General features: G+C 44.6%; 1 protein-coding gene across 2 annotated transcripts; it reads left to right on the forward strand.

Moving 5' to 3' along the window:
- Positions 1 to 14,867: 14,867 nt before the first annotated feature.
- SNX9 (sorting nexin 9) lies at positions 14,868 to 105,145 on the forward strand. Of its 2 annotated transcripts, XM_070376948.1 has the most exons (19): positions 14,868 to 15,738; positions 53,977 to 54,063; positions 55,346 to 55,420; positions 56,642 to 56,767; positions 64,918 to 65,010; positions 70,533 to 70,698; positions 72,952 to 73,099; positions 74,352 to 74,436; positions 76,438 to 76,563; positions 76,681 to 76,798; positions 83,167 to 83,297; positions 87,424 to 87,527; positions 88,785 to 88,888; positions 91,203 to 91,280; positions 95,870 to 95,946; positions 97,076 to 97,165; positions 99,309 to 99,423; positions 101,532 to 101,623; positions 103,490 to 105,145. In XM_070376948.1, the coding sequence occupies exons 1-19, from the start codon at positions 15,469 to 15,471 to the stop codon at positions 103,535 to 103,537; spliced, it is 2,133 nt and encodes a 710-aa protein (XP_070233049.1). In that variant the 5' UTR covers positions 14,868 to 15,468; the 3' UTR covers positions 103,538 to 105,145. The 2 variants fall into 2 exon arrangements, with proteins under 2 accessions (XP_070233049.1, XP_070233050.1); XM_070376949.1 differs by lacking the exon at positions 64,918 to 65,010 and having other exon boundaries at positions 14,880 to 15,738.
- Positions 105,146 to 129,215: the final 24,070 nt, after the last annotated feature.

A 129,215-nucleotide genomic window follows, 5' to 3' on the forward strand; every position in this document is an offset into this window, starting at 1 on the left:
ACACATGACCCCACATAGTTGCCATTTTTGTGTGTGTAATCAGAATACTTATGATCTACTCTATTAGCAAATTTCAAATAAACAAAACAGTATCATTAACTATAGTCACCATGCTGTACATTAGACCACCAGAACATATTCATCTTATAACTAAAACAGTTCCCAATTCTTCACCCTGCTGTCTCCTCAGCCCCCGGCAGCCACCATTCTACTCTCTACCATTCTATGAGCTCAGCTTTGTTAGATCCCACATGTGGTGAGATCACACAATATTTGTCTTTCTGTATCTGACATATTTTACATAGTATTGGATTTTACATAGTATTCATTCAGGTTTTTCTGTAACATCTTACAGTATCTTCCAAGTTCATCTGCACCGTTGCAAATGTCGGGGTTTCCTTCTTTTTATGGTTGAATAATATGCTATCTGGAGAAGGTAATGGCAACCCACTTCGGTATGCTTGCCTGGAGAATCCTGTGGACAGAGGAGCCTGGCGGGCTACAGTCCATGGCGTTGCAAGAGTCGGACACAACTTAGCAACTAAACCACCACCACCAATATGCCATCAGATAACATTTCACCTGTCAAAGAACTTTTAGCTTGTTTTCATATCTTGGCTATTTCAAAATGCCACAATGAACGTGGAAGTGCAGGTATTTCTTTGAGGTCATGATTTAATTTTCTTTGAATATATATTCAGAAGTGGGGCTGGGATCGTGGCCCAAAAAATTTTAATTTTTTGAAGAGCTTCCATATTCAAAAAGTTTCACAATGAACTAATTTGTTCTCATCGACAGTGTACAAGAGTTCCATTTCTTCACACCTTCACCAAGGATTGTTATCTCTTATTTTTTTTATAATAGCTGCCCTGAACAGTGTGTGGTGACATCTCATTGTGGTTTTGATTTGAATTTCCCTGATGGTGACCAATGTTGAATATCTTTTCGTATACCTGTTGACCATTTGAATGTGTTCTTTGGAAAAATGTCTATCTACATCCCCATCCATTTTAAAATCTGGTTATTTGGGGTTTTTTTGCAATTGTGTTACATGAGCTCCTTATATATTCTGGGTGTTACTCCTTATCAGATATATATAGCTTGCAAATACCCTCTCCCATTCCATAAGCTGCCTTTTTATTTTGTAATTTTGTTGATCATTTCCTTTGCTGTACAGAGCTTTTCGTTTGATATAATCCCTGTTCTTTATGCTGCTTATGCTTTTGATGTCATATCAAAAAAAAAAAAAAAAAATCACTGCTAAGAAATGTCAAGGAGTTTTTTCCCCCTCTGTTTTCTTCTAGAAGTTTTATGGTTTCAGGTCTTACATTTAAGTCTTTATACTCCATTTTGAGTTAATTTTTATATATGATATAAAATAAAGGTCTAATTTCATTCTTTTGAAATTTTTAATCACTTTTTTAAAAGATCGACTTATTTTATTCTAGTTTTGCCTGTGCTGGGTCTTTGTTGCTACACAAGGGCTTTCTCTAGTTGCAAAAAGTGGGAGCTAGTTACTCTTCATTGCAGTGCATAGTTTTCTCATTGCTGTGGCTCCTTTTTCCCAGAGCACAGGGTCTAGGCACTCGAGCTTCAGAGCTGCAGCGCGTGGGCTCAATAGTTGTGGCTCTCAGGCTCTAGAGTGCTGGCTCAGTAGCTGTGGTGCACAGGGCTATGCAGCATGTGGGATCTTCCTGGACCAGGGATTGAACCTACCCACTCCAGCATTCTTGCCTGGGGAATTCCATGGACAGAGGAGTCTGGTGGGCTACAGTCCATGGGACTGCAGAGTTGGACATGACTGACGGACTAACAGATCTACATGGCAAGGCAGATTCTCAACCACTGGACCGCCAGAGAAGCCCCTTAATCATTTTTGAACATTTTCCTTTTGATCTTGGGCCTGTAAATTATTGAGAAAGAACTTGGATCCCTGTTTGAGGTGATCTAGTCCTACTCAGAGTACAGGTATCTGATTTCTAATACAGTTAGTATCTGCGTTACAAAAGTATTCACTTCCCCTTCATTTAAATGAATTCTATCTACTGAATATGTGTCAGGTTGGTTTTACACAAGTTACCAATAATTCCTTAATCCCCTCTCCTGCTGCTGCTGCTACTAAGTTGCTTCAGTCATGTCCGACTCTGTGCGACCCCACAGAGGGCAGCCCACCAGGCTTCCCCGTCCCTGGGATTCTCCAGACAAGAACACTGGAGTGGGTTGCCATTTCCTTCTCCGATGCATGAAAGTGAAAAGTGAAAGGGAAGTCCCTCAGTCGTGTCTGACTCTTCTCAACCCCATGGACTACAGCCCACCAGGCTCCTCCATCCATGGGATTCTCCAGGCAAGAACACTGGAGTGGGTTGCCATCGCCTTCTCCAAATCCCCTCTCCAAAAAATTACATTTTCAAAAAATATGCTGAGTTAGTCTCATTGTCCCAGAGGGAGACAACTAAGGCAGGAGGCGATTGCAGAGCACACCAGCCTGGTGTGAGTGTGTTGGGGTTTGAGGTCAGAGCAGTGTGTTTTTGACTGACTCCCCTAAATTGTTCTGCTTTTCACAACTTCTCCCCTCTTTCTACTTCTGAAACCACAGGTTCTCTAAAACACAAGCATTTCTCCTAGTAGTTCCCATGGCAATCGCATGCAAGTTTTCTTTCTAGGAAGGAGTAAAGGACTTTTGTCAAGTAAGATCGAATAGACAGTCGGGACTGTATTAGGGCCTCAGAGTATGGTAGCATTTGGAGTATTTCTTGTGATGTATCCTTGTGGTATTTCAAATTCTAGGGGAGCACCAAATGCCTCTTTTCATGACTTTGAGCTTATCTACCATAGCTCTTTGGACAAAGCTCTCAATGAATGATTTGTGAATGAAATAAAAAGCAGCTAACAGACCAATCTAGCTCTAAAAAGAGCCACTGCTTCTTGAACACCTACTGTGTGCCACGCACTTGGTCAGGTCTCTTATGAGCATTACTCTAGTCAATGACCTGACAACTGTCCCCTGAAAACCACATCATTACTTTATAGATGTTGACATGGACGGGTAACAGGCAGATAGCGAGTTTATGAGAACTACATGTGTTTCTCAACAGTTCTTTATTTAATATTTAAAAATAATTAAGTTTGGAACACCTCCATTTCTACAAAGTATAGCATTAAACTGGTTATTTATTTTGAAATTAATGCAGAGCTTATCTTTATAAGAATTGTGAGTTTCTGTGCATTTATTTACTTATAGAATATTTTGCACTTTGACATTTCCTGACTTAATCAAGCTTTAATGATCTGAATAAGCAGAAAAATTGCTGAGGTGCCTGTGAAAATTTTGAGAAACTAGGGTAAAGATGCTAGACGCATTAGGGAAGAGATTCACTATATCACGTGACTAAATGAAACACAGTGAGGATGAAGAAAAAAGATGTTGAAGAAAGAGATGAATGACTAGGAGGGGAAAGGAGACAGAAATCCCAGAGGATTTAAAAAAAAAAAGGTACTAGTTGTGAACTATAAAATAGCTATAATCATTGTGGGCCAGCATTTTAGGAAATTTGTTGTAGATCTGAGAACTGCAATAAGAAACTTACACCTAGGAATGAAACTCACCAAGTGCATAGTTATTTATAACCATTTCACAGAATCTTCTAAGTAAGTCTCAGGGCAGTATCAGTATAAACGAGAAAATTCAGAATCAAGGTTATATAATCTGCTCAAATTCACACATCTAGTGAGCAGCAGAAATAAATTTCAATCCAAGGACTGTCCAAGCCCAGGGTCATCTGCTTACCATTCAGCCCTCAGCAGCAGGCAGTCTTCCTGATCAAAACGTGTCCTTAGAGAGGACAGAACTCTAAGGGACAGAGGCTGTAGTTCACAGTACCCAACTCCAGATCAGAGCAGTAGTGGCAAATGTCTTGCACTTGTGCCTCACAACCACTGTCACTAGACTTGCCTTTCACAAGGAAGGAATATAGAAGTGTGTGTGTGTGCTAGCATGTTATGTGGGACTCAGTCTTTAAAAGTAACTGCATAGTCTTCGACTTGAGCAATGACACATGAACCAGCAAAATGTCCTTTGCCACACAACTGTTTCTTTCTTTTTTTAAAAAAGTTATTTGTTTATTTGTTTGACCACGCCAGGTCTCAGCTGTGGATCTTCACATCTTCATCACAGCACGCAGGATCTTCAGTTACGGCACGTGAACTCTCAGTTGTGGCATTTGTGGGATCTAGTTCCCTGACCAGGGAATGCCCCCCTGCATTGGGAGCTTGGAGTCTTAGCCACTGGACCACCAAGAAAGTCCCACCACCCAACTATTCCTACTCCCACTGCTGTCAACTTTGTGCCCGGTCACTGAGCATAAATACATGTCTGAGCATTCACATCCGAGTCTGTCCATAACAGGTCAGAAAATCAAGCGACATCCTAGGATAAAGTTTTAGGGGACACTGTGATCCTGGAGGTTGGGAACTCATTTGGGAAGCCAACTAGTTGGCCAACCTTACCATCACTACCCTGCCTTCAATCTCCTGTCCAAACCATCCTTCTGGGAGTCAGTTCAGTTCAGTTGCTCCGTCATGTCCAACTCTTTGTGACCCCATGGACCGCAGCACACCAGGCTTCCCTTCTATCACCAGCTCCCGGAGCTTACTCAAACTCATGTCCATTGAGTCGGTGAAACCATCCAACCATCTCATTCTCTGTCGTCCCCTTCTCCTGCCTTCAATCTTTCCCAGCATCAGGGTCTTTTCCAATGAGTCAGTTCTTCACATCAGGTGGCCAAAGTATTGGAGTTTCAGCTTCAGCATCAGTCCTTCCAAGGAATATTCAGGACTGAATTCCTTCAGGATGGACTGGTTGGATCTCCTTGCTGTCCAAGGGACTCTCAAGAGTCTTCTCCAACACCAAGTTCAAAAGCATCAATTCTTTGGCACTCAGCTTTCTTTATAGTCCAACTTTCACATCCAGTAGTCACATGTGACTACTGGAAAACCCATAGCTTTGACTAGCTGGACTTTTGTTGGCCAAGTAATATCTCTTCTTTTTAATATGCTGTCTAGGTTGTTCATGACTTTGCTTCCAAGGAGCAAGCATCTTTTAATTTCATGGCTGCCATCACCATCTGCAGTGATTTGGGAAACAGGGCTACCCAAACTGAGCCAACAGTCTTCTACAGGATCCAGAGCAAAGAGTCTCTGCTGTGACCCAACCCTGGTTGCTGGTGCCTCCCTTCTATCTGTGCAGCTTCACCAACCTCCAGTATCTTCCCACCTTTACCTCCCACTCCTTCCTGCCTGTTCAGATCCTAGGAATCAGATTCCTATTAAATCTTCAATTCTGGACACTATTCCTTTTATTATACATGGATTGTGTCTTCCAAACAGTGTCAAGAGAGAAATGACATAGTCACAATGAAACAAGAATTAAAACCAACCAATTAGCCTACCAGCCAAAACAAATAAAAAACCCAAACATTTATATACATATTGTCAGCTATCCTAACACCAAGAGCAGGAAATGGCAATCTACTCCAGTATTATTGCCTGGAAAATCCCATGGACAGAGGAGCCTGGTAGGCTACAGTCCATGGGGTTGCAAAGAGTCGGATACGACTGAGCGACTTCACGCACTTCACTTATCCTAACACCAAAGGAAAGCCTTCTTCTATAAAATAACCTCTCCTCTCTGTATACCCTTGTCTGGCTTGATTTCCCTTCAAGGACTTGCTAAAGCACCTGACTTGTATCCTTCTCTGTAGTTTTTCATTTCTTTCCTCCCTCTGCAGGTTGTAGTTCTAAGGGAGCAGGGACTTGTATCCTCAGTGCCCGTAACAGTGCCCAGTGCTGGGCACAAGATGAAGGCTTAATACGTTTATTGTGACTGGAAAAGCACCTGTTGAACCCCATTTTGCTGTTTATTTTCAAGGCCAGCTTTGAGGTTCACTTTAACCTCATTTAACTCATACAGTGGGAAAAGGTATACCCGTGTGCTGGACCCAGGCTGACTCTGGGATCCATACTGTTCTCCACTCTTTCCATCCGCCAACATGTATGGTAGGTGACCATCATGTGTTTTTATCTTGTTCACGTTACTTTTGAGAGTTTCATATTCCCACGTTAGCTTCACAGTAGTTGACTGCCAACTGAAGAAAAATGCACAACCAAAAAGTTGTGAGTTAAGTTTTATTGGGAGACCTTGCTGAGGACTATATAGCCTGGGAGACGGCCCAGATAGATAGATCCAAAGAATAGCTCCAAAGAGGTAAGGGAGGGGCCAGCATAGAACCAAACAGACCCCTGTGCTCCTCCCCCACCAAAGTACAAAGGTCCTCCATGTCCCCTACCTCTTATTTATAGAAAAGCTGAAGACTCCCATCCTTCCTTGACTCACAAAAACGCAGGCTCAAGCAGCTAATGATTAAGATGATAGAGTCACAGACTCCGTGTCTGACACTCATTCCTGAGTTGTTTTACAGATCCTATAACTGCCACCACAGAGAAAAAACCAACTGCATGATAACCAGACTGCTTCCATGACATAAACTGCTCCATATTAAGCAGAACTGAGTCTATGGCTAGCACAATTCCAAGTACTGGGCTTAAGAGAATGAGATTACCATTGTTGCTCATGATAATCTATATCTTTGTGAGCATCAAAATAATTATAGCTTGTTCTGCCCATATATGTAAGCAAGCAGGCAGCTAAAACAAAGGTCAGCAAAGAGATGCTTCAAATCTATGTCTGTATCATTCACTCTATCTAAGACCTCAATGCCTTTTCTCAGCATGAAGAAATTACAGAAGACTGACTTTCCTCCCTAATTCCATAGAAACAGAATGATATCTGACAGGGGGGATTTGCAAGCAGCTTTTTGCAGGGAACTGCCCTCCATAGGAAGCCCTTTTCTTGTCACTTCAGCAACGCTATGAGAAATGGAGTATTTCCTGCCATATCAGTAAACAAGGATGTCACAGTCATTGGCAATTGCAAAATCACTGCAGATGGTGACTTCAGCCAAGAAATTAAAAGGTGCTTGCTCCTTGGAAGAAAAACTATGACCAACCTAGACAGCATATTAAAAAGCAGAGACATTACTTTGCCAACAAAGGTCCAGCTAGTCAAAGCTGTGGTTTTTCCAGTAGTCATGTATGGATGTGAGAGTTGGACTATAAAGAAAGCTGAGCGCTGAAGAATTGATGCTTTTGAACTGTGGTGCTGGAGAAGACTCTTGAGAGTCCCTTGGACTGCAAGGAGATCCAACCAGTCCATCCTAAAGGAAATCAGTCCTGAATATTCATTGGAAGGACTGATGCCGAAGCCACCTGATGTGAAGAACTGACTCATTGGAAAAGACCCTGATGCTGGGAAAGATTGAAGGCAGGAGGAGAAGGGGATGACAGAGGATGAGATGGTTTGATGGTATCACTGACTTGATGGACATGAGTTTGAATAAGCTCCAGATGGACAGGGAAGGCTGGTGTACTTCAGTACAAGGGGTCACAAAGAGTCGGACACGACTGAGCAACTGAACTGAACTGAACTAAATATGAGCTGGTAAGCCCTCAGGGTACTCAGGAAGGAGAATACCTGCCATTTATCAGCCAGCAGACTGTAGCCACTCCCTATAGTGAGCCTCAAGGGAGCTCAGAATGTAAAAAACACAGGATACTGGCCCCGATACCTAAGACGTATATGAAATTTCAGTGAGCCTTGGCTCTTCCATCTCCCCTTACATAGGAAAGAGCTAAATTCCTTTACTTGGGATATCTGATATTTTTAATTGACAATAATATTTTGATGTTCAGACTACCGGCCTTTGTTGTAAAACTTCTGTATAACCTGACTCCTCCCCTTACCTCCTCAGAGTAGTAATAATCTCAAAGTCACTTGAGATGCTATCACCAGGGCTTGAAGTCCTAAAACTTCCCAGTGAAACATAACTCTCAATGTTTAGGTTTTGAGTATTTTTTAAGTCGACAGCTATACTGTAACTAACCTTAAGCCAGGCACCCCTGGGCTCTGCTCATCTCTAGCCTAAACACACTTTTCAAATCTTTTGATCATACAATACTTGCCTAACCTGTTGGTTCCTTCTGTAGATCAAAGAAATAGAAATAAAGAATAAGTAATTAACAGATGACCAGTTCTCTCCCCTAGCTTCCCCTTCAGTAATCTCTCAGAAAGATTGTGGTAACAAGATAGCATCTAAAGATCGTAAGTTCACAAGCTTGCATGCAGTGAGAGATGAGTACAATCATTTCACTTGATCCCCTACCTCGGTGATCAAGATTACTTCCCCTTTAAAAGGGCTTAAAAAGGGTTTCTCTGGTGACTCATGCAGTTCAGGAGACCCAGGTTCAATCCCTGAGTCGGGAAGATTCCCTGGAGAAGGAAATGGCAAGCCACTCGAGTATTCTTGCCTGGAGAATTCATGGACAGAGGAACCTGGTAGGCTATAGTTCACTGGGTCGCAAAGAGCCTGGCATAGCTGAGCAACTCACACCTTCACTTTCACTTCACTTTCCCCTTTAAAAACCTTCATGGCTCAGCAGAATCTTCAGAGTTGGTTTTGGGGGGATATGAGTCCGCCTTCTCCCCAGGTTGCCGGCTTTTTGATGAAAAAAAACTTTCCTTTCTCCCAACATTTGCCTCTCAAGTATTGATTTTTGAGTGGCAAGCAACTGGGCTTGAGTTTGGTAACAAGGATATATATGAGTTTTTGCTGGAAAAAGTGTAGTTAAACATCAAAAGATTACTGGGGCGGGGGGGCAGGGGCGGGGGAGATGACTGCTAATCACAAGTACCAGACATCTTAAGTTAATGAGTTTAGTGCTTTTCTATATATGGGAAAATGCATGAATCTGGTCTTGGACTTCCCTGGTGGCCCAGTGATTGAGAATCTGCCTGCCAACGCAGGGTTCACGGGTTTGATCCCTGGCCCGGGAAGATTTCACATGGCACAGAGCAACTAAGCCCAGGCACCACAACTACTGGAGTCCGAGCATCTAGAGCCCGTGCTCTGCAAGAAGAGAAGCCACCGCAGTGAGAAGCCTGTACAGCACAACCAGAAAAGAGCCCACACAGCAGTGAAGACCCAGCCCAGCCAGAAATAAATAAAAACCAGTCTGAGCTCATTGAAATTATTCCTTAGATATGTGTCTTAACTATCTTGGGTCAGTGTCCAGAGCATAGAATGCTTCCTATTGTTCCCTATCCTGAATTCCCCTCAGGGTGCACCACTGAGTGGTGGGGAACAGCAGCTGCTGGCTTGATGGTGGCAACATTCCTCGTTCAGTGGAAGGGCAGGCAACATTCTCTTGCCACATGACCTATCTCTGAGCTACTGCAACATGAAGTCGCTTCAGTGTCTGAGTCTTTGCGATCCCACGGACTGTAGCCCGCCAGGCTCCTCCGTACTTGGGATTCTGCAGGCAAGAATACCAGAGTGGGTTGTCATGCCCTTCTCCAGGGGATCTTCCTGACCCAGGGATCAAACCCAGGTGTCTCACATTGCAGACAGATTCTTTACCAACTGAGCCACCAGGGGAGCCTATTGGAACATAAGGACAACCTCATTTTGACTAAAAAGTGAAACAAGAAGAATTATACTAATATTTCCTGAGTGCTTATTCTGCTAAGTCCTACAAGCTCAGTTCAGTTCAGTTCAGTCGCTCAGTCGTGTCCGACTCTTTGTGACCCCATGAATCGCAGCACACCAGGCCTCCCTGTCCATCACCAACTCCCGGAGTTCACTCAGACTCACGTCCATCGAGTCAGTGATGCCATCCAGCCATCTCATCCTCTGTCGTCCCCTTCTCCTCCTGCCCCCAATCCCTCCCAGCATCAGAGTCTTTTCCAACGAGTCAACTCTTCGCATGAGGTGGCCAAAGTACTGGAGTTTCAGCTTTAGCATTATTCCTTCCAAACAAGCTCACTAACCAGTTTAACCCACACAACAAACCCATGCAGAGGGTACTATTATTATCCCCATTTTGCAGTTCAGGAAACTGGGGATGAGAGAAGTAAGACACTTAAAGTCACACAGTATGTAAGCAACAGAATCCAGATCTGTTGACAGCAAAATCTAGGCGCATTAGGAAAAAAGAAGGAAGAGGAGAGAATGGGGACATAGGGCCGGGACTGTGTGTTTTGCTGAGTCATCATAGTTGCATCTAAGACACTTCCAAGTTTTGTAAAGACAAATTTTAAAAACAATCATTTCACTGTGAGTAAATGAGTTTGAGAGTTTCTGAACTGCAACAAGGAAGTCAATATTAACTTCTGCAGTTAAAACAAAAGTGGTTTAATATCCTGAGAGTACAGACCGTTACTAAACAAACCCAGGGCAAGCATTAACGGCCATTCTTTTCCCATCGCCACCACCTGTGTCAGGAGCACAGCCTTCCCAGGAATCTTTATCGCTGCCTCTTCCTGGACCTGAAAAAGAGAGTGCAAAGCCCAAAGGGAGCATCTCTGTTGCTCTGCCTACAGCTCTTTTTTTCTTTTGAAAGTGGAAGCTAGTTATAACCAAAAGTATCTGCAGATGCAAATCAAATTTAACTAATCAATTGCGTTCTCATCAATAGGAATAAAGGAAATAACTGAACTTGGTATGTGTTAGGCTCAATGCCAGGGCTGTGGCATCTGAGGGCCAGGATGGGAGGAACCACCTCTAAGGAAGCTTGTCTAGGAGGGAGGGGGAAGGAAGGGAGGAAAGCGGGATGAATGGGTGATCAAGGAAAGCAGAAGAGGAAACCAGCTACTTTCCAACTCTGCCCAGAGCTGTTTAGAGTGAAGTCAACTTTCTAGTTTGGGAGACGCCCCTGTTCCACTGGGCAGCTGGACTCCATGAGACGAGAGGAAAGGACGTCATGCTTCCTCTGTCCTTCTCGTGTGGGTGGGTGGCTCCTAGCACAGTTCAGCACAGAAGCCCTTGTTCTGTTTTTAGTGGTAACTGTCTTTTTCTTTGGCAGGGGGTGGGAGGTGGCATTGGGAAGTGAACATCAGGGATCCAACCCAGTGCTCCCTGCCCTGGAAGCGTGGAGTTCTAACCACTGGACCGCCAGGGAATTCCCAAAGCTATGATTGTTTTGACCATCACCAAATGCCCTCGAAACTTCTTACCTAAAATATTTTTAATTTGAAAATGACACATTTTGGAGACTGTGATAAGAGAATTAGGCTCTAGCCTCTGCTCTGGCTTAATTCATGGCCATGGATAAGTCATTTAACTATGCTGGTTTCAGTTTTAAACCCATATATGAGAGGATTGCCATTTTATCATTTCACATATATGGTAATTATATCCAAGACAAATAAAAGCCAACCAATAACTAGAAAGTACATAGGAGATGTGCACTTCAATTTTAAGTCACACTAGGGACTTCCCTGGAGGTCCAGTGGTTAAGACTTCCACTGCAGGGGGCGCGGGTTCCATCCCTGGCCGGAAACTAAGATCCTGCATGCCTCTAGTCCTGGCTAACAAAAAAAGATGTCACACTAAACAGCATCTAAAGCATATTATCATAAACATAATTACTCATTTATTGCATTTTTATTAATAAATTGGGTACTGCATTTCCAATAAATACTGCCAAGTTGAGCATTTTCATTTTCAATTATACCAGTGAAAAATCAACATTAACTCATAAAACACTGTCATAGAGGAATAACAGTTCTGAAGGGTATTTTTGCAAAAACTAAGATATTATTGATTAATAAAACATTCAAAAACTTTGTATTGTGCAATACGTCACATTAACTTACATGATGACAGAGATGGTGGGTTTTCAAACATGGTCCACAGAATTCTTTCAAGCAAGCAAACTCAGGCAAATGCCATTGAACACTGAATATATTGCTTAATTTGTATTTCCAAAACCTATCATCCATTCATTTTATTCATTCATTTCACAAAGTATTCAGTTCAATTCAGTTCAGTTCAGTTGCTCAGTCGTGTCCAACTCTTTGCGACCCCATGAATCGCAGCACGCCAGGCCTCCCTGTCCATCACCAACTCCCGGAGTTCACTCAAACTCATGTCCATCGAGTCGGTGATGGCACCCAGCCATCTCATCCTCTGTCGTCCCCTTCTCCTCCTGCCCCTAATCCCTCCCAGCATCAGAGTCTTTTCCAATGAGTCAACTCTTCACATGAGGTGGCCAAAGTATTGGAGTTTCAGCTTTAGCATCAGTCCTTCCAAAGAGCACCCAGGGCTGACCTCTAGAATGGACTGGTTGGATCTCCTTGCAGTCCAAGGGACTCTCAAGAGTCTTCTCCAACACCACACTTCAAAAGCATCAATTCTTCGGTGCTCAGCTTTCTTCACAGTCCAACTCTTGCATCCATTCATGACCACTGGAAAAACCATAGGCTTGACTAGACAGACCTTTGTTGGCAAAGTAATGCTTCTCAATATGCTATCTAGGTTGGTCATAACTTTTCTTCCAAGGAGTAAGTGTCTTTTAATTTCATGGCTACAATCATTAGCAGGGACTTATTCTGAGCTTGGCGTGATGCTAGAGGCAGGTGCAAGACAGGGGCACAGGGCTTCCTCTCCTGAACTAACAGTCTGATGGGAAAGGCAGGCAAATGAATGACAAGCTATTGTTTCCAAAGGCAAGGAAACCAGTACATGAAATTTTGTATCAACAGAACTTGACTTAGACTGGGGACAGGGAAGATATCTCCAACTAACTCTGTCTGTTGCAAGGGTTCTAGGCAGCTCTGAAGGATGAGTGGGAGGTTAGTGGGTGTTGGCGTGGAGTAGGAGGAGGGGTGGTTGGTGGGTATTTCAAAGAAACAACATCAACAACATAACTTGAGAGTCCCAGTGCAAAATGAAAATGTGAAGCCCCTTGTTCAAAACTATTAAGAATTTAAAGATGGTGAGAACAGAACATTAAAGCAAGGATGAGGCGCTGTGAGATGACAGGTCACATGCCCCATCGCCAGTCCTGGCCCTCTCCATGGAACAGAATGTAAAGATCAGGATTCAGGAGGATGTGGGAGGCCAATGTGGTTGAAGCAGAGCCTGGGGAGGGCAGTGTGAGATGGAGCTGGACATCAGGTTCGCGTGAGGATTATGTCAGTGACTACTCTTCCAGGCTCTATAAATTAATGTCCACCTCAATAACATAGGCAGTGACTTCACCTTTATTTAAACATGTATACTAATTTGCATTGGTCATTCTGAGTTTGGTGTCAACTGGTTTTCTAAAAATGAAGCCAAGCTTACAGAACTTGTCCAAGTAGGGAAAGCTTGGACTCTGATCTGCTTGCTTTCTTGGTGCCAGGTGCCCAGGATGACTGGGTATCCAGAACTTGCCAAATAAGCATACAGAAAGGCACAGTCACAGGAGGGACCCTCACTTTGCACCTTCTTATCAAAATATGCATTGCTGAACTGCTACAGGGTGCTGTAGCCAGTTTTCAAATGGAAAAGAATAAGGAAAATTCATTACTTACAGTATTATCCAAGTTCAAATCCTAACTTCTCTACATATTACTGTGTGCTTAGCCAAGGGATTTATTTAGTTGTTTGTTAAAATGCAAACTTGCTTTGGGACTTCCCTGTTGGCTGAGTGGTTAAGACTCCGTGCTCCCAATGCAGGGCACTCAGGTTCAATCCCTGGTCAGGGAACTAGATCCCAAATGCTGCAACTAAGAGTTTACATGTTGCAACTAAAGATCCCACATGTCACAATACAAGTAGCCCCAGCACAGACAAATAAATAAAAATAAATATTTAAAATGTAAATTTTTTTAAAGATAAAGCAGCACACATACATATTCTAAAATTCTGACAACAGCGTCTAGTGAATCTTCTCAGCAATTTCCTAGGTATATACAACCTGTTTTCATTTTTTTCTTTTACACAAATGGATTGTACTATACATAACGTTCCTTTTACTTTTATCATTACCTCTTTTTTTTTGGCCAAGCTGTGCATGGCATGTGGGGTCTTAGTTGCTTGTGTTAGTCTCTCAGTCATGTCTGACTCTTTGAGACCCCATGGACTGTAGCCCACCAGGCTCCTCTGTCCATGAAATTCTCCAGGCAAGAATACTGGGGTAGGTTGTCATTCCCTCCATGGGATCTTCCCACCCAGGAATGGAACCCACGTCTCTTACCTCTCCTGCACTCGTAGGCAGGTTCTTTCTCATTTGGGCCACCTGGGCTTCCCTGGTGGTTCAGTTGGTAAAGAATCTGCCAGCAATGCAGGAGACACGGGTTTGATCCCTGGGTTGGGATGATCCCCCGAAAGAGGAAATGGCGCCCGGCTCCAGTATGGACAGAGGAGCTGGTGGGCTACAGTCCATGGGGTCCCAAACAGTTGGACATGATTGAGTGACTAACAAACAGCATGATTGATAATAGCTGTAGCCCCCGAACTCAACAAACACAAAAATTCACAGAAAACGCTTTAGTACCATATCCATTTAAAACCTCTTTGTAGAAGGTAACCAGTTAAATTTCTGGAGATCAAATAGAATATTTTCGAGAGGACAAAATTTGACATTAACTGTACCGCTTTCCTCGCTTAAAGATGATTTCTGATAGTTGCCTCTTTTATGAGGTACGAATTCCAGTGATGAAATAAAATGTACTGTAATAATATTTCCATCAAGAGATGTCTTTCAGTCACATCTTTCGTACATGAGCGAAAATCTTGCTATTCAACTTATTCATTTATTATTGATAAAAAAGGCCACACATCCAACTCTGAAGAAAAATCTTTTGACAAGAAAAATGGTAATTTTTAAGACTTCTAAAATTTCCATTTCGGGAAACCTGTTGGGTCTCCCCCAAACCTCCGGGCCCGGAGGCGTTTTTTTAAATTTATCAGGAGTCCAGAAGGAGGTTAACGGGACGCCTCAGAACGAAAGCCCCAAGCGTCCGGGCCCTGAAGCTCCCGGCCCGGGACCACAGCCCGCGGGCAACTCCAGGCGGGCGGCGGGTCTTCCGTGAAGGGCCAGCGGACCTGGAAGCCATTGCTCCGCTCCGTGCCGGCTGCGTTCTCCACACTCATTTCACTCAGCCCCGAGCACGACCGGCCCCACAGCCATGCCGACGCGGGACAAAGATCCCGTCCGCGACTCGAGCCCGTCGGGGCGGGGGGCGCCCCGTTGTATCTCCACAGCGAAACACTTCAGTCGCGGTGACCGGCTGAAGGGCCGCTCGGGACTGGGCTCCCCGGCAGGCGCCCCCTCATAAGCGTGTCCCTCTCTCCCGTCCACCGTCCCCACGGCGGGTGGCCAGGCGGGTCGCGGTCGGCTGGGGGACCGTGATCCGGCCCGACCCCGGCCGCCGCTCGGGGGACGCGGCCCCGAGCCCTGCGACAAAGGGCGCCGGCGGCGCGGCCCGAGGCGGAGGCTCCGGGCGGGGGCGGAAAGTGGGAGAGGAGGCCGGGCCGGCCGAGGGCACCGGGCGCGCTTCCGCCGGCCGCGCCGCGCACGCCGCGGTAGATGGGAGGCTCGGCCGGCGGGGGCGGGGGCCGCGCAGCCGGGGAGTTTCAGGAACTGGAGGAGCGGGGCGGCGGCTGGAGTCGCCCAGAGCCGAGACTCGGGGCCGGGGCGGAGCCGCCGCCGCGCCGGGGCCCAGCCGTAGCCGCCGCCGCCGCCGCCGCCGCCCTCGCTTTCGTCCGGCCGCCTGGGGCCGATAGCCGCGGCGCGGGAGAGAAGCCGACCGTCCCGGGCCGAGGGCGGGGGGGAGATCCGCCCGCCATGGCCACCAAGGTGAGGGGAGCGCGGCCCAGGCCCCGGGCCGGCCGCTCGGCCCTGCGGCGGCGCGGGAGAGGGTCGCGGCCGGGGGCGGGGGCGCGGGCGGCGGCGCCGCGGGGGAGGCCGAGGGGTCGCGCCAGGCCCCACCCAGCCCGGGTCGGGCTCGGGGCACGCAGGGCGGACGAGGGGCCGGGGCCGGGGCGCGCGGGGGCTCGGCTGGGGGGCGCGGGGCGGGACCCCGGCCGCTCGCGGCGCCGTCTGCAAAGTTTGCGCCTGAGCGTGTGGGCCGCGGCCGGGCGGGAGGGAGGGAAAGTTCCCGCAGCTCCCCGGCGCCCTCCCTGAGGAGCCGCCCGCCCGCCCGCCGGGAGCCCCCGACTCGGTCCCGAGTGGAGTCCACTCTCCGCCGCTCCGCGCGTCCGGCCACCGCCGCCACCGCGGGAGCCGCGTTCTCTCCTCCCTCCGCAGAGGGTGGGACCCCCGGCGCCGCGGGCCGCTTTCGGGGTCCGACTCGCGCCCGGCCGGACTGGGAATTTAAAATGCAGGCCGAGAGTCAAGGCTCCTGAGGAGGGGGAAAAAACGCCAGTGAAACGTCCCGCGCGCTTCCACTTCCCTCAGTTTTCTTGTGTGTGTGTGTGTGTGTGTGTTTCTCTTTTGTTTTGCTACCTTTTCGATTTGAATGTTATTTCCAGCATGAATAAAATACCAAGAGGGAAATGACTCTGCTTTCAATTACGTTGTTTACTTTATAAAAAAACAGAAAAGGTCCAGGCCCGAATTACGTGGTGGAACTTTGACTCGCGCTTAGTTAATTGGCCAGGAGCGGTGGTTTGCTTATTTCACAGTATTGTCGGCGAAATTAGCGTTCACCCTTCGCTACCTGAGTCTGCAGGCGCCACCTTCCTCCCCTAGCTCCCTGGGGCTGGGGCGTTTAGTTCTCGACAGCCACTGACTAGGGAAAGCCACGCTCCCCTCCGGGAGCCAGGGGTGGGGTTTGAGTTGACTTTTTGTTTGATTTTGGAAATAGTTTTAGTAATGTCCCTTTTATTAACATCAGAACCCTCTACCGTGTTTATTTTTGAAACCTGACTTCTTGGGTTGGTGAAAGCCTTAGATTTGTTGCTGTTGGGTTTTTGGTTTTGGTAGAGAGAAAACTTAGAAAACTGATAAATTTAAAACCCCTTTCGAAGATCATACTGATATTTCAGTCTGAAATTTTGTGTTCTGTTTCTGTCTAGGTGCAGTGTGTTTTTTTTTTTTTTTTTTGATGGAGATTCTTATCCAGGGACCCTGTTGCCTGCTGTTACTGAAATAATTGTGAAGTTGCTCAATCGTGTCCGACTCTTTGCGACCCCATGGACTGTAGCCTACCAGGTTCCACCGTCCATGGGATTTTTCCAGGCAAGAATACTGGAATGGGTTGCCATTTTCTTCTCCAGGAGATCTTCTCAACCCAGGGATTGAAGCCGGGTCTCCCACATTGTAGGCAGACGCTTCACCGTCTGAGCCACCAGGGAAGTGGTACTGAAATAATTACTTTCTTGTTATTATTGGCTAAGCTCTATCTTCCCTGGTGGCTCAGCTGGTTAAGAATCCGCCTGCAATGCGAAAGAACTGGGTTCGATCCCTGGGTTGGGAAGATCCCTGGAGAAGGGAAAGGTTACCCACTCCAGTATTCTGGCCTGGAAAATTCCATGGACTGTATAGTCCATGGAGTTGCAAAGAGTCGGACAGGACTGAGGGACTTTAAATTCACTCGAGACTCTATCTTGGTTTTCTTAGACGTGATAGAACTTTGCTACCTTCGTAACATGTATCATTTCATGTTGAACTTTTTAGAAACAAAACTTTAGATCAAATATTTCTAAGGAAATTTGATTTTGAGGTTTGTTGCCAAACATTTAAATTACCAATTACACGTTTTATTTTGCGCTCATCTTACAACCTTAAAAGCTGTTTATGGTAGATATCTGTTCCTTTGATGGTTAGTGTTTTGATATTTTGCACCCTGATCTACTGGCCCATGTTAGACTGTCCATTCAGTGGAACTCAGCTTAGCAGCTAGTGCTGGTATATATAATGAAAATTTTATTTGATACTTAAACCTGAACTTGCATGCTCCTGTATGCTCAGGTCTGTCCTACTCTTTGTAACCCCAGGACTGTAGCCCATCAGACTCCCCTGTCCATGGAATTTTCCAGGCAAGAATACTGGAGTGGGTGTTTTTCCATAAAATTAGAATAGTTTTGGTACTAAACTTGAATTGTGTTTGTGCTCACTAAGCACAAGCCTTAAAGCCTGGATAAACACTTCCTACTTTATCGTCTTCTCCACTGAAAGCAGGTAACAGTCGTTCTGAGTCGGTTTCTTTCACCTTTCTAATCACTACTCCACATGGTACTCCTTTCCGTGTTTACACTGGACAAACCACTTCTGGTTTCAAAAACAAAGGAGAAGCACTTCTGTAGGAGTCTTCCTCGGTTTTCCCACTTCCTGGTGATTCTTACATCAAACCGCAATTTCATTTTTTAAATTGTTCCCAGAAAGTAAATTTGTCCTTGTTTTGTTTCCTGCTCCCTTCCATCCATACCATTACCAGCATCTGAGTAGTTTGAGGGTTTTCCTTTCCTCTCTTTAATTTTAATTGGTTAGGTTAACTTTTTAGTAAGAGCGAATAAGAATATATATTTTTAGTAAGTAATACTGTCTGACTTTTTAAAATTGGATCAAATGGCATTCAGGCTCCTGCCACAAGCATTAAGTGATGAGAAATAAACACAATATGTGGATATTTTAGGTAGTGTCAGAAAATGCCTTCAGTTGTCTTCAGATATAATTTTCTGATGTAATGCTCTTACATGTTTTCGTGAAGATAACAGTTATCTTTGAACTATCATGCTTTTTAGAAAACTACACTGGTATATTCACAATAGTAAGAAATTATCTTTTAGAAGAAAGACTTGAGTTGGCTAGTTCTTCACTGCCAAAGAAAATTAATCAGTAACTGCACACTTGAAAGAAATGATCTGTTGTTTCTTTTTTTTTTTTTCTAATTTTATTTTATTTTTAAACTTTACATAATTGTATTAGTTTTGCCAAATATCAAAATGAATCTGCCACAGGTATACATGTGTTCCCCATCCCGAACCCTCCTCCCTCCTCCCTCCCCATACCATCCCTCTGGGCCGTCCCAGTGCACCAGCCCCAAGCATCCAGCATCGTGCATCGAACCTGGACTGGCAACTCGTTTCCTACATGATATTTTACATGTTTCATTGCCATTCTCCCAAATCTTCCCACCCTCTCCCTCTCCCACAGAGTCCATAAGACTGTTCTATACATCAGTGTCTTCTTCTTGTTTCTAGTCATTACTCAGAATGCTGAATTCACTTTGAGTCCCCGTCTTGTCGCATTTAATAAATACAACAAAAGGCTAATATGAGTGTGTAGCCTGGACTTCTAGGAACTCCAGGTTCTATTTTTACATAGTCATATGGTGGACTGAGGAATAAATTAGTTAAGGGAAAGAAATTCTTTTTCTCTCTTTTTCTTCTGCTGGGATATAGCAAAAGAGACCTGAAATAGTTAATGGAAGTTAGTCCATAGCTGTGTAATTTAGCTGTAATTTCCATGTCACAGTTAACCTTTGAAACTAATCTGAATCCTTTTGTGCTTATGTAGACACCTTTTATGTTGTTACATGTTTAGTCTCTAAGTTGTGTCCGACTCTTTGCGACCCGGTAGACTGTAGCCTGCCAGACTCCTCTCTGTCCATGGGATTCTCCAGGCAAGAATACTGGAGTGAGTTGCCATTTCCTTCTCCAGGGAGCCTTCCTGACCCAGGGATCAAACTTGCCTCTCCTGCATTGGCAGGTGGAGCTACTGCTGAGTTACACTTTTAGGAGTAATCATTAGAACCAAATTTGAAGAATCCCTGTTTCTGGTTTTGTTTTTTTAATTTTTCTTTCCATCTCCAGTATCTGAAGTTGTGTATTTCTTACAATGCTTGTTTGGTTGAATGGAGTGAGGGTGTAATATTGAAATTACCAGTATTGCTCAAGACTTTTACGTGATATATATTAGTGAGAAGAGTTAGAAAGCATACTTTGTAGTCTCTCCCGAGCAAAAACCTGTTTAGTGTAGAAATTTATTGAAGAAGAGAGTAGAAATAGCTTTCTACAGAGTCTTAAAGATTTAGTTGTTTTTGATAGTTTTTTTTTGTTTGTTTGTTTTTGACAGTATGGAAAATGGTAACCATTCAGTTTTGCATGACAGTACTATATGCTTCCCTGGTGGTTCAGGTGGTAAAGCGTCTGCCTGCAGTGCGGGAGACCCGGGTTTGATCCCTGGGTTGGGAAGATCCCCTGGAGAAGTGGCAACCCACTCCAGTATTCTGGCCTGGAAAATTCCATGGGATGAGGAGCCTGGTAGGCTACAGTCCATGGGGTCACAAAGCATCGGACACAACTGAGCAACTTCACTTTCACTATATTTTAAAGTGTCTTCATAAATAGAGTATCTAGACAGTATTTGTATAGTCACAGAAAAATTCTGTGACAGTAGGAACATCAACCAATTTATTAAAGAAGAAACAGATGAGAAAGCATAAAAATTTTGCAAAACTTCTGCTGTACCCTGCTTTTATATTGACCATCCATCTGAAATTTTAATTACAGTTTTAGTTTGATTGCCCACCAAAACTTTGTACCTTTGCACACGCTGTTCCTCTTTTCTGGAATGCTATTCTCTGGCCTTTTCACTTATGTGCCTTCTTTTACACATTATATCTCAGCTCAAGGCATTACTACAGAAAGCTTTCTGATCTCCCCGACCCATTCCCAGAGTCACCTCCTTCATCCAGATGGGCATTTTCCGTGTGTTTCTCTGCCCACTGTTCCTTTAGGGTGCTGTCAGCCCCTGGAGGCTGGCCTGTGTGTGTGCTCCTCTGTGTATCTTGTATCAGGCACAGACCAGGCTCTTAGTAAACTGTTTGAATGTTGAATTTTCTTGTCTCCATTCCTCCCTCTCCAATTTGAAGGAGCGAAAAGATTTTCCAGTGAGATAAGTGGCTATTAAAATGATTTATCTCCACCTATAAGCTTTTATCCTTTTAATTGTGCATTTTAGTAAAAAAAAATGTTTAACGTATGCATGCACAATGGAAACTACTTATCTACAGCTTACATACTGGCCATGTCTTTTAAGTAAAGAAATCAGTGTTTACCAATTATTACATGAGAAGTTTATTCCTATATTTTAAGGTAATTGAAACAAACTTCACAACTTTTGAGATTTTAAAAAGAGGTATCTTTAACCTGTGAATTGTTAGAAATGTCTAGTTTCCAAAAGTATAAGGTTTTTCTATTATCATTTTGTTAATGATTTCAAACTTAATTTCATCATGATCAGGGAATCTGATTGATACTAATAACCACACCTGAAAATTTGCTGATGCTAACTTTATACCTAGGGTATAGTCGGGTTTTGTAAATGTTATACCTGTGCGTAAAAAGAATATATATATTCCCTAATCAATGTATATAAATGTATTTTCTATATGTGTCCATACAGACTTAGTAACTATGCTGTTCTCATCTGTATCCTCACTAATTCTACTTAATCTGTTGTATCTAATGTCTTTTGTCTACTTGACAGAGATGTTAAAATGGTGGATTTAAAATTTAAGGTTAGGATTAATATTATCTTCCAGATGAATTGAACCTTTTATTATTATGAAGTGACCCTTTTTATAATGCATTTTTTCTTAAAGGTAGTTTTGTCTGAAGTTAATGATTTCACTGGCTTTCTTTTGATAAATATTTTCCTGACATATAAAAGCCCACAGCTGAATCTTCCCTTTTCATCTCGTTTGGCAATCTTTGTGGCTAGAGGGTTTTGTTTGCCTTATTTGTGTTTATTCTATGTTTGGATTTCTGGCTACCATATACAGATTGACTGAGGACTCCCCACAGCCCCTCAACTTTTTAGAAGGTTTGTTCCTTACCTTCAGAAGGTTTGCTCCCATACCTTGGAGATGCTGTGGGTTCAGTTCAGTCCAGCCCCTCAGTCATGTCCGACTCTCTGTGACCCCATGGACTGCGGAATGCCAGGCTTCCCTGTCCATCACCAACTCGTGGAGTTTTCTCAAACTCATGTGCATTGACTCAGTGATGCCATCCAACCATCTCATCCTCTGTCATCCCCTTCTCCTGCTGCCTTCAATCTTTCCCAGCATCGGGGTCTTTTCCAGTGAGTAAGTTCTTCCATCAGGTGGCCAGAGTATTGGAGTTTCAGCTTCAGCATCAGTCCTACCAAAGAATATTCAGGACTAATTTCCTTTAGAATTGACTGGTTGAATCTTGCAGTCCAAGAGACTCTCAAGTGTCTTCTCCAACACCACAGTTCAAAAGCATCAATTCTTTGGTGCTCAGCTTTCTTTATAGTCCAATTCTCACATCCATACATGACTACTGGAAAAACCATAGCCTGACTAGACAGATCTTTGTTGGCAAAGTAATGTCTCTGCTTTTCAATATGCTGTCTAGGTTGGTCATAACTTTCCTTCCAAGGACTAAGTGTCTTTTAATTTCATGGCTGCAGTCACTATCTGCAGTGATTTTGGAACCCAAAAAAATAAAGTCTGACACTGTTTCCACTGTTTCTCCCATCTATTTGCCATGAAGTGATGGGATTGGATGCCATGATCTTTGTTTTCTGAATGTTGAGCTTTAAGCCAACTTTTTCACTCCCCTCATTCACTTTCATCAAGAGGCTCTTTAGTTGTTCTTTACTTTCTGCTATAAGGGTGGTGTCATCTGCATATCTGAGGTTATCGATATTTCTCCCCGCAATCTTGATTCCAGCTTGTGCTTCCTCCAGCCCAGCGTTTCTCATGATATACTCTGCATATAAGTTAAATAAGTAGGGTGACAGTATACAGCCTTGACGTACTCCTTTTCCTATTTGGAACCAGTCTGTTGTTCCATGTCCAGTTCTAACTGTTGCTTCCTGACCTGCATACAGATTTCTCAGAATGCAAGTCAGGTGGTCTGGTATTCCCATCTCTTGAAGAATTTTCCACAGTTTGTTGTGATCCACACAGTCAAAGGCTTTGGCATAGTCAATAAAGCAGAAGTAGATGTTTTTCTGGAACTGTCTTGCTTTTTCGATGATCCAGCAGATGTTGGCAATTTTATCTCTGGCTCCTCTGCCTTTTCTAAAACCAGCTTGAACATCTGAAGTTCACAGTTCACGTATGGCTGAAGCCTGGCTTGGAGAATTTTGAGCATTACTTTGCTAGCATGCTGCTGCTGCTGCTAAGTCGCTTCAGTCGTGTCCAACTCTGTTTGACCCCATAGACGGCAGCCCACCAGGCTCCCCCATCCCTGGGATTCTCCAGGCAAGAACACTGGAGTGGGTTGCCATTTCCTTCTCCAGTGCGTGAAAGTGAAAAGTGAAAGTGAAGTCGCTCAGTTGTGTCCGACCCTCAGCGACCCCATGGACTGCAGCCTTCCAGGCTCCTCCGTCCATGGGATTTTCCAGGCAGGAGTACTGGAGTGGGGTGCCTTCTCCTGCTATGAGTGCAATTGTGTGGTAGTTTGAGCATTCTTTGGCATTGCTCTTTGGTATTGGAATGAAAACTGACCTTTTCCATTCCCGTGGCCACTGCTAAGTTTTCCCAATTTGCTGGCATATTGAGTGCAGCACTTTCACAGCATCATCTTTTAGGATTTGAAATAGCTCAACTGGAATTCCATCACCTCCACTAGCTTTGTTCATAGTGATGCTTCCTAAGGCTCACTTGACGTCACATTCCAGGATGTCTGGCTCTAGGTTGGTGATCACACCATCGTGATTATCTTGGTCGTGAAGATCTTTTTTGTACAGTTCTTCTGTGTATTCTTGCCATCTCTTCTTAGTATCTTCTGCTTCTGTTAGGTCCATACCATTTTTGTCTTTTATTGTGCCCATCTTTGCATGAAAAGTTCCCTTGTCTAATTTTGTTGAAGAGATCTCTAGTCTTTCCCATTCGGTTGTTTTCCTCTATTTCTTTGCACTGATCACTGAGGAAGGCTTTCTTATCTCTCCTTGCTATTCTTTGGAACCCTGCCTTCAAATGGGTATATCTTTCTTTTTCTCCTTTTCCTTTCGGTTCTCTTCTTTTCACAGCTATATGTAAGGCCTCCTCAGACAGCCATTTTGCCTTTTTGCATTTCTTTTTCTTGGGGATGGTCTTGATTCCTGCCTCCTGTACAATGTCACAAACCTCCGTCCATAGTTCTTTAGGCACTCTGTCTATCAGAACTAATCCTTTGAATCTGTTTCTCACTTCCACTGTATAATCGTAGGGGATTTGATTTGGGTCATACCTATTGTGGGTTGGTTCCAGACTAATTGGTAAAAAAACAAATATCTGAAAAGTGCAATAATGCAAAGCAAATAAAAGGAGGTATGCTAGTATGTCACTTTTTTCATATGTGTATGTGATAAACATTTATGTTACTATTTCTGCCTTAAAATAGTACTCACTTTCATCACCCTCAAGAATTACAGAGACCTTAAGATGCCTGGCTGCTGTCATCTCTCCCAGCACGCTTCGTTGCTGCCTAGTGTTTTAGTTGTCTTTTGTACCACAAATTAGACATTAGTTTTGTTTTTTTTAATACAGTTAAGTTTACTTAGATTTAATCAACTTTTACCATATCTTTGCTTACTATTCCTTTTTACATTTCAGTTGTTTCTGGGATAATTTTCCTTTTTCCCAAAGTGAATTCTTTGGAGTTTCCATTAGGAAGAGTTTGTTGTCGGTAAAACCTCTTATGTGTGAAAATGTGTTTTGCCTTGTGCTTGAAAAATAGTGTTCTAGGTACAGAGTTCTGTTATTTCCTGTTTCTTACTGGATTTCAAAGATACTGCTCAGAAGTCAGCATTTAATATTGTTCCTGAATAGATGGTCTGACTCTTCCCTCTGTATCTTCAGTATTTGGTGATACCACCTTAGCAGGTTCACATGTGGCTTTTATTTTGATAGCTTGGGATTTATTGGGTAGCTTGAATCTGAGGATGTGTGTTTTGGTAGTTCTGCCACAGTGCAGCTCCGTAGAACTTTCTGTGATGATGGAAATGTTCTACATTGGTGCAGTCCCGTGTGGTAGCCTCCTGCCACACAAAGCTAAGGAGAACTTGAAGTGTGGTTAGTGTGACCGAGGAACTGTATTTTAAATTTTCATTTAAATAGTCACACGTGGCTACTAGCTAGCACAGTGGGGAGTGCAGCTGTAGAAAATGCACAGTGACTATATTTCAGGAATATTGCCTCTTTTCTGTTCTCTCTTTCTGGAACCCTAATTAGCATGAAAAGGTCCAACAGATGTCTAACTTCCTAACTTTAAACCTGTTGTGTTTTCTTAGTGCCTCATCTAGATAATTTCTTTGACTCCTACCTTCAGTTTACTATTCTTTCTTTGTTGTTCAGTGGCTAAGTTGTGTCCGACTCTCTGCGATTCCATGGATTGCAGCCCGCCAGGCTCCTCTGTCCATGGGATTCTCCAGGCAAGAATCTGGGAGTGGGTTGCCATGCCCTCCTCCACAGAATCTTCCCGACCCAGGAATTGAACCCTTGTCTCTTGTGCCTCCTGCACTGGCAGGCGGATTCTTTACCACTAGTGCCAAACCCAAACTCTGGCTCCCCAGGGCTTGGGGGACCTCCAGGGGCGGAACCCTGTCTCAACATGTTTTCCTCCCAGGGCTTCTGCTCTCATTTCCTCTGACCTTTCTAGAGCCTTTCCTTTTGTGCTGACTCAGCATTGTGTTTTAAAAGGTATTTATTTGTGTGTGTGTCTTTTGCTTTTAATATTTTATTCAGCACTTCAGCGCTTCACTCTGGTGGCAGTTCAGGGAATCAGCCTGCCCTGCGTGCCAGAACAAAATCCAAGTCAGAACATCTTTATAACAGGCTGTAAAGTGAAGGAATGGAATATCTGCACACGAAGTGTTAATCTGTTCTTTGGAGGGAGAATGGTGGAAAAGCAGAGTTGTTAAGCATTTTACTTGAAACCAAACCTTAAACCATCAAAATAACAGACTGGGCATTGCACTTCCCAAGTGGTATTTTCTTTTTTTTTCCTCCCCTTCTGATTATCAAAAACATATGATCGATTTAGCCCATATTGATCATTTTTAGGTGTTGTAAATACAGTGCTTGAGGATGTTATTCAGTATGACTCTTTTTCTAAGCTATTTTTAGTATCTGAAAACTGAGTCATATAGTCAGTAGTGTTACCTGCAGAGGCAGGATTCAAAAGTCACCTGTTTGTGTGAGGTGGGACATTTAAATCAAGGGGACACAGAACTTTAGACATTAGTTAATGAAGTTAATTAACTAATTAACATTAGTTAATTAGTTAATCGAGTGCTGGGATTCATGGGGTCGCAAAGAGTCGGGCACAACTGAGCGACTAATCTGATCTGATCTGATCTGATCTGAATGAAGCAAAAAATGCACTTTATCCTGGAAACCGTGGACATTCACTGACGGCTTCCTCTGAGCGTAGGGTGAGCTCCCTGCCGAGTCCTGTGCTCCACCCTGGGCGTCAGTCTGGAAGGCCTGGACTCGCCTGGAAGCGATGTTGTCTGCACATGGGCTCCTGCTGGAGCTTCTCAAGCCAGCAGGGCTGCTTCCCAGGTGGTGCTGGTGGTGAAGGACCCACCTGTCAGCGCAGGAGACATAAGAGACACGAGTTCAGGCCTTGGGAAGAGCCCCTGGAGTCGGAAATGGCAACCAGCTCCAGTATTCTTGCCTGGAAAATTCCGTGGACAGAGGAAGCTGGCGGGCTACAGTCCACGGGATTGCAAAGAGTCCGCCACAACTGAGCACGCATACATGCAACTCACCCTTAACTTCTTTTTCATCTTGTTTGTATTCTCACGATTGGAGTAATGAATATTTATCGTTTTTGTAATGAGGAAGAAAACAAGTTAATTTTTTTAAACTTAAGAACTTATTGTCATTCACCAGAACCTCTGAAGCTGACTCCCAAATTTATCCACCTTCTGTTAATTTGTTTTCAATTATGCTAAGATAAAAAACAAGTTTTCCAGTTAATGCTTATACATAGTAAGGGGCGCTTCAGTAGGAAAATGCTAATACATTCAGTATTACAAATAGAAACTTAAAATGTATTTTTCTTCCTTAAGCACCATATTTTCTTCTTCCAAAGGAGAAAAAGTATGTTTCTTATGCTTTTAAAAATGGCTGAAAACTTACTGACTAACCAGCACTGAACCTGAAGCTTTTGGAAAATTGCTCTTCTTGCTTTACCTGCCTCTCTGAACTCTTTCCCTCGGGAGCTCAAAGGACGCCTTTGTGAGTCAGCAGCAGTTTCTTCACTCCCCACCTTCGTAAGATTTGAGAGTGAAGAGTTGAATTTAAAATTTTAGTCTTTTTGTTGATATGTCAGGCTTCCTTTGTCTCATGATTGCCATTTGTGTGCAGTCACTAAGTCGTGTCTGATTCTTTGCGACCCCATGGGCTGTAGCCCGCCAGGCTCCTCTGTCCGTGGGATTTTCCAGGCAAGAATACTGGAGTGGGTTGCCATTTCCTCCTCCAACTATTAAGTAAAGTATATTCAGTTTCTTGAAACCAGAAAACCTAGGAAACCAATAGACTTTACGAAATCTGTAGTTACATAAGATTGATCCATTTTAATCATTTAAAGCCATGACGATAGCAAAAACTTATGGGGATTGTTTTTGAAAATTCTGATATTAAAGATGGTTCTAGTCTTCACTACGGTATCTATAGTATTTAAAAACCCATTCCCCTTTTTGATAAGTAAAAACATCCCTCACTCTTCTTATAGTTTATATTACAAAAGTGATAGATGATTGTTCTCTAAAATGTGAGTGTTAATTATTTTCCCCAAAACTCCTTCTTCTCTGACTCGGTAGGAACCTGTCCTGTAAAGAAGATGATGGCCGTGGTAATAAACTTCCATCTAAGAAAGAAACTGGACTCTCACTAAAGCGCGTACATATTCTATGAGTGGCAATCATGTTGAGGCATTGATGGCAGAGCTGTGGCACCTGAGCTGCATCGCAGCCCCCCACCTGTAATGTGAAAGTAAAAGTGTTAGGCACTCAGCCGGGTCGACTCTTTGTGACCCCATGGACTGTAGCCCGAGGGATTTCCCAGGCAGAATACTGGAGTGGGTTGTCCTTTCCTTCTCCAGGGGATCTTCCCGCCCCAGGGGTCAAACCTGGGTCTCCTGCATCACAGGTGGTTTCTTTACCATCTGAGCCACATGGTTCAACAAATGTCCCCTACCTGGAGAGCTCCTTAAATCGCAAATTGCTGTTTGATTTCTGAGTTCCTGATTCAGGAGGTGGGACCAGAACCTGCATTTCCACCAGTTGCAAGGTGCTGCTGGTCTAGGGACCACACTTAGAGAAGCAATGTTGCAGAAGATGGAAAAAGCAAGTAAGAACCCAGGTTCTGTCCTGGGTTTATCTCTAGAACTGTGGACAGTAAAGTAGGTGGGCTCTAGTGTGCTGTGTGCAGTATTTGTTTCTTGCTTAAAGTATTCTAATCTGATGAGTTCAAGCGAGGTTGAAAATTTTAAAATTGGTATTCTCAAAAACTGTTATGCTTCTTATCAATTTGTGGTTTTCAGTAACTTTTTTCAGCGTTGTACTCATTGGTTATTTGTGTTATGTGCAAAATGGCTTCATCTGTTAGAGTCTCTGATTATTATGGTGGTGAAGTGACTGTGACTGGTTGTTACTTTTCTTGTTGCTTTTTGGTTAGCCAGAAAACATGTCATACAGTTTTGAATATCATTATAGTTCACAGAAATCAGTCCAGATTTATTTGCTTTGTATCATATGTTCCCGAAGTGGTTGTATAGTGATAATGATTTTTAATTCACTAGGGGAGATTACTATGTAAAAGGATCCTGTGTTTTAATTATTTTGTAATTGAGATTATATTTGTGTAAATCCAGTTTTTTTAAACTTGTGTAGTGTGCACCTATACTTAATTTTGATGAATTTAAATTTCACCACATTAAACTTTCCTGTTTGCCCACGTCAATGCCTCAAAGAAGTAAAATGACAGATGTTTTTAAAGTCAGAGAAAACAAAGAATATCATCCCTAACTAGAAAAACCTACGTTTGATAATTAAGTTGGTCTAGGACTCATCGCATGAACGCAAGTTTGCTTCAGAAAGTAGCCTGCATTCATGCAGCTTGCCTATGCACTATCAACAGGAGTCCGTGTGTGTGTGTGAACAGTGCAGAAGAGTGCTGTGAAACCCTTGTATTTCCAGATAATGTGGAACGGCATTTATACCATCCAGTCTCTTGCTGGTCCATAAACAGCATACACTATTAGTTATGGAAGGAATACATTTGATGTTCATGTTCTGTGGTTAACTTTAGAATATTATTGTACATAAATATCAAGGGGTATCTCTGGGATATATTAAGTATGCTACCAGACATCAAAAGCATGTTATTTCATTCAACAGTCTTTCTCCAGAACTTATAAATTCTGTAAGTGAACAGTGCAGCCATTTTTCTGCTCTCAGAGAACTTATAATCTAGTGGGGAAGGCAGACTCTGAATCTCTTCAGTTCAGAGTTCTCATTGTTGTGGTAGAAGTGCACGCAGTGCCCGGTGATGGCATAAGAATCCGGGGTTGGAAGTGAGACCTTCCCTCTGTTTTGCTGCATTTACTGTCATTGGAAATGTAAAACTTGAGTTTATAGCAGTAAAGAGGCCACAGTTTGAAAAAGTTTATGAGAAAATAAAAACTAGTGGATTACTCCGACATACGTCAGTCGTAATACAGATCATTTCTCTGCTTGAGATGAGGGCGTAGTGTTAAATAAGTGAGGACACATTTAGTTTGAGGTCCTTTAAACAGTTCCTTATTAGAGCGACTGCTTTTGCAGGACAGAGAGTACCTGTCAAAGAAGGCCTGCATTTCCAACATGCCTAGTTGTGACCTCAGTTTTTATCTGAGACTAGACAATAAGCTACTTTTGCGGTCCAGTGAACAACATGTGCCCTGCAGATAATCTGTTTCTGTGACTCAGCCCCTTCTAAATCCCTGATGGCCTTGGACACAGCATCTCCCAACGGTTAAAACGGATCTGCTTCTTTTGATTTCGACGCTAGCAGATCAGTTAAAATACTTGGAGTATTCATGTGCCTGCTTTGCAGCACCTAGAGTTTATTCTAGATTAGAGATTCCCAGCTGGTGAGTTTTCAGGAAAGTGAAGAAGGTGTTAGTCCCTCAGTCATGTCTGACTCTTTGCGACCCCATGAACTGTAGCCCTCCAGGCTAATCTGTCCATAGGACTCTTCAGGCAGGCATACTGGAGTGGGTTGCCATTCCCTTCTCTAGGGGATCTTCCCAGCCCAGGTATTGAACCTAGATCTCCTGCATTGTAAGCGGATTCTTTACCATCTGAGCCACCAGGGAAGCCCGTATGTATGTATGTATGTATGTATGTATGTATGTATGTATGTAATGAATTGATCTTGAGGTTGTTGGCATTTCTCTATGATTGAAGTTAGCTATTACATAAAAAGGTGATTGCTAACAGCTTATTGCCATTTGAGTTCCCTTGAATCTTACCTTTAGAAGAGACATTGTGTCATGTCTCCTATTAGAGATGCAATGAATGAAAAATGAGTTCTATGTGATCGTGAAATTTATGTATTTCACTGTAGTAGTGGTGGAACTGCAGAGAGATTGGGAGGCTGGGTTCAAATCCCAGTCAAATCCACGTGTATTACTTTGGAAAGTTCCTTAATGTTTCATTTCCCTCATCTGTAACATACAAGTAACAATAGGAACTCAGGTGTGAGTTCCATTGCACAATGGAAAAAAACAAAACTTCATTTCTCTGTAATAATTTACAACCATTTATGTCCTCATCCTACTGGAAGATTCAGCTATGTAATCTGTAGCTCACATTCTTCTCCTCTTACCCAGGGTTAGGTGTAATTTGAAGGCAGGGATCTTCCCATATTCTTGGGCTTCCCTGGTGGCTGAGTCAGTGAAGAGTCTGCCTGCAAGGCAGGAGACCTGTGTTCAATCCCTGGGTCGGGAAGGTCTCCTGGAGAAGGGAAATGGCAACCCACTCCAGTATTCTTGCCTGGAGAATTCCATGGATGGAGGGGCTGGTGATTCTTTTTGCCATTGCCTTGGTGTGCCTTATTATTTCTTCTAGTCAGTTACCTTGCATACATGAAAATAAGATAAAAACAAGGCAGAATGTTATCGGCTTAGAGAACAAGTGTGAATGAGATTATAAAGCACATTGGCCTTGCTGGGAAGTCTGTTATAAAACCACTGCATGTGTTTAGCAGATCCGTTTACTAAGTTCACAGATAGTACATCTCATTGGATCTTCATGTGGTAGACCACTGGGATATTTTATTACCTTCAGTAAATCGTTGCGCACCAGACATGGGCCAGAAACGGTTGGAGCATTAGGAATACAACATTAGAATAATTTTAAGTGTCTGCACTCAGACAAAAAAAATCCCTGCTCTCCTGGGCCTTGCATGCTAATGGAGGAGATGGCAGTAAAAAAAAAGAAATCAGAAAAATTCAACTGGGAGAAGAGAACTTGCTGAGAGGTGAGAGCATGTGCTGTTTATGCACACAGTGTGGGGTGGGGTGGCCAAGGAAGTGTCTGGGAAGGTGACCCTCAAGTCCAGATCCCAGGGAAGGCTTGAAATTTCCATCTCTAAAGGAAAAGGCATTACCCTTGGGGAGAGTGTACCCAGAGGTCCGGGAGGTCACCTGGCCAGCTGGGCCGCGGACGTGGCCCGGACCCTCAGGTTGCTGAGTGAGTGTGAGTGATGAGGAGGGCTTTGGCATTCAGTCTGCGAGGTGAAACCACAGGAGGGCTTTTGGCACACTAGGAACAGCTAGCTGACTTTTCTCTTTTCCTCTCTCCCCCTCCTTCCCTCTATTTCTCTCTCTTTTCTTTCCTTCTCTCTCTTTCAGTTGAGCTTACCTTTATTAGGGCTTCCCATGCGGTTCAGTGGTAAAGAGTCTGCCTGCCAATGCAGGAGACGCAGGTTTGATCCCTGAGTTGGGAAGATCCCCTGGAGGAGGAAATGGCAACCCACTCAAGTATTCTTGCCTGGGAAATCCCATGGACAGAGGAGGCTGGCGGGCTACAGTCCATGGAGTCACCAAGAGTCGGACGTGACTGAGCATGCGTGCCGCATGCCTTTATTAAGCCCAAAGCATACTGCAGGGAGTTAATGCCTTGTTCACTTTTATATTGGACTTAGGTCTTAACTTGATCCCCTCTCTAAACTGTATTGATTTTATCTAATTAAAGTCGTGCTAGGAGCATCCTGTGCTCCACTTAAGCCAATCAGTGCACAAGAGGATCCGTGGATTATCCTTTTATATATATGTAGGTGGACTATCCCAATCCAGTCGCTTGAAAATAATTTTAAAATAAAATTTAAAGCATCTCTAACATACTGAATTTTCCATTCTGTCTTTTCTCCTGGATATGCTGAAAGTAAAAGCATCCCCTTCTCAGACCATTTGCCCCTTTGGGCTATAAAACAGTGGGTTTGGCTGTCACCATCCTGTTGACTTGACCAGTGTTCACCCAGAGAGTAAGTAAAATAGCTCCAGACTGGCAGATTACAAGCAGATGTAGAAATATTTATAACCAGTTACAGCCGACTTCATTCCTTTTCTAATTGGAATCACTGCTTGCTAAAGCAGTTTCTTATGTAAACTTCCTGAAGCCTCAGCAGTTTTGAGAACAGGAGTGTAAGAAAGCAACTGGTACAGTGAGAATTGGGTCAGAATGTTCTCAGGGGCTTAGGCGAAGCAGCATCAGCCCGGCGTAGGAGTTTGAGATTCAATAAATCTTTATTCTTTCTCTGGTTCCATTATGTGTTTTTGTTTTTTTGTGATTTTTTTTTTCTTTCTGATGTGCAATATATTAATGAAATTTCATATTATTTGGGCTTAAAAACTCCACATCTGGCTGATTCATGTCAATGTATGACAATAAAATTTAAGTTAAACTCCACATCTGAGAGTTTTTAAGATATTATCTAGTTTGGTATAATTCTTTATTTTTAAATTTTTATTTATGAAAATTCCAAACATAGGCAAAAGAAGGGTAGTACAGTAAACCCTCTATGTATGCACGGGCAGATGCAGCAGTTACCAGCTCCTGGCCAATGTGGTTTCCTTTAACCTTCCTCTCCCATTTTCCCTTTCCTTGATTATTTATTTTTTTAATTGGAGAATAATTGCCTCCCTGATTATTGTGAAGCAATTCCAGATATACTGTCTCATAATAAATATTTCAGTGTATTTTAAAAACATATAAGATTTTAAAAACATATAACCATTCCTAGTATCCTATTTAAAAATTCAGAATAAATCTTTAACATCTTGAGATATCCAGTCTGATGGTGTGTGGTGTAAACACGTTCATAAATTGTCTGCTGGTAAGCATTAAGGTGAAGACAGTGACGTCTAGTTTAGCTAGCCGCTTGCTGCTGCTGTGTCCGACTCTGTGCGACCCCATAGACGGCAGCCCACCAGGCTTCCCCGTCCCTGGGATTCCCCAGGCAAGAACAGTGGAGTGGGTTGCCATTTCCTTCTCCAATGCATGAAAGTGAAAAGTGAAAGTGAAGTCGCTCAGTCGTGTCCGACTCCTAGCGACCTCATGGACTGCACCCTACCAGGCTCCTCCGTCCATGGGATTTTCCAGGCAAGAGTACTGGAGTGGGGTGCTGTTGCCTTCTCTTAGGTAATGATATTTAAAGCTATTACTGATTGGCATTTGTGTGAATCTGCCAGAGTTAATTTAAAATGGATTTTGCCATAGGTAGTATGACTATCCCTAACACAAAGGTTTTAGGGTAGGTATGTTGCTTTCCTCTTGTCAGCCCCACACGTCACAAAATCCTTAGCAGACAGGCCCTCCTACAGCTTGTGTGTCCAGTGGGTGGTGCAGGCCCCAGGAGGCTGCCCAGGATTACAGCTGAGAACAGTGGGGTTACACACACATTTTCAGGGGTAAGAAAGGCAGGCCTGGCCTTCAGCCTCCAGATGGTACCTGTAGTTGATTGAAAAGTGGATGAAAATGAAGATTGAAAAGGAAATACTAACCATCTTATTGTAACTTAAAATATTTAAATATCCATTTATTTACCAGTCCTTTGATAGAAAGCCAGGGTCTTTTCTTGGGAGTATGTGCCTCTGATTATAGTTCCAAGTGATCCATCTTGTATAAGTGGTCCATCTTCCTTTAAAGAACTTAAAGAGTTCCAAAGCAATTTCATGTATTGTGAATTCAAAAATTTTAGATTTTTAAAAATTGTTACTTCCCATTTAACTGTTGTTTCTGATGTGCTTGCTTTGACAGAAAGCTTTCTAACAACTTTTTTTTTTTAATCAAGCCTCCTCCTTCAACTTGGTTTTCTTAGAAATACTCTTTTTTCTTGTTTCATTAGCTTATGTAATAATTCAATTGCTTATCTACAAGTACAGCTTCAGCTGGTGGGGTCAGAGTGGCCCCTGTATATTAGGGAGCAGCCTCTCAGGTCTACAAGTACAGCTTCAGCTGGTGGGGTCAGGATGGCCCCTGTATATTAGGGAGTGGCCTCTCAGGCAGGAGTTCATTCCGCATGCCTGTGTTTTGGGCTTCCCACGTGGTGCTAGTGCTAAAGAACCCACCTATGAATGCAGGGGACCTGAGAGATGTGGGTTTGATCCCTGGACGGGGAAGATCCCCTGGAGAAGGGCATGGCAACCCACTCCAGTATTCTTGCCTAGAGAATCCCATGGACAGAGGCAGCTGGTGGGGTCTCCATGGGGGTCACAGAGTCAGACACGACTGAAGGGACTTAGCATGCATGCACATCCTGTGTTTTATACAGAACACAGAGCACATCAGTAAACCCGACAGATCGGCCCCATGGAACACAGGATGCGTGGCACTCGTATTAATAAGCCAGTCATGGCACTCTTATTAATAAGTTAAGATTTGTGGCTGGTTACCTGGCATTGCTTAGGTTAGACTGTGGATCTCATGGACCCACCAGACTTTGAAGAAAATTGATGGTAGTAGTAAGTTCAGTGTTTTTTTGATACTGCTTTAACGTGATCAGCTGCCTTTAGTCAATCAGTATCCTAGAGCCATATCAGGATTTAAACGATTATCAGAAGTGCTTTTCAGTATCGTTTTCAAAGAAAATGGATTTTAGACAATTATCTAATGAATAACAAAAGTGTAGTTTACTTAAGTAAATGTACCATTTTCTGTTTTACTAAGAAAATGGTATCGTAACTCTTTAAATTTAGAGGATCTTACAAGTATGGGGAACTCAGTAATTACAGTTTGTGTGTTACTCTTTCCTTCTGCTCGAGAAGTAGGGAAGACTTAATCCTTTGGAAAAATATATTCTGCTGCTGCTGATGGGACAGGATCTTTCTTGGCATTTCAGTTTAGCCAGTGTTCAGTGCTTATAATAATTTGCAATTGAGGTAGTTAGGTTTACCACAGAGGAGATAAAAGAAGTAAAGACATACAGCTTTTGTTCTCGAGGCCCTCGTGCCTTCATGATTCACAGCCTCGTCGAGGCGAAGGGGCTTGCGTAACTCAGTGAAGCTATGAGCCATGCCACTCAGGGCCACCCAAGACGGACGGAAGAGTTCGGACAAAACGTGGTCCGTTGGAGGGGGAGATGGCAAACAACTCCAGTACTCTTGTCACGAGAACCTCGTGAACAGGATACAAGACCATACTCAATGGGGAAATGAAAGATCCTGGCCAAATTACAAAGGCTCAGCATCCTCTCTGATTCTGCCGTAACCTTTGGTCTTTCCCACTAGCCTTTGAGGGCGGCGGCTTGTTTTCATAGCCTCTTGGAATGATCTGTTGCGGATATTCAGTGGATGACTTCCTGAGTGGGAGCTGGGGGCCTGCTGGGTGTCCTGGAGAGGACAGTCCTGGGTTGCACTTCCAGCTTTGCTACTTTCTAGCTCACTAACCGTAAGCAAATTAGTCACTCTGGGCTGTTGGTTCCCTGTCTGTAATGATGCCTTCTTATCCCTTACAGGGACGTTAAGCTTTTTATGACTTCCAGGATCATCACAGTATAAAGAATTGTCCTCCCCTTGCCCAGTGTTAACTGCACCACTATTAAGAAATACTGGGGCCTTGGCTCATCAGGCCTAGATCAGTACCTGGAGTCAGACATGGGGTTACCTTACCTGACTCACGAGAGGGAGGGATGAAAACTTGAACAAAATGGGGGCAGATTTTAACCCCCCAGGGAAGAGGGGAGAGGAGGGCATGAATGTCGTGAGCACTCCGCAGTGCTGATTCTGCGTGAGAGAAAAAAGGTGATTGGAGAGGGCTTGGTGTTGTGGAGTGGGGAACAGGGCTAGATTTTTAGGGTGGTGTTAGATGTTGGAGGATGGTGAACACCAGGGAAATGGATCTGAGCTCGATCGCAGGGAACAGGGTGCCATTAGGACTTTTTGATATGTGACATGATGCTGGTTTTTCTGAGAGGGCCTCTGGCAGCCGTGAACTGGGTTGACTGGCTGAGAGGAAAGATGGGGGTAGGAAGAGCCCACCCGTTCCAGGGCAGCTGACATCATGGAAGGTGCAGGGCAAAGAGCTGGTCAGAACTCCAGCTCATTGGCCAGGCGTTCTGCCTCAAAACAGGTTACTTGATGCATGCAGTTGATACGAGCTGCTGTTTCTCCTGCAGAACTGAGTAATACCACCCACCGTTGGGCGTTGTTTTGAAAAGTAAGGAAGGATACATGTGAAGTGCGTCCCACCTAGAAACACTTAGTCCCACTTCACCTTTCCTCGTCTGTGTGGTTTCCTCTTTTTGTAGGGGCTTTTAGTTGCAGGAAGGACCAACTAGAAAGAGAAAAGAGGATGCTGGCAAAAACCTGGTTGGAGGTCCACTTCCTGTGTTGTAGGAGGCATCTGGTTAGGACCCACCAGGGAGTTTTTCTGGCTTCTCCATCTTTGCATGTGATGACTCCCTCATTCTGAATTTTTCCGTCTCTTGGTGCCTGTTTAAATCTCTTCATTTGACTAAGTATGATTCATTCTTCCGTTTTTTGGTATTTTTTTATTTTTTGGTATAATAAACATTGTCAGCTCTTCAAATTATATTGTATTTCCCTAACAATTCTCTTTGGTATACTGTGTCTTTAACTTTATACTTCTGATATGATAAACAGCAGCTGTATTTCTGTGATGAGTTATAGTAGCTATATGAATTTAGAAGAGAAAGTGCCCTGAAGAGGAACCACCGATAAAAATAAACCATAGTTAAGAGTACTGGCCTTCCTCCAGGTGTCAGTTTAAAACAGCCATCCCTGCTCCTCCCGTAGCCCCGTTGTGTGTGTATTTATGTAGACGGCTTTAAGGAGAAACATCATTTTGAGTAAAGATCTATACCTTTCACTTAAGTATAGTGCTTGCGTGCGTGCGTGCTCAGTCACTCAGTTGTGTCTGACTCTGCGACCCCATGGACTGTAGCCCACCAGCTTCCTCTGTCCATGAGATGTCCCAGGCAAGAATACTGGAGTGGGTAGACATTCCCTTCTCCAGGGGATCTTCCCGACCCAGAGATCGAACCCACCTCTCCTGTGGATTCTTTACCACCGAGTCACCTTAAGGAAGTCCATCTTTAAGTATAGTAGCATCTATTAGCATCATTTAAATAGATTAATGTAAGATATGACAAACCTAGACAGTGTATTTAAAAGCTGAGATATCACTTTGCTGACAAATCTCCATATAGTCAAAGCTCTGGTTTTTCCGGAAATCATGTACCATTGTGAGAATTGGACCATAAAGAAGGCTGAGTGCCAAAGAATCAATGCTTTAAAATTGGAGAAGACTGTTGAGAGTCCCTTAGATAACAAGGAGATCAAACCAGTCAATCCTAAAGGAAATCAGTCCCGAATACTCATTGGAAGGACTGATGCTGAAGCTCCAATACCTTGGTCACCTGATGCGAAGAACTGACTCATTGGAAAAGACCCTGTTACTGGGAAAGATTGGGAGCAGGAGACGGAGACAGCAGAGGATGAGCTGGTTGGATGGCATCACCGACTCAGTGAACATGAGTTTGAGCAAACTCCAGGGATAGTGAAGGACAGGAAAGCATGGTGTGCTGCAGTCCATGGGGTCGCAAAGAGTTGGACATGACTTAGTGACTGAACAACAACAGTGTAAGATAGTTAATTTAAATTATTTAAATAGGTCCAAAGGGACTTGCAGATCATCCTGTCATTTTTTCATGTGTGACTGATGTGGTCTAGAAATCAAGTATCCGATGTCTTTTATCTTATCCAGTAATACATGGTTATGATGGAATTATACTTTTAGGGCAGTCTTTTTGAAACCAGGAAAATGTGTCATACTTATTAAAGCAGGACCATGAGGCATATATTCTTTAGGAGTTTTCTAACAAAAATTATTTTTAAAAATTTTATCCATTTTGGGACTTTCTTGGTGGTCCAGTGGTTTTTCATGCCTCCACTAAAGGAGACATGGGATCAATCCCTGGTCAGGGAACTAAGATCCTGCAAATGTGGCCCCCCCCCCAAAAAAAATTATCCATTTTGATTATTGCACTTTTAGGACAGAGATGATAAGCAGAGGCTGCTAGGAGGGCACTGCTGCGAGGGACGGCGGCTGTGTACAGACTGTGCTGGCCGATTAGTCATCTCTACCACGGGCCCAGGAAGGAGGCAGGAGGCCTGCGTAATACCCTACACAGCTTTTGCTCTGGTCTTAGTAGCGCTTAATTCCTGTAGCTCATTTTCAGTGTGTTTTATTCGTAGGTTATTCAAGTAATATACTCTTTTTTTTCCCTCCTGAATGCTAGTTTATAGACACAGTGGAGAAGCCCTGCTAAAAAGAAGGGTTGGTTTTTTAAAAACTGTTTTCGTAAATGTACCTTTGTATTATTTGACCTCCAGTCTGTACTTTTACACTTAGCTTTGCACAGCGCTCCCTCTGGGCCTTTGCGCTTGCTCCTTCTGCCATAGCTGGCCTTGCGTCCTGCCTCAGACCCTGCTTGTCACATGCCGGCACCCTCATTCACCGGTGTCAGCTCAGATGCTGTCGCTCAGTTGCTCAGTCATGTCCGACTCGTGGTGACCCCATGGACTGCAGCACGCTAGGCCTCCGTGGCCTTTCCTATCTCCCATGTTGCCTCATCAAAGTGACCTTCCCCAACAACCCCTTTCAAAGTAGCCACCAGCAGTCCGTTACTCTTGCATCAACTGACTGAGCTCTTTACCAGGACCTCCACCACCTGCTTCCCAGGTGGCTCAGTGGTAAAGAACCTTCTGCCTGCCATGCAGGAGAAAAGTGTTCGATCCCTGGTTCGGAAAGATCCCCTGGAGAAGGAAATGGCAGCCCACGCCAGCTTTGTTGCCTGGAGAATTCCATGGGCAGAGGAGTCTGGCAGGCTACAGTCCATGGTGTCACAAAAGAGTTGGACATGAATTAGTGACTAAACCACAACCACCGCCACCTGCATTACCTTGCACACCTCCTAAAAAAAACACTTCTGAGGGGAGGTAGCCACCTTGATGCTTTTCGCCACTGTGTCCACCTAGGACGGAGCCCTGCAGTAGTAACTACCTGTTACATATTTGGTTGACAAATGAATGTGTGCCTGCCCCCTAGCTTTGGTCTAGAATCCGGTCATCCGCTCTAGTAACCACAGAGGATCCCAGGGGAGTGCAGACTTTAAATATGGTCTCTGATGGCTTTAAGCAGAAAAGCCTAGAATGCTGTGGGGAAATTCTCACCCCACAGTCACAGTAGAGATTTAGGAAAAGTATAATTAAGAAATGTTCAGGATAAGCATTGGCACTTTGCGAAACAGAGCTTAGTTCATAAACTTAAGAGATGTATGATTGCCTGTTAAATGGTTTTTGATTCTTTAGCTGGGGCGGTAACCCTAGACTAAACGAAGTTTTTCGTCTCAAGAAAACTACTTTCTATAACTTCAAAACTGAAATAGGTGAAACTTACTTGGAAATGGCAATGAATGCATTAACTTGAGCGTCAAACACCTGTTATGTCGTAGATACCAAACTGTGCAGTACGTTGATTAATCATTCCTTTAATAAATAGGTATTTGAGTGCTTGCTGTGTCAGGCACTGTGCTGAACGCGATAGAGAAGGAACTTACAGTTCAGTAGAAGATGCACCACAGGTCAGCAAGCAGGAGTGATACCGTGTAAGTACAGCGCTGGGGAAGTACAGTGTAGGCCCAAAGGCAGCCTGGAGGAGAGACCCAGCAGGTTCCGGAGGTCATAGGATGTTTCCCACAAGTGAAATCTCAGTGAATTAAGGGGCCTGAAAGATGAGCAGATTTAATCAAGTCAGGGAAGAGGGGAAGTGTGTTCAGATGTAGGATTCATCAGTATAAAGATGGCAGGCAGAAGTTTTCAGGGGTGACTGTCACCTGGGGAGAGTATGTCCAGTGAGAAGAGCACTGGATCCCGGGAACATGAACTTTTTACAGGATGGCCTGCCTCCAAAACGAAGCCTGAGAAAGAAAAGACAGAAGAGGCCCCACATTGTGAAGCAAAGGGAGGAATGTTTCAAGAAGGAGGAACTGGACGGCGGTGTCCCATGCAGCCAGGAGGTGGAGTGAGCTGAGCCCCGCAGGTCCACTAGTTTCCCTCCAGGAGGGTTGCTCGTGGCCTTGACAGAGCCATTCCAGTGTCGTTACACAGGCAAAGCTCGGCTGCTGTGGGGTGAAGAGTGAGTAGCAAATGAGGTGGACACAGTGAACGTGGACAGCTTGTCTTAAAATTTAAATTTCTTTTGAATAGATAAAGAAGATATGGTACATATACAGTGGAATGCTACTCAGCCATGAAAAAGAATGAAATAATGCCATTTACAGCAACTTAAATGGACATAGAGATTATCACACTGAGTGAAGTCCAAAAGAGACAAATATATACATTATCACTTAGATGTGAAATCTAAGTAAGACACGAATGAACCACCTACGAAACAAAACCCGACTCACAGACCTAGAAAGCAGACTTGTGGTTGCCAGGGTTGGGGGAGATGGATTGGGAGTTTAGGATTAGCAGATGCCAACTATTGCAAATAGGATGGATAAACAACAAAGTCCTACTGTGTAGCATGGGGGACTGAATCCAGAATCCTGTGATAAATCATGCTGGAAAAGAATATGGAAGAGATTATATATGTAACTGGATCACTTTTCTATGCAGCAGACATTAACACTAAATCCAGCTATACCCCAGTAAGAAAGTAAATTGATTAATAAATTCATATTTCTTAGAGAAGTTAAGAGAAGGCATAGATCAGAGGGATAGAGGAGTATCTGGGGTTGAGGCTTCCCAGGTGGCACAGTAGTAAAGAATCCGCCTGCCAATACAGGAGACCTGGGTTCGATCCCCGAGTTGGGAAGATCCCCTGGAGGAGGAAATGGCAACCCACTCCCGTATTCTTGCTTGGAGAATTCCATGGACAGAGGATCCTGACGGAATACAGTCCATGGGGTCACAGAGAGTCGGACACGACTGAGTGTGCTTACACAATAAATTCAAATTTCTTAGAGATGTTAAGAGAAGACATTGGTCCAAGGAGTATTTGGGGTTGAAGTAGGAATTCTTTAAAGAGTGGTTTAAATGCTAAGGAGGAGAAGAGAGCAGAGAAGTTAAATAAAATCATGGATTAGTTAGAAAGTATAACTGGCTAAGAGCCTCTGAGCATATAGCGTAGGGGGCAGTTATCTTTGTAGTCTGTGAGAGTTTTCTCCTGGCCTCTCCTCTCCCTTCCTTCCTTCCTTTCATTCCCACCACCCCCCCCCCCCCGCCCCTCCTCACACTGCAGCTTTTCTCACAGGGACTGAACTCGCCCCCTCAGCAGTGGGAGAATCCAAACCACAGCATCTCCAGGGAAGTCCCTGTTTTTTGAAATTACAGCCGAGGTCATGTGCTTACATGTAACCCCCCAAGAGTGCCCTAAAGCAAAAAAAATTTAAAGTGGTTTTACAGTGTGAAGCTCATCACATCTGCTTTGTATCCTTGGTGTCTACACTGAAAGTATTTTATTTTGTTTAACACTTCTGGCAGGCCACTTTTGAGATTACATTTTTGTTTCTTTGACTTTTAAACCCACATTACTGCTAGCTGCTGGTGGCTGTCCATGTGTTAGGGGGTGTACCATCAGCCACAGAAAGCTCATTCCGTAGACGGAATGCAGTGCAATTAGGGTAACGTTAGTTGTGTTCCCCTCCCCCCACCATTGTACTATTTATTTGCATGGACTTTTAAAAATCACTGGAAAAGGAAATGGCAACCCACTCCAGTACTCTTGCCTGGAAAATCCCATGGATGGAGAAGCCTGGTAGGCTATATAGTCCATGGGGTCGCAAAGAGTCAGACACAACTGAGTGACATCACTTTCACTTTAAAAATCATGGTAAAATATATGTAACGTAAATTTACCGTTTTCCAGGCAAGCATAAATGTCTTGATTTTATAAACTAAAGTCGATTTTGCAAAATACTAACAGGTATCCCACATATCTCTTAATTACCCCCTTGGAGGTTGTCCTGCGTGCTCCTTGGGCGGTTCTTCCTTGGGTGGTTTTCTTGCTTCGCGCGCTGATCAGTTCTCAGCGGGGACTCTGAGAGATGGTCCCTCCACAGGTCTCCAGGGCGGCCTGTGTGTGGCCCTTTGCTCTCCCACACCCTCCCCTGTGAACCCTGGCCTCCAGCGCCTCCCCGCTCTCATCGACAGCCTCTGCCTGGTCTCCCCTCCCCGATTCTTGGGCTTGTCCTCACTCTCTCCAGGAGCACTCTCCAGAGTTGCCGTGCTGATTCTTAGATTTTGGTCAGCATTTGACTTGTCTGAAGTTAGAGAGTAAATCCAGTACCTGGTGCACCATCTGTTTTTTCTGATGTTAGTTTACCTACTATGTGTTGTGAAATTCTTGTCTACTTTCTGAAATACTGAAATTCTGTTAAACTGGCCTTTTCCCAGGACCAGTTGTCTTCAGAAGAAAAGGGCCCTGGTGTCTTCCTTCCCTGTCTCTCGTGGCGGGAGGAGTTTTGCAGTGACATCTGCCTGCCTGCTTCTTGCACGCACATCCAGAGTCAGGTTGTACAGGCCTCCAGGGATCCTGGCTCTCGGCTCTCTTCCCCCCGGGGCCTCAGTCCTTGGGGAGTCTGTGCACTTCCTCTGCCCCCGTCCTGACCTTTATGTGAGCTAGAGCCCCTGCAGTAGTGCTGCCATCTCTTCTTAACTTTCATTCCTTTACTTCCAAGTTTTCTGTCTCTTAAAGTGAATTTCTCATCAATAGCGTATCTGCAGATCTTTTTTCTTTTATATATTTACCTCATTGCAGTGCCATCTCTTGTTGCAGAACATGGGCTCTGTAGTTGTGGTGCATGGACTTAGCTGCCCCACAGCATGTGTGATCTTCGCGGGCCAGGGATTAAGCCCGTTGTCCTCTGCATCGGCGGGCGATTCTTATCCACTATGCGACCAGGGAAGCCCAGGGTCTTACTTTTTATCAGGTTGACAATCTGTCTTTTAATTGGAGTATTTATTTTCTTCCTTCCATCCATCCATCCATCCATCCATCCATGATTGCCCTCAGGTTCACAGTATGCATTGGTATCTTAACACATTTCTAATTTCAAATAACAATACAGCACTTCGCATACTATGAGAACCTAGTACATCTCTATGGAGAAGGCGATGGCACCCGACTCTAGTACTCTTGCCTGGAGAATCCCATGGATGGAGGAATCTGGTAGGCTGCAGTCCATGGGGTCGCTGAGGGTCGGACACGACTGAGCGACTTCACTCTCACTTTTCACTTTCATGCATTGGAGAAGGAAGTGGCAACCAGCTCCAGTGTTCTTGCCTGAAGAATCCCAGGGATGGGGGGACCTGGTGGGCTGCTGTTTATGGGGTCACACAGAGTTGGACACGACTGAAACGACTTAGCAGCAGCAGCAGCACGTTTCTATATCTCCTTCCTGACCTTTGTGCTGTTTTCTTTGTACATTTTATTTCTCAGTTTTATAAACCCCACAATACACTGTGGTTATTCTTGTTTCAAAAGTCAGTTATCTGACTTTTAAAGTCAGATATCTTTTAGGGAAATTAAACGATGAGTTTTTTTTTTTTTTGCCTACATATTATTTCTGACGCTCTTTCTTTGGTGTAAATTCAGGTGTTTGGTATCATTTTCCTTCTGGTTAAACAGCTTCCTTTAATATTTCTGGTAGTGTTGGTTTACTGGTGACAAATTTAGCTTTCGTCTGGAAATGTCTTTATATCATGTTTAGTTTTGAAGGATGTTTTTGATGGGCACAGAATTCTGTTGATAGATTTTGTTATTTTCCACTGCTTTACAGGTGGATTTTGCTTGTATTGTTTCTAATAAGAAGCCTACAGTCTTTCTTTGTTCCTTTGTGTGTCATGAGTCTAGCTCCCGCCCCCATCTTTGGCTGCTTTTAAGACATTTCTCTTTATGGGTGATGTTGCATCAGTTCCTTTCTTTCAAGGGTAACTTCTGAGTGTGTTGACTCCAGGGTAGCCTTTAGCCCTAGCCTGCCTGGGGTCGTTACCTTGAATGCTTTGGGTGTGTTCAGTGGAATTTCCCTCTCTGGCTAGTCAGAGCTCTAGTATCTTCTGGTTCTGCCTGACCTCCGACAGTGCTTTGACCCTGCAGCTCCCAAGAGTTGACCTTTGCCGGGCCTTAAAGCAGTTTGCCCAGTTGTGTGCAGTTCAGTATTTACCAACCAGCTCAAGGAGACCTTTGCGCAGGTTTCTGGAGCCTTTTCCCTGAGTAACTCCTTTCTGGTAGTTTGTCCTCGGATTTCAGCCGCCTTCGGTTCAGTTCATTTCAGTTCAGTCGCTCAGTCGTGTCCGACTCTCTGCGACCCCATGAATCGCAGCACGCCAGGCCTCCCTGTCCATCACCAACTCCCGGAGTTCACTCAGACTCAACGTCCATTGAGTCAGTGATGCGATCCAGCCATCTCATGCTCTGTCGTCCCCTTCTCCTCCTGCCCCCAATCCCTCCCAGCGTCAGAGTCTTTTCCATTGAGTCAACTCTCCGCATCAGGTGGCCAGCCTCCTGGAATTTTGGTCTCTGGCTTGTCAACTTTGCAGGACCTGTGCTTCCTGCCTGGGGCTCTTGGCTTCTTGCAGCACTTGGTCAGACAGTGCCCCCGGTCAGAAAGACAGTGCCCCGGGTCAGAAAGCCAGAGCCTTCACAGGGCTCATCTTCCCTTTCTTTTCTCTGGGAGTTTCCTTTCCTGTGCTGTCCTTTTGCGGAGTCTCTGGAAACTGTTACTTTGTATAATTTTGTCCAGTTTTCTAGCTGTTTTTGTCAGTATGTGGTCACAGAGCAAATCTAATACCAGTTACTTCTTTGTTGCTTTTTGCTATTTGATTGGTTGATTTTCTTTTTTTCTTGGTCCTTATGGGATCATAGTTCCCCTCCCAGAGATGGAACCCCAGGCCCTCAGGCGGTTGGCAGTGAAAGAGCAGAGTCCTAACCACTGGGCCTCCAGGGAGTTCCCTTGATTAGTTGTTTTCACAACTAGATTTTGATGTATCAATTATTTACTTTATGTTCTAGTTTTTTTTTCTTTTTTAAATTTTACTTGGTCTATACTGTAGTTTTTTTAGTCTCTCCTTTTAGTAGCTTTATCCTAAAAGGCCTTGGGTCGATTGGTGTTCTATCAGGAAAATGATGACGTTCTAGGGGACAGGGTTATTTTTTTTGCCATTTCGCGTGCGGTCACAGTTGACCCACGAGACCTCCAGACAGCAGAGAAGCTGCGCCACTGCTCGGGCGCCCTTGCCTGTGCTTTCCCCAGCACTCAGTGAGCGCTCTGAAGCTCTCTGTATTTGAAAAAAAATACGGATTTAGGGGAAATTTCAGTCCCTGCAAGGAATCTGAAGCACTGAGTATAATAGAATATTTTGATAGAGTCCTTTGTGAGGACTTATTTCTCTTAACTTTTAAGAGAGATTTTTTTTTCCCCCTAAATGGGGTTGTTGGGTATTCAGTACAGAATAATCAGTGTAGTAAAGGGCTCGGTGGTCCTTGCTGGTGATCACTAGCATTAAGACAAAAAAGACTAACAGCTGAAGTAGGGACTTGTTTTAAGGGACAGTCTTTCAACCTAATGAGGAAAATGAATACTTTAAGGTACTTTGTGCCGTTTTGGAAACTAGGCTGAGTTTATATTAGAGGTGGATGAAAATGTTAAAAAGTCTTGAGAATGATCGTATGATCTCTGGCTGTTGATTTTTGTTTGTGGCCTTAAAGTGCTAAAGGTGAAGTTTGGTCATTTTTGGTTTTTCAAGTCATGGTACGTTTCAGGTGCCCTTTTTAAAGTGAGCAGAGTGCTTTGGGACAAGTTCATTCACAGTTTCTCAAAAAGAAATCTTTTGGATTTTAGATGAAATGACGTTATATTTGTGGCTGGGCATCTCTGTGATGTCCTACCTTTGTTCTCCGGAACACAGTGTGATTTATTGAAAAGGTTTTCTTTACTAAGGCTCTTCATGCATTTGGTTATCGCTTCTGCTTGGTATTTTGTTTTTTGTTGTTGTTGTTGTTGCACTTGGGAATAACCCCCAATTATCTTTGTATATACATACATTAAAAAAAAATCAAGTGATTGTTTACAGAGAAACTTGATTTCTTTTTATTTTAAAATTGGTCTCCTGATTAATTTTCATCATTCTAATATTGTTTCAAATGATTGGGGTTGAGGAATTCCCTGTGGACCACCGTCAGCCTTGGTTACCCCTTACCTTCGCACTCAAACTACACGCAGTGGGGGTGGACGCTCTTTCTGGTCAGCCTCTCAGGCGGTCTGGCTCTCCTTCAGTCAGGTGAAGTGACAGGCTCTAGAACTACTTGTGTGAGTCAGTAACCTGGCACTGGCTGTTTCCCTTGTGCGGCAGCAAGTTTTTTTAGCACACGCAGAATGTATGTATAATACTCAGGGGAAACGCTGGAGGTCATGATAGCTAGCGTTAATTGAGCCCTTTATGCCAGTCACTGTTCTGAGCACCTTACATCTATTACTTCACTGATCATTTGTGTCACGAGGCATATACTGTTGGCCTTATTGCATTCTTGAGGAATTTGAGCCGGAGACTTTGAGGAATTCAGCCAAGTTTACACGGCTGGTGAAACAGTAAGTAGAATGGGCAGTTGGACTCGTGGTCTGGCTCTGAAGCCAGCTCTTATCACCACGTTGCCAGTAATTACAGTTCATCCCCACTTTGGGGGAGAAATGAAAACATTGTCAGGATGCGCTGGGGGGCAGGGGTGGCGCAGACAGCCCACTGTCAGGGGAGCGTGTGTGTTTCCTGCTCACTGTCTCTGAAGTTTGAGACTGGGGTACTGTTTGCTGGTAAACCTTTATCTTGTTTTTCTATAACGTACATGTCATTTTATAACCAGGAAACACAGTAAAGCTATTTGAATTTGGAGGGGGGTGCAGTTTTTTCTTAGCCACAGGTAAGTAGGTTTTCCTGTGCTTTGCCCTGGAGGTTGAGTGGTGATTAGTAGCCTTGCAACTCAGATAAAGAGCAGGGTAGATATGCTGATATGAAGAGTCCGAAGACTAGATGAAACATGAAATGCAGAGGTGTATGGGTGCCGTGGTTCTGGTTGGGTGTGTGTATATGTGTGTGTGTGTGTGTGCGAGTGCACACGCACACACGCATGTCAAATGCAGAACATCCTGAGGGGTACTTTCAAATCTATTAGCGCTTGTGCCCTTTGGGGCGAAGAGGAACATTTTCTGACTTTTCCTTTTTTATCTTCATTATATTGCTTTTGTTGTTGTAAAAGTGCCTTTTTACATACACACACACAGAAATAGCAGCACGCAGACTGAGAGCTCCAGGAATGTGTATAGACTTTACTCCGGATTCTGATTGCCTTCCAGCCATTTTTTGAGTTAAACTTTGGAGCATTTTGTGTTTTGTCATACCTGGGGAAACATTCTCGAAAAGACTGTGGTAATTTCAGCAAGATTCTGAGCTTCCTGGGTTAGTGGTATAAGACAGTGCTTCTGATTTATAATTTTTTTTTGACTGAACAGTAAGTTCATATTAAAAAAAACAGCACTTAAAATGGTACATAAAGATAACACTGAAAATTTCTCTCCTATCTGTCCTTCAGCCGGCTGTCTTCTCGTAGAGGCAATGTTACTTCTATATATCTTTATAGAGATAAGCAGATGCATTTTCTTTCTTTCTTTCTTTCTTTTTTTTTTGACACAATGGTGTACTTTGCTTTATTTTCTCATTTAATGTATACACTTTAGAGATGATTCCACATGTGAAAAATAAGCAAGCCCTTCTCTTTTTTTTGGCCAGAGTACTTGATACTCCCTTCCATGGCAGGGCCCTATTTGACTAACCAATCCTTACTTTCAGGCTGGCCTGGTCCTTTGCTCTGTAAACAGAGCTGCAGTGAATAACCGTTTGCACATGTGTGAATATTTCTGGAGGAAGACTTCCTGGAGGCTGAGTTGGATTTTGATAGGCACTGCCAGGCTGCCTCTCACTGCCAGCAGCTCTACGTATGTCCTCTTTCTCTGCCCCTACACCCTCACCCACGATGTTCTGATCAAAGGTTTTTGTTTTGCCAGTTAATAGTGGAAAATTCATATTTGTTTAGTTTTATAAGTGAGGTTTTACATTTTTGAGAGCCTTTTATTTTTACTGATTCATAGTTACCCTTCATAGAGTAGGAGAGCCAACTTTAGTCTGTGATAAAAGTCACATATTTTTCCTGTCTTGTCATTTGTTTTGTTTGTTTAATCTTATTGATAATGGCTTTTGCCAGGCAAGGTAGGTATGTGTTATTTTGGGAGAAGAGAAATTTTTCTCTCTTCAGGATTTCTGTTCCGTATTTGAAGTCCTCCTCCGCTGCAAGATTATTTTAAAAATTCACCTAAGATGTCCTTTGGTGCTCTTCATGGTTTTCTGTAAACTTAATGACTTAAGACAGCATGTTATTCCCTGTACCTCTGCAGATTGGCTGTGAGTGGTTCTTGTGGTCTGAAAAGCCTGCCCAGGCCTCGATGGCCGTGGGTGGCTTTGCCCACATACCGGGGTCTCGCCTTGTGCAGTTGGGATGGCTGGGGTGAGACGGTGGTCTCTCTTTTGCAGAGGCTCATGTGGTTGGGGAGGTGATCCTGGCAACTGGGAGGGCAGGCCCCACCCGGCAGGTGCTTCATGCCCTTTGCTTGTATCACAGTTGCTGTTACCCTGTCAGCCAAAGCAAGCAAATGAACGAGTCCAGAGTCAAAAGGTGGAAAAACAGCCTCCACTTGGTACTGGGAGGAGTGGCAAAGTCACCTTGCAGAGGGTATTCAGAGAGGGATGGGAAGATTGATTGTGGCCATTGTTGCAAACAGCGTGCCACACTCCTCAGCTTTTCCCATTTTCTGTGTCTTTCAGGAATATTGTAAAGTTTTCCCTTACACATCTCCTTACATTATTTCTAACTAGTTATCTTTTGCTGATTCTTGTAACCTCCCCCCCACGCCATCTTCATTTAGAAGTCTTGGGCAGGTGATACATGTACACAGTTAAAATGATAAGAAATAAACTGAGAAATCTCACTATTCTTATCCATTCATTTTCCTCTCCCATCTCTATAGGCAACCAATTTTAAAAGAATTTCTTTTAATTATCTAGTGCTTCTTTCTTCACTTTCAATTTTCCCTTTCATGCATTGAAGAAGGAAATGGCAGCCCACTCCAGTGTTCTTGCCTGGAGAATCCCAGGGACGGGGGAGCCTGGTCCCTGCTGTCTATGGGATTGCACAGAGTCGGACACGACTGAAGTGACTTAGCAGCAGTGCTTCTTTATGGAAGTACTGGCAAGTATAAGTATTCTGCCTCTGAAAAAAGTAGCATACTACATGCCCTATTGTGCAGCTAGCTAGCTCTCCTCAGTTAATGATACAGTAGTTCGTGTCAGTACATAGATTGTTCCCATTCTTTTATTGCTACATATTTTCTTGTGATGCTATACCATGGTCTATGTAACTAATTCCCTTTTAGTAGCTACCAGGGTGGTCTGCAGTCTTTTCATATTGCAAACAGTGCTGCACTAAGTGCCGTGGTACACACATGCGTGTAGAGAATGGATTCTCAAAATGAGACTTCTGGATCTAAGGGTAAATGGATCTTGAAAACTGTATTGAGGCAAAATTTCTCACTTATCAGATGAGCAGAAATACAAAGGTTGGGTGATTGATTTTGTTTGTGAAGCTGGGGAGAACCGTTTCTTTCGTATTGCTGGCAGAGGTTTAAATAGTGCAGTCCCCAGCAAAGGGAGATCTGGCTACATCTGCCGATCAACTTGTCTTCCTTCATGTGTGGGATTGAGCATTTTTTTTCCCCAGACATAAATGGTATAAGGACCATTTATTTTTTTCTGTGAGCCGTGTTTCTCTGCCCATTTTTCTGGTGGATTGCCGGTCTTTTTCTTGAGTTCTAGATGCTCTTTAAACCTTTTCATGTGAATTGCAGAGTTCTTTCCCTGGTAGCTCATGTTTTATATATTAGTGATTGAGGTAATAGTGATGCTATGTGTGATATGGCCAGTTTGATGCCACCACATCCAAGAACTGTTCAGATGCTTTCATCTGATTGTTCTATACACCAAATAAAGAAGCTTTGGTCCGGGCGAGTCTGGGTAGAAAGTCTCTTAGAGTCATCCCAGCCTCCAGCAGTTTGGTCACAACATGGCCTTTGGATTCCCTTGGTCCAAGTATTTCCAGAATCATTGTGCATGAGTGGAGTGGAGGCTGGGCGGAGTGACACGGCAGTGGATGGTACAGTTTGATTGGTTTAGTGAAAGTATTCCGAAGGATTTCTTCCCCCTTGTGATTGTAAATTGCCTTTTGTTACACAGAGACTTAAGATCATTCTATTCGTTTCTTGGAAACATATTCCTACGCAATGAATTTATGTTTACATTTCTCTTTGTCTTGGAGGTTTCTCAAGCCGCACTGCTTGTCTAGTTGGCCAGTTAGAAATCTCCTCCAAGTGCGTCATGTTTCAGGAGAACATACCTCAACCCATTTTCGGAAAAACATTTTTAAAAGCATGTATCAATTTTACTGGTAGTCTATTCTTAAAAAAATTTACAGAAGAAAATTAATTTTGGAGCTATTCTCAATGGCTGCCACCAATTCTGACTGACCAGGAACTGTGGAAATTTAGCCCTTGAAATGCTTGGAGTTGTTTCTTAAAGAACAGCTACTACTGGAAAAGGGAGTGAGAAAAATAACCTTTTCTTTCAACGACCACATCAGAAATAGTCGGCGGCTCGGCAGTTGAGGTCGAGGGCAGCATCTTTGTTTGCGTGGACCCTGTAGTGGCGGCGAGGGTGGGAAGGTGAGGAGACCTGGAGGCCGAGAGAAGACGGGAGAGGAGCTGGTGTTGGCGGGCTTCCAGTCTGCGCCAAACCTGCTCACCTAGAGCAACCGAGTTGCTCTTCTCAGCTCAGTGGCTTTTTTTTTTTTTTCCTGTTGACATTTATGCTCATTTGGGGATGTGCTTTTTAAATCTTCCCCAAAGTTAGTCTCAGTTATAATTCTTAAGCATCTCTAGGTTTAAAAAAAAAAAACAAGTCCTAAGTCAATGTTTAAAATAAACCTACAGTGCTTATAGACATTTTCTGTGGGTAGATGTTCAGTAATATTTAAATGTGTAGGGGAGTTTCCATTTTTTTATTTTTGACTTGTTTCACATTCTGTTTCACCAAGTTGTTAAGTTTAGTAAAGGAGAGGCTTTGCTATTCTGTATCTGAGGCCTGGTTGGACTTAAGTGGATCAAAAAAATTGTTAACGGATCCTCAAGGAGCAGGATCAAAACAGTGGGTTCCTTGTCTGGCTCTTGTCCTGGGGGTGCGTCCTGGCCTGGGGAGCCCCCCTCTCCCTCCTCAGGCCTTTACCTCCTATCTGCCCTCATTGCATGAGGGATTGAGGTTGGTTTGACATGTTTTTAAAAACATGTTTTAGTCCTGAGTGGGACAAGCTGAATTCTATCTCCTTTTGCAGCTGCGTGAGGAACATACCTCAGCCCAGGGTCGCTGTCCTCGTAGTGACCTCAGGAAAACGGTGACACTTGCAGAATTCTCACTCTACCTGAGCCTGGCTCTCAGTCCCCCTTCCCAGTGTGTAAAAGTAAAGGATCTGATGCTGTGCACTACTGTTCATTTCTTTCCAACATTTTATTATGAAAAATTTCAAGCATGTAGAAAAGTTGAACTCATTTTCCATTGGACACCATAAACCCACTATCAAGATTCCATAAATAGGTTTACTTACTATACCTGCTTTATCACATTCCTCCACCAGTTCATCTTATAATTTTTGATGTATTTCAAAGTAAATTAGAATTTGGGATCTTTCCCCGTAATCTTCTGCCACCGGATGTGAATCCTTGGTCCCTGTTAGAAGCATTTCAGGTGTCCTTAAGCAGGTGTGGAGGAAGCACTGGCCAGCGCGTTCTTGCCCCATGGTCGGTGTGCAGCAAATGCGTGTTAAAGGCGTGTATGCCCGCTAGTCCTAGCTGATGAACCCTGTAGGCAGACTTCGCTTTGCCTCTTAGGACAATTACTTTTATATAGATATAATTCTGTTTATTTATTTATATTCATTCTTTGGTCTTCATTGCCGCGTGGGCTTTCTCTAGTTGCGGAAAGCGAGGGCTCCTCCGTTGCGGTGCGCAGGCTTCTCCTTGTGGCGGCTTCTCTTGTCGTGGAGCTCAGGCTCCAGGCGCAGGGCCTCCAGTAGCTGCTGCGCACGGCTCTAGAGCACAGGCTCAGCAGTTGTGCACGTGGGCTTAGTGCTCCGCGGCATGTGGATCCTCCCTGACCAGGGATCGAGCCCACGTCTCCTGCTTTGGCAGGTGGAGTCTTTACCACTGAGCCACCGGGAAGCACCAGGATGAATTCAAAACAAACCACGTTTCCTAGGTACATGTGGTCTCGATTTGTAAGATGGACTGCCTTCTATAAGACAGTACATGAAGAGACAATTATTTAGAATTTGAGATGGACTAAATGCACATAACATAAAAGTATATGTATTTTTTACAGCAGTAGTTGTCTTTCTTGGAATACGTGCATGGCAGTTATTCCAAGGAACCCACATCTCAGGGTTGGTACCTCAAGCATCTGCTTAAGGAAGGGCCTGAAAGAGCAGCCCCACCTCACATCAACCAGAACAGCTTCCCTTTAGTCTATTTTCTATGAGATTCAGATTCCATGGCAAGAAAAATTTTGAAAATCACAACTGCTCAGGTTACCTGACCCAAGTATACGAGAGCCCTAGGTAAGTCTTCGTATGGCTCAGATGGTAAAGCATCCACCTGCAAAGCAGGAGACCTGGATTCGATCACTGGATCGGGAATAACCCCTGGAGAAGGGAGTGGCTACCCACTCCAGTATTGTTGCCTGGAGAATCCCATGAACAGAAAAGCCAGGTGGGCTGGAGTCCATGGGGTCGCAGAGAGTCGGAGACGACTGAGCAACCAACACTTTCTTCTTAGTAGGAAGTATTCTAGTAGAAGAGTATGAATATATCTTGCACACAGCTCAGATTTCTGTGTTTTTAGTTGGCTAAGGTTGCTGCACCATCAAAATTTACCCTAGGTAAAGAACAGTGAGAGTTTTAATAGCAGGAGGCTCATCTAAAGACTGTGCATCTCGTGTGTACATACTTCCATGGAGATCCCTCAGTCCCTGAGAGTCCGTGTGCCCACAGTGAACAGTGTCTTTATTTCCACTCCTTACCTCCTGCCAGGAAGGCCATGCGTGCTCTTTTCCCCTTGCTGAAATGGGTTTATTCTGAGTTCTTCGGGGCCCGATCTCAAGTGCAGTGTGGGCGGCGACCAGAAACCTCCCTCCTCCCAGAGCAGAGCAGGGCTCTCTCTCTTCGTGTCATTCTTCCTCACAAACAGGGCTGATGAATCACTTTGATCCGACGTCTTCCTTTGTTCCAAAACAACCGCAACCGCGGTCATGACATGTTGTTCACAAAGTGAGCGGCATAGGTGGTTCTTTTTCTCTTTTTTTTACTGTTACGTTTACATTTGTAACTTCCTCTTTTTCTCTTTACTTCCAATAGGCTCGCGTTATGTATGATTTTTCTGCTGAACCTGGAAATAATGAACTGACAGTTAACGAAGGCGAAATCATCACAATTACAAATCCAGTAAGAGAACTGTTATGTTTAAATTGGTCTCTTAAGGATTTATGTTTAAGATTTTATTTTTTTAATAGGCTGATCTTTCAAACCCACATGAATTCCTTTCCTGTTGCTTGTGCAGTACTGATGGTTAAAAAAAGAATTGCTGGTTAGAAAAAAATATATGTAGTTTTATACAGTATGCCAGGTGTGTATAAGTAAATAGGCCCTATTTTTAATCATAGAAGACATGAAAGCTTATATTTACTTTTTTTTTTTTTAATGAAGAAGCACTCTTAATTTCTCGGTAAAATAGTATTTAAATTGCTGTTGTGGTCAAGAAATGGACAGTCATTTAAAATGACTTTTTTAAAGAATATGTTATCTAGATTCAGGTGGATGTTAATTAGGGTATGGTTTATGAATTTAAGATAGCCCTTATTATCTTAAAGGGAAGCAGTAGGATTTTTCAAAGGTAACATTAAAAATTGGGAATCCTGGCATAGAATACATTATACTGTTTAGTTTATTAACATTATTTATCTAGGAGCGCTCTGGAAGGTTGGGCCAGTTTTCTAAATAACAGGCAATCCCAAAGCTTAGTGGCTTAAACAGTCTGTTGTTGTTCCTTGGGGATCCACAAGCCAGCTGAGTGGTTCTCCTGACCTGGGCTCACCCATGGGCCTGCATCACCCAGCATGGCGCTAGGGCAGAGCAGGCCACTATGACCTCCTCTGTCTGGCATTTCTCCTGCTGGGGGTCGGCTGGCTTTGGGTGGGCCAACAAGGAGACGGACGGAGCCTTGTCTCTGTCATCATCTGTCAACCCAAATATCAGCTCTTTGGGGGAAGAAAGAAGAGTGAGCTGAAGTGTGCAGAGCCTCTTGAGGCCGGCTCCGTATTCACCCTGTGTTATCTCCACCTCAGTCTGTTGGCCGAAGAGGTCACGAAGGATAGCGCAGGTTCTGGAAGTGAGGGTGCGTTCTGCCCCTTGACAATCAGAGCTGCAAACCATGTGTAGTCTACCACAGACCAGTCATCAGAAAGAAATTACAAAATCTTGGCATTCTGTTTCTCTCTCTCTGATCAATTATTGTTGAAGTTTGATTTTTCTCATTTTTAAATTATATCCTTTTCTGGCATAAAGAGAAAGCTTAAGAATTTGACATTTTTAACAGCGTTAACCCCATAGGAATGAAAAGGTTAATGGGTTAACGTTAATTACTTTTTTTATGGATAACAATTCCCAGAGCCAAATTTCTCCAGGAAATTCCAACTATAATATTTTTTTTTCTTTTAACCTTTTTGAGGATGTTGGTGGAGGATGGCTGGAAGGAAGAAACAGCAAAGGAGAACGAGGGCTTGTTCCAACAGACTATGTTGAGGTAAGAATTTACTCTTGTTTATTAATTAAACCTGGTCTTTGTCATATGTGTTTTTACGAATTATCAACTTAAAGGACAAGAATGAAAGATAACTCTATTTTTATTTTTAATGAAAAAAATTCCATTGTAAAAATAATACTTGCTGATTATATAAAATGTAGAAAATTCACTAAAGTAGAACCAAGAAGAAATATTACCTACAGACTTATATGCCAAAGAGTGACTCCAAATACTCAGCTGAAGTTCCTTCCAAGGATAGCAACTTTCGTAGAGTGGACTCAGAGAGTTTCAGTAGCAGACTCTAAGGTCACTTTCTTCTCCCTGTGCTAGTCTAGGACCTCTCTGTCAGTTCCTTCTCCCATTCTCCAAGACCCAGGATCTTGAGTGAGCTGTTGCCGGGTGCAAGCTCTGCAGTGATAAATGCCAAGGATGGTGTGGGGACACACCCCACCCAGCTGACCAAGGCTCTCTGAGTCGGCCTCCTGGCACCCCCTGCTGGCTGTCCATAGGTCATGCAGAACGGAGCCCTGGGTCCATGGTGAGCCTGCCTCTTTCATCCCGGGTGATAGCGAGAAACTGAGGCTGCCTGGTAGCCTGTGAGTAAAACTGAAGTGTACCTCAGGAACAGAGTTGCCTTGGGTTCCCCTCCAGTAGAGAGATCACGTGCCCTGGGAGGGTGTGTGCTGGGCGCTGCCTGCAAAATGGGAAGGCTGGCTGTTGTCCTGACTGAGAGTTCAGTGGGGAATTTTGAGCGCTTTGGAGAATACTGATGATATTGCTGAAATGTTGGGTTGGCCAGAAAGTTTGTTTGGGTTTTTCTAGAGCATCTTTTCTGGAAAAACCAAATGAATTCAGGCCAGCCCGACATGTGCACGGGCAGGCACCCCACCTTTCCAGACACTATCAGAGGATTCACAGGTCCCTGAACCTGGCCCACGGGTCTCACGTTATGTCATGTTTGACCTCTGTACACCGTGCATTCAGGATCCTAAAAACTGACAAGAATGAGAAAAATGTGATAAGCTGATCCTGGTATTAATTGCGTTTTTCTAAAGAATTCTGCACACTTGCAGAAAGGAATCATTAGGGCAGATATTCTTGAGCTCATACCTTTTAAGAATAGAAACCTTTTGATAGTTCTTACTTGCCATCAGGGATTCTACCTCTGAAATAACTCTATAGTCTATGAAGTAAGTAACTATGGTCCTTCCCAATGTTCAGATTTTGCCCAGTGATGGAAAAGATCAGTTTGCTTGTGGAAATTCAGTGGCCGACCAAGCCTTCTTCGACTCCCTGTCAGCAAGTACAGCCCAAGCCAATGCATCGGCCGCCAACAGCAACAACCAGGTAAATCGTAGTCTGGCTTGACGGAACAAAGCACACGTGTGAAAGCCTGTGGTGTGTCAAGCTCTTGCCATTCCCTGAAAGCACGAACAAAATAGCTGTTAGGTGTGTGTGTGGCGTTCTCTTGCTGGGTTCTAACAAAGACCTTGCCTCTTAAGCCTGCTGCAGACTATTTTTATAGGATTGATTATTAGTGAGAAGCCAGGGTGTTCATTCAGAGTTGCTTGTAAAAGTCTGGCATGTTGAACACAGACCCGATAAACTGGGAATATCCTCGCAAGCGAGGGCGAGGAAGGAAAAGGGTCCTCTGCGGTTAGTGTCAAAACTCTGGCTGGAGCAGGGCATGACTTCTGTGGCCTTGGCTCGTGCCGTGCGTGTCCGGCGTGAGCCCCTCGTGCAGGTGCAGTGCGCGTGAAGGCAGCCGCACATCCAGTAGTTTGCACTGTTATTGTACTGGAAAAGCGGGATAATTTGAGAAAAATGTACTGAAATTTTAATATTAATTTTAATGAATTTGACCGATTTAGGTGACTACCTGATTCAGTTCAGTTCAGTCACTCAGTCGTGTCTGACTCTTTGTGACCCCAGGGACTGCAGCACGCCATTCTTCCCTGTCCGTCACCAACTCCCGGAGCTTACTCAAACTCGTGTCCATCGAGTTGATACTGTCATCCAACCATCTCATCCTCTGTCGTCCCCTTCTCCTCCTGCCTTCAATCTTTCCCAGTATCAGGGCCTTTTCTAATGAATCAGTTCTTCACATCAAGTGGCCAAAATATTGGAGCTTGGACTTGAGGAAATCAAACCAGTCAATCCTAAAGGAAATCAACCCTGAATATTTTTTCGAAGGGCTGATACTGAAGCCGAAGCTCCAGTACTTTGGCCTGGTTCAGTTATTGCTAAATGATTATCCAGAGCCAGTGTCAACAAGAAAATTGAGAAGATGGAGCTGAAAATGTTCCTGCTTCATACCTCTTTAGAAGTGAATGGGCTTTAGGAGATATCTCTTGATATTTTTAACTACATAAAAGGCTTTAAATAGTGTAAAGCCTAATAATCATCTCATTTACATTTATCTGCTCATAGGATATTTATATCTTAACCTTTTAAGAGAGTTTTTCAAAGTACTGTTACTAAATGTTAATTGCAGATTTTATATATTTTAAAATAGCTTTTGTGGACATCCTGAATTACAAATTAGTCTGGCTCAGATATTTAAAATTTGGAGGTGAAGTTATCACCATAGTTGAGCATTCTCGTATATTTTGTTAATCTATAATACCTGAGAATGTTGGCTAGTTAAAGTTTACTCAAGATAAAATGTGAAGAAATAGTAGTTAAATCTCGTTGTTTAGTCGCTAAATTGTATCAGACTCTTTTGTGACCCCATAGACTGCAGGCTCCTCTGTCCATGGAATCTCTAGGCAAGAGTACTGGAGTGGGTTGCCATTTCCTTCTCCAGGGGATCGTCCCAACCCAGGGATCGAATTCACATCTCCTGCATCTCCTACATTGGCAGGCGGGTTCTTTACCACTGAGACACCAGGGAAGCCCAGTTAAACGTTATTTGACATTTTACCGGGGATTCTTAGCCTGGGTGCCGTTAACATTTGGGGCCTGACGCTTCCTCATTGTGATAACCAGCAGCATCTCTGGCCTGTAGCACCACCCTCACCGCAGTCACCAAAACTGTCTCCAAATGTTGCCAGATGGGCAAAGTCAACCCAGCTGAGATTCAATGAATTATACAAAAACACCGGTGAAACCACATTAATAAGGACAGCATTACAATAAAGGGGAATTATATTGAGATAATCATAAAATAAGTGAAGGAAACAAAACAGAGCTATTTATCGTATTTTAATTCAGGGACCTATTTCAACCATTGGCTCAGGATTGGCTGAAGCAGTTTAACTCATAAACACAAATTTAAAATCAATCTCTGGGGAACACGTGTATACCCGTGGTGGATTCATGTTGATGTATGGCAAAACCAATACAATATTGTAAAGTAATTAGCCTCCAATTAAAGTAAGTAAATTTATATTAAAAAATAAATACATAAAATGATTCTTTGGGACAAGAGTCCACCATCTTCTCTGTCTAAGGGATTTCCAAATAAAGTTGTTTTTCCTTACCCCCCCAAAAAAAATCAATCTCAAATTTTGTTGTATTATGAAGAAGATTTCTCACTACATAAATGTAATATAAACTGGTCCACATAAGTTTAATTTTTTTCTTCCAGGTTGGTTGAAAGAAAATATAATCAACTTATGAAGGTTGGATTTTACTAGTCCAATCTGACATTAAATCTAATCAGATCATTTGAAAGCAAAGACAAAATAAACTGAAACCAGGAGTAACAAAATACAGAATACATGACCATAATTAATTAATCTGAGCATTTTTAATAGGGTAAAAATATTTTTAACAGCCATCTATGGTCTCAGTTGTCTGGGATGTATGAACAATTTAAATGGGCCAAGACTGTGGTATGTTTTATAAATACTGTTGTTGATTGGTAGCTTCGGAGAACGTTGCTGTCAGGTTTTTCCATTTCATTTTCGGAATGTTGGTTAGAAAATACTGTTTTTGGTCCAGGGATATGCCTCTTGGGCTTTTCTGGTGACTCTGGCATTGCCTTCTCCCGGGAGGACCTTTTGTTTGGAGGCAGGTGTGTCGGAGGAGCGGGTCCCCTGTGGCTCAGCTGGTAAAGGATCTGCCTGCTGTGCGTCAAAGGAAGGAGCCAGCCCTCTCCTCTGCCCGTGGGTCAGGCAGGCCCCCGCTCCAACCCCCCGCCCCCAGCTCAGCACACCACACCACACTCTTCCTAATCAGTATCCTTTTAGTCTTCTCAGCACCACTTGTTTTGAATTTGGCTTTCTTCCCACACAGGCAGGTTAAAGCCACACATTCAGCTGCTGCTTATCCATCTTTCTGACTGTCGTGTCCTTCTTTTAAATCATATTTTTAGAAAGATCTTTCTAAAAGGTTACATTCCACCTGCAGATGTTCATAAATAACTTACTTTGAGCCTGTTATTTTTTAATTTATCTGAACCCTCCTTGACTTTTGAAGCTATACTGCATTTCAGAGTAGTTAGTTCACACGTTTTTAACTTAATATGTAAAATAGCACTTCCTTTTTTTTTCCTTAAAATTCCTAATTCTGGGTTGTTGGGGCCCCTTCTGTTCTAGCTTCTCACTGAGCAGGCAGTGACTAGTATGGTGGTGGATAACGTTCGTGCAACAGCCCCACGACCCACTGTGACCTTTTTCTTCCTTGTCCAGAACGTGAGGGAACTCCTTACCTGTAAAACACAGACTTGCCGCTTGACTGTGGCATAAACTAGACTGTAAATGTCAAAGAAATACAATGCATTATTCTTTAAATGTGCTGGAACAATTTAATTTGAACAATGATAAAGCTGTTTATTTTTTTAAATACTTGGAAAAAAATATAGGCAACATTTTTTTTTATAACCTTGGGATATAGAAGGTGTTTCTAAACACAACAGAATTTATAGCAACCATAGGCTGGTACATTTAAATCAAAAAGTAATATTCACCTAGGAAAAGAATTTCTAACGTGCCAGAGGTACCAGGTAATTCTGTTAATAGAGAACTCTCATAAATCTATAGGGAAAAGATGAACAGCTCAGAAAAAGAAATGGGTGAAGGGGGTGAACAGATTTTTTCATTGGAAAGAAAGTACAAAGAGCCAGTAAATATTGCAAAATGCTCATTTTGAAATTCTTTTTGTCAAATTAGCAGAGAATTAAAGTGTTTTAACACCTAATGTGAGGAAAGGCATGTTCAGTAGGCAGTTCCGATGTGGAGCTGGTAAAGATAAACCGATGAAGCTTTCTAGAGGACAGTGTGAGAGTCTGTGTTAGTACGTGAAGCACGTCTGCTCTCTGACCCAGCACCTGTGAGCCTGCCCCCGGCTCTGCTGTCGGACAGGCGTCTGGGCAGGAGAGGGGGTCCCCTGCAGCGCTGTTGCACAGCAGAGCCAGGAATCCGCGTCATCAGCAGGGGCTGGCCAGGGAGAGTGCAGGACAGCTGCCCCTCGGGAAGCCAGGGCTGCTGGTAGAAGAACAAGGGTAGCTTCAGATGTGCAGATGTGGATGATCGGGCCTTTACAAAGGCATCTCCCTACGGGTAGTGTTACCTTCCTGGTGTTTAAATATATACACAGGACGGGGGAGTTTGATGAAAACGGTAATGATGACTGCACAGCATTGACAATGTAATTAATGCCATGAAACGATGCGCTTAAAAATGGTTACAGTGGGAACTTTTACATTACATTTCAGCACAATAAAAATTTTTTAAATAAAATAAATATATACATACCATAAAATACAAACATATATATACACAGAGACACCACAGTTGCAAACAGTGTAGAAAACTTATTGAAGGATATTTAAGAAATGAATTAGATTCTTGTTTTTTCTTTTTCTAGTATAATTTTAAGGTGGATAAGGACAGCTATTACAATACCTTTAAAAAAGAATAGTTTTTAGTGGTTATTGGTGGTTTCATTATTAGTTATTTATCTGGTATTTTACAGATTCAGGAGCACTTCCTATTAGTAGCTGTGCCTCCAGCATGTATTAGCCTGCTGGTGAAAATAAATCTCAGATATCATTGCTAAACATGTGTTAATACTTGTCCTCATGTTGGTTTTCGCCCAGTTGTTAGTGTTTATATAATTATAAAAAGGTTCTCAGTATAGATCTTTTTAAAAACTCTTCAATCACTGAATCTTTACAGAACTTACTTTTTAGAAATGAATGAGACGTTTTTGTTTGCTTACTCCTTGGAAGGAAAGTTATGACCAACCTAGACAGCATATTAAAAAGCAGAGACATTACTTTGTCATCAAAGGTCTGTCTAGTCAAGGCTATGGTTTTTCCAGTGATCATGTATGGATGTGAGAGTTGGACTATAAAGAAAACTGAGCATCAAAGAATTGATGCTTTTGAACTATGGTGTTGGAGAGGACTCTTGAGAGTCCCTTGGACTGCAAGGAGATCCAACCAGTCCATCCTAAAGGAGATCAGTCCTGGGTATTCATTGGAAGGACTGATGTTGAAGCTGAAACTCCAATACTTTGGCCACCTGATGCGAAGAGCCAACTCATTTGAAAAGACCCTGATGTTGGGAAAGATTGAGGGCAGGAGGAGAAGGGGATGACAGAGGATGAGATGGTTGGATGGCATCACCGACTTAATGGACATAAGTTTGAGCAAACTCCGAGAGGTGCTGAAGGACAGGGAAGCCTGGTGTGCTGCAGTCCATGGGGTCACAAAGAACCAGACACGACTTAGTGACTGAACAGTGAGCTGTTTGAGCTTTGAGGGGGTACTTTCCAGTCAGTAGTACTTATGTGACTGGCTGCAAATAGAATTAGAATGTTGTTCTGATCTAGCCTTATTTTTAAATGAATGTGTAAGTTTTTATATTTCTGTAGATGGCTTTTTTAAATCAGTAGAGGTTCATCTGTAGAATTCAATGATGTCCTTTTAGCAAAAAATCTATAAAGAACAAAATGGGAAATTTTACAAGTTCTATCTGTATTTTGAGCTGAAATGATTAGGCTTTTTATATAAGACAATTCTATACTTTTTGTGGGCCTTTTTGAGAAAGAGAATTAAACCTTTATCAGAAACTGATTGAAATATTCTTGGCTTATAAAGGAATCACATTATTTGTTTACTATCCCCATTTCCTGACACAATTGGCACATGGTTATTAAACATCTGATGAATGAGAAATGTCAGATAAAGACGTTATGCCTCAATCAGGCAGATGAGTTACAAAAAGCAAACCAAAACACCATAACCTCGGCTTTCACAAACCCAGTTAATTTCTGTTCATTTTTGTTGTATGCCCCTGGACAAAGTCTTCCTCTGGAAGTTCCTTCCTTCCTTCTTTCCCTCCAAGCAGGAGACTGTATATTAGGGTGTAGCAGTGTGAATGACCGTGACAGCGTAACCAGTAAGGTGTAGACGTGTGTGACCGAGGCACACACGAGAATTTCCTTGCGTGTAATAAGGTGGACCTACGAATGCTTCCAAAACCTTTCCCCCAGGATGATAATATACAAGGTGGTGAGTCCCCTGATTACTGACCCTTCTTACCTGGTAGACTTGTCAAACTGAATGACCCGTGTTGACCTGTACTGAACTTTGAGTGAGCATCCTCTATAAGGAACCAGGTGGGCAGCGGGAGCTCTGCTTACTCGTCAGCCTCTGTTGAACCTTTCTATATATTCTTTGTACTCTTGTTCGCTAGTTTGGTAGAAAGCCAAGCAGAAAGCAACCATAGTGAAATATAAGTTACCTTTTTCATTAATTCTCAGACCTCGGTTATGGCCTCATAGCCGAGGTCTGACCTAGTTCAAGTGGACACAGAGAAGGGCGGGCGTCTTCTCTTGCAGCACTGTCAGTCTCGTGATCTGGGCAGTGAAGAGTGTTCTTCCTAGACTGTGTCTTGAAGAACAGGAAAACCAGTTGAACCAAAAGACCTGATTTCCTCTGAATCCAGAAGAACATCCTGGGAAACCAGTGAGGCAAGTCAGTCTTGCTGTGGTCTTCTAAACAGGCCCTTGCCCACGTTCACTGATGCCTGTTGTCAGAAGTAAGAGTTTGATTCTTATTCGTCCTGGTGGCCCAAGGATGTCATCTCAGAAGCAAAGTACAGCTAAGTAGCAAAATATAACAAAACCAGATCCTATTATTTTTGTGGCCAGCGGTTGCAGACTAGTAGGGTTTTTGTTGTTGTTGTTGCTGTTGTTTTAAAAAGGAAGTTACTTAGGAAACAGTTTAATTCTTCCAGTGTAAGCTTCTTAGGGTGGGGCCAGAGCAATGTTCAGCCTAGGGATATTTTTGCCTCTGTCTCTGAGGCAAAAGCCTTTGCGGTTCTGTACCTGATATCACACCCCATGAATCCTGAATCCTGAGGTTTTCCGTGCTGGCTGGTGAGATCCGCCCTGCCAAGAGGTTGATACTTAACCCTTCATGTGGCCGCTTTCTCATATGTGTGTGCTGATCGGTACGCAGCCTAAGACCTGGGATCCCATCCCCACCTCTTCACCCAGTCTCTGGGGCCTCTGTGCCGCTCTCTCCTCCTCACCGCTCTGCGCCAGACTCCCAGCTCTGTCTCCTCAGTTCACGAGACCAGTGGTCTTTGTGTAGATCCCCCGTCCCTGACCTGAGGCCTGGAAGGTCTCTCTAGGTGGGTGTCAGGTCCCCTGTTGCCTGTTGGCCAGTGATTTGAAGACAGCTTCATATATAACGTCTCTTTTAGTCTTAAGTGGAAGCATAAACTGGATCGCAGTTACTCCATCATGATTGTCTTCTTGTATTATTAGTTGATTTCCAAAACCAAATTTACTTGCATTTACAAAATGGAAATCATACCACCACTTTCTTCAGAAGGAAGTTATACCTGGAAAGTGCGTTCTCGAACACCATACAGATGTCAGCAGTCATGACTTCCCTACTAGATGGTTGTGGAGCTGGGATTCGAAGCCTGCAAGCTGGGCTCCAAGGTGGTCCCCCTCAGCGATGCTGACTTGGCCACTGCCTAGCTCCGGGGAGCGTATCGGTTATCTCTTCTCAAGTCAATTCTACACACCAAGGTGGCCAGCGGCTCAGGAGCTCGCAGAGTTCACGGCCTCGCAGGCTGTTCTGTGCTCTTAGCCAGTCCTGGGTAGGTTCTTTGTGGCTCTCAGGTTCCAGGAAGCTTTGCTCATCTCACATCTGGTAGCTTTGAAAGCACTAGTTCAACATCCTGACGTTTTGTAAAGCTTGGCATTGCTTTTCCTCTGGAGTTCTTTTTCTGTGACTGTATGACTCGCATGGTATTTGTTCCATTCCTTCTGTGCTGTGTATAATTACTTTTAGTACTTCAGTGATGCTGTGTTGTGACAACAACAGTCTTCAGAACATACATTAATGCACGGAGGATAACCCGCTACTATGCACTAGGGCTTTGGTTTCTGCGTGTAATGTTTGTGCATGAGTGGCATGCTGGAATTTTCTGCTGAACTTAGCCCTGCTATGCATTTGCTTTTTTTAGCTTCGGTATACTCTTTTTTTTTCCCCCACCCTTCATTTACTGAGCACCTTTTTTTATTTTAAGGTGGATATTTTGGCTCAGATTGGTTGTCTTGAAAGTCTCAGCCAATCACCACCTTCTTCATCTTCTCCTTCTCCTTCTCCTTCCATAAATAAGGTAAAATTCAATTTGAAACCCTTAGAACTAATCCTTTTCCCCCAAGCAAGGTGTTGTTTCCGGTAAAGTAGCTAACTAAATAAAGGTCTTCTTGGAAACATGGCAACATAGAAAGTGGGACTTATAGGAACTGAAAGGGTGATTGGGATTTATAGCTTGGAGACCTTTCAGCTAAGACTTTCAACGAGACTTGATTGATGAATTTATTCCAGGGACAGTGAGGTCTAATGAAGGATTTTTAACCATGGAGTTGACAGTCTGGATGTTTTTGATGCTGTAAGGGGGGCCAGCCCAGAAGAGAATGATGACTCAGTAGAAAGGAGAAAGAGGGAAGGCCTGGGAGCAAAGGAAAAGAGAGGCCCCTCGAGACCTTAGCGGAGGAGCAGAAGGCATTATCGTGCCGCCAGATGTCTGCAGGTGAGGGACGGAAGGGGTTCTTGGAATTGAGAGCAAAGAAGTCAGAGGCCAAAGGATCGTTAAACCACTTGTTCTATAGCCCAGTTCGTTGCAACTGGGGTTAGGCTTTGAAGAAAAGCAAGATCTCAGCATTCAGCACACAGAAAATGTGCCAAAACCCCCAAGAATCAAGACTTGCTTTTGAACTTTATGGCAAAACATTTCTGTCTTCTTTCTCTTTCTTATATGTATCTGAAGGAAACAAATCTTTGGCTAGAATAGAAAGTATTTTAAGTGCCTATAATCACCTATTTAAATAAAAGTTTCTCTATTAATGTGATCTGGCATTATTTTGAAAATATAATTGATGGTCTTTTCCTCTAAAGTGTAAACTAATGGGGATTCACTCAAAGATTACCAGTCATCAGGCTTTTCTTTATATTCTAAGTGAGCCCCCGTGTAGTAAGATGACCTCTGCGGAGTTTGTGCTATGTGCTAGATAGATACTCTGTGAGATGTTTTATATGCATTATGTCTTTTAATCCTTACAAAAGTCCTGTGAGGAAGTTAATGCTGTTATATCCATTCAGTAAGTATGGAAACTAAGAGAGATGGAGTAAGTGGCCAAGTTCATACAGCTAGTAAGCGGTAAAGTTGGGATTCAAACCCAGACAGACAGCTCTAGAGCTTAAATTCTTAACCACTGCGCCCAGGAGAAGTTTACTTGAGTCTAATTGCTACAGTTTCATAAAGGGATTTAACGTTCAACCTGTGGGCTGTTTACTTGAGTCAAATTGCTGCAGTTTCATAAAGTAAAGTGAAAGTGGCTCAGTCCTGTCCCAGCTCTTTGTGACCCCATGGACTGTACAGTCCATGGAATTCTCCAGGCCAGAATACTACTAGAGTGGGTAGCCTTTCCCTTCTCCAGGGATCTTTCCAACCCAGGGATCGAACCCGAGTCTCCTGCACAATTTCATAAGGGGATTTAAAGTTGAACCAGTGGGCCAGTGTTCTCATCCTTGCCCCCCCCCCCTTTACATGTGTATGTGAGATGCACAGCTTTCCTGCAGGCTTGGTGCACAGATGGAGAGTAGAGCGTGAACAAAGGGAAGGATGTGGGAAAGTCTGGGAAACTGCAGGCTGATGCGTAGAATGAGGATCAGTGGCGACTAGTGAGGATGGGGACGTTCGTGGAAGGAAAAGGTAGGATTTTGATCAGTGGACTAATGAGCTTAGAATCCATCCTATGGTCAGTGAGGTCTAGTGAAAGGTTTTGAAATAATGCAGTTGAGTTGGTCATGGCCAGGGGGCTGGGTTGGGGGGGGGTGTGGCGGTTGTTACCATAAAGGGAGGGAAAAGAAGAGGATGAAGACCTCGCTGGGTAGAAAGAGGAAGGAGAGCTGGCAGAAAGCAGAGGAGAGGCTTGGATGGTCGTGTGACCAGGTGCCTGCAGTCGGGACAGCAGGGTTGTTGGGGGTGGAGAGCGGAGGAGCCAGAGGCCAAAGTACAGGAAGGGCGGGTTCAGGGGGTGGCAGACCCTGGCTTTGGGAGCTGGTTGTTCAGTACTGCTATTAGAGGAGGGGCCCTAGGGATAGAACCTGGGGAGATTTCTAGTTGGTCAGGTTTGAAAGATTTATCAGCACAAGTCAAGCTGAAATAAGAAAGAAGGAATATTCCCCGGGGGTGAGAGGGGTTTGGGGTTGGGGCAGGGGGGTGGGGCGTGGGACAAAAGCAAACAGTGATTTGCCAATACGGATTTCATCACCTAGGTAGAGAGCCAAGGTCCTGCACATGACCCAGTCATGATGCACTGATTATAAACGATTTATTAACGAAGTAGTTTTTCAGAGTATCATGTTATGTGTTTCAGTTTTTTAGGATACTTGCTGTGAATTTCATGTCCCATTTGTTCCTCCGTGTTGCTAGGATGCCTCTCTCTGCCGGTTTGCCAACAGTCTTACTCTCCAGCGGGGCAGGACTTTCACTCGTCTGTTCTAGATTGCAGCTCTCTGTTCCTTTTCCTCAGTAGTTTCTAGAAATGCCAGACGAATATCTGTACTGTCATGTTACCATCCAGAATTTGCAGACCTTTTGAAGTTTTTATTGTGAAAACAAAACCTCCTGGTTTAGAATCTGGAGAGCACAGAGTATCTGTTCCCCCACCCCCACCCCTGAAGAAAGCTGTGGAGGAAGGGATTCTAACTGCGGTGTGACTGGCCAGCTCTCAGCACAACAGCCTTCTTTTCCAGAATCCACTAGAGTGGCTTGAGAGGAGCTCCTTGTCAGCTGTGTATTTGAGAAATTGACAGTCATATGGATGAAATGTCTTTCTTCTGTTAATATTTGACGTTGAGCAAAATCATTAGTAACATCATCTTGAAGGTACAAGAGATGTTAGAATGCAGTCATATTTCCTTTGTAAAACGTGTGCTTTGTTGTCGACGCTTCTGGTAGGTGGCTGGCAGTTATCCCTCCATATGTCAATTGGTGAAGAGTGAGAAAAAACCCAACCACGGTGGCATTCTAAAACATTAGAGAGGCATATGAGGCCATTTGGGTAATTCTCTCTCTCTCTAATATCAGGTTTGTTTCATTTTGTTTTGTATGTGAGAAGGAAGACTTTGCTATTCCATGTCCTTGAATTAATAGATTTCAGCATTGAAAAAAAAAAATTTTAAGGCACTATTTGTTTTCCCTAAATTTATCTACAAATTTAAGGTTCAAATGAAATCACATTTTTTAAACTTGACATGTTGTTGTTTAGTCACTAAGTCGTGTCCGACTTTTTTGCAACCCCATAGCCCACCAGGTTCCTCTGTCCATAGGATTCTCCAGACAAGAATACTGGAGTGGGTTGTCATTTCCTTCTCCAGGGGATCTTCCTGAACCGGGGATCAAACCTGCATCTCCTGCATTGATGGGTGGATTCTTTACCACTGACATACTAATCCTAAAACTGAAGGTTGTTTTAGTTTTAAAAACAGAAAACCAATGCTGAAGTTCACTGTAAAAATAATAAAAGATGTTATGGTAAAGTACAAACTTCACCATATGGCATTCTGTCTAGTGGGCTCCAAAGTAGTTTGGTATTAGAGGAATAGATTATAGGAAAGAGTCCCAGAAATAGTCCCAAGTTCAGGGTATGGTAAAGGTGGCTTTCAAATCAGTGGGGAGAGAATGGATTATTCATTAAATGATGTTAGGGTAACAGATGGCTACAGGAAAAAATTAAGCTGGATTCCTATATTATTTCTTATACCGAAGTCAATTCCATACAGGTTGAAGGTTTAAAATTTAAAAATCTAGGATGAACCTAGAGTCCATTATACAGAGTGAAATAAGTCAGAGAAAAACAAATGTCGTATACTAATGGATATGTATGGACTCTAGAAAAATGGTGCTGATGATGCAGTTTGCAGGGCACCAGTGGAGACGCAGACTAGAGAACAGATTTGTGGACTTAATGGGGGAGGAAGGGTGGGAAAGAAGCGGAAAGTAGCATGGGAACTACCATGTAAAATAGATCGCCAGTGGGAGTTTGCTGTATGACTCAGAGCTCAAACTGGGGCTCTGGGACAACCTAGAGAGGTGGGGAAGGAGGTTCAAGAGGGAGGGGACATGTGTATACCTATGGCTGATTCATGTTGATGTATGGCAGAAGCCAACACAATATTGTAAAGCAATTATCCTTCAATTAAAAGTAAATAAATTATTTTAAAAATCAAGAAAACAACAACAACAAAAAAACTGGTTGCCTCTGGCTCCTCTTACTGCAGTATTCCTTGAAATAGGGTGCCATGTATTACCCATTTGAAAATTTTATTTATAACATTAATAAACTATAAAATTATGCAAAAGAATAATGGTAGAAAATATTTTAAAAATAACTTGGCATGATAGCCCCATTTTATGCAAGACGCCACCCCTTGGCATGTAGTAGGAGTGTAGGAAGCAGTTTGACAAAATCTTATCAATTTTATTAATAAATGCACACTTTCATTACCTAGTAATTTTCTTCCGGGAATTTCACATAGATCTATTGGATATGTGAGGAAAGATGTATAAGGATGTACACTGCAGCGTTATTAGCAGTAGCAAAACACTGCAAACAAGTTAAGTGAGCATCAGCACGTGCTGTTTAGATGATGGGAAACAAAGGAATTCTGTGGAGTCGCGTAAAAGAATGTCATCGTCCACATGCTGATGTGTTAATACCTAGGAGAATGTTTCAGGCTATGGAAAAACAAAAGAGAAGTGCAGAGCAGAAAGTGTAATTGGGGCTCACTTAGAACGTGTTTAAAGCAAAGAGAGTCTCACTGCATGGCCTGTGTGAGTAAGTATGTGGCTCACTTAGAACATGTTCAAAGCAAAAAGAATCTCACTGCATGGCATGTATGAGTAAGTATGTGGCTCACTTAGAACATGTTTAAAGCAAAAAGAATCTCATTGCATGGCATGTGTGAGTAAGTATGTACAAAGGACTTTGTTAGGAGTCGTCGTCTCTGAGAGAATGACTGGCATCTTAAGGTGGTAAGAATGGTTTTATATTTCATATCCTTTTATTCTTTTGATTTTTTTTTAAACTGGTAACATAATACCTTTTGAAATAAAAATTATCAAACAGTTAAAAATACAACTGATTACTATCAAGCAGTTAAGGTCAATAAAGCATATTATTAGCATATATAAGCTCAAAAACATATTAAGTGGAGAAAAAAAGCATGCAAAGAGATACAGACGGCACAGTGTTGTTCAGGTCAGCTTTGAAAATAGAAAATAGTTGTTATTTATGAATATGTCACATATTCTGTTACACAGTGGGAGTGTCAGAGCACGAATGAGAATGAGAGCAGCTTCATAAAAGCTGTTACTTGGGGGAAGGGGAAAAAAGAGAGTTTCTCTGTTAACAGTTGTAAAGTTCCTGAGCAAACACGGCAAATTGCTAGCAGTAAAAGTCGATTGATGCTGCTTTTTGTGCTTGCCTACCTGTTTCTAAAATTTTATTTTTTTAATTATTTTACATTTCTATCAGTTTTCAGCACCCCTATTCAATTGCTTCCTACTGAATTGAGTAGTGCTTTGTAGAAGTCACAAATATCCTCTCCTTTTTTTACCCCTAATAACAGGTCAGCAGTGGCAGTGACCCCTGGTCAGCCTGGAATGCTTCCAAACCTGCAAACTGGGAAAGCTCGGATGGCTGGGGAGCCAAGCCGGAGGGGGCCACAGCCCAGAGAAGCGCTGCCAACAACTGGGACTCGGCCTTTGGCCATCCCCAGGCCTACCAAGGACCAGGTGAGGTGGAGGGCACCCTTAGAGGGCATCCCAGGACCAGGTGAGGGGGGCGCCACCCTTAGAGGGCATCCCAGGACCAGCTGAAGGGGAGGGGCACACTTAGAGGGCATCCCAGGACCAGGTGCGGGGGAGGCCACCCTTAGAGGGCATCCCAGGACCAGGTGAGGTGGGGGGCCACCCTTAGAGGGCATCCCAGGACCAGGTTGGGGGGGCACCCTTAGAGGGCATTCCAGGACCAGGTGAAGGGGGCCACCCTTAGAGGGCATCCCAGGACCAGCTGAAGGGGAGGGGCACACTTAGAGGGCATCCCAGGACCAGGTGCGGGGGAGGCCACCCTTAGAGGGCATCCCAGGACCAGGTGAGGGGGAGGGGCACCCTTAGAGGGCATCCCGGTCAAAGGGGTTTAATCACGGGAACTGTGGTCTCACTCACTAATGGCAAACTGACTCTTCTGAATCCAAATGAGGTAATTATACTCTTTGGTCCACTCTCGGCTCCCTGTCAAGGAGAACCTTGTCAGCATGCAAACGCTTGCAGGGACCAGGTTCATAAAGTGAAACAAGAGAGTGATCCTTTGGGGCTGCTGGAGGACGGAGGTGGGCAGCAGGTTGATGCGCCACAGGAGGACTGAGCTGGTGTTCCTCCAGAGAGGCTGGAAATCTCGATTTTTTTGTCAACTTCCCACTTTAAAATCCTCGCTATTAACACACATTTGTTTTTAAATCTCGGGCCAAAAAAAATATGCACAAATATGCACATGGATTGACTGTGGTTTATCACCTGCCGGTTTATGACCTCTGACTTAGCTGTTCTGTCATTTCCTGGACTACCTGTTTGACTCCCCGGTGCTTAATGGAAACACTGAGGCAAAGGAAGACTTTCTAAAAGGAGAAACAGTTAAGGAATTAAGAAAGGTTATTTATGTCTGTTCTGAAATTAAGAGACCCACCCATTGTTTTGTAATGACCCCTGTCTGAGCTCATTATGCCCAGAACTGAGTGTGCTGAACGGCAGGGGGCGTGGGTCGGGAGCCTTGAAGGGCGCAGGTGCTGCTTTCTGGCTCCCACCTGGCCCTGGAGTCGGAGGCTGGGTCCAGACCAGACTGCTGACATCACTTCTGCAGTGACGTGGTGTTGCTGGAATCCTGGCCCAGATCCTTCTGATACCTTCTAGTCTTTTCTTTTTCCTTTTGACATTTGTCTCTGGGCTTCTCGTGGTGGCACCCTCAGGGAGGAGACCCCAGGGCACTTTCCTGCCTAATGTTGAAGGGACACCTTGGGCCTTCAGAGGTGGGAGACGGAGGCAGAGAACAGTGGCGGAGGGCGGGTGAGCGGGAGGAAAGCTGGCAGCACCCCATCTGACACGGAGAGGATCACTAGAATGTTAGGCTCCCGATGCTGGTTTAGTCACGACTTGTCCCTTCTCCTCCACCGCCTCATCCTTCTCTGGCCTGCGTTATTATTCGTGTTACGCAATTCCTTTTCAAAGATCTGTCACCCTTTTGTCCTCCCCAGTCTCTTGGCTTAAAGGGTATTTGACCTGTTTGTTTGCAAGTTTATAAAGCTAGGTTTATCAATGTGTAGGTGGCCCAGGGGTAAAGAGTCCACCTGCCAATGCAGGAAACACAGGAAACATGGATTAGATCCCTGGGTTGGGAAGATCCCCTGGAGAAAGGAAGGGCTACCCACCCCAGTATTCTTGGCTGGAGAATTCCATGGACAGAGGAGCCTGGCGGGCTACAGTCCATGGGGTTGCAGAGAGCCAGACATGACTAAGCAGGACAGCACAGCCAGGCCTCTAGCAGACGTTCCCTGCACACCAACGAGGGTTTGCTTGGCATCTTTTGGCCGCACCACATGGCATGTGGGGTCTTCGTTCCCTGGCCAGGGATTGAACCCGAGACCCCTGCATTGGAAGCACGGAATCTTAACCACTGGACCACCAGGGAAGGCCCTCCAGAGTGTTTTTATCGTTGACATTTATCTGAAGTTACTTGGGCCAACAGCCCTCTTTAAGTTGTTTCTGACTTGTCTTTTGTGCCAAAAGGCAGAATCCTCAAGACTCAAAACTGTAACTCACAAGCGTAACAACAGAGCCTGTATTCTTCGCATCTTTATTGTAATCCTGACCATGTACCCTTTTCTTCTTCTTTAAAAAATTGGTTAACCCAGTTGGTAGCTGTTACCAGAAAATTAAGTCATCCCGTCCTTATTTGGTCTCTCTTTACCGACAATCTTCTGTTCTCACCTCCAGCAACTGGTGATGATGATGACTGGGACGAAGATTGGGATGAGCCCAAGTCATCTCCCTACTTCAAAGATCCAGAGTCGGCAGAAGCAGGAGGTGCTCAGCGAGGAAACAGCCGGGCCAGCAGCTCTTCCATGAAGCTGCCACTTAACAAGTAGGTGTAAGAGCTGGGGGAACGGGGGCTCTCGTATGAGAGGCTGTGATGCGACAGAGAGGCTGTTTCTCTTTCCAGTGATCACAGAGTTTGGGGCGTGATTTGATCGTGTCTATTTTTTTATTTGGCTCTTAGCTTGGAAGCTTTTTTTTTTTAAGTGAAATATATGTTCCGTTTAATAATCTGCCAAATACTCTTTTTTACCTTTATCAACTCATGACATATTGTTTCATTGCTGATGTCACAGGAAAGCTAAAAATAATAATGATAACTTTCTTTTAAATGTTTTACCACGTATTGATCTGTTACCATGACCAGGCTTTGTGCAGAGCAGTTTGTGTGTTTTCTCTCGTGGTGCTCTCACACCCCTTTGTGGTACATATGATCTCTTTTACTCTCGGATAAACTGAATCCCAGGGAGGTAAAGGAAACGATATGGGCCCCTGTGAGTGTAACATTGGCCTTTAGCTTGCTTTAGGAATGAAATCAGACGTAATACGGCTGGTTTTTGTAGAAATAAGATTTCTTTTCCTATTTTAGGTATTTTGCTTTCTGAACATTTTTACCCCTGTTTATTTTTAAAAAAAAATTCTAAAACTCAATCTTGTCTTCTTTAGAAGTTGCGCTTTGGGTGGGTATACATTGATTCCACCTTTTCTTCCATTTTAGAACTTTGCTTTGGGTGTAGATTTGATTTCTGGAAATAGCCAAGTTTATTATGTTTGAAGTCTCTAAGAAGACAGGTTCCGAAGACAATTTCCAAAGAAAATGGCACAAGTCCTTATGAACAGTGGCAGTTTCTTCGGGGTAATTGTGGCCTCCTGAGGGAGAATGTGCACAAGCACTTTAATTTGGATGTAAGATGCTAGCGTGTGGCCTTCGCCCCATGGAGCCATCTAGACCGATCTGCTCAGTACTTTCTGTCTGCCTCTGTGCCTGGGGGACAGTCTCTAGTCTGCCCTTCGGTCTCCGTGTGGTAATAGAGTGTCTCAGATCAAGCAAATCGAGCACCCATAAATATCACACCTTCTGGAGTCAAACTTTCCTCTTACCAGATAAAGCTTAATTAAATGACTAACTGGCTGTTGAACAATCTGATTATGTCAGGTTTCATTTACCTTAGTTTCCTAGTTCCAGTACATCTGAAAGACAGAACAAGTTCAAACTGTTGTATTAAGTAAATGTGGATGAGAGCTATAGAATTCTTACAAGGAAAAGGATAAGACTCACGAACGTTTGTCCTCATGATTAGATTTCCTGGATTTGCAAAACCTGGGATGGAACAGTATTTGTTGGCCAAGCAACTGGCAAAACCCAAAGAGAAAATTCCGATCATTGTAAGTTTGTTTATTTTTTGCTTTGTTTCTAATTAAGCTCCTGTATAGTATCTTAAAGAAGGTTATTAGTCATTTAGAAAGTATTCTTAAACACATTTAGTGCTCCAGGTAAGTAACTGACAGTATACTAAAAGTATAAAAAATAGCATAAATTAATGCCCATTACTGTCTAGGCATTCTTTATTTTTACCTTTTCAGACTACCAGTAATTGAACAAATACCCATAGTATATATGTGTTTTTTATAATATTTCTTTTTCTGAAGTATCTTGAAGTTACCTTTTACATGCTGTTTTTCTACTAGCCAAACATATTTAGATAATAAACACAATTCAGATATTTAGGTTTCTACCTTGGCAGAGTACATGCATGTTATCAGAATAGTTCCCTTTTCCTCTGTGTTGGTAATAGTTTTCTCTCATTAAATCAATTGTCCAGTTCATGGTAAGGAGCTAGCAAATGAAAGCTGGCAGTTAGTGACACCATTCAGAATATCCATCTTTGAAAGGCTTGCTCATAAGATGACACAGGCTCTGTGGTTTCACCCACATGTTGACTGTGGATAGATTTTCTAAGTGTTACCTAGCTGTATATTTCCAGATAAAATTTTAGAAAAGAACTGTAGCTGTCTTCTGACCCTGTTGATTTAGTCATGTAACTGTAAGTTGTGAATAGGGCAGGAGGACAAGGGGCCTTGAATGTAATCACCATGGACTCAACTCAGGAGGAAATAATTTAGTCTTATTCTATAATCTTTGGGTCCTAGGAGACTCAATAATATTGCAAGAATGACACTATTTTTTATATTACTTGTTCCTACTTCTTTGGAATGCTTGAAATCCTGGAAAACTCCAGAGAGAAGGGCTGTGAAAAGAGCCCTTTAATCCTTCTTCCCTGAACACAAACTTGGAGTGATTATCTTCTGAATGATTAGGTTAAAGATTTTTTTTTTCTTCAGATGTTTTTGTAAATACTGAACATGTATCCTGTTCTTTTTATTAAATTTAAAAATTCCACAGAATCAAGAGCCCATGGCCCCCCTGCCCCTCAGATTCTTGTAAGCATGGGACTTTGTCATAAGCGTGAGAGTGTTGGAACAGAGCCGAAGGACCCCGGCATTTGAGTTGTCCCACATATTTTAGTCAGGCCTGCCTGTGTGGGCTTCTTGTGTGGAAAAGGAAGTGAGGAAAGCCATAGAGGCTTCAGAAAACCAAGAAGAAGCAGAGACCTGGTCCTTTGGTTTCAAGGTGTAGCATCCCTACCCACTAGTAAAGTAATGACCTCATGGATGTCGGGCCCTGGTCGGTCAGAGTCTCCTCTCTTGGGCCCCGTCACTGAGGGAAATTCCCCAAAGCTCCTCTCAAAGGTTCCTGCCCTGCAGCTTCAGGAGGGTTTTCTGGACCTGGGTCCCTCTTGGAGAATCATAATATTAAGCACTTGTTGTCAGAGACCTATAGTCCTTTATTAAAGCTCTCTAGGCCCCAGTCACCGTCCTGACCTAGTAGCCTCTGAACTTTCATACCTCACCTCGCTTTTTCCTCCTTTCACCTTGAAAAAGAATTAGGGCATACAGAAGATGAGAGTAAGCGTTGAGGGAGTTTGATGGCAGTTTGGCATTGCTGAGACAGCCAAGTGTGTCGTTTTATTTTTCACAGAGCTATTAGTCTGCAGTAGATTTGAAATTTTTAAAAGCTAGCCCTTCATTACATAAAACTGGGACAGCTGGACTGGAGAGAGATTGTGTCCTGCCCAGCATCCTCTCGAGGAAAGGCAGCTCGGCCCCTCTCTGTGGCCTAAGATGCCCACACGGGAGCAGAAGTGCCTCTCGATTAAGTGTGTTTTTCAAATAGAACCTTAGTAAGAACAGAGAGCATTTATATAGATAATTTCTCAAAGAAGAGCAAGAATGACTCTCCTAAGGACTTCCAGCCCTAAAAAGAATCACTTGATGATTTATATCAATTGTGTTAACTGATTTTCCACCTCTCCCTGCAATGTGTAGGTTGGAGATTATGGCCCAATGTGGGTTTACCCTTCCTCTACATTTGACTGTGTGGTAGCAGATCCCAGGAAAGGCTCCAAAATGTACGGTTTGAAGAGCTACATTGAGTATCAGTTAACCCCTACTGTAAGTATCTAAGTTATCAAAACAGAACCGTGCTTACATTACTAGGAACGGCTTGCTTTTTTCTTCATTTTCTGTAGTTGATATTGGTAACTTTTTTTCTCTTTCCTTCTCTTGCAGAACACTAATCGATCAGTAAACCACAGGTATAAACACTTTGACTGGTTATATGAGCGTCTGCTGGTTAAGTTTGGGTCAGCCATTCCAATCCCATCTCTTCCAGATAAGCAAGTCACAGGTGAGTGTGTGTGTGACAGAACTCAAGACAACAAGTGAAAAGACTCCAGTGAGAGTATTCAAAGCAAATCAGAAATGGCACTTTCCATCCTCTAGTGGAGCAAGATGCAGGAGTCTGGAAACAGCAGCTAACTGCAGCCATAAATACATATATAGATACACACACATACACACACATAGTCCACATATTTGGTAATTGCCTACACACCTAACAAAAAGGTTCCATAAATTTGTCTGTCAAGAGTCCCTATGCACATGTGTGTCTTGAATTCTGACAAAGTCACCGTGTCTTTGCCGCTACACCTTTTCCAGTCCCTGTGTCTCTATTGCTCACCCTTTCCTATAAGAGAAATATATGCCTTTTTTATATGTGAAAAATGACCTGGGAAAAACAGGTATAATTCTAATTAGAAAAACAGAATACTTCTAATAGTCTAAGGTAGAAATTAAAGTGTATGACCCAAATAATGTAAACGCATTACATACTGCAGCTGTCATTTTCATTGATGGTGCTGTGCTCAGTCCTGTTGGACTCTTTGGAACCCTGTGGACTGTAGCCTGCCAGGCTCCTCTGTCCATGGGGTTTCCCAGGAAAGAATACTGGAGCAGATTACCATTTCCTCCTCCAGGGGATCTTCCCAATCCAGGGATCAAACCCATGTCTCTTGCATCACCTGCATTGGCAGACAGGTTCTTTTAACACCGCGCTACCTGGGAAGCCCCTGTCATTTTCATCACAAGTCTGTAAACACCAGATGTAGATGCCACAGAGCTTCTAAGTGTTAATGTAGGAAGTTACCAGGTTTTCTACTCAGTTATTTTGGTGACTACTGGTATTTAAATATTTTTATTTATCATTAGTAATCACCCTGTCCCTTTTCTTATTTATTTACATGTCATTCCCACCCCCACCCCCACCCCAAGTAATCTCCTGGTAAATAATCCACAGTGCTACCAGAGCTCCTCATAAATATGCAGTCAGAGAGTGTTTTTCCTATGTCTGTTTTGAGAACGATCAGTGATTTTTTTTTAACCCTTTCGCCTAATCCAGAAACTGGAATGTTAGTACTTAGGAGTCAGTGTGTTTGTCTTAGAATAAAAGTTTGTAAAGAAGCTGAACTTCATGTAGAGATTAGAGTCTCCATGTCTAGCTAGAAAATATTGCAATACATGAAGCTCTTAAATAGAGAGAGAAGGATCAAAGATGAGAGTAAGACTTGAAAGCTGGGAGCTGGAACGGTGCAGGAGGAACGGACAGGCTCAACTGGGCCCGTGAGGAGCGTGGACGGGAAGCTGGGCCCGAGGGGTCTGGGGGGCTGGAGAGGATTCGGTCCTCACTCAGCAGGAGTGAGATAGAGACGAGAGAGGGGCTGGGGGCTGGGGGCTGCCCCAGCCCGGGCAGAGCCCGCTCAGGTGGTCCAGCCTGCAGGGAGGTTGGTCCCGATGTGCCAGGCGTCACGTGTGCCCTGGCCCCTCACGCACGGGCGCTCTCAGCTCAGACACGCACAGGTGCCACTCAGAAGTGCTGAGAAGGGATGTGATGTGATTTCAGAGCTCACACCGTGCAATGTGGACTAATCCTCAGAACCGCTGACTCAGGGTAAGGGAGTTATTCTCCTTAAGGCGCGGCTTTGTGCTTTGCTTTGTGCAGTGTGTATGCTTCTCCGAAGTGTTTGAAGAGATGAAACTGTTTTTAAAGAAATTTTTTTTATTTTGATTGTGGGGGGAACTTTTCAAAATTTTCACATTGTCCTAGCAGAACGGAGGAGTGGGCCTGCATTGCCCTCCCGGGGGTGACACCCAGGCAGCCTCTCGAGGAGCCCAGGTGGCAGGTTGGGTGCGTGGCTGCTTCCTCCCACTCAGATGTGTCACCCACCCCAGTCCTGCGCCCACTGAGTATCCTCACTGTCCCTCCTTTCTGTCATCCATATTGTTTTAATCACAGCTCTCTTTCTAAAAATTTAGATTTCTTTCCATGAAAACTTGAGTTCTGACTTTCTCCACATTTTCAAGTTTGAATTTTAAACTCTCCTTTATCAACTTGGTTAGCATAATATGTTCTCCATGGTGTTGAACTAAATGGATTAATGAGCTATCTTAGACTTGTGGGGGTTTCTCTTATTTTTTTTCAGTTTTAGTACACTGTTTATTTGGAATCAGATAACCCATGGCCTATCCTAAAGCATCATGGAGTCATGGTTCTCCCATAGTAAGGTTTTTTTTTTTTTTTTTTTAAAGTCAGGCTGAAGCCAGGGGATGTCAGAGAAAAGCACAGAAGCAACAGCCCCTCAGTCCGAAGAAAGTTGGGCTTTGATTCCCTGACTGGGCCGCGTGCCGAGGAAACCAGGAGGCACAGAGCCGCTCTGTTTCCCCCTGCTCTCGTTTGCGTCCTGCCCGAGATGCCCACAGCATCATTATTGTATGAACGCCCTTCCCTTAAATCCTGGAGAGGAGAAAAAGGAATACCAAGTAGATGATGTCATGACGTTTCTGTGCACTCGATAATCTGTCCATGGAAAGCTTAGAGCCGAGATTTTTCTAATTTGTTTATGGATTTTATTCTTTACAGAATAACATTGAATTAATCTGGTTTTATTTCTGGGGGTCAAACTGGTATATTAACATACTTCATGAAAACCCAGGTCAGGGTCATGGGAAATGGGCAGATGGAAATCCCTCCTCTCCTTTTTCTTAATTCTCTGGAACCTGATAAGCCTGTCCTCACAAGAACAAGATAATAGCTGAAGTCACAGTTTGTAAATAGACCAACTGTGTCAGAAAAAAGTTTTAGGAGAAATAAGAATGACTAATTAATTCCAACCAATGAGTAGGTTATAAACTCTTGTATTGTTGACTTGCTCGTAACGCGGAATTCAGTATAGCCCTTAGGTCTGTGCTGACTTCCAGGGTCTCTTCTGTCCGTGAGGTGGGTCACCGTCTGCACGGTGTCCAAGGTTCTGCAGTACTTATTAGCCTCTGCTCCTAGTATGTGCAGAATTTGAAGTGTTTTAACATACAGGAGGGGGTCTAGTTTTGTAGTCTTCAGTTTAACATCTAGGTCTAGGGTTTATTTTGAGTTAAGGTTTCTATAAAGTGTGAGGTGGTGGAGGTTTATGTTATAAATCTGGTCATCTAGTGGTTCTTGGACTATCTATTGAAGAGAGTATCCTTTCTCTGTTGAGTTTCCTTTGCATTTTTGTCAAAAAATCAATTAAGCATATTTGCGCAGGTTTATTTCTGGACTCTTTAAAGTTCCATTGATTTATGTGTCTGTCCTTTTGCCAATACCACACCACCTTGGTTATTGTAGCCTTATAATACAGAAAGTCTTGAAGTCAGGTATATAAATCCTCCAGCTTGGTTCTGTTTCAAAATTGTTTTTAGCTATTCTTTTTCTTTTGCCTTTCCATGTAAATTTTAAGAGTCAGCATGATTCTTTTATAGTCAGATACCTATAAACAATCATGCTAGGGTTTTTATTGGAATTGCATTAATTCTGTAGACCAGTTTTGGGACAACTGAAATCTTTTTTTTTTTTTTTTCCACTGCCACCAACAGCACTGTGCAGTTTTATTAACCATTCAAGTACAGTAGCGTCTATAAGATCGGGACAGAATTGGGATTTTAAAGTGAGCAGATGTTCAGCATCTAACAATTTGAAAGAAGCCACTGCATACTCGTTTCACAGAAATGTTTTCATGGAGCCAATACAGTACTAGCCGTTAGCCCAGCACTCCAGGTGTACTCAAGTAGGAAAGACGCAACAAGAAACAGCTACATTAGAAAGACACTTTAGAAAAAGAGTAAAACACTTTTCGTTTCTCCCGCTTTAGCCCCTAAAACAACATCATACCATCTGGATCTACCTATACAGTCCTACATCAGCTTGTAGAATATTTGTCAGGAGGGCAAAAGTAAAATGACACTGGCCAGTGAGCCTTTGGATATTTAGGAAGGGGATGGGGAGGAAGCCAGTTCTCAGAGAAGTCGTCTTCAGTCTCCTCAGCAGGATCTTTGGGTCCTTTGTTCTTCCGCACTGCCGCAGTGTGCTTGTCCTCCTCTCGCAAACGCTCGGGTTTGGCAGCCACTTGCGCCTCGGTTCTCTTCGCGGGCTTCGGTTCTCTTCGCGGGCTTCCGGTTCTCTTCACCGGCTTCCGTCTTAGGGGTCAGCTTCTGTTCCGCCATTTTCTTGACGTCGTTCTCTTCTGTCGCTTTCTGAAGCTCTTCTTTCTCGTGCTCTCGTTTCTCAGCGAGTTGCTTCAAGACTTCAGCTTCATGGGACTTGCATTTTTCTTCTGCAGCTTCTAATCTCTTCTGAATTTCCTCCAGGGAAAGATCCTTCCCCTTAGGAGGGGAAAGGGGACATCCTGGGACAGATTCTTTTGGTCAAAGGCTGAGAATCAGCTCAAAAGCCTGGCCTGAGGCACGCTTCTCTGGTTCCTTCACCTCAGTACCAGAGGCAGCCATGGTGAAGAGAAGACAGGAGACCGGCAGCTACTCTACACGGTTCACTGGCAAGGAAAACCCTATTCAGTCAGTCCCAGCCGCCTGGCCACCCTCTGAGAATTGAAATCTTAGTATGTAGTGTTCCAGTGCAAGAACTTACATATGTCATATTTGATTTTCACATAGGGTTTTATATGTTTCAGCATACAGATTCTGCACATATTTTCCTAGATTAATGTGTAAGACTTTCATGGGGTGGATTCTATGGTAAAGGAAATAGAATGGAGTACAGAGATGGGGTGCAGTCCCAGGCCAGAGCACCCCGGAATCCCCTCTTCTGGCCTGAAGGTCAACAGTTTGGGAGCATAGACACTTCTCACAGGCTGTGTGCCTCTGGTTGATTTCCACAGCACTAGTTTTTGTGGCTTTTGTTCGGCTTTCTAGTTGCTTTTTAGGACTAGGATTCAGTTCAGTCGCTCAGTCATGGCTGACTCTTTGCAACCCCGTGAATCGCAGCACACAAGGCCTCCCTGTCTATCACCATCTCTTGGAGTTCACTCAAACTCACATCCATCGAGTCGGTGATGCCATCCAGCTGTCTCATCCTCTGTCGTCTGGTTCTCCTCCTGCCCCCAATCCCTCCCAGCATCAGCCTTTTCCAATGAGTCAACTCTTCACATGAGGTAGCCAAAGTACTGGAGTTTCAGCTTTAGCATCATTCCTTCCAAAGAACACCCAGGACTGATCTCCTTTAGGATGGACTGGTTGGATCTCCTTGCAGTCCAAGGGACTCTCAAGAGTCTTCTCCAACACCACAGTTCAAAAGCATCAATTCTTCGGTGCTCAGCCTTCTTCACAGTCCAACTCTCACATCCATACATGACCACTGGAAAAACCATAGCCTTGACTAGACAGACCTTTGTTGGCAAAGTAATGTCTCTGCTTTTGAATATGCTATCTAGGTTGGTCATAACTTTCCTTCCAAGGAGTAAGCGTCTTTTAATTTCATGGCTGCAGTCACCATCTGCAGTGATTTTGGAGCCCAAAAAGATAAAGTCTGACACTGTTTCCCCATCTATTTCCCATGAAGTGATGGGACCGGATGCCATGATCTTCGTTTTCTGAATGTTGAGCTTTAAGCCAACTTTTTCACTCTCCTCTTCCACTTTCATCAAGAGGCTTTTTAGTTCCTCTTCACTTTCTAGGATTGGCTATTGTCACACTCACCTATAGCCAGAATTTCCATCTCCAGAAACTTTTTAACTGATAGTGATTTTATTAGGCTTATAAAAATTTTGTGTTCACTTGATGTTTGGTATGTAAGGTTTGTTAAACTGATTTTCTACTTTTAAAACAGAAATATCACCCATTAAGCTCTTGTTTTATGATGGCCTTAAGTTCTGTGATAGCAGCTTTCATTATTGCATTCATGGAAAAATTGCATTTTCTATTTTTCATTTAAGTAGTTGAAAAAGCAAAACAGGGGAAAAAAACTAGTTTGTGTTACTTTTCATAATACTTAATTTAATTCTGTACATCTGAGATTATATTGTATTTAGATACATTTTTATAAATATAGAAATTTCACCTTCTTGATAAGAATTGCTTGTTAATTTCCATATTATCACCCCTTTCTTGCCTGTAAGGCTTCATATGATCATCCAGGCACTGGCATGTTAGTTTATAAGAAAGAGAAAGTTTTTCATATTGAGATAAAATTTGCTTTCGGATTCGTGGACTACCTTTCTTCTGGGCCTTTGAACATCCACTGTGTTGCTTGTTTTTAGGTTGTTGAAAAATTACCATGGTTTACCTTTTACCAAGTAACTCTCTGCCAGTAGCCATATGAACAGCCTTTCCACCTGGGTAACAGTGATTCCTCGTAGGCAGAGTCACACATCACTCTTGGCATGTCTCTTGCAGGTCGCTTTGAAGAAGAGTTTATCAAAATGCGCATGGAGCGGCTTCAGGCCTGGATGACCAGGATGTGCCGTCACCCAGTAATCTCAGAGAGTGAGGTCTTCCAGCAGTTTCTAAATTTCCGAGATGAGAAGGTAGGACATTTTATTATAATCTTAGGGGATATTGAGAATTGTCACATTCATACCAAAGAAGTTAAATCATGTTGATTAGTTGGCTGTTTCTAAGTAATAGTAAAGTAGTCACAGCATGTGAGCAAGGAGTTTTTCAGAATGGTTTTCTGCAAACCGGGAACCAGTTGGCCCTGTGAGGACCTGTGAGGGTGAGGGATGTGATAGGATGCGGGGCTTTTTCCTCAATGCTCTTAAATATAGGATGGACGCCAAGCTATGTAGGATATTTTCAGCATGAAGTTAGGGGAATAGTGTGAATGATTTCTTAGGATCATATCTTGACCTTACAGTGTAAATAGTGTAATGAAAAGTAGATTCATAAGTGAAGCTGCTTTCTCAAAGCCGCCTTGTTTGTCCAGACTGTTGTTGTCTGTCCAGGTCTGCCTCTGCCCCGTGGGCAGTCATTGTGTCTGCAGTCACTGTTCTCATTTGAAAATCAGGAAGAAACTGGCTGCTTGTCATCTCACTATTGTTGTCTGCTTTGGAAATAGCTGTGTATCACCTTAGTCTTCTATTGTATGCAATCATTTGTTTGGTCATGCTTAGTGTAATTATAGGTTAGAGATCATTCCATTTAAATATTTGAGGTCTTTTTGCATTTCAGAGTGAATGCTTACATGTCAAAATGTAATATATAGCAGTTAAAAAAACTATGTGGAATCCCCTCTAAATTGGTGCCTTAATGCTGTTGGTGCACAGGACTTTAACAAGGGCTTGTTTGATCTGTCTAGGATTCTGCTGAGGCAGCATGTCTAGAGAATTCCCTGACGGTTCACTGGTTAGACTCCACGCTCTTACTGCCGAGGGCCCGGGTTCAATTCCTCATTGGGGAACTGACATACCATCAGCTGTGTGACATGGCCCCCAAACCCCAAAACAAACAAGAAAACAGGAAGCATTTCTAAAGGTTGTGCTTTATGCAAATTATAGACTTTTTTTTTTATATATATATACAAGAGCAACAAGAAAGAACTTGGAGCCAGGGCACTTGGTTTTAGTCTGGGCTCTGCTTCTGACTACCTCCATGACCTTGACCGAAACATTAATTTCTTTGGGCCACAATTTCCTCACCTGCTAAATGACAGTATAAAACTAGAAAATTATTAAAAATTGTGATTCTCTGGGCAACAGTAGCTCATATAGATGGTTGGACATAGAAAACCCAAAAGAACCTACAGAAAAATGTAAGTATATATTAAAATCCATGAAACACTGCTGAGAGAAATAAAAAGAAGACCTTAATAAGTGTTCCAGCACTATGTTTTATGAATTGAAGAACTGAAAAGATGTCCTCCATAGAAAATTTAAGCTCCAAGAATAGCCAAGATACTCTTTAAAATGAAGATGAAATGGAGGAAAACTTTTCTGGATGTTGAGACTCATTATAAAGCTAAAATATTTTAAAAGCAGATCAGTAGAATAGAATGGGCCCTTGATTTATGACAAGAATGGGTCTGAGGATGGGGGGGATGGGCAGTCTTGTCTATCAGTGGTGCTGCATTGGATGGCATCTCCATTGGATGGCATCTTTGTTGGCTGGCATTTCCGTTGGATGGCATCTCTGGGAAAAATAAATGTGATCACTGCCTCACAACAGGCTGTTGATTTTGTTAGGTTTGATGTTGGTATTTTGGTAATGTTTTTGAGACATGGCCCTTATCTGTTAAAGATACATAGTAAAGTATTTATAGGTGAAATGGTATTATATCTGAGATTTCCGTTAAACAAGAAATAAAAGTAGGATGGAGGAGACCAGATAAAACAGGTTTGGTGAAAAGTTGATAATTTTTAAAGCTGGATCTATAGGGGTTTATTAAAATATTTTTCTTTCTACTTTTATCCAGTTGAAAGTTTCTACTGTATTGAATCTAAAAAAATTAATTTCTGATGGTTTACAAGTTTAAATGTGAAAGACAACACAATACAGCTTCTAAAAGGTAACAGGAGAAAATCTTCATACCCCTCGGGTAGGGAAGGATTTCTGAAATTAGACACATACAGGAAGAGACTGACAAATTTGACTACCCTGAAAAAAAGAACCTTGGTTTATCAGAAGTCATTAAAAAGAAAAAACAAGTCGAAGATATGAACGTTTATAGCCAAAAAAGGGCTGGATTTTAGAATATGGGAAAACCCATACAAATTGATAAGAAAGGTAAACCAGTAGACAAATGGGAGATTTGGTAATGTCCCTCACAAAGCTGGCTTAAAATTCAACATTCAGAAAACTAAGATCATGGCTTAGATGATGCATCTGGTCTTATCACTTCATGGCAAATAGATGGAGAAACAGTGGAAACAGTGACAGACTCTTGGGCTCCAAAATCACTGCAGATGGTGACTGCAGCCATGAAATTAAAAGATGCTTGCTCCTTGGAAGGAAAGCTGTGACAAACCTAGGAAGCATATTAAAAAGCAGAGACATTACTTTGCCTACAAAGGTCCATCTAGTCAAAGCTGTGGTTTTTCCAGTGGTCATGTATGGATGGGAGAACTGGACAATAGGAAAGGCAGAGCGCCGAAGAATTGATGCTTTCAAACTGTGGAGAAAACTCCTGAGAGTCCCTTGAACAGCAAGGAGATCAAACCAGTCAATCCTAAAGAAAAGCAACCCTGAATATTCACTGGAAGGACTGATGCTAAGGCTGAAACTACAATACTTTGACCACCTGATGTGAAGAGCCGACTCATTGGAAAAGCCCCTGATGCTGGAGGAGATTGAGGGCAAGAGGAGAGGGAAGGATAGGATGAGATGGTGGGATGGCATCACCAACCTGATGGACATGAGTTTGAGCAAGCTCTGGGAGTTGGTAATGGACAGGGAAGCCTGGTGTGCTGCAGTCAGTGGAGTCACAAAGAGTTAGACACAACTGAGCGACTGAACAACAACAACTCACAAAAGAAAATATCTGAATCATCAGTGAGTGTAAAGAAAAGCACTTAATCTTATGAGTAATAAGAAATGCAAATTAAAACCACAGTGAATAAACTTACCAGAAGGCTAAAATTAGAAAGACCAAGGATACTATGTGTCTTGTTGGTGAGAGAAGGAGCTTCTGAAACTCACACACTGCTGGTGGGTGTGAAAGCTGGTGAGACCAGTTTGGAAAACAGTTTGGCATTATCTACTTGAATAACTCTCCACGCCTGGTTATATCCCTACAGAAGTGCATGCACACGTGCACCAGGAGATGTGTACACGGTGGCTTTATCCTCACCAGGGCCACTGATGGCTGCCTGTAGTAGAGTGGGGTAAATAAACTGGGCAACAGTCACAGGAATATTATACAGCCATGAAATGAGGGAACTCCAGCTGTAACAACAGTGTGCATGTAACTTCTCAGCATAGGTTGAGCGACTAAGGCCAGACACAAAAGAATGCCAAGTGTTGGGTTCTTAGCTAGTTCACAGAAGTAGCAAAACCATGGTGTAGGGGTTTAGGTGGTGAAACTGTATGACATGAGGAACTGAAAACCATAAAAGAGTGGGTGGGTCATGGTTACCCCTGGAGGGGAGGGAAGGGGTAGTGACGGGGAAGGGATGAAAAGGGGGCTTCCGGAAGTCCAGCGCTCTCCTCTCTCTTGCCCTTGGAAGTAGTTACACAGGAATTCATTGTATGAGAATTTGTTGTACTGCATAGTTTTGCTTTGGGCACTTTTCTGTGTGTGTGTATATATATATATATAACTTGTAATAACTTTTTAATAGTTTATAATATTGGTTCCTATCTTATATTTAGAAAAGCTTTAATCTTTTCAAGAAAACAACCTACAATGTTGAGGTGCTTTGTCAGACTCCCAGGGTGTGTTTGTATGGGTGGGTGGGCCTCAGGAAAGGAGAAGTCCTGGCTCACCTCAGTCCGAAAGGATTTGGGCTCTTAAGGACTGTTTTGCACAGCGGCACCGTTCACACCGTTCACGTGCAGGATGGAGTTGGAGATGCAGGGGTGCAGAGGGAGACGGCATGGGCACTGCCTCCCGAAAGTTAGAAGGATAAAGACGGTCAGTGAGTCGACAATAGGACGGGATTTTGAAAGAGCTGTTTGGCTCCACTCCCCACTTTAACGTCATAATGTTCCTCTTTACAGGAATGGAAAACCGGGAAGAGGAAGGCTGAGAAAGATGAGCTGGTGGGAGTTATGATATTCTCCACCATGGAGCCAGAGGCACCTGACCTGGACTTAGTAGAAATGTAAGCGATCCTGCCAGCCTCCGCTGCTTCCCCAACCAAGCCTGCCTCCTCTGCTCGCAGGCCTTGGCCCGTCTGACCACACCTGGAATTCACATCATCAGACGAAAGGGTGTGAAATGAGTGGGGTTTGTAGTCAGAAGTTAAGGAGAACATTGCTTGTACTTGAAACACTGTCTTTCTAACCATAACATCAGTTAAAGTCCACTTCCTTTTTACCTTGAAGTCAGTGATTTCATAGTTGACACAGTGGTTAGTGGTTATTAACAATAAAGCGTGATGACACGGCATGGCACCGGGCCAGCAGACACCCACAGATCAGTCCACGGGCTAGAAATCTCTTTGAACATAGCCTTGAAGAGAGTCATCTCAGGCCTGTTTGTCCAGTGTTTTTTTAATCCCTTGTTTTTAATCTTGTCATCTTTTTAATGTGGGCTTGGTTGAAAGTCTGAAGTAGTTCCTTTTTTGTATAAAGACTCATAAGAGATCTTGTGTGTGTTCATAGTAATAATTTTAAGCAGCGTTTTTTCTTAATGTATAACCATTGCTTATGTTTTACCCAGTATATAGACAGTCTTCTAACTACACGGAGAGAAAATCAGTGTTAATATGTCGACTTAGGTCTGTGTTCTTCCAAACCCTGCTCTGTACACATGTATCCGAAGGGAAAATGGTTGTGTAAACAAAAGTGACCTCGCGTTATACAGTCTCTATTATAACCTCCTCTTTCATTTAAAAGTGTATTGTGATCATTTTTTTCAAGTCAGGAAAAGCTTTTTAATCCTGAAGGAACTGGCGTCTTCTGTATCACTTAGATGCTGTGTGTGTAGGTTTATTTTCTCTGACTCATTAAAGTATCTGTTGGAATGAGTGAACAACTACCGCTAGCACCCATGCTGTAGAGTCAGCAGCACCTACAGTGATTGAGCTTCACTCGGTAAGATATTCAAGAAACGAAGATTTTATTTACTTTAGAACAGTTTTTGTTAGCATTCCCAAGGAATTGGAGGGCGAAAGGAAGCAGAGTTAAAATGTAAGTGGCAGATGTTGAAGCAGTTCTTTCAAAACCTGAATCCAGCCGGTTTTTAAGACTAATTTAGTTACAGCGCAGTTGCTAGAATGCACGACATGGGTACCTGTGGTCAGGCTTGCTGTGAGCTCCCCTGACCACACTGGACTTTTCTCCTCTTACACCTCACACTGTCTGGACGTTGGGTAGTGAAGTCAGGGACACAACCTCCTCATGTTTTTGCCCCACAGAGAACAGAAGTGTGATGCTGTCGGCAAGTTCACCAAAGCCATGGATGACGGCGTGAAGGAGCTGCTGAACGTGGGGCAGGAGCACTGGAAGCGGTGCACAGGACGTAAGTGCCGTCCCTGGCGTCCCCCTGGGAACCAGCCCCCGCAGGCACAGACGTGCTCAGTGAGCCGGAGCGGCGTCACACCCACGGCACTCTGAGGAGCCTCAGTTCCCAACCCTTGTTTCAGCACAGAAAACTGGCTTGAGCAAAGCCAGTTCAAGAACCCCCGTAAAAAAGCATCACGTTCACTTAAATATTTCCAGTTATGCGAGGTTTGTCATCTATGGAAGAGTCATCCTTTCTGCCTGCAGAGAAAGTACCCGTGGTTATTTTTAATCTCAGGATCTTACTTTTTAATAGTCATCCCTTTAGTGAGTTGTGTTTGACTAAAGCTCTAATTTTAGGAAAGCCTGGTGGCGGGTGGTAGCAGAAAGCCCGGGGCCGGGGTCAGCCCCAAGCAGAAGTGCCGCTGTCCGCTCCGCTCTCTGCCTGCTGTGCTGCACCCTCCCTGCCCTCTGTCCACTGGACTGCTTTCCCGTATCCCTAGACCCGGGCCGCTCTGCCGTCCAGCAGCCAAGGAGAGAAGCACAGTCCAGGGTCAGCTGTGGTGGTCACGCCTTGGCTGCTTGTGTGAAGGGTGGCCGAATTGAGTACTTTCAGCAGAAACCTGCAGCCCAACAAAGCCTAAAATGTTTCCTGTCTGGCCCTCTGCAGGAAAAAACCAGGCCTTACAATGGCCCTCCACCATTCACATGATATTTTATATCAACGGAACTGTTGTCATGTACCAGCTGTTCATGCTCAAGGGGCAGACGCCAGGAGTGATAACACTGGCTCCTTTCCCATGGCAGAGAAATACTGAAAATAGAACTGAGCCTGAAAACATGACCTATACAGATGCAGCATCAGAAAACAAAATCTGTTTCAGGCCTTTGGTCACAGGGAATAACTCATGAGCAAAAAAGGGAGTGATACTTCTCTAAAATATAAATGAAATAATTTAATTTTAAAAATAATAACTGTAAATTCAGCTGTTTCCCCTTTTTATTTTTTTCCTCTGCTTTTTTTTTTTTTTAATATTTACAGTCTCTTAGTTTCCCCTTTTTAAAGAAAAATTTAAAGGAGTGAAAATCTTAAAATTTTTAAGGATATCACAAAAATCCAGGATTATGGCTTCTATTAAAGAATCAAATCCCTTATGTCTAACGTCTGGTCAACTCCATGTCCTGTAAAATCCACAGACCAAAATCAGTAAATAGTAATAGCATTAGGCTGCTCTCTTGGGGGCAGGAGGTTGACATGTTTTGTTTAGAATTTGATTCAGCCATAGTTTCTTTCCTCTCACAAAAGAGTTTTTAATCCCCGGTGTAAAGGCCAAAACTGAGTTACAAAAGGGTGAACAATTTATTAACCAAGCTAATGTAATTTGAGTTTGTGTTTCCTGTTTCTTACAGCTTGTAGACCGTTTGTCACATTTCTCTGTCCTGGAATTTTTTTTAAAGAAACATTTGAATCATTTTTCTTTGTTAATAGCATAGTCTTTTCAAATGCAAGTAATGGTTTCTTTTGAAGACAGCAGATGTGTTTCAGGAAACTGTGTACAGATTGCAAATAAAACTAGCCTAAGATACAAAGACTCTTCTCTGGAGAGTTCTCCAGAGTGATCCTAGAAGCCTAGGATTTAGCACTAGAGGAGCATTGCAGATGATTTAATTAATCTTATTATTTATAAGATTAATTATATTAATTAGATTAATATAAGATTATAAGATTAATTATATTAATTAATCTTATTATTATATAGATGAGAAAGCTAAAATCCCTCCTCCCTGGTCCTATGAGGTTCCATTGCTGTTTTTTTCCACACCCCGTTGCTTTTGGTCATGTTTTGGTTTGTAAATAATCACTCATAGGTACATAGCAGAGTGGGAAAAGCAGCGGATTAGGAATAACAGGCACCAGATCCACTTTGTAGCCACGTGACCCCAGCTTTCCTAACCCAGGAAGGGGAGATAGTGCATCTGCATTGATAGAGCAGTGGTTGTGATGATCAAGTTGGTGTTGTGTACACGAAAGGACTCAAACCTAGAAATCATCTTCTAAATGAGCTTCCGGTTCGTTTTGATTTCATTCAGTGAATGAGAGTGTGGGCGCTGGTGGTGGTGGTCATAATAATAGTGTCCACTATTTATTGAACAATTGATTAATTAAAAATTGAAGAAAAATTAATTTCTAAAAACAGTTTGTCTGTATTGATATTCCGTTAAGGAATATAGACTATTTTGAGTCATTTCAGATTTACTATAAAAATACTTTGAGAAAATAGTTGGATCATTTAATTTTGCTCCATTTAGTGAATGACTTTTTTCTCTTTCAGCATTACCCAAGGAATATCAGAAGATAGGGAAGGCCTTGCAGAGCTTAGCCACAGTCTTCAGCTCTAGTGGTTATCAAGGTACATCTTTCTTTATTTGTTCTTTGGGCCCTGGGTGTCTTATCCACACAGACCAGCCTCCTCAGACTCTTGCAGACAATCGATAACTGCAATGAAGCACCACCGTCAGTGATGTTTAAACTGGCTGCACCGCTCCACTGAGGACTTGTGCCACCTCACCTTACTAGTTTTTGAGAAAAGTAGTGGGCGGTAATAGTTGGATTTCCTGGCTAGGTCCTTGCCTTTCCTGTGCTCAGATGCAGCTCTTGTGCTTTAGTGAAGCAGGCGGATGTGGTACATGACACTCTGCCCTGCTGTCATCTCTGCCAAACTCTGAAGCCGGGCCTGACTGTCAGGAGCCAGATCTTATCAGGGACATTTGGAGGGAAAACTCTTGACTGAGTAACAGGTTCATATTGCCTTAGGTCCCTTGCTAACTCATTATTGTTTTCAGCTTATCCCATATTGTATATCTCACTTGTGGTATTTTGAGTTCATTGTGGATTTCCATGGACAACACTTGCAAGTTAGCGGTTTTCTTTTATATCTTGGTTTGTTTTCTTAATTTGGCATATGGAGCTGGTAGGAAGTAAAAGTATTTGCCAGGTGAGTGGCACCTATTCAATTTGAGGACGTCCTATTGCTTACAGAAATGATAGGCTTGGTACTGTCACCGTGCCATTATTCTGATATCCAGGGAGGGTAGGTCTTTGGAGGTCAATGTCTGAGTATTTCCAGGTATAAGAAATTAGTCTTTTACCAAAAAGTAAGACCTGTGACTCCCATATTTGAATATTTTTTGTTGGCTTGGCTGAATTGTGTCTTTCAGTTAAAACTTTTAGCTTGGGCAGGAGTTTTGAGGTGGTCTGGCCCCCATTTTTTAGATGAGGAACCCAAGGTCTGGGAAGATAAGCATCTTGTGGCCAAGAGACCCCAAAAAGGTGCTCAACATCGTGAATTAGAGAAATGCAAATCAAAACTGCAGTGAGGTATCACACCACTCAGAATGGCCATCATCAAAAAGTATGCAAATAATAAATGCTGGAGAAGGTGTGGAGAATAGGGAGCCCTCCTACACTGTTGGTGGGAATTTAAATTGATGCATCCGCTATGGAGAACAGTATCAGATCAGATCAGTCACTCAGTCACGTCCGACTCTTTGCAACCCCATGAATCGTAGCACACCAGGCCTCCCTGTCCATCACCAACTCCCGGAGTTCACCCAGACTCACATCCATCGAGTCAGTGATGCCATCCAGCCATCTCATCCCCTGTCGTCCCCTTCTCCTCCTGCCCCCAATCCCTCCCAGCATCAGAGTCTTTTCCAATGACTCAAGTCTTTGCCTGAGGTGGCCAAAGTACTGGAGTTTCAGCTTTAGCATCATTCCTTCCAAAGAAATCCCAGGGCTGATCTCCTTCAGAATGGACTGGTTGGATCTCCTTGCAGTCCAAGGGACTCTCAAGAGTCTTCTCCAGCACCACAGTTTAAAAGCATCAATTCTTCAGTGCTCAGCTTTCTTCACAGTCCAACTCTCACATCCATACATGACCACTGGAAAAACCATAGTCTTGACTAGACGAACCTTCGTTGGCAAACTAATGTCTCTGCTTTTGAATATGCTATCTAGGTTGGTCATAACTTTCCTTCCAAGGAGTAAGCGTCTTTTAATTTCATGACTGCAGTCACTATCTGTAGTGATTTTGGAGCCCAGAAAAATAAAGTCTGACACTGTTTCCACTGTTTCCCCATCTATTTCCCATGAAGTGGTGGGACCGGATGCCATGATCTTCATTTTCTGAATGTTGAGCTTTAAGCCAACTTTTTCACTCTCCACTTTCACTTTCATCAGGAGGCTTTTGAGTTCCTCTCCACTTTCTGCCATAAGGGTGGTGTCATCCGCATATCTGAGGTGATTGATATTTCTCCCAGCAATCTTGATTCCAGTTTGTGTTTCTTCGAGTCCAGCGTTTCTCATGATGTACTCTGCATATAAGTTAAATAAGCAGGGTGACAATATACAGCCTTGATGAACTCCTTTTCCTATTTGGAACCAGTCTGTTGTTCCATGTCCAGTTCTAACTGTTGCTTCCTGACCTGCATACAAATTTCTCAAGAGGCAGGTCAGGTGGTCTGGTATTCCCATCTCTTTCAGAATTTTCCACAGTTTATTGTGATCCACACAATAAGGCTTTGGTTTAAAGCAGAAATAGATGTTTTTCTGGAACTCTCTTACTTTTCCCATGATCCAGTGGATGTTGGCAATTTGATTTCTGGTTCCTCTGCCTTTTCTAAAACCAGCTTGAACATCAGGAAGTTCACGGTTCACATATTGCTGAAGCCTGGTTTGGAGAATTTTGAGCATTACTTTACTAGCATGTGAGATGAGTGCAATTGTGCGGTAGTTTGAGCATTCTTTGGCATTGCCTTTCTTTGGGATTGGAATGAAAACTGACCTTTTCCAGTCCTGTGGCCACTGCTGAGTTTTCCCAATTTGCTGGCATATTGAGTGCAGCACTTTCACAGCATCATCTTTCAGGATTTGGAATAGCTCAACTGGAATTCCATCACCTCCACTAGCTTTGTTTGTAGTGATGCTTTCTAAGGCCCACTTGATTTCACATTCCAGGATGTCTGGCTCTAGGTGAGTGATCACACCATCGTGATTATCTGGGTCGTGAAGATCTTTTTTGTACAGTTCTTCTGTGTATTCTTGCCATCTCTTCTTAGTATCTTCTGCTTCTGTTAGGTCCATACCATTTCTGTGGACGTAACAGAAATGGAGAACAGTATGGGGGTTCCTTAAAAAAACTAAATATAGAGCTGCCATATGATCCAGCAATCCCATTCCTGGGCATGTATCTGAAAATTATGAAAAGGTGAAACTTCTAATTCAAAGAGGTACAGGCACCCCTTCATAGTGTTCATAGCAGCCCTTTTTACAATAGCCAAGACATAGAAGCAACTAAATGTCCATCAACAGATGAATGGATAAAGAGGATGTGGTATTTATATAAATGGAATATTACTCAGCCATAAAAAAGAATGAAATGATGCCATTTTCAGCAACATGGATGGGCCTAGAGATTATGATACTAAGTGAAGTCAGAGAAGGACAAATATATGATCCCATTTACACGTGGAATCTAAAAATGTGGTAAAAATGAACTTATTTACAAAACAGAAACAGACTCACACACATGGGGGAAAAAAAACTTAGTTACCAAAGGGGAAAGGTGGGGAGATAAGTTAGAAATTTGGAATTAACAGATACACACTTGGCTTTGTTCACTGAAAAGGCCTAGAAATAGTTATCAAGTCCAAGCACTCCCAGCATCACCCACATGGCGATTTCAAAACATTGTTTCCCTGAAATAATCCAGAGCTGGGAGGGAAAGAACTCTGATGCCAATCTGAAGAACCTTCCACTGTCCTATGGAGCAAAAATTTGAGCTTAGTGAAGATAATGATTGCTGTGAAATTAAGCTGCTGCTGCTGCTACTGCTACTGCTGCTAAGTTGCGTCAGTCGTGTCCAACTCTTCGACCCCATAGACGGCAGCCCACCAGGCTCCCCTGTCCCTGGTATTCTCCAGGCAAGAACACTGGCGTGGGTTGCCATTTCCTTCTCCAATGCATGAAAATGAAAAGTGAAAGTCACTCAGTTGTGTCCGACTCCTAGCGACCCCATGGACTGCAGCCCACCACGCTCCTCTGTCCATGAGATTTTCCAGGCAAGAGTACTGGAGTAGGGTGCCATTGCCTTCTCCCGTGAAACTAAGCATATCAACTTTAATCCAGACTTGCGATGATATTCTTAAAAAGTTAATCTCAGTCACCTTTGGAGGATGGAATAGAATCAACTTAAATTCTGAAAACTGTAAAAAGAAGGAAGCATTTAACCTGTTCTTCCTGTCCCTATATACCTCAAGGTAACGAAAAAGCTGATTAAGTTTGTCTTTATAAACGTATTTCAGCTAATAAAGAAGCAGTGACAGAAGTAGTGTAGCACCAATTTGCAAACCTAAAATACCAAATAAATACTAAAATGAAAGATCTAGGCAATACAGGAAACAGAGGACTCTGTGGTCACCACCGAGACTCACTCAACAGAACCCGATGTGGGACCAAGGTACACAGCCTGGTTTCGTCAACACGTCCCCAAAAGAAATTTGCCAGAAAAACACACAGAGGAGAAAGAACCTCTGTAGGAAGCATGTCAGCTCTGTGCCGCGTGGACGGCCTTTGCATCCTGACTCAAGCAGCCAGCTTGGTTGGAGACACCAGGCAGCTGCACACTGGCTGGACGGTTTATATCAGGACCAGTGGTCGTTTCTTAGGTGTGAGATTGGGGTTGTCTCTATTTCTTAAAGAAGCCTTGTCTTTTAGGTAAAATGTATGGATGAAGTGTTAAATGACCAGTAAAAGGGAGAGGAAGGGAGGGGACTGAAAGATTGGACATAGGCTGTTAGTTGGGAAGTCAGGTGATGGGTAGATGAGGATTCATTCTACTGTTGTATAGTTTGCAAAGTTTGAAGTTTGCTATAATAAAATTTTAGAAGTAATGAAAAGGAACTCTAAGTTATAACACTCATACAATGTCTTAATTCTCAGGTGAAACAGATCTCAATGACGCGATAACTGAAGCAGGAAAGACTTACGAAGAAATTGCCAGCCTTGTGGCAGAACAGGTATATTAACGTAGCCACATGGTTCCAGTTAAGATTTTATGCTACCTAATCCACATGTTTTATTTAAAACCTGTTTTAAGACAAGCTTTCCAAATGGCTGTTCTCTTCTGTCCCTATGCATCTTTATTAATTACACCAAGTAGTAGCATTTCATAGGCCAAGCTAAAGTAATGGATAATTCATCTTCAGGAAGACTCAATAGCTCCCAGTGCCAATGGTCTGGATCCATCTCAGCCACCAGGGGATTAGAACGTACAGGGAAGAGCTTCACTCTGGTCCCTGTTTGGAGTCTTGCTCAGCCTCCAGAGCAGGGGTTTCCTGGTCTGTAGATAGCGATGGAAGCACCTGCCTGGGAGTGGTCTGAGGATCAACAGCTAATAAAGAGAAAGCCCTGGTCAGGTTCCTGGCAGGCAGCAGATATCGTTGTGGCCACCTGGCTTTTATTGGAGTCTTTAGTAGCCTGATTTCAGTTATGTTTATAGATAACAGATAATGTTTTCTTAAGGGGACTAACCATTGAGGTTGTTTCAATCCCTTAAATTAAAAAAAATTTTTTTCTTTGCAGATGACAACTTGAAATATATATTTGAAATATATTTGAATACCCATACATTCATGTGGTCATTAACTATTCTCCTGATACTTGTAAAAAAAAAAAAAAGGTTAATTTTTAGAATCATGCACACCAAAACTTTAAATATTATCACAGAAAAATGGAAAAATTTATAGTTGCCACTTTTAATGATTACCAGATTTTTAGCAATTTTTTTATTTTCTGCTAAAATTTATACACTAAGCTATAACATCTTATTTGCCTCTGTGTAAACATACAGTGTTAACTAGTTTTTTTAAATTTTGTTCACAGTGTTGTCTTTTGGGCCAGTTCAAAATAGCTAATTTTACCAACCAACCCAAAAATGCACAGTTTTATCATTTTTTCACAGCCTACAATGACAGTATATAGTTCTTGGGGATTATTTTCTTATAGGAGAACTAGGCTGACTACTTCACACTCAGTAACTTTGTGTCATGCCCAGCAGATTCGGCTGATACAGCCCTTAAATGTAACCGTTTTCTCTTTGATTGTCTGAATTCTTCCACCAATAATAGCCAATCTTTCTTGTTACAGCCAAAGAAAGATCTCCATTTCCTGATGGAATGTAATCATGAATATAAAGGCTTCCTTGGCTGCTTCCCTGACATTCTTGGCGCTCACAAGGTAACTTGATCCTAGGCGTTCACAGACGAGGTCCCAGCTGAAGCAGGACCCAGGTGCAGGGCCACCTGCGGGAGCTTCACCACACACCCACACACACAACACGCATGCACACACACACAGACACGCACACTCACACCCTCACACTCCCCCACACACACCCCCCCCCCACAAACCCGCACACACACAGAGACACGCACACTCACACCCTCACACTCCCCACACACCCCCCCCCCACAAACCCACACACAGACACACACCCACATACCCCCACCCCCCCCACTCACACACCCACACCCCTCACACACAGACACACGCACACACTCCCCACACACACACACACACACACACCCCCCACACACACAGACACGCACACACACACCCACACACACGCGCGCACGTGCACACATCCCTCACACACACACCCACACATGCACACAGACACACATACACCCCACACACATATCCACACACGCACACACGTGCACACAGATGCACACAGATGCACGCAGACACACCCCACACAGACACACACACCCCACACACACAGACACACACCCCACACACACACCCCCCACACACACACACACACACACACACACACACACCCCACACACACATACCCCACACACACACACGCACGCGCACACACCCACACACTCCACACACACACCCACACACCCACCCCCGTTAGGAGCTCCTCTCCAAAACCAGTCAGAGTGGCTCTGCGGGCTGACGTCGTGCAGTCCTGTCACATTTAGATGCCTGAGTGGTTGTTGAGTGTCTTCTGTCCTGGAGAAAGGTTATTTGGAGGAAACTAAAAGGATGATAGATGTTCCTTTATGGACACACTTAGGTCAGGTTGCAGCGTGGTAATCATGGTGTCTGGTGTGAAGTCAGTGTCAGGCATGGTTCTTAGCCTCACCAGGAGCCCTCCCTGCACACTGCGTGGGCAGGTCCTCCCAGGGCCTTTCCTGTCCAGGCGAAATCAGATGTCCTGTCCCCGAGCCTGACAGTCTCTCCCAATTACGACCAGAACGGTCAATGTCGATTTTATTTGTTTACGTTGATAGAAAGGAAACTATATAGTTCCCATCATAAAGGTGCTTTTTTAAAACTAAAGATCGATTTGGAGTGTCCTCGGATTTTGATTCTGGTTCATTTTTCTCTTTCAAACCTCATTACTGTGGGTTGTACTCTAGGGTATTGTGATGTGCTTGGGTTTATTTTGAAACATTGTTTTTGTTTTCTTTGGATATATACCCACAGGTGGAACTGCTGGGAGAGTAGATCTTAAAAATTCTCATCACAGGAAAAAAATAGTTTATAACTCACTGAGGTGATGGATCTTAAAACTTATGGTAGTAATCATCTTGCATTATACACATGTCTCAAATTCGTTATGTTGTACACCTTAAACTAATGTTATCTGTCAGGTACCTTGCTGTAAATGGGGTGGGTGGGAATAAAAAAATAAAATTAAAATCTCAGAAAAAAAAACCTCAGAGCAGTTAGCTTGTTGTAGGAGTTTGTGCCTGCCTTGAGAGTTCTAGGTGGGGAACCTGATTTATACACAGGCGTAGAGTTCTTCCCACACAGCGCCCGTGAGCCGTGTGATGACATGAGTGTGGGAAATGTTTGCAACGTTTACAGCTGTTTCCACCTCAGTGTTAATTTGAAGTTAGTCCAGAGCTTCTTATAGAAATCACAGTAAAGCTTATGATCAGCACAGCGAGGCACCAGCTTATGAAATACTCTGCAAGTGTACCCAGGCACATACCCTCGACTGTCCCAGATCAAATGACTTCCTAAAGCTAGTGCCTGTTTTCCAATCATGTACCGCTCTCACTTGACAATGACTTACTCATATTACAGATAAAGAGTGCTGTTTAGTTTTCAGCCTTGTTGTAGCATAAAAGTGTAGGTTTCAGCTCAGCTGTATTTTACGGAAATAGCAGCATTTTTGTTTCCAAGCGACTTACAGGAAGTTACAGTGAGATGCGTTCCTCATGTTCTCATTTTGTGGGGACATTTTCCTATTCAGTAGCAAGACAATTGTAGACTGTATTGGCTTTGTTACATTTTAAGCTAACGACTGATCCTTGAGATTTGTTCTGTGAACGCCACCGCATCTTGTATTTCACAGGGAGCAATAGAAAAAGTGAAGGAAAGTGATAAACTGGTCGCAACCAGCAAGATCACCCCCCAGGACAAGCAGAACATGGTGAAGCGCGTCGGCACGATGTCTTACGCTTTGCAAGGTAAGAACGGTGAGGTCTCTGTGTAGCTAGTGGAGATTGTTTTCCAAGAAAATTTCCTATTTTCCTTGCTGGAGAGAAATTCCAGTATGAACAGCAGTTAAGTTAATAAGAACTGATTCAAAATATCTTCCTAAGCCTGTTGTTTGTGGGATCCCAGTGTTAAAAGCTGTAATATTTATATTTAGTTTTTCATGCATTTACCTGACGTAACTACAAACGGCAACGTGATTAAACCTGTACGTTTCTATTTCTTCTTGGAGACCCTGAAGATTCCTTTCATAACCTTTAATAGCAGGTCCTATCCAGACTAGATTCCCGAATCCAGCTCTTAGCAGCATGTAACCTGCAGGCCCCAAGACTATAGAATGAGAAGGGAGTTTGGACATAGCATTTTTGGCATGGTTTGACTGTTACTAAAAAGAAAATACTAATTTTTCCAGCAGATAGGAGTAGTGAATGGATTTTTCATGTTTTGGCGGATGGATGGAATACATGGGCCAAGGAGGGAGTGGAAGGATGTTCTAGTAGGAACAAAGCACACAAAACAAAATGGGACCAGATGATGTCCTTGGTCTTTGGGAATAAAACACATTTGCAGGTTATCGGGAGGAGAAGGCAATGGCACCCCACTCCAGTACTCTTGCCTGGAAAATCCCATGGACGGAGGAGCCTGGTAGGCTGCAGTCCATGGGGTCGCACAGAGTTGGACACGACTGAGCGACTCACTTTCACTTTTCACTTTCATGCATTGGAGAAGGAAATGGCAACTCACTCCAGTGTTCTTGCCTGGAGAATCCCAGGGACGGAGGAGCCTGTTGGGCTGCCGTCTATGGGGTCGCGCAGAGTCGGACATGACTGAAGCGACTTAGCAGCAGCAGCAGCAGGTTATCGGGGGAGACTTTGGAGATTCTGGGAGGCCTCAAAAGCTAGGCAGAAGAGTCTAGACTTGCTGTGGGCGTTAGGAAGCCATGAAAAGGTTTTGATGGAAAAACAAACAGAAAAAATGCTGCTCAAGGAAGAGGATTTGCTCGTGACGGAGGTGGGGGCGCAGATTGGGGGCTGATGTTAGACAGCCCAGCCGGAGACCTGGCTCCTACTCTCTGAGGCTTTTGAGGACCCAAAGAAGATGAGGTGCTGGGGGAGAGAATGAGGGTACTTATGGGCTTTTCCAAAGGATCCTCAGGACTAGGGAGGAAGTAGGAGAAGGGAAGAATGAATGTGTGAAAGGTTTCCAGAATGAGAGCAGTTCAGGGCAGAGACAGGCCTGAGTGAAGCTGGGGGCTTGGAAGGGTTTTGAATGGGAAAGTTCTCTTGACCTTTTGTTTGGAGTTATCCAAACACACGAATGAAAGCGTTGTACAACTTCAGATAACAACCTAAAACAACAGTGAGCTTTTTACAGGAATTTATGCCAGCAGCAGTTGGCTTTGCAGGTGTGGCGTGTAGGGAAAAGGCAGAGGTCATATGGGGCCTGATAAGGAAGGCCTCTCCGATGTTGGGGATGGGATGGGGGTGGCACTGAGAGGCAGAGCTGGAGAAGGGGTTCATTTGCTGAGTCGAGACATCCAGCAAACACAAAGGATGGGCATCCGACCCTCTGCCTGGGAGGAGGCCGAGTTCTGCCAGTGCTGGTGCTCGGCAGCATCAGGCATCAGCTGCCCTGAAGAGGGCCTTCCTCAAGTCTCACTGCCTGCCCAGCCTTTCAGAGGTGCCTGAGGAAGCCTGCAGCCTGGGCAGTCACTGCAGCAGAGGTGGTGGTGCCCAGCGGGCACCTCGCAAGGGCCTCTGTGAACAGACTTGACATTCTGGACTGAGGTCGTCGGTAGCCAGTGGGCCCAAGTCAGTTTCCTGCTCAAACGAGCCGTCATTTGGGTGATCGTGTTGGGCTTTAGAAGATTTAACATGCAAATCGACAGTAATCGTCCGTTTACGGAAAAGTGTTTTTGCCGTTACCCACTCAAATTGTTTTTCTAGCCTCTTTATAGCATTTTTGTCAGGAACTGGCACAGGCCAGCCTGGCTGATGATGAATCATAACTGGGCCAGAGACACAGCTGTGTTTGTTTGCAGTCCAGGGGGCACTGACCGATGTCTTGCTCTTGGTTGCAGCCGAGATGAATCACTTCCACAGTAACCGGATCTACGACTACAACAGTGTCATCCGCCTGTACCTGGAGCAGCAGGCGCAGTTCTACGAGACGGTGAGTCGGCCTGTCCCCCGGGCTCCCCATGCACTGCCAGGGCTCCCTGTGAAGCTCGTGCTCCTGTGGTTTTTAACCCTAACTAATGAGCTAACTAACGGGCATCCCTGGTGGCTCAGAGGGTAAAGTGTCTGCCTGCAATATGGGAGACCCCAGTTTGATCCCCGGGTCCAGAAGATCCTCTGGAGAAGGAAATGGCAACCCACTCCAGTGTTCTTGCCTGGAGAATCAAATGGACAGAGGAGCCTGGTAAGCTACAGTCCATGGAATTTCAGAGAGTCACACACAACTGAGCAACTTCACTTCTCAGTAAGCCAAAGGAGGCTGAATACTGAGCAGGGACTTTTTTCCCAATCTCTTTTAACCGTATCTGCGTTTTCCTTTTGAAGAACACTGGGCTAAAGAGGGCATTGTTTTTTTCAAGAAGGAAGGGTGTGGGATGCTGGTGGTGAGCCCCCGAGAAGCCCCTGTTGTGTGGTGCCCACCACTCCCTGCACAGGGACGCTGTGAGATGAGGTCACCCTGCCGGCTCAGCTGGGGCAGGCGCCTGGCACCGCGCGGGACGCACAGGCCGGCTTTGTGTGTGAGCGGGGGTTTCGCAGTGTGCCAGAGGGATTTCCAAAGGGAAACCAAAGCAAGAGGGGGAGTGAAGCCTCAGATGGTCCCATTCAGGAACCGGTAGTGAAAATGTAGATGTTCACACCTTTGCAGAGAAATTTGGTTATTTATCAGGGTGTACAGAAAACAAAGATCTAGCCCATAAATGGAAACCCAGACCTCAAAGACAAGTTCTGTAACTTATCACGATTGACCGCAGGTTGGCCGCCATGTTTCTTACTAAGTTTTCCACTGTTTCCATGGTGTCATCTCCTGTACGTTCAGGGATCAGCAAGCTCCAGACTCACGTCCACACACGCGTCCTCTTGTCTGTGGGTGGGCACTGCCACTCCCGTATCTGCCGCATGGGTTCTTGGAAGGGAGCCGTGGCTCATGTGCTTCATGCATACTGTCCATGTGTGGTGGAAACAGATGGTTTCAGAGACAAGCTGAAGGTGCAGCCTGTCTCCACACTGCAGCAGCAGCAGAGCCTGTCTCAGAAGGTCACAGGTGTCCGGGAAGGCAGGGGAGTCTGGGCCCAGCACGGAGATCGGATCCCGGGAGGACAGGCTGGTCTAGAAATGACGCCGCGTGGTTGGAAGGAGCTGGGCTTCCTTTGAGCCGTGCACCGCCGCCAGCAGTCCCATCTGGGAATTTAGGAAGGTCTCTCCACTGCCAGGTGGCGCTGGTCGATGCAGGAGACGTAAGAGACATGAGTTTGACTCCTGTGTCAAGAAGATCCCCTGGAGAAGGAAATGGCAACCCACTCCAGTATTCTTCCTTAGAGAATCTCATGGACAGAGGAGCCTGGCAGGTTACGGTCCATAAGGTTGTGAAGAGTTGGACACAACTGAAGCGACTTAGCACGCACTCCACTGCCCAGACACTTTCACTTTTATAGGGCTTTCCTGGTGGCTCAGACAGTAAAGAATCTGCCTGCAATGCAGGAGACCTGGGTTTGATCCCTGGGTCAGGAAGATCCCCTGGAGAAGGGAATGGCTACACACTCCAGTGTTCTTGCCTGGAGAATCCCATGGACAGAAGAGCCTGGCAGGCTACAGTCCATGGGGTCACAAAGAGTCGGACACAACTGAGCAACTAACACTTTTGCTTTCCACTGCTCAGAGGCTGAGCTGGGGCTGGGAGGGACTGGGAGCGTCTAACAGTGACAGGATTTGAAATGTGTGGAGTGTTTGAGAAGAGATGGAAGTAATAGAGAAGCACAGGGTCATGAGGGGAGACATCTCACGCTGTTCTGTTTCTCACCAGATTGCGCAAAAGCTGAGGCAGGCCCTCGGCCGCTTCCCGGTGATGTAGGACAGGTGGAGTGAACGTGGAGAAACGCCGAAGTGCTTCCTTCTGACTTGGGACAACGCAATTGGATTTTTTTTTCCACCATCGTCCAAAAAGAAACAAAAAGAAAACCAAAAAAAAGAGAGACTTGGAAAAAAAACTTCATTTCCTTTATTAAGCGCCTAAATGCATCAGTTTTTTAGGAATAGTCTTTCATTCATCTCCAGATCCATTATTTAAACCAACGGAAATGGTCTATTTTGGGAAAGTACTGAAAGTTACCAGAATTTTAATGTAAAATTAGGGATTTGCCCCCCTAATATTTTACATAAAATTGTAATTTATGAGTCAGCCGCAGTTCTCCTGTTGCCGCCCAACGTCAGATAATTACTAATTGCTTTCTTAAAAAATGCAAAATATGCCAGAGTAAAAAACATAATATGTTTGTATATTTTTATAACTTCTTTCCACCCTTTGAGAGTCATATCTATTTAGGAAACTCTGCATGCCTTCCACTGAGATGTTTATAACTCGGACACTCAGTTTTCTCTACAGAGGAAGCAGGCAGGGGCTCCCGCGGCTCCTGCCCCTCATGTGGCCCTGCCACACGTGTCCCTCCAGAGGACCGGCTCGGCGGAACCCCGGGATCAGAGCCCCCATGCCTACCGCCCGAAAGTGCCGTCTGCCTCGCAGTCCCTCCTGAGCCCGGGTGAGGCTGGAAGGATTCACCCCCAGAAAGCCCCAGGGTCTGGGGGGGAGGCGCTCTGGCTCGGTTCCCGGGGAAGGAGCAGCCACGTCTCTGTGGGCAAGCACTCCTCCCAGGCTCTCTGTTGGCCTCGCAGTCTCGAGTTGCTCAAGGAGGCGTCGTGAGAAGTGCTGGGGAAAGTGTGATTTTGCCACTTGATTTGGATTTTAGACTAGCGGGCCGGTGGAGGTTATTATCTGAAACGATGAAGCACAGGTGAGCAAGCCTCGCCCGGCCCCACCAGATGGGAAGGTTTTAAGGGGCTGAGGAGGGTGCTAAGTCACGTGACACGCGGCCCTCCCCAGGCTTTTACGTGCGAGAAGAAGAAGTTGAGGGCGATGCTCTTTCTGACTGTGTCCTGAACTTCAGACAGAATTTTGTCATCACTCGTACTTCACTTAATGGCATAAAGCAAAACAGGGTCTTGGCGAACCGTCAGCTTTAACCTGGGATGCTCGCAGACACGGTCTCAGCCCCGCAGACCTCGCCACCCTCCACGGCTGCCTTACGCGCCCTCTCACACCACTCTCCCTCTTCTGACCTGATAGTCATGTGATAGGAATTGAAAGTTTTGGGCCAGCACAAACAAAGTGAAACCAAAAAATAAATAGAAGAGGAAAGCAAATGAACACGAATATGAGAACTTCTTGTTCTTCAATATCACGGGTTATTTTTTGTTGTTAGTGTTTTATAAGTAATTTTCCCTACTTGATTTTTCTTTTATAAAATCTCATAGAACAGTGTTTATGATACAGCCATTTAATATATGTACAAATTGTAAAGAATATGTATAAATGTTTTACACAAATGCAAGGGCATGTAGAAGCCAACATATAAATAAATTGTTAAAACTGTACAGTAAATTCTCAAGCACTTTTTCTAAACACTTTCTGGTGTTTTTGTGTGATTTTTTTTTTTTGATCATTCTTTCATGTTGCCAGCTGCTGAAGAGCGTCTGGTAATGAGTTTTGCCCCAGAACTTATTTCTCCTAACACGAATTAATAATGCTAATTGCTTAAATGAGCATTATCAATCCAGGAAGCATGTCATAGTCACCTGGTGAGGCAGTAAGAACAAATACCGATGCCCAGTGTGTTAGGGTTCTCCAGGGAAACAGAACCTACAGGGAGGGTGTGTGTTCATCCCTTAAGAGAGGTTTCCTCCTCTTGATACCCCACGTCTTCTCTGGCATACATCCCGTCACCTTGTCCTTCCAGCGTGTCCAGGGATAGGCTGTGGTGCTGCAGCTGTCCACTAGGGGTCAGTATCTGCACGTCGGGCGGGACCCTGGGTAAACCCCTGCACAGACTTCTCTTCCTCTGTGGCTCCTGGTGGAGCTCCCCGTGGCCCATAGATGCGGGCAGGAGGAGGAGGCAGTGTCGTGGGTGGGGGGCCTTGGGTTTGGGCCATGGCCTCATGTAACGTGAGCCTTCAGCGCTGTTTCCATTCAGTGAGGGAGCGCCGCTGTGCACACTCGGCCTTAAGGCTGGTGGTCAGGTAACACCCCGTCCTGATGGGCAGCTCAGGTCTCATGTTGACTTGCTGGCCCATGCTTAAGTGTTCCGTCTGTTTCAGGCCAAAAGCTATTTCTCAGAAGGAGAGTCGTTGTCTGTGGAGGATGGCCGGGCTGTGCTCCAAACCCCGAGGCCTGCACCGAGGTGCTTCCACCAAAGGCTCCAGACAGCATCCCTTTCTAACATTGAAGCTTTGGGTACCACTGGATCTGCTGGATCATGTGACCCAAGCCGCAGGACAGGTCACACAGTGGCCTGATTCGTGAGGAGCCTTCTCTTGTTCTGGGGCCCAAGTGGCCTAGTCAGTATTAACATACATATATTGATTGTCTGAGGAAGGGACCAGGAAAATGAAAAAGGATTCTAAGAAAAAGAGATGACATAGGACACTCGAAATAATGTTAACTGGCTGTGACCCAGGAAAGGGAACTTGAAAGGCAGCGAAAAATGTGTCCATTGGATGTTTGTGTTTGGAAGATTCTCCTGGAAGTTGCAAAATTTTAAAAACCTAATGAAACTCCAATACTTGGGCTACCTGATGTGAAGAGCTGACTTATCAGAAAAGACTCTGATGCTGGGAAAGATGGAAGGCGGAAGGAGAAGGGGACGACGGGATGAGATGGTTGGATGGCATCACCGACTCGATGGACGTGAGTTTGAGTAAACTCTAGGAGTTGGTGATGCAGTCCATGGGGTTGCAAAGAGTCAGACACGACTGAGCAACTGAACTGACTGTATATTTCATCCTCTATGGGTTCAGATACACTATGCAGTTCATATAGGATATGTTAATGTTCTGATTTTTAATTATTTGTATCAACCTTTAGCCATCGCGAAAGAAAATTTATGATTATTATAAATCTTGACAATGTAAACATTGTAGCTAAGTATCTGGAGAGGAGAGGTCAAGGCATAGTGGAGAAGGTCTGTCTATTTGTCAAGCATGTGAATCCGGTTGCCTGTCTCCAGAAGCAGCAGGTCCAGGAAGTTGGCCTCCTGTGAGGTTGGCAGGTGTTGGAGTCCATAAAAGACACGACTCACAGGCTCTGGATGGAACGAACGTAAAGAGGGAGATCAATTTCTTCAAAAATGAGTGTCGACAACCTGTGAGAGGTGGTCTGTACCCACCCCTATTGTGCAGCAGGGAACAGACCCTGAACCTTCTTGCCTGGGAACAGAGCTTGGAGTGGGATTGACCAGGCGCTTAAGCAGAACAAAGAAATACATATCAAACCCACAACAGAGTGAGATAGTCCTGAATAAAGAGATAGGCCCATACAGGCCATGAGAGTAACTCTATATAAAGAGGTATCCCAGGCCTGAGATACCTTTTTTGTGGCTGTGCACGGGTGGAAAAACTGAGCTCCTGAGACTGCCTTTCCCAGCATCCCTGGTCTACAGCCTCCGTGGAGGGATTCAAGTGATCCCGTCTAAAGGTTGGGAATCCAAACTTAATGTCTTTTATTTAAAGTAGTAAAAGCTTACTCCTTGAAAGAAAAGTTACGACCAACCTAGACAGCATATTGAAAAGCAGAGACATAACTTTGCCAACAAAGGTCCATCTAGTCAAGGCTATGGTTTTTCCAGTGGTCATGTATGGATGCGAGAGTTGGACTGTGAAGAAAGCTTATGAGCACCAAAGAATTGATGCTTTTGAACTGTGGTGTTGGAGAAGACTCTTGAGAGTCCCTTGGACTGCAAGGAGATCCAGCCAGTCCATTCTGAAAGAGATCAGCCCTGGGATTTCTTTGGAATGAATGATGCTAAAGCTGAAACTCCAGTACTTTGGCCACCTCATGCGAAGAGTTGACTCATTGGAAAAGACTGATGCTGGGAGGGATTGGGGGCAGGAGGAGAAGGGGACGGCAGAGGATGAGATGGCTGGATGGCATCACTGACTCAATGGACGTGAGTCTGAGTGAACTCCAGGAGTTGGTGATGGACAGGGAGGCCTGGCGTGCTGCAATTCATGGGGTCGCAAAGAGTCGGACACGACTGAGCAACTGAACTGAACTGAACTGAAAAGTACTCAAGTAACTGTTTTTATGCTTGAATAACTGCCAAGGGGAACTAATAATAATAATGAGGGAGGAAGGTATTTTTTTTCCGGTACATGTTTCTTTTTTTAACCTGTTTGATTTTAAAATTCTTTTCTCCAAAGGAAGGAGAATTTGAACTCCTTTCCCAAGGGTCTTGTCAGCTGTGCCAAGAATACAGAGTCCTTACGCATTCACCCAGGCTGATTCTCAGCCTATTTGCAAATGTCCTTGATGAGGTAAGGTCTTTTTTTTTTTTTTTCTTTTTGAGGTAAGGTCTTTTGATAAGAAGAGCAGGCCTGTTTACTGCTTGCTATAAAAATGCAGTTTCCCAAGCTCCAGTTTCCTTGCTTGTCACACAACCCACTGCACGAGCAGGCGTCCCTCTGGCTCCCCCTAGTCGCCACCGACGGACTTGCAAGATAGTGGGTGAAGCTCCCTGCCGCCTGTACCATTAAGTTACCCCTCTTGCTTCTGACTCAGGAGGCCCTTTCTCCTGCCAGCATCCATGAAACAGCAACAAACTAACTTGCTTGTAAACAGAGCAAAATCAAATCGCATACCCCGCAGTTAGCCTCTGTAAGGAAACATTTTTTAAAAACTAAGAAAGAATAAAGCCACCAAAAAATATACACACTATCAGAGACCATTAAAGGATGAGCTGTAATCTTTCACACTCCACCAGCAAACAGTATAAAAGAACCAGGGGAGGAATTCCCTGGCGGTCCAGTGGTTAGGACTCAGTGAGCCCAGGTTCAATCCCTGTTTGGGGAACTAAGATCCTACAGGCCTCAAAGCGTGGTCAAAAAAAGAAGGAACCAGGGGAACAAATTGAAGTTTTAGCAAAGCAGAAAGAATATTTTTCCCCAGCTTTACTGAGCTGTAATTTATGTGCAACCTTGTGTGAATAGAAGATATACACCATAATGATTCGTATGTATACATTTGCAAAAGATAACCAAGGTTAGTGAACACGTCCATCACCTCACATAGTTATAATTTTGTGTGGATGAGAGGAGAAGTTTTAAGATCTACTCTCATATAGCTTTCATGTGTATATAGCACAGTATTTTTAGCCGGAGTCCCCGTGCTGTCTAAATGCTGTTAACAGTTCAAAGGCCAACAACAGGCCAGATTGTCCGAAGGCCATTAAACCTCTGTGGAGAAGATTGTTTAGCTTCTGAGTCAAGACTAAGTTCAAAGGTCTTTAGGAATACACATCCATATCTTAAGTCAAAGTTGTAAAGTTCAATTAAGCAATCCATTTATAGCATTCGGAGAAGTCGGGGTGGGGGGCGGAGTGGGCAGAGAAAGAGAAAAATGTGTGTACCAGGAACCCGGGCCAGGCATAAGTTTGAAGCACATTTTTTTTTTTTTATTTCTTAATGGTGAGGGCCTCTCACCTGGCTCATCCCCAGGAGCTGCCCTGATGAATTGGGGAGGCCCAGGAGATGGGGTTGGTGGTAAATCATCAATTCCAGAGAAAAGCCACTGACATCACCAAACATGATGTTGTTTGACCAGGAAGCCGGAGTCACGCACTTCTCTAGGTATAAGACGGTCTCAGGGCATGTGGTGGTGAGCGAGGGCACAGCGGCCGCCCACGGTCAGATGCCTGAGGTCACAGGACACACACAGCCCCGTCACTTGCCCTGAGAGCACTGGCTCAGCCAGAGGTAACCCTGTCCTCAGGAGACACAATAGGGACGTTTATTGAGGACGAACTGTCATCTGGTGGGTAGGAGCCGAGAGGTTGCTCAGCATCCTCCAACGCACAGAACAGCCTCCACGGAAAATTATCCACCCTAAGTGTCTCTCTCTCTCTCTCTTTAGTCACTAAGTCATGTCCAACTCTTGCGACCCCATGGACTGTAACCCGCCAGGCTCCTCTGTCCATGGGATTCTCCAGGCAAGAATACTGGAGTGGGTTGCCATTTCCTTCTCTAGGGGATCTTCCCGACCCAGGGATCGAACCCAGGTCTCCCGCATTGCGGGCAGATTCTTTACCAACTGAGCTCTGGGTGAAGTGTCAATAGCACCCAAACTGAGAAACTGTTTGGGACTTCGCTGGTGGTCAGTGGCTAAGACTCCACACTCCCAACGCAGGGGCCTGGGTTTGATCCCCAGTCAAGGAAGTAGATCCCACATGCCCCAACTAAAAGATGCCTTGTGCCAACTAAGACCTGGACACCCAAATAAATAAAAACAAAATACTAAACTAATAACTTGAAGGAAAAGAAAGCAAACAGACAATTGCAATTTGCCTGGAGATCGGTAGGTGTTTTCAGGGACATACAGGAGGCATTCAACAAATGCCTGTGGATGCGGATAAAAAGCTGCCATCAGTGAATCTAGACATGCCCAGGGCAGGGCAGGAATCGCAGGCAGCCAGAGGCTCTGAGGCTGAGAAAGCAGCGCTCGGGCCAGGAAGCAGGACACGAGCTGAGACTGAGCTCCTCCAGAGGTTCTTTGGGGGTAAGACGTTGATATAATGATATAATGATATAAATATAATATATAAAATTATATTTTTCTGAATTTTTAACAATGAGCTTGTTCATAATCCAAATAAATCTAATGCACAACATGGTGACCGTAGCTAACACTGCTGTACGATGTACAGGAAAGCTTTTAAGAGTAAATCCAGGGGATTTTCATCACAAGGAGAAAATCTTTTCCTCTTTTCTCCTGTTCTTTTTATTGTATCCATATGAGATGATGGATGTTGTTAATTGAACCCATTATAATCATTTCTTACTATGTGTAAATCATGCTGTGCACTTTAAATTTATACAGTGTATATCAACTATTTTTCTATAAAAATGGGAAAATGTATAAAAATATATTTGACATCACTAAAAAATGTTTTTCAAAGCTATCGGAATGATCTAGTTTCACAAACCATCTCTTTCCTGGGCGTTATTAGTACTGACCATGAACTAGGCTGATTCCCTCTGCACATACAGACCTCAGTTCACCTGCTGGTTCAACCCTGTGAAATGGGAATCATCAAAATTTGAAGACCTTCCCTCCGGTGAAGAAACCCTTGGCAGCGTAGAGAGGTCCGAATTGTGAGTGGGAGCCCTGGGCTGTGGTCTCAAGTGTGGTACCGGCGTCTGCCACCTTGAACCAGTCATGTGAGCTCTCTGGATCTCTGTCCCCTCGGCCCCGGGGTGGCCGGCTGGACAGCAGGTGTGTCCAGAGCCCTGACCAGCCCTGGGGCCTCCCCGAGGTGCTCACATGAGAGCAGGGAGCTGGGTGCAAGCCCACCGCCCATGGCTTCAGTGCGGGCAGCACTGCCTCCCGAGGGACCCCCTAGGGGACCCAGTCCCGGTGTGCTTAAGGGCAGGGTAGAGTGTGTCGCAGACTGCCTGCGTTCCTCATTCCTCAACCCTGCCGATTCAAAAGCTGGACCGGCTCCGACTTCTACCTGCTGCTCCTGGTGCGTCTCAGCCGGCAGGAGACAAAGGCGAGCTTGCAAGGAGATGCGATCCAAGCTGAGTGTCCAGAAACCCTCTTGTTCCTACAAACCTTCTTGATCTCAGAGTGGTCAGCGGGTGCCAATTGACTCCACAGCCGTTGGTGAGGGGCAGTGCAGATACCGATTCTCTCTTCCGTAATGACCACTGCTACCCTGCTGTCACAGTGGGGAAACCAGGGCAGGACTGACACCCCCACCCCAGGAGTGACACCCCCACCCCAGGACTGCACCCCACCCCAGGACTGACACCCCACCCCAGGAGTGACACCCCCACGCCAGGAGTGACACCCCACCCTAGGAGTGACACCCCACCCCAGCAGTGACACCCCCACCCCAGCAGTGACACCCCCACCCCAAGACTGCACCCCCACCCCAGGACTGACACCCCCACCCCAAGACTGATATCCCTACCCCAGGACTGACACCCCCACCCCAGGAGTGACACCCTTACTCCCTCTCCACACCGGCCAGGCACCAACTTTGAAGCCTCAGTCAGCGCTCACTCTTGCCTTTCAGCTTGACAAGCACTGATCCTTCACAAAACAATAAGCCTCTAAAGTAACAGAGACCTCCCTAATGGTCCATTGGTTAAGACTGCGGGCTTCCAATGCAGGGGGTGTGGGTTCAATCCCCGTTCAGGGAACTAAGATCCCACATGCCTTGGGGCCAAAAAACCAAGACATAAGATAGAAGCGATATTGTAATAAATTCAATAAAGACTTTTTAAAAAACTAGTCTACATCAAAAAACAACTTTAAAAACAGAATTTAAATCTACAGTCTTAAAAACCAGCAAGTTCTGTGATCTTTCTACTAACTAGCACGGGCATTAGGAGAAGAGACTCGTCGTCTCCAAGGCTTTTGAAGTTACTGCTGGTGCTTTGGCAGGCACCTTCCTTTGGCACAGGCTCGCAGCAAAGTCCAAGGTGGCTGAGACTCTGCGAGCTTATTATTTGAACACTGAATCCAGTATCACGGGATGCACTTTGTCTGGAAGGTGAAGCATGTGATAGACCGAGAGTGAGGCCCGGGGCCTGGTTGAAACTGAGCCCCGGTGCTGAGCACAGGGCCACCCCGTCCTCCAGGCTGAGGGGATGGCTCACCCACTCCCCACCCCCGCTGCCCAAGGAAGATTATTCTCCAAGTCCCTTCTGTTGTCTGGGTGTGCATGCATGGTCAGTGGCTGAGTCCTGTCCGACGACTCTTTGCGACCTGATGGGCTGCAGCCCACCAGGCTCCTCTGTCCATGGGCTCTCCCAGGCAAGAATAGGGGAGTGGGTTGTCATTTCCTGCTCCAGGGGATCTTCCTGACCCAGGGACCGAACTTGTGTCTTCCTGCATCTCCTGCGTTGGCAGGCGGGTTTCTTTCCCACTAGTGCCACCTGGGAAGCCTTCTCCGAGTAGCACCCAGGTGATTTTGGCTGTCAGATACTAATAGTGGATTTCTGTTTTGTTTCTCAGCCATCAGATGTAACTGATGAACGGGTGAAGAGGGGAAGGGAGGGCTAATAACGGAAGTGTTGAGCTCAGGGCCGCACCTAGAGTGGCACGTTGGGTGCTCCTCCGTCCAGGTTACCCTGCTCCACGGTCCTTCCCAGCTGCGTGTGGAAACCTCAGGCTGCGTTCAGTTCACTCCTTCACTGAATAATGTGGCTGTGATGGTTATTGCTTCACCTGGATTCCCAAGGAGACGCCGTGAGTTAGCTACCGAGGACCTCGCTCAGCCTAGGGCACAGCAGGCAGAAAGGCCGGGGTGGGAAGAGGGGGCTGGATACATAGAACAGAAAGGTGGTGAGCAGGAGAGATGGTTCCCTCCAGTCCAGCCAGGAGACTGGGCTCGTTGGGGGGACATGAGCCCTATCTGCAGGGACACCTTTCTGAGATCCCCCAGTAGCCTGCAGCAGGGTGTCTTCCCACTCTGGCTGGCAGCTCTGTGACATATTCCCAGCCCTCTGCGAGTCCTGGGAATTGATTTCTGCTGGTTCTATCACTGTCCTCCCCCAGTGACCTCACAGGGACACATGGGATGATTTTCAGCCAAAGCCTTGTCTCTAGGGGACTCAGGTACAGCTGTCCAGAAGACAGCTCCCCTCTCTCTGTCTCTCTTTAGCTCCCTTCTCTCCTGAGCTCTGCCCGTCTCATCCTAGCCGCCTTCATCTCCCCAAACTCTGATCTGTCTCTTCAACTCAGTGAGGCCATGAAACTCTGTGGCTCCCCCTTCCCGGTTCTGGGCCTGGAAGCAGCATTCGGACAGCATCTGGGGACGCCATAGGGCTCACCTGTTCCTCTTCTCACGATGATCAAGGTCCTTTCTAAAGCCTGAACCCATTTTTCCTATATTCTCTTTTTCTCTTTATGGAAGGAGAGATAACGTACCCTCTGTTACCCTGTCAAGGATAACAGAGGAAGTGGAAAGCCTCTCATTTATTTTTAAAGTCTGAAGCGGGTGGTAGTTCCCCACACAAAGAACACCCCTGCACACCTTCCTCAACATGTACTTTTCAGCCATGTTCTCACGGTCCCTGCAGCAGATGTTCTAACTTCATCATCATTTGGTTCAACTTCCCTTGTGGCTCAGATGGTAAAGAATCTGCCTATAATGCGGGAAATCTGGGTTCAATCCCTGGGTTGGGAAGATCCCCTAGAGAAGAGAAAGGCTACCCACTCCAGTATCTGGCCTGGAGAATTCCATGGACTGTATTAGTCCATGGGGTCGCAAAGAGTCGGACACAACTGAGCGACGTTCATTTCATCATCATTTGGTTCTCGACCGCCTCTGTGCCCCCCGAAGGATCACGCTTCCCCATCTCCCTAGAATTAGGCATCGCAGTGTGACTTGCTCTAACCAAAGAAATGTTGCTGGGAGCATCCTCTGTGCTTCCTACTGCTCCTCTCTCAGCCCGTCTTTTCCATCATGCAGTGAGAGTGTGGACGTAACAAGGCTGGAGAGCTGAAGCACATAGTGGATAGATGGGCTGGAGGGCGGTGGAGGCCTTCAGCGGGATCTGCACGAGCAAGGAGGAGGCTCCTGCCACCTTGAGCCACTGAGGCCTGGAGTTATTTCTTACACAGCATGAACTACACCAGTCTGAGTCTGAATGAGTTCCCCTGACCCTAGATACCCATCTACAAACAGGTTGGTTTAATGAAGCAAGAGTTCTTGAAAATATACCATAAGAAAAGCTATCAATCCACCAGAAGAAAATGAGGAGGAAGAAGCAAAACTTTACAGAAGTAAGCAAACTATTTTTTTTTGAGATCGAGTTCTTTTGTTGATGTGTTTGAATCACTTCCAGAAAGATCAGTCCACTATCATTCAGAAGGGTTTATACTTGCCTTGTCTCAAACCTAAACAGAATGGAAAAGAACTTAGCATCAACGGTAGATATTTGTCTACAACAGGAGACTTGACCCTCATAAACTGAAATTTTTCTGTGAGGAGCCATCCTCCCCAGTCCTCTTCTATTGCATGAGGTTAGCTTTGCTTTTTTTCAGCGCCAAAAAGGAAATGCTTTTGTGGGTAAGATTTACTTCCCAGCCACCTGCAGAGGTACATTCCCTCCCAGTTTTATTGAGCTGTAATTGGCATATGACATTGTATGATTTAAGGTATATAGCAGAACGACTGACATACGTGTATATTGTGAAATGGTCACAATACGTTAACATACATTGCCTCACATAGTTACAGATTTCTTTTTTCTTTTTTGTGTGATGAGACCTATTAATAGGTACTTTGGGGGCTTCCCTGGCAGCTCAGTGGTAAAGAATCCACCTGCCAATGCAGGGGACACAGGTTTGATCCCTGGTCCAGGAGAATCTCACAGGCCATGGGGCAATTAAACCGATGTACCACAACCACAAAGCTAGTGGAGGTGATGGAATTCCAGTTGTTCAAATCCTAAAAGATGATGCTGTGAAAGTGCTGCACTCAATATGCCAGCAAATTTGGAAAACTCAGCAGTGGCCACAGGCCTGGAAAAGGTCAGTTTTCTTTCCAATCCCAAAGAAAGGCAATGCCAAAGAATACTCAAACTACTGCACGATTGCACTCATCTCACACGCTAGCAAAGTAATGCTCAAAATCCTCCAAACCAGGCTTCAGCAGTACGTGAACCATGAACTTCCAGATGGATTTACTTCCAATTTCCAGATGGAAGTTCCAGATGGAAGTTCCAGAACTTCAAGCTGGATTTAGGAAAGGCAGAAGAACCAGAGATCAAATTGCCAACATCTGTTAGATCATCAAAAAAGCAAGAGAGTTCCAGAAAAACATCTACTTCTGCTTTATTGACTATGCCAAAGCCTTTGACTGTGTAGATCATGACAAACTGGGAAATTCTGAAAGAGATGGGAATACCAGACCACCTGACATGCCTCCTGAGAAATCTGTATGCAGGTCAAGAAGCAGCAGTTAGAACTGGGCATGGAACAACAGACTGGTTCCAAATTGGGAGAGGAGTATGCCAAGGCTGTATATTGTCACCGTGCTTATTTAACTTATATGCAGAGTACATCATGAGAAACGCTGGACTCGAAGAAACACAAGCTGGAATCAAGATTGCTGGGAGAAATATCAATAATGTCAGATATGCAGATGACACCACCCTTATGGCAGAAAGTGAATAACTGAAGAGGCTCTTGAAAGCAAAGAGGAGAGTGAAAAAGTTAGCTTAAAACTCAACATTCACAAAATGATTTCATGGCTTCCAGTCCCATCACTTCATGGCAAATAGATGGGAAAACAATGGAAGCAGAGACTTTATTTTCCTGGGCTCCAAAATCACTGCAGATGGTGATGTAGTCATGAAATTAAAGACACTTGCTGCTTGGAAGAAAAGCTATGACCAACCTAGACAACATACTAAAAAGCAGAGACATTACTTTGCCAGCAAAGGTCCATCTAGTCAAAGCTATGGTTTTTCCAGTAGTCATGTATGGTTGTGAGAGTTGGACTATAAAGAAAGCTGAGCACCAAAGAATTGATGCTTTTGAATTGTGGTGTTGGAGAAGACTCTTGAGAGTCCCTTGGACAGCAAGAAGATCCAACCAGTCCATCCTAAAGGAACTCAGTCCTGAATATTCATTGGAAGGACTGATGCTGAAGCTGAAGCTCCAATCCTTTAGCCACCTGATGCGAAGAACTGACTCATTTGAAAAGACCCTGATGCTTGAAAAGATTGAAGGCGGGAGGAGAAGCGGACGACAGAGGATAAGATGGTTGGATGGCATCACCGACTCAATGGACATGAGTTTGAGTAAGCTCCAGGAGTTGGTGATGGACAGGGAAGCCTGGCATGCTGCATGCAGTCCATGGGTCGCAAAGAGTCAGACACGACTGAGTGGCTGGACTGAACTGGCCACAACAACGAGCCTGTGCTCTAGAGCCTGGGAGCTATGGTTACTGAGCCCGCATGCTTACAACCCGCACTCTGCACCATGAGAAGCCACCACAATGAGAAGTTCATTCACCGCAACTAGAGAGTAGCAAGGTAACAAGAGAAAGCCCACGAAGCGACAAAGACCCAGCACACACAATTAACAAATACATAAAAATAAAACAGCAATGTAAAAAAGAGGTACTTTTGATAGCAGCTTCTAACTTGCTTCCAAAAGAGGAATTCTTAACCTGTGGTCTGTATATCACTAGAGGATGTGTGACAATGAATCACATGGAATTGTAAACAAATTATATGCGTATTTTACATTTTTTTCTGGGAAAAGGGATTTGCACCTTTCATCAGATTCTTAGACATCTGGGTGACTCACTTTAAAGACAAAGTCAGTTTCCTCACCTAACAAGACTCTCATCTCACATTTCGTCAGCTGAATCCTGTTCTTTTTCTCGTAATTGCTTCTTCTTATTTTTTCTTTTTCTTATAATATGGACACTGAAGGAATGTCCTGAGAGGGAGGGCTGAGTAATTTCACAAGTGGATGGGCGGTAGTTTCCACTTGGCCCTGGAGGTTCTGGGTGATCACCCAGGTCAGCTGTCTGAGCCGGATGCCTGATTTTGATCCAGCAGGCTTTATGCAAAATCCCCAGGGGCCCTTCAGGCTCAGCACCAGCTTGTTAAGTGATGGCAGAGCAAAGACCTACTGTCTTCCTTGGCCAAAGGAGGGAGAAATGGAAAGTCATTTAGCCTTGAGGAGAAAGGAAAAGTCCCTTTCACAGGGGTTTGACTCAGTGTGGGGTTTTGGATTTTTGTATGAAGGGTGTTGGGATGGGCAGGACATGTTGTGGCAGAGAGAATGAAAAGCGAGGGGAAAGCGAGCTCTGAGTATATCCTCACTGCCTCCTGGGGAGTCCTGGCACCTAGAGGCAGAGAAAGCTTATTTATCACTGTGAGCAAACTTCCGGATATAGAGACAAACAACCCTGACTGTCTAGTCGACACTGCTGTCTAAAAAATGCATGTGAGCCGCTGGGGGCCGCCTGGGCATTGAGAAGCAAGTCAAGCTGAAAATAGCCACCGTGACTGGAGACCCTCTGCTCCCTAAAGGCCACTTAGGAGCTAGGCGTGGAGTCTCGGTTCACGCATCACAAATATGCCTAAAAACTGAAGGAGGAAACAGACAGAACAGGCTCCATCTCGAGAGCAGGACTCCACCTTAGGCCGGACTGTGGACCTTGAGCTCTATGCCCAGTATCTATGGAAACAACATACCAACTGGAAAACCAGGGCCCCCGGATGGAAGAGCCCCAGGGCTCGTACCTAGACTCTCTGTTGCCTAAAAGAATACCCTAATTATCTGTGTAACCAAATAGAATCATAAATTCTATTATGATTATTGGGGTATGACCACAGGCCTATTGATAATTGTCCGCTGTTAACTACCTAGGCTTAAGGCATACGAACCACGGGTTAACTTTGATTGTATCTTTCTTTTCGTTTGTTCAGACTAGTTTCAGGGAATTTGGGGAGGTGGGTTTGGGCATGTACACTTAGGGTATATAAGGTTTTCAGAAAAACTGGTCAGGGTCCTTGGCTGAGAGGAGACTCTGCCTTGGGCCCGCCGGTATAATAAACTGCACTCCGCTATCCGCATTGTCCTTCTGAGTGAGTTTGTTTCCCGGAACGCGTGGCTACAACATTTGGTGCATGGGCCGGGAAACTCCTCACTTTGAGGAGACAAGTCCCATTTGGGACTACTCCGAGGCCTTGCAGCTCGAATCTTCTAGAGGCGGGAAGGCGCCTTGCCCTTCTGGAAGGATTCTGCTTCTCAATGTCCGGACTTTTCATGTTAGCAGGTAGTGGATGACAGCAGGGGAACTGAGCACTCAGATGAGGAGGAACCCACCTGGTAGGGTGGAAGAGGGGGCCTGACCACCCCCCTGGGAGGGATTAGAAGGGGCACGGACCCACAGGAGCCTGGAGTAGGCAGGCAGCAGCGATTGCTTGGTACACAGGTTGACGAGCATGTTAGGGCTTAGGAAGGAAATTTGTGAAGGTCATTTAGGAGGTGGTGTCCACGCCGTCTTGGGGAAAATTATTATCAAGCAATTTCCAGGGGATTTTAGGAGAAGAAATTTGGTTTTTGTGTGCTCGTATTCTGCCCTCCCCAAGGAGGTGTCCCATCTGCTATGAAATTCTTGACCCCCTCGGAATTGTCAGGCTAGAAGGAAGGGGATACATAAGTGAGTACGAATTAGCTTTTCCAGAGACGGCCTGAGACGTGGGATATTTAACCCATCTGTATTTTCATCCGTACCTGGTCAAGCCCACCAAGGCAGAATGGACTTTAAAAGTTAAGGGAGAAACAATCTTGGATCACGTGGTGTTCTGGTTCGGCTGTGCTGACCGGCAGGTGAAGACACGCCAATTCCCCTTCTCCCTCTGGGATCTGGCAGGTAAGGCTCTTCTCATTCCAGTTAGGAAGGAGGCAGAATGGTAATTTAAGTGTCATTGAGTGGAAATATCAGAAGTACATAGGGTACTGAGAACTTCGTAGACAGAACGAAAAGGAAAAGTAGAAGAAGGTCCGAGAAGGTAAGCAAGATGGGGGGAAGTGAATCCAAGGCAACTGTACTGGAGTGCAGGATTAAAAATTTAAAGAAGGGATTCGGAGGAGACTATGGGGTGAACATGAAGCCTAACCGCCTCCACATACTCTGTGAGGTCGAATGGCCCCTATGGGAGTAGGATGGCCACCAGGGAACACCATGAACTTAAAGATAGTGGAAGCAGTCTATACAGTAGTCACAGGAGAGCCAGGACACCCGGATCAATATCCGTATATTGACTCATGGCGAGGGTTAGCTCAAGACCCTCCTACTTGGGCAAGGTCCTGTATCCAGAAGGGAAAGGGAAAAATATTAATGGCACAAAAATTGACTGATGATAAAAAAGGAAATTCTACAGGATTTGGATGGGGATGACCTGACCCCTCCCCCATACTGGATAATGACACGCCTGCCTCCCAGTGCTCCACCAGGACCGGAGGCGCCTTAATGCCCCATCCAGGGCCAGGTGAAGTTCCTGCAGCAGCCTCTGCTCTTCCACCAGCTCTCCCGGAGTTCATAGAGCCGCCGTTTCTGCAGGCTCCAATCCCAGCGATGGAGACCTCTGGTCAGTGTCCCCAGAATTCCACCTCAGCTGGAGCTCCTAGATTGTATCCACCTCTCCTGGTGAGTACTGATGGGAAGGGGGAAGAAAACACAGCAATTAGACAGAGGCTGCTCTCCACCAATGAACAGGGGGGAAGAATCCCACTACAGATGCCCCTCAGAGAGCTACAACAGCCTCCAGTTCAGGACACGCTCCACTGTACTCGGGGGAGCCACAAGCCATGATTAGGCTAATGGGCGAACCCACCGCCCTACATAGAATGACATAATCCAACTACTCGTCTCCCTCTTCAGCACTGAGGAAAGACACAGGATCCTAACTGAGGCCAAAAAATGGTTAAGAGCAATGGCACCTGAGGGTTCTGCAAACCCGCAGCCGTGGGCAGAACTAGCCACCCTGAATGAGAGGCCCAATTGGGACTGTAACACAGAGGAAGGGGGGGGCACCTGAAGAGATATCAGGAGGGTATTTTACAAGGTCTCAAGAGGGGAGCCCGAAAAGCTATGAGTATCACAAAACCCTCCAAAGTGATTCAAAGGGAAGGCGAATCACCCTCCGAGTTCTGCGAGACTAGGTGAAGCCTATAGACTTTATACGCCAATAGACCCCGCCAGAGGCTCCTGGGTCTCAGATGGTGATAAATGCAGCCTTTGTGTCTCTAGCCTACCCTGAAAATGTCAGATGGGGGGACAGCAAGTGACTCATGAATTTTTATACATCCCTGAATGCCCAGTACCCTTGTTAGGAAGAGACTTGCTGTCTAAATTGGGGGCACAAGTCACCTTTCCCCCCACAAAAGACCCACTGTTCGAGTGGGCTCAACCACCTATTTACTTGTCCTCTCAGTAACCCCTCAAGATGGATGGAGGTTGCACGATCTTCCGGAAGGGAAATTGGACAAGCTAAACAGTCGAGAGAGAGTTAACTCAACAATTCCCTGAGGTCTGGGCGGAAGACAACCCACCCCAGGCTTGCAAAACAAGTCCCACTGGTTTGGTTTGGTTGAACTCAAACCCAGTACAATGACGTCAGCATCTACCTTGGGCCTGCCAGACCTTGCTAAGCCGTTTACTCTTTACCTGACTGAAAAGGACGAGGTGGCTAGGGGAGTGTTGTCCCAGACTATGGGGACATGGGACAGACTGTGGGCTTATTTCTAACCAGCTGGACAATGTTGCCACTGGGTGGCTGTGACGCTTACAGGCAGTTGCTGCGGTTGCCTTACTGGTCCGGGAGGCAACCAAGCTGACTTTGGGCCAAGATTTGTTTGTAAAAGTCCCGCATGAGGTCAACACTGTCCTGCGAGGGGACCCCCATAAATGGCTATCAACATCCTGGATTACTCAATACCAGGGACTGTTATGTGAGACCCCCATGTTACTACTGAGCCTTGTCAGGCCCTGAATCTGGCCACTCTCCTTCCTGTGGGAGAAGGTGGGCCCTCACATGATTGCAAGGAAACGTGCCAGCAGACCTGACTTGAGAGACCAGCCAATCCCAGACCCAGATTGGGTCCTGTATACCAATGGCACCAGCCTGGCGAAACAAGGACAGTGACTGTTGGGATATGCAGTAGTCATGGAAGAAATCGTCGCTGAGGCTCGCTCTCTGCCATCACACTGGTCCGCTCAACAGGCCGAACTACATGCTCTAATCCAGGCCCTCCAGCTGTCCAAAGGTAAGAAGACAAACACTGACACAGACTCCAGGCATGCTTTTGCCACACGACAGGGCTCTGTATAAGGGAGAGGCCTCTGACAGCTAGTGAAAAAGATATTAAAAATAAGGAAGAAATTAAGACCCTATTAGATGCTGCCTGGGAACCAGAAAGGGTTGCAGTCATACACTGCTGAGGATATCAAAAAGAGGATACCCCCCAGACTCAGGGAACAGACTGGCAGATAAGACCGCTAAGCAAGCAGCCGAGGGCTTGGGGGTGACAAGTGAAGCCGCTATTAAAGCTCTCATGTTGGCGGAGCTACCCGAGCTAACGCTAGACTCTCCAAAATACACTGAAGCCCAAAACCAACTAGCCAAAGCAGAAGGGGCCATTAAGACTGAAAAGGGATGGTGGGAATTGCCAAGTGGCAAATTATTGGTACCAGAGGAGCTGGCACCCACTCTGGTAAGCCAAACACACCAAGCGACCCATCTAGGCCGTGATAAACTGGAAGAGCTAATTTGAAAATATTTCTTGGTTCCCTGCTTCTCTTCCTTATGCAGGACAGAATCTCAGAACTGCACCGCCTGCTCACAGGTCAGTGCTGCCTCTCGGCACAGACAGAAACCTCCAGGGATTCAGGTAAAAGGCACGCTGCCCTTTGAACACCTGGAAGTGGGCTTCACTGAAATGAAACCTCACTGACACTACCATTACCTGCTGGGCATGGAATGTACGTTCTCGGGATGGGTACAAGCTTTTCCTACCCGGACTGAAAGAGCATCACAAGTAGCCTGGTGCCTGCTCAGGGAGATAGTTCCCAGATTTGGATTTCCTACCAGCATTGGATCGGACAATGGCCCCGCTTTTGTAGCTTATTTAGTATAACAAGTAAGCAAAACTTTAAACATCAAGTGGAAATTACATACAACATACAGGCCCCAGAGTTCTGGGATGGTGGAAGGAACCAACCGGACACTTGAAGAGACTCTCCAAGTGGATCTTAGAGACTGACTGCTCCTGGGTGGACTTGTTTCCGACAGCTCTGCTCAGACTCAGGATGACCCCACAGTCCCATGGCTCTTCTCTGTACAAAACTGTGTATGGGAGGCCCCCTCCCATAATAAAACAGATGTCAACAAATTTGCCTCACGTAAGGGGAGATGAGATTTCACAGCAGATGGAACAACTGGGTAAGGTAATAAATCAGGTAACTAAGTTTGTACAAGAAAGGGTGCCATTCCCCCTTGGGGAACGGATTCACGAATTTGTGCCCAGGGATCAGGTGTAGTCAAGGACTGGAAACACGACTCCTAACCAGCCCTGCTGCAGTTAAAGTTGCAGGCGTCACTCCCTGGATCCACCACATGAGGGTGAAGAGGGCATACCACGAGACCCGGAGGACGCCAAGTGGACTACACAAAAGAACCCCACTGATCCCCATGAAACCAAGATCATCTTAAAGAAGAAAAAGAGATGAAGCTCAACTGCTGCTACAAGGACTTGCTGGTATCATCTTGAGACTAACCATAGTTTCAGTACAAAGAGGGATCTGTGCTATAATTAAAGTTGAATGTTGTGTATATATTCCTGATTTATCTGGCTATATATCAGCCACCCTAGATGACATGAAAGGTCAGGTAAAAGTTATGTCTGATGATAATCTTCCTTGTTGGACTTCAGTCCTATCTTGGGTGAAGGGTGATTGGTGGAAAACTATATTTACCATTGTTACAGTTGCCTTGATAGTTCTGCTTTGTGGACCCTTTATTTTACAATGTATTATGAACTTTGTAACCCAAAGGTTGGTGTCGTTCTCCCAAACTGGAGGTCAGAGAGTCAGGGTGCAATATATCCCTATGAATTATGCTCATACTATGAGTTAAGAGCATCAAGAGTGGGGAATGAAGGAGGAAACAGAGAGAACAGGCTCCATCTCGAGAGCAGGACTCCATCTTGGGCCGGACTGTGGACCTTGAGCTCTATGCCCAGTATCTATGGAAACAACATACCAACTGGAAAACCAGGCCCGCTAGATGGAAGAGCCCCAGGGCTCGTACCTAGACTCTCTGTTGCCTAAAAGAATACCCTAATTATCTGTGTAACCGAATAGAATCATAAATTCTTTATGATTATTGGGGTATGACCACAGGCCTATTGATAATTGTCCGCTGTTAACTACCTAGGCTTAAGGCATATGAATCATGGGTTAACTTTGATTGTATCTTTCTTTTCGTTTGTTCAGACTAGTTTCAGGGAATTTGGGGAGGTGGGTTTGGGCATGTACACTTAGGGTATATAAGGTTTTCAGAAAAACTGGTCAGGGTCCTTGGCTGAGAGGAGACTCTGCCTTGGGCCTGCCGGTGTAATAAACCGCACTCCGCTATCTGCATTGTCCTTCTGAGTGAGTTTGTTTCCCAGAATGTGTGGCTACAACAAAACCGCAAACCGTGGGACGTTTTTGTAGTACAAAAGCCATATCTTCATGGAGAATCAAGCAGACTACCTCTTCTAACTTTAAACTCATATAATGTCACATGTCAGTTACATCTCAGTAAAACTGGAGGGGAAAACGTGACTGGGAAACTTAACTGCTAAGACATTTCCATGGGCACTAAGAAAAGATGCAAAGCTAACCTTGTGTAAAAGAAGAGAATCAAAGACAGATGTTGCCTCACAGAAAAATTTCAATTCACCAGGAAGTCACAGAAGTAAAGACTCATAAGATGGATGTGAGCCAGGTGACCTGAGGTAACAGCTCCTTTATTCTTCTTACTGTGCTCACTAAACTGTGGCAGATCCTTTTTTTTTTTTCCTCTGGCTGTGCCACTGGACATGCAGGATCTTCCCCAACTAGGAATTGAACCTGTGCCCCCTGCAGCGGAAGTGCAGTGTCTTAAGTACTGGACCACAGGGAAGTCCCAGATCCTCTTTTGTCAGAGAAGTTATTTCGTGTTCACTTTTGTGGTTGAAACAGTCACATAGCTTGATCTGCAAAAAATGCTGTAATATTGTTTTGGTGACTGTCAGCTTTTTATCTGATGAGTTTTCTTCCATACTCCCTGTGGAAACATGTCCACTGGGGACAGCGACATGGTGGCCTCCTAATTCCAGAGCGAAGTTGAAAATACCAGTGATCTGTGTATTTGTTAGCAGAGGAGGAAAACCATGTGAGCCTGCTGAGTTTGTTAGCACCCCAGTGAAAAAACAAATTCTGTCAAATAGATAAAATACCAAATTAGAGGGTCAGAAGGCAGTGTCGCCAACAGAAAAAACCAGCAGATGAGACATTTGGAGAACCTGGTATTTAGTAAGTCCTGTTGAGGCTTTCGCATTCAATGAGCAAGTCAGAAATCATTGCTGTCCTCTCCATTTCCCCATGATTTCTTTGGGAGGAGATACATGACATCAAGAACAGTTAAAATAATTTATAACTGTAGGCAGCATTAAGCTTTACGCTAAAATAACCAGATGATCAGATGCTGGCTGTATTAGACACAAGCCCATTCATTCCCAACCCCTTTTTCTCTTGTCCATTTCAACTGAAGAGAGAGGGAAAGTCTCTAAGGGGGGGTCATGTGACATAATTTGTTAGGGGCTTCTGGGGAAGCTTTTTAGACACCACTGACCTAGATTCCTCTCTTCTTTCTACCTTGGATATTAGTGTGATGCCTGGAGCTGAAGCAGCCATTTTGTGATCATGAGTCAACAGGCCACTGTGTTAAGAATAAAGGAAAAGAAAGAAGGGCCTCATCTTGATCTTTGATGACATTGCTGAACTGCTACCCTAACTCTAGATGCTCTACCATGAGACTTCTTGTTTATTTTAAGATTTTTATACGTGAGTTTTCTGTTACTTCCAGCCAAAGCATTCCTAAGTACCTCTGATACATTAGCTATAATATGCTGTTACTGAGAGAATTTTTAAGTTGAAAAAGCACAGTTTATTTTAGATGTACATTTTATTTGTAAAATTTGTATTTATTTAAAATTTATATTATTTTAATTCCCTAAAATTTATATTTTGAAACTTTTCAAACATAGAAAAACAGAAACATAAAGTTTCTCCTTTCTTACACACCCACAGGAGGGGGTCAGTCTCTGCCTGCATCTAGCCAAAGATGGGGAGCTTACTTCTACACAGGCAGTCCCCCCTTTTTTAAACTATAACACGCACCTAATTGCTAAAAAGTTCTTCTGGATGTGGAACCAAAACTCACCCCTCTGTAACTTTTTTCTCCACGTTCTTGGAGTGACGAGGTACAGAGGTCTTAATATTAAACAGTGGCATTTTCCTCCATGGATGGGTCTTGTAACCCCCTCAGGAAAAGGGTGTTTCTGGAGAAGAGTTAAGGATAGAAGGGAAAGAGACACCCCCATACTGAAATGGGAGCGCTGTTGAGAGGCCTGCTCTTCCTCTTTGGCAGGAATGCTGTGGGGGAGGGGCTGGGCAGCTGACCCTCCTCCCCGACCCCTCCCCTCCTTCCCACCTCACCCACCTACTGGCCCAGCTCTTATGGAAGGGCCGGGGGTGGGGAGAGGGGGCAGACCTTTGTTGTCAGAGCTTCTTCGGTTAACTGAACAGCCAGATTCCACCCTGAACAGCCACCCGGCCCCTGGAAAAGGCTCTCCCTGAGTGTGGAACTGAACCGAACAATGGACAGGCAGGTCCTAGCTGTTCTTGGCTTGAGAAGGGCCCCGCCCACACCCCCCACCGGTGACAGGTGCGCCTCGGGTTGTTTTTCCGTCATGATGCGGGGCGGAGCCCAAGGTTGGACTGGCAGCGGGCACACCTGTGTGCGGAGCTCCGTCTAGGCCAGAGCCGCGAATACAGCTTCCCTGGCTCTCTGGCCCGTCGGGCCCGTCTCTGAACGGACGCATCGGCCTCAGGGGTCGCTGGCTTTCAGAAGGAGACCCGGGGGGAGGGCAGGGGCCACACAAAACCGCCTGAGACCCTGAGTCACCTGGGCTCCGGGTGCACCACGGCTGCGGGGTGGCCGAGCTGCCAGGCAGCCTGACGGGGTTCAGTCTGTGTCTGGGAGGCTCCGAGGGGTCACGCTCTTGGATTGTGAGGAAAACTGATGAGAGCCCAGACTCAGCTATCCCCCCGTGAGGTCAGAAGTCCAGTCGTGTGTGTATGTGTGTGTGTGTGCACGCGCGCACAGATCAGTGCCTCATGCTCCCTGTTTACAAAAGATAATAACCTAATAAAATGAACCTCCAAGCAACCCCTCCTATTAACGATGTCCAACCCCCACCCCACGGCCACGGCCAGCAGAGTGAGGCACGCTTTCCCGGGGACCTGAGCTGGGTGACCCCAGACCTCACCTGCACTGCAAGGCTTCTCAACCCCAGTGGGGTGGACAGTGGCCAAGACATACGGCCATGTCTAAGAAGGCGACGCCAGGGAGCTAGAAGGACCTCACGGTTGGACAGCCAGCGGGGGCCACCTGCGATGGAGAACACAGAGGGACCTCCCACTTCTCCCACGGCTGCAGCTGCTCAGTCCTTCTCTTGTGTATTCCAGGTCTAGCCTCTGGCAATGAAACCCAAAGACCTGTATCATCTGAGCTGCCATTGGCCCAGTGTCTACGTGAGAGGCTCGGTTTCCAGGCCAGTTCCACATGGGTGTCCACGTGTCCTTCATTCCTTCACTCAACAGGGACTCCAGGATGCCAGATGCTGGGTGTCCAGTGATAACTGTACAGACATGGCCCTGAAATGTACAGTTGGGTGGCAGCAGGGACGGCTGACACCAGCGTAGTGTCACTGTGGGGCAGGCGCTGGTCCACATCCTGTGTGTGTGTGTGTGTGTGTGTGCGCGCACGCACGCGCATGCTCAGCCATGTCTGACTCTTTGTGACCCATGGACTCTAGCCCACCAGGTTCCTCTGTTCATGGGATTTCCCAGGCAAGAACACTGGAGTGGGTTGCCATTTCCTTCTTTCTCCAGGGGATCTTCCCGACCCAGGGATTGAACCCGCGTCTCCTGCACCTCCTGCAGGTGGATTCTTTACTACAGCGCCGCCTATCTTAATGCTCACAGCATCCTTAATTCTCACATACAAAAGATTCAGAATCAGCGGCAGCCAAGTTCGGCTGGTTGCTCGAGGCTGCCCCGCTTGGAAAGTGTGGCCCTAGGATTCAAACCCAGCCGAGTTTGTGCATTTAAAGTTTGCTTGGTTCTGTCTGAGTGAAGGTGACCGAGTAAAGCACAGATGTGTGGAGTCAGATGAATCCCTGCCACTGAGGGTAACAACAGGATAGGTAGAAGGGTAGGAAATAGTGTGATGGGCTCCCTCTGAGGGCGTCTCGTGTGGGAGGGAAGCAAGCTGAGAAGGATGCAGCCAGTGGATGACAGTTCACACTGGCACCCTGAGTTGGGACCTGGCTTGTCGGGGACCCAGGGAGGGCAGCAAGCCTGGACCTTGGGCGGCAGGTAGAAGGACAGCAGGGGCAGAAAGGGGACCATGCCCGAGTAACAAGGGGGTGCCATGCTTTGCCCACCATGCTGTGGGGCGAGGTGCGGAAACAGGCCAGTTACTGCCAGTCCAGAGAAGGGCGGATGCAGTGGTCGGGAGGAGAGATGGGCCCAGGTGAGGCTTACCAGGCAAGTGTGATGCGGAATTAACAGCCCTGGGTGGACAGCTCCAGCTTGCCTCCGACACCCCTGAGTCCCACAGACTGGCTTCATTTCAAGTTTATGATCTCCGAGAAGCGCTGTGGGGAGCCGGGTGGGCGAAGGGTCTCCCCCTTATAGTGGGAGATCCTGGAGCACATCTGGACCCTGCAGGGCATGATCCAGGAGAGAGGGGGTTCGGTGACCCAGACGGTGGGGCTAAGGGAAGGGACAGAGTCCTTGGGAAGGAAGGGGACAGGGTCTGAGCACGTGGCAGGGAGCAGGACTGCAGAAGCTCGATGCAGAAGCTCGAGTCTCTCCCCAGGACAGCTGTTTGTTGGAAGCTGTTCTTGCAGCTGTTTGAAGTTCGTGTCTTTTTCTAGACCACAGAGCTTACACAAAAGCGCTGGAGAACCTTCATGGTCAAGTTTTCCTCCCTGTCATTGCAGGAAAAGAAGACGATGTGGGAGCTTCAGGGATGGAAAATGAGGTCTCCACTTTCTCAGGGAAGCGTGAGGCCAGTGAATTGCTGAGAGTAGGGGGTGGAGGAGATGGGGTGGGAGGGAAGAGCAGCTTCAAATAATTGTCTTAGAGAAAATGAGCTTAACTGGGTAAAATGGGCCTGGATTAATATGCAGACAGGGTCTGAGACCATGAGGGTAAAATTTCTAAATGACCAAATATGGTCTTCAAATACTGTTTTCGACCAAAGAGAATCGGGGCTTTTTAAAGAAATGATTAATTCCCACTCTTAAGAGCAGAAAATGTACAAGATGAGCTTGGTATTTCATTCTAGAAGGCAAGGAAACAATCAAGGACTTTTGGGGTCCTGTCAAGAGGAGCCCTGCTGCTGCTGCTGCTGCTGCTGCTGCTAAGTTGCTTCAGTCGTGTCCGACTCTGTGCGACCCCGTAGACGGCAGCCCACCAGGCTCCGCTGTCCCTGGGATTCTCCAGGCAAGAACACTGGAGTGGGTTGCCATTTCCTTCTCCAGTGCATGAAAGTGAAAAGTGAAAGTGAAGTCGCTTAGTCGTGACCCCGTGGACTGCAACCCACCAGGCTCCTCTGTCCATGGGATT

This window comes from Bos mutus, chromosome 9 (assembly GCF_027580195.1).
Source record: "Bos mutus isolate GX-2022 chromosome 9, NWIPB_WYAK_1.1, whole genome shotgun sequence".
Classification (NCBI taxonomy): Eukaryota; Metazoa; Chordata; class Mammalia; order Artiodactyla; family Bovidae; genus Bos; species Bos mutus.

What these genes read in the sequence shown, in the direction of transcription:
- SNX9 (XM_070376948.1), top strand. Translation starts at nt 15,469, where the DNA reads ATGGGAGGCTCGGCCGGCGGGGGCGGGGGCCGCGCAGCCGGGGAGTTT. An exon ending in ATGAAGCTGCCACTTAACAA is followed by an intron (nt 73,100 to 74,351) that starts GTAGGTGTAAGA and finishes CCTCATGATTAG; the next exon opens with ATTTCCTGGATTTGCAAAAC. An exon ending in AGTATCAGTTAACCCCTACT is followed by an intron (nt 76,564 to 76,680) that starts GTAAGTATCTAA and finishes CTTCTCTTGCAG; the next exon opens with AACACTAATCGATCAGTAAA.